Raw genomic sequence first — 144,179 nt, 5'->3', positions numbered from 1 at the left:
ATCTTTCACTATAGCTTCCTTTATTAGCCCACCTTTGTCCATCAGTGTTTCTTCCTCTAGAGACAAGTCAGGGTGGCTAAACTGCAGAAGGAGAAACAAACTCAGCCCGTTACTGATTTTACCATAATCAAGAGTGGAGGGATGGGCATATGCCCTGTGGACTCATCCCTTTCCACCCAGAACATTCAGTGCTCCTGCTCTAGAGTGGCTCTCAGGACCACGTGGGTGACACATGCAACATACAGGGGGCCTGTCCTGCTGGAGAAGGTGAAATGATTTGAGGATGGATCTCTACCGTGGACCACATGGGTGACACATGCAGCATACAGGGGGCCTGTCCTGCTGGAGAAGGTGAAATGATTTGAGGATGGATCTCTACCGTGGACCATGTGGGTGACACATGCAGCATACAGGGGGCCTGTCCTGCTGGAGAAGGTGAAATGATTTGAGGATGGATCTCTACCGTAAGGCCTACTGAAGAATAGGGGGTTGTTTTAGAAGATAATACACTCCTGGAACTTGGAAACAGTAGCTTCCTTTGCTTTTTCAAACAGTGAGGATTCTTACTGCCAATGGTTCAAGGGTTCCTGTTCCTGGGCCCAGCAAGCTGACCATCGAAGAGATGGTTGGTAACTTCCTGTTGAAGGGTACAGAGGTGACCCAAGATTCCTGATTGTAAGACATGCTACCTTCTTAGGGCCTGCATTATTTGCACTAAATCTCTGTAACTGAGAGACCCCCAAATTAAGTGGCTGTAACAAGATTGAAGTTTATTTCTCTCTCATGTAACTGTCCAGATATGGTTATTCCTGGGTTTGTACAGTGACACTGACCTCTTCAACCAGTGGCTTTCATTTCTGGGTCTACTTGTTGCTATCTCTCAGTCCTCAGGAATGGGGAAAGGACAGGGAATGTGCACATCTTTTTAGCACAGCTTCTACTCACATCTCATTGGTCCCCACCAAGTTGCAAGGAAGGCTGGAAATGTAGCCTCTAATTAGATGAGCTTGTGCCCAACTAAATTTGAGAGTTCTATGATTAAAGGAAGGAAAATGGATAGTGGTGAACAACAAGCCAAGGCATACATGATAAGCTGCCAAAATATCAGATCTACAAACCATCACCCTGTTCATTGGTTTGCATAAAAATACACTAAAATAAACCACAAATGTATCTCTGGTGCTATGATATCATGGTAGGAAACTGAAGATCTCCAGGGGGATGTGTGGTGTTTCTACCTTTCTGGGGAAGGTAGACTACAAGCTGGAAGAGGATGCAGAAAGTGTACAAATAACTGTCACACAGATAGTGTTGACAAACAGGGTTTGGTGTGCGGGGAAGACTCTTGGCGTCTCTGAGGACAAGTGTGTTTGGCAAGAGATCTGCTAACCTGATCAAGAGAGTTCAACTGAAATTTGATGGGAAGGAAAAATCATTGAAACTTGATTGGATAGAGAACAATATGCATAGCAAAGAGAAGACCAGTAGCCGAGGAGGAGAACTTCAGTAATTCATTTAAAAACACCTGGGAAGCAGGGAGTTTATAGTAATACCTGTAGCTGTTTGCCATCGTGCAGCTATGAGGACTAAGCAAAGTAAACATTAAAAGTGGGGCATAGATCTGATCATCCAATTTGTCTCACCAAGAAGGTTAGGATGGTTCTCATGACGAAAATATGATTCTAGAAGGGAATATTTTGCTTTAAAGAAGCAGGCCTATGGAAATCCAGGCCTAAAGGTAAATTTCTAGGTAAGGGGGGTGGGGAGAGAGAAACCACAGAAAGTATGTTGTAGTAGGGTCAATATTATGGATTGCCAGACTGGTTACAGATGATGCTTTCTCCCCATCCCTCTGGAAGGGATGCCAAATGTGCTGATAAAACCCACTGGCAGTTTTATTCTGCTAATTTCTTATAAACTCTTGATTTGTTTTGCTGATCATTTCATTTTTAAGAAGACTGAGAAAATAATGCAAGGAAGGATATCTCTGGATTTCTTTCTGACCCAACAAAAAGCATTGTCCAGTGATATAAAGTGATGGGAACCAGGAGATGAAATCCCTAAAGAAGCATGCTTTGGGCATAGCTATGGACACTAGAAACATTTCAAACAGTTCAGAGAAAAGAAAGAAATGATCTCTCTTGTGGCCAAAGAAAATGGTAAGGAGACTTCAAAAGGAAGGGATACTTAAAATGTTCTAAAATACACATGTAATCCCAAATAATTCCAGTGAAGAGGGAAGGAGGATGGCTCCTTGGAAATAGATCAATGTGCTTACACAGAGGACTTTTCCCCTGTTAACTCAGATTAATGAAGGATATTCAGTCCGGGTTAACAATCATTACTACTAATCTTTAAGTTGCTTTCCCACAGGAAGGTAAAGATGAATAAAATGCAGTCACTGAGCATGATGTAGACCTAACTAACATCTAGTGGTAAGGTTACAAAGAGTAACCTCAAAATGTGGGCAACTTCTGACATACTTTGAGGCACAAAAGGAAAGCAGGGGTTCAAAAGAGAAACAAAACTAGGGGTCAGAGTGGTTTCAGAAAGGGTTTCATGGAGCAGATGATGCTTGCAATGCTCTTTGGAGGGTGGAGGGAATTTCCACAGATGGAGGAGAGGCATCGTGTTAGAGGGTGCTTTGCAGAGAAGAACTAACAAGGACCAAGGCAGAGCAACGTGACTGCAGGAGAGTGTACAATGTAAGGTATGTATATGTGAGTTTTTAGAGTTGAGGTTTGAGTAATAACAGCTGAAATATAATTGACTGATGTCTGCCAAGTACCGTGCTGAGTATGTGACCTGTATTATTTCAGTCAATCTTTACAAAAACTGAGTATTATCAATTGACCCTCTTTTCAGATGAGGAAACAACTCAGAAGTTTAGTAACACACAGTAAGTGGTAGATAGAACCACTATCTACCAGTGGTAGGAGTCTGAAGCCATTTAAATTTAACTGCGTTGTGAAGGGCTTAGGATTTTTTTTTTTTTTTTTTTTAGTTTCTGCTTTATAACAAAGTGAAAGGACTTAGGATTTTTAACGAAGTTCAGTGACTAGTGGGAATTTGGAGTAGAGGAGAGACACTGGAATCTTTCTGGAAAGATGAACTGGGCCAGGAAATGTAGATTGAAGTGATGGGAAAGAAAAGGTGGAGACCCCCTAATGGGGATCTAAAATGGATTACTGGTTGTAGGTGTGGAAGAACAGAAAACAAGTTTTGGGGTGAGGAGATGAGTGTCAAGACAGAGGTAGGATCTGCTGTATTGGGGGATCTGGGAGAGAAAGTTGGGGTGGACCTGGAGAGGGGTGGTTGTCTTAATCAGAGTCAGGGCAGTCAGCACAGGTTATCAGCATGAGGGAGCGATAGGTTTGCTCTTGAAGTAAGCAGTAGGCTTCCTGTTCTAGTGATAAATCTAGGGGCCACCCACCAGGCTGTGGGCTGGAGGAGGGTGAGGACAGCAGAATGAGTCGAAAGCTATCTTACTAGGAGGTATGGGCGTGGGTACGATGATCAGGAGCTAAGGCTCATAGAGAGAAATGGATGGAGGGAAAAACACCGGTAAACACCTATGTATTAACTGGGAGGGAGAAAGAGGAGCCAGTGAGCCACACTTCAAAGTTAGGAAGAACTTTAGTTAAGAGTATTAAGTGTTACACAAACATGATAGAAGAAAGTCTGCAGAACTAACGTCAGGAATGAGCTGAGGCTTGCAGAAGGTGGTTAAAAACTATAAAACAGCTTTGCAAATGTGTGTCCAGAACTACATGAATAAGTAAAAGATAATCTTCTGGGTGTGGAAATTTTCTCTGCTCAAAACATCCGGAGTCAAAAGAATTGTTCCAATTCTACTCGTTTTCCATCTTTTTTTTTTTTTCCCCCCCTAGAGGAGAAGTACTAACTGAAAAGAACTGAATACATACAGAGGAGAGGGAATTGGAACCTTAGACAGGTGAAGGGGTGGAAACCATGTACCTATCTCTGCTAAACAGGTTCTGGGTGCCAGTTCAGCCCAGAACACACCAGGGGACTGAATTACTTCAGTCTGCACAGGACCTCTGAGAGTAAACTGCCGGATGAAAGAGATCACAAGCCTAAGGACAGGCCGGTGCTGTCAAGATATTATTAGAAAGAGAAAGGAAATTTCAGAAAACTCTAGACCAGTGATTCTCAACCCTGGGTGTACATTGCAATCTATTGGGGAGCACTTAAAAATACTGCTGCCACATCCCACCCCCAAAGTTCATGATAACCGTGGTATAAGGACTTTGTGCCACCCCTTAGGACATTCTGACAAGCATCCAAGGGTAAAAAAATCCCACTCCATATAGGTGAGTTCTGTCCATCCACTGCAAAATTCTTGAATGTACTGTTACTAAAGAGGTGAACAGTTCACATTAGAAAAGGAACCAGTCTGGGTTCACTTAAGACAAAACATGCTGAATTTCTCTAGTTTCCCCTTGTGTTTAAGTTACTAGATCATAAAAATACCACAGACACAGTAGATCTTATTTCTACTAGTTGACGCCTGAGGATTGGGGGAGAATCATCCCCAGCTTGGGAACTTGTCTCAGGAGGGCTGGTGGGGGGGAAGAATAGGTGAGATCTTCAACATTGGGAGCCGCCAATGGGATACAGAATGTTTAGTGAGAATATGGTAGCTGGTGAGGAGGACACAGCCTGGTGAAGTCGAGCCAGCAGCAAAAGCCACTGTCTCGAGGGACATCTGTGCTATGGGATGTGGGTGTAAGTGCTCAAAGCGGAGCCCATGTGACCAAGAGTAGGGGCTCAGCTTTGGAGCCAAGCCCTGGGCATCAAGGCAGCCAGCCAGTATTGCAAGACGAGAGTGTTTATGCATAGCAAGCTCTTCCCATTTTTTAAGGATGTCAGACTTCTGAAAAGTCTGTTTGAAGTATTTGATAAGGAATCTGTCTTGTGATATCCTTGTGAACAAGGTGGAAAATTAAGGTCTAAGTCAATGGCTTCTCTTCTGGTGAAGAGTAGGATTTGTTTAGGTGTGGAACATGGAATTTTCATAATAATCATTTGGAAATCACCTGTATCTCCTTCTCCACATCTGCCTGCAAGAGCTGCCTCCTAGAAATCCTGCCAGCTCTGAATGTCCATCCGTAAACTTCTGAAAGGCTACTAGTAAGGTCCTTGGGGGTCTCTCCCAATCTTCCATCTCCTTTCTTCACTGACATGCTGCTTTCTGATTCTGTGTGCTGGGGTTAGTATTTGTGTCTGTCCCTCCTTCCCTCTCGCTTGTTCTAAGGATGTTTGAGGCAGTTGGAAGCTAGGGCTCACCCAGGTAGATACAATGGAAGGCAGCCTACAGTAGGAAGCTAAGCAGAAAACTACCCGCTGTCAGAACATCTTGCCAACAGCCCAGGAGCAGCTTGTACAACTTTCTAGCTTCAAAAAAAAGATAATTTATTTAAACATCGTCTTATTTCACCAAGTCTTTGAAGTGGTTTCCAAGAATACACACACTACACGAGAAATAGTGGGTAGTTGAGAGAATTGAAGTGCAGGGACAATAAAGGTAAGCCAGGCACACGGAAAGGCTCATCTTCTGCCACTGAGGTTTACCAGCAGTGCCGCCATGAATGTGACTCATCCATCCTAGTGCCCCAGACAAAACGGGATATGTTCTCGTATACAAATTCTCAGTGTCTAAAAGCCAAGAACAAGCCAGTAACTTAGGAGAGGCACTCTGATACTGAGACCTGAATATTTGCTTATAAAGGTCCTGTAAAGCAACCTTTGTCTTGTATGAATTGATTGGTTTGGCCATTTGGAGGAGCAATTTGGAGTATCTGGTGAAACTAAAACTAGTTCTACCTCATGATACGGCAGTTCCACTTATTTTAAAAAATCAGGCCATGGCGTCACAAGAAGCAGATCCTGCAGCACTGTTTTTAAGCACAAAGAATCAGAAATAACCTAAAGGAAGAATACGTTAAACAAGGCAGAGTCATACCATGGAACTATGTGGTGGGAATGAACTAGTGTATATGTGTGTATGTGTGTGTAATAATTTTGAGTGAAAATAAGCCAGTTGCAGAAAGAAATTTATGGTATGATACTATTTATTATGCAAAATTTTTTAAAAGAAAGATGATAGATATATTTATATAAATAAGGATGGAGACCTATTAATTTGGGGTGGTAGGAATATGGATATTCCTGTGGATATTTGTATTGGATATTTGTATATATCCTTTTTATTTTTCTGATTAAAAGGGAAAAGCAACCACTGTGATGTTGGCAGGACAGTGACCTCAACAACCCCTTTGGGGCAATCCTTTAATTATTGCCATCTGTCAGATGAAACACTGAGGATTAGAGAAGCTGAAAACTTGCCTAAAGCCACCTAGTAAGGCTGGCTTTGAACCCAGGCCATTTGAACCCAGAGCTTATAGTCTTAATTATCACACTACTCTACAGAATTTCCCAGTATCCTCAGGTGGGTTGGTGGGTTCGTTATTTACACACACACACACACACACACACACACACACACACACACGAAATCTCTTTCACTGTAGGTCAAGGGCATTAAGTCCAGAGGACAGTGCGGGGAAAGCGGTTCTTCCTAGATCAGAACAGTGCAGTTCCACCAGCTCATCCATCTGATGATCTGACTTGGGCTAGGTGTATATATATCTTATATTTCTAGATCATTTGCTGGTGGCTCTCAACCCTGTTTCCACATCAGAATCACCTGTGGAGGTTTTAGGACTTTGAAATCCTGACCCCACCTCAGGTTCCAACGTGATAGATCTGGGCTTGGTCATCAGCATTTTAGAAAGTTCCCCACATAATTCTAATGTTCAGTCAGAGTTGAGATCCCTTGCTCTATAAAGTCCAGACGGTACAATGTTCAAGGTTATAATGTTTGGTAAGAGCCTGGAGGGTTGATGCTTTGTGTTGAGAATCAAGGATAGATCCGTATCCTTGTGAATGTCACGGACAGATCTGTGACTCTTGTGAATGTCTTGTGAAATCCAGGCTCCTGATCAGGAGGAGGGGATGCCTGGACCTCCACCTGTCCCACCACACCCATGTGGACCTTGGCAGGGTGGGATCTGTCCAACCAACTATCTTCTAGTTTTCTGGAAAGCTGTTAGAGAAAACTTGCTGTGATAATTAAGCATGGGAGCGGGGACTGGAAGCCCATGTGTCTGGCATTTGCCATCCGTAGCTTAAAGGAGAAGCTAAGAAGTGGGACAGAGTCTTCCTTAGAAAAGAGCTCAGGGTCTACTCCAATTCCCTGATGGAAGGTATACCAGATGCCTCAAGGTTCTATGCCCAGATAAAGTATTCACCTGTGGCAGTGGTCCTTAAACCTGTGCATCAGGTCACCTGAAGAACTTGTTAAAAATGGATTACTGGGCCCCACTCTCAGTTCCGGACTCCGCAGGTCTGTGGTGGGGTCTGAGAATTTGCATTTCTAACAAGCTTCCAGGTAATGTTGATGCTGCTGGTCTGAGGACCACTTTTTGAAAACCACAGGCCTAGGATAATAAAAGAAGATTTTGGAGCTTCCAAAATCTGCCTTTTCAACAAGGATCCATGAGACTTTGAAGAAGGTGGATCTGGACACTTTGAGAAATTAGACATGACTGTATGGTTATGGGGATTTGCAGTGGGTTGGCAGATTTGGTCCCAGAAATGCCAAGTAGTGAACAAATTATCATCGAGCTATGGAGAAAACCTCAGTGCCCTTGACACTCTTCTTAGTAAGTCTCCCTGTATGATTTACTTGGGTGAGGACAGAATTCACATGCCTATGCAGTCTCTGAATGCCACAAACAAAGGAAAAGTCAGCCAAACACACAGAATGACAGTCACTCCCCAGAAATATCTTGACAGGCTGGAATCATGGGTCAAAACTAGTAGGAGGTAATTCAATAATAATAGAGGACCATGAAGTCCTGAATTTCAGCTGAAGGAAGTAAAGGAGTCCTGCTCAGAAGGAAGGAAACTCAGCTTCTCCACAATTCCTACCACATCACAGTCCTAGATGTACATCAGAGTCCTAGATGTACATCAGATTCCTAGATGTAAGGGCAGTGAGTGCTAGGAAGAGGTGTGTGTGTCCCCAAAGCTAGGACAAACTGAGGTAGTATTAACAGCTGCAGTGTGTATAAGGCAAGGAAGGGGATTGCTTCCTTCTTTCCTGCTATCCCCAGACCACACCTGGAGCTTGTCTTTAGATCTGGGCACTGTTTTCAGGGAAGTATAGACAAATTGAAGTGTAATCAGAGTTGGATGTCTGTGATTATGAGGATCAAATAAGAAATGGCTGATGAACAATGTGACTGTTTGGTCTGGAGAAGAAAAGATTTGCTGGGTAGGAAGTGGCAGTGATGGTAGTTCCGATGCAGGTTATGGTGGAAGAAGTGGTTCATCTTGTTCTCTGTAGTGATGGAGGGCAGATCTAGGACCCATGTGTCCTAGTGAGACAAAGTTCAACTCTAAGTGAAAAACCACCTTTAACAAAAAATGACATGGCTTGCCCTGTTTCTGTCATAGGAAGTGGTCAAGCAGGGATGACCTAGCAGTGTACCGAAGGGATTCTTGCTTTGGATGAGAAGTTGGGCTAGAATTCACTCTGAGGTTCTATGATTCTGTGCAATGACTGACTAGTATTTTTGGGCTTTTCATTCTGTTTACTCAGTGGTGGCAAATAAATGGTTTGAGCAAAATTTACAATCTGGTGTCCCTGTCAAGTTTTTTGTCTCAGGGAAGCTGCCACACTTCAAATCTGTGTTCCCATACATTTCTGTTGCTGGATTGAACTCTGAGCAATAACTTGTTCCTCTCTGAAGAAATGGATTGCAAAGGGCATATAACACCCTTTGCATGGATCATGAGGGGGTAGAAATGGATATTCTGTTTCAGTGTGACAGAGGAAGCATTTGAATCTTTAGGCCTCTTGACCCCTATCTTCCCAGAGGGGAGAGAATACAACAACAAATCGTTTATGTTTGCCCTTAGGGGAGCGGGGGTGGGGAATCCTTTACCTCTGAACCTCCATACTCATCCCCCAGGAACAGTCAGATGTCAGAGCCCCTGGATCAGGCCAGCCGTCCAGATTGTTAATGCAGATTGGCCAGCATTTCACACAGAGGGCCAGGACCAGCTGTCCAAGCGCATCATGGTTAGAACTAGCTTCCAGAAACCTCTGATCATTTTGGAGCTTATAGCCAAATAACCGAAGCCCTACTTTTGATCATGTAACATTTTGGAAATCAAGGTGTTTCAGAGGGCATCATTTCCAAAAAGATGTATATCCAGGATTTGAATAATTTTCTTTTACCAAAGAAGACCAGAAGACCAGAAATGGTTATTCCATTATACATGTTTTTGTGTTAATTCCGTACATAATTTTTAAAAAAATAAATTTATTTTATTTTTGGCTGCATTGGGTCTTGGTTGCTGTGCTTGGGCTTTCTCTAGTTGTGGTGAGCGGGGGCTACTCTTCATTGTGGTGCACAGGCTTCTCATCACGGTGGCTTCTCTTGTTGCAGAGCATGGGCTCTAGGCACGCAGGCTTCAGTAGTTGTGGCTCACGGGCTCTAGAGTGCTGTCTCAGTAGTTGTGGTGCATGGGCTTAGTTGCTCTGCAGCATGTGGGATCTTCCTGGGCCAGGGCTCAAACCCTTGCCCCCTGCATTGGCAGGTGGATTCTTAACCACTGCGCCACCAGGGAAGCCCCTCAGTACATAATTTACCTATATATTTGTTGATTGAATTAAAAACGCACAATGTGAAAGCTATGAGTTTCAATTTTATGTGGGGGCTTACTGAAGACTGTAGCCTGGGAGACAGCCTCTCAGATAGCTCTGAGGAACTGCTTTGAAGAGCTGGGGGACAGGTCAGTAGGTATGTGATTTTGGAGAAGGGGTACATGCAGTCAAGCACACATCTTGGTAGAAAGTTGCTGCCAGTCATGAGGAACATATGTCTTAGTTAATGGTTTTAGCACTTTTCTAATTATGGGAAGATGCAAGAAACTGAGTGCATAAAATATCTAACTATCTGAAGGCCTGTTCTGCCAGTTTTCCCAGAGCACAGAGTGACTCATTCCTAATTCTGTTCCGAATCCTTTCAGTGTGTGTTGAAGCTCAATGACTGCAGTGGCTAATCCTTGAACTGGGTGGCAAGGGACCTTCTTTAGTTGACATATCTTACTGGGAAATTTTAAACTAACGGGAACTGTATGCTCTCTGGTCTTCATGTGAGTTGTTTCCAAGGCTAGAAGCAAAACGTGTTTCTCAAGCAAAACATGACTGAGTGTGTGAGTGCAGACCCCCAGGCCTAACAGATCAATAAATAGCTATGTTATATGCTGCTGTTTCAAACCTACACGTCAATATTAAGTTGCATTTTTGGGCAGCCAATGGCAGTGAATTATACGGTTTTAATCTTTCTGCATTTATGTCTTGTCCCAAAGTAAGCATGCTGCTTTGACAGTTAAAAAATCTGTTCACACTTGTGTTATGGATTTGGGGAAATTTTAATATATTGAAAGACAAAAATGTTTCAAAATTCTGTAGATTGCTTATTTGTTTTTGGTTGCAAGAGGAGTACAGGATCTTATCTTTGGTGCGTATGCCACTTTCAGGAAGCTGGGAGAGGAGGAAATGGAAGTAAGATCTGTTGAGTGTCTACTCCCTTTAAGGCAGGACTTTTATCCTCATTTTCTCATTTAATCCTCACAATTCCCCATTTCCTACATTAAAAAAAAACAAAACAAAAAAAACCCCCATGAAGATTGGAGAGGTTAATATATTGGTCAAGGTGCACAAAGTTTGTAATTAAGGAGCGCCAGTTCGAACCTAAGTCTTGCTCCTTCCAAGGCATATAGGTCTTTAAAAAAAATTTTTTTGTCCATCCCTCCCCCACCACCTTGGCAACCATGTCTGTTCTCTACGTCTGTGAGTGAGTCTGTTTTTGTTGCACAGATAAGTTCTTTTGTGCCATATTTTAGATTCCATATAAAAGTGATATCATATGATGTTTGTCTTTCTCTTTCTGACTTACTTCACTTAGTATGACAATCTCTAGTTGCATCCATGTAGCTGCAAATGGCATTATTTCATTTTTTTGTTGGCTGAATCCCAGGAACTGTGTGAACAAAGAAGAGAAAGGGAAATCTTTCCCAGCAGCCTCAGGAGCGGCAGATTAAATCTCCACAATCAATTTGATGTACTCTGCATCTGTGGAATACCTGAATAGAAAACGAATCATCCCAAATTGAGGAGGTGGACTTTAGGAGCAAAGAGATATATATATATATATTTTTTCCTTTTTCTCTTTTTGTGAGTGAGTATGTTTATGCTTCTGTGTGTGGTTTTGTCTGTATAGTGTTGTGTTTACCATTTGTCCTGGGGTCGTGTCTGTTTTTTTTTTCCTTCTTTCTTTTAGTATAGTTTTTAGCACTTGTTATCATAGATGGATTTGTTTTTTGGTTTGGTTGCTCTCTTCTTTCTTTTTTTTATTTTTAAATTTTTTAATAATTATTTTTTATTTTAATAACTTTATTTTATTTTATTTTATCTTTTTCTTTCTTTCTTTCTTTTTTTCTCCGTTTTATTCTGAGCTGTGTGGATGACAGGCTCTTGGTGCTCCAGCCAGCCATCAGGGCTGTGCCTCTGAGGTGGGAGAGCCAAGTTCAGGACATTGGTCCACCAGAGACCTCCCAGCTCCACGTACTATCAAACGGCGACAATCTCCCACAGATCTCCATCTCAACGCCAAGACTCAGCTCCACTCAACAACCAGCAAGCTACAGTGCTGGACACCCTATGGCAAACAACTAGCAAGAAAGGAACACAACCCTACCCATTAGCAGAGAGGCTGCCTAAAATCATAATAAGGTCACAGACACCCCAAAACACACCACCAGAAGTGGACCTGCCCACCAGAAAGACAAGATCCAGCCTCATCCACCAGAACACAGGCACTAGTCCCCTCCACCAGGCACCCTACACAACCCACTGAACCAACCTTAGCCACTGGGGGCAGACACCAAAAACAACGGGGGCTACGACCCTGCAGCCTGCGAAAAGGAGACCCCAAACACAGTAAGTTAAGCAAAATGAGAAGACAGAGAAACACACAGTAGATGAAGGAGCAAGATAAAAACCCACCAGACCTAACAAATGAAGAGGAAATAGGCAGTCTACCTGAAAAAGACTTAAGAATAATGATAGTAAAGATGATCCAAAATCTTGGAAATAGAATGGAGAAAATAGAAGAAATGTTTAACAAGGACCTAGAAGAACTAAAGAGCAAACAAACAATGATGAACAACACAATAAATTTAAAAATTCTCTAGAAGGGATCAATAGCAGAATAACTGAGGCAGAAGAACAAGTATGTGACCTGGAAGATAAAATAGTGGAAATAACTACCACAGAGCACAATAAAGAAAAAAGAATGTAAAGAATTGAGGACAATCTCAGAGACCTCAGGGACAACATTAAACACATCAACATTCGAATTATAGGGGTCCCAGAAGAAGAAGAGAAAAAAAAAGGAACTGAGAAAATATTTGAGGAGATTATAGTTGAAAACTTCCCTAATATGGGAAACGAAATAGTTATTCAAGTCCAGGAAGCACAGAGAGTCCCTTACAGGATAAATCCAAGGAGAAACACGCCAAGGCACATATTAGTCAAACTATTAAAAATTAAATACAAAGAAAAAATATTAAAAGCAGCAAGGGAAAAGCAACAAATAACATACAATGGAATCCCCATAAGGTTAACAGCTGATCTTTCAGCAGAAACTCTGCAAGCCAGAAGAGAGTGGCAAGACATGTTTAAAGTGATGAAAGGGAAAAAACCTACAACCAAGATTACTCTACCCAGCAAGGAACTCATTCAGATTTGATGGAAAAATTAAAACCCTTAAAGACAAGCAAAAGCTAAGAGAATTCAGCACCACAAAACCAGCTTTACAACAAATGCTAAAGGAACATCTCTATGCAGGAAACACAACAGAAGGAAAAGACCTACAATAACAAACCCAAAACAATAAAGAAAATGCTAATAGGAACATACATATCGATAATCACGTTGAATGTAAATGGATTAAATGCTCCAACCAAAAGACATAGACTGGCTGAATAGATACAAAACCAAGACCTGTATATATGCCGTCTACAAGAGACCCACTTCAGCTCTAGGGACACATACAGACTGAAAGTGAGGGGATGGAAAAAGAGATTCCATGCAAATGGAAATCAAAAGAAAGCTGGAGTAGCAATTCTCATATCAGACAAAATAGACTTTAAAACAAAGACTATTATAAGAGACAAAAAAGGACACTACCGAATGATCAAGTGATCAATCCAAGAAAAAGATATAACAATTGTAAATATTTATGCACCCAACATAGGAGCACCTCAATACATAAGGCAAATACTAACAGCCATAAAAGGGGAAATCGACAGTAACACAGTCACAGTAGGGGACTTTAACACCCCACTTTCACCAATGGACAGATCATCCAAAATGAAAATAAATAAGGAAACACAAGCTTTAAATGATACATTAAACAAGATGGACTTAATTGATATTTATAGGACAGTCCATCCAAAAACAACAGAATACACTTTCTTCTCAAGTGCTCATGGAACATTCTCCAGGACAGATCATATCTTGGGTCTCACATCAAGCCTTGGTAAATTTAAGAAAATTGAAATCCTATCAAGTATCTTTTCTGACCACAACACTATGAGACTAGATATCAATTACAGGAAAAAAATCTGTAAAAAATACAAACACATGGAGGCTAAACAACACACTACTTAATAACTAAGAGAGCACTGACAAAATCAAAGAGGAAATCAAAAAATACCTAGAAACAAATGACAGTGAAAACATTATGGCCCAAAACCTATGGGATGCAGCAAAAGCAGTTCTAAGATGGAAGTTTATAGCAGTACAATCCTACCTCAAGAAACAAGAAACATCTCAAATAAACAACCTCACCTTACACCTAAAGCAATTACAGAAAGAACAAAAAAACCCAAAGTTAGCAGAAGGAAAGAAATCATAAAGGGCAGATCAGAAATAAATGAAAAAGAAATGAAGGAAACAATAGCAAAGATCAATAAAAGTAAAAGCTTGTTCTTTGAGAAGATAAACAAAATTGATAAACCATTAGCCAAACTCATCAAAAAAGAAAGGGAGAAGATTCAAATCAGTAGAATTACAAATGAAAAAGGAGAAGTAACAACTGACACTGCAGAAATACAAAGGATCATGAGAGATTACTACAAGCAACTGTATGCCAATAAAATGGACAAATTCTTAGAAACGCACAACCTTCCGAGACTGAACCAGGAAGAAATAGAAAATAGGAACAGACCAATGACAAGCACTGAAATTGAAACTGTGATTAAAAATCTTCCAACAAACAAAAGCCCAGGACCAGATGGCTTCACAGGAGAATTCTATCAAACATTTAGAGAAGAGCTAACACCTATCCTTCTCAAACTCTTCCAAAATATAGCAGAGGGAGGAACACTCCCAAACTCATTCTACGAGGCCACCATCACCCTGATACCGAAACCAGACAAAGATTTCACAAAGAAAGAAAACTACAGGCCAATATCACTGATGAACATAGATGCAAAAATCCTCAACAAAATACTAGCAAACGGAATCCAACAGCACATTAAAAGGATCATACACCATGATCAAGTGGGGTTTATCCCAGGAATGCAAGGATTCTTCAATATATGCAAATCAATCAATGTGATACACCATATTAACAAATTGAAGGAGAAAAACCATATGATCATCTCAATAGATGCAGAGAAAGCTTTTGACAAAATTCAACACCCATTTATGATAAAAACTCTCCAGAATGTAGGCATAAAGGGAACTTTTCTCAACATAATAAAGGCCATATATGACAAACCCACAGCCAACATTGTCCTCAATGGTGAAAAACTGAAACCATTTCCACTAAGATCAGAAACAAGACAAGGTTGCGCACTATCACCAGTATTATTCAACATAGTTTTGGAAGTTTTGGCCACAGCAGTCAGAGAAGAAAAGGAAATAAAAGGAATCCAAAGTGGAAAAGAAGTAAAGCTGTCACTGTTTGCAGATGACATGATACTAAACGTAGAGAATCCCAAAGATACTACCAGAAAACTACTAGAGTTAATCAATGAATTTTGGTAAAGTAGCAGAATATAAAATTAATGCACAGAAATCTCTTGCATTCCTATACAGTAATGATGAGAAATCTGCAAGTGAAATTAAGAAAACACTCCCATTTACCATTGCAACAAAAGAATAAAATAGCTAGGAATAAACCTACTTAAGAAGAGAAAAGACCTGTATGCAGAAAATTATAAGACACTGATGAAAGAAATTAAAGATGATACAAATAGAAGGAGAGATATACCATGTTCTTGGATTGGAAGAATCAACATTGCGAAAATGACTGTACTACCCAAAGTGACCTACAGATTCAGTGCAATCCTGTTCAAACTACCACTGGAATTTTTCACAGAAGTAGAACGAAAAAATTTCACAATTTGTATGGAAACACAAAAGACCCCGAATAGCCAAAGCAATCTTGAGAAAAAAAAACAGAGCTGGAGGAATCAGGCTCCCTGACTTCAGACTATACTACAAAGCTATAGTAATGAAGATAGTATGGTACTGGCACAAAAACAGAAATATAGATCAATGGAACAGGATAGAAAGCCCAGAGATAAACCCACAAACATATGGTCACCTTATCTATGATAAAGGAGGCAAGAATATACAATGGAGAAAAGACAGCCTCTTCAATAAGTGGTGCTCGGAAAACTGGACAGCTACATATAAAAGAATGAAATTAGAACACTTCCTAACACCAAACACAAAAATAAACTCCAAATGGATTAAAGACCTAAATGTAAGGCCAGACGCTATCAAACTCTTAGAGGAAAACATAAGCAGAACACTCTATGACATAAATCACAGCAAGATCCTTTTTGACCCACCTCCTAGAGAAATGGAAATAAAAACAAAAATAAACATATGGGACCTAATGAAACTTCAAAGCTTTTGCACAGCAAAGGAAACCATAAACAAGACGAAAAGACAACCCTCAGAATGGGAGAAAATATTTGTGAATGAAGCAACTGACAAGCATTAATCTCCAAAATTTACAAGCAGCTCATATGGCTCAATATCAAAAAAAACCCAGCCCAATCCAAAAATGGGCAGAAGACCTAAATAGACATTTCTCCAAAGAAGATATACAGAGAGCCAACAAACACATGAAAGAATGCTCAACATCATTAATCATTAGAGAAATGCAAATCAAAACTACAATGAGATATCACCTCACACCAGTCAGAATGGCCATCATCAAAAATCTACAAATAATAAATGCTGGAGAGGGTGTAGAGAAAAGGGAACGCTCTTGCACTGTTGGTGGGAATGTAAATTGATACAGCCACTATGGAGAATAGTATGGAGGTTCCTTAAAAAACTGAAAATAGAACTACCATGCAACCCAGCAATCCCACTACTGGGAATATACCCTGAGAAAACCATAAGTCAAAGAGAGTCATGCACCACAATGTTCATTGCAGCTCTATTTACAATAGCTAGGACATGGAAGCAACCTGTGTGTCCACTGACAGATGAATGGATAAAGAAGATGTGGTGGCACATATATACAATGGAATATTACTCAGCCATATAAAGAAATGAAATTGAGTTAGTTGTATGAGGTGGATGGACCTAGAGTCAGTCATACAGAGTGAAGTAAGTCAGAAAGAGAAAAACAAATACCGTATGCTAACACATACATATGGAACCTAAAAAAAAAAAAGAAAAAAGTCATGAAGAACCTAGGGCCAAGATGGGAATAAAGACGCAGCCCTACTAGAGAATGGACCTGAGGATGTGGGGAAGGGGAAGGGTCAGCTGGGACAAAGTGAGAGAGTGGCATGGACATATATACACTACCAAATGTAAAATAAATAGCTAGTGGCAAGCAGTAGCATAGCACAGGGAGATCAGCTCGGTGCTTTGTGACCAACTAGAGGGGTGGGATAGGGAGGGTGGGAGGGAGGGAGATGCAAGAGGAAAGAGAGATGGGGATATATGTATGTGTATAACGGATTCACTTTGTTATAAAGCAGAAACTAACACACCATTGTAAAGCAATTATACTCCAATAAAGATGTTACCAAAAAAAAAAAAAAAGAGTTGTTCACTTTACTGTATGTAAGTTATGCCTCAGTGAAAAATAAGGGAGGAAATAAATTATTGTCCTTAGGTTGTTCACAGTCTGTGAGCAGGGAAACTATTGTATTTTGTTCAAAGCAGTAATCCTCTCGAGTTAGAGGTTGTCCGTGGAAGGATCACTGGGAGGGGTGAAAGCACCAAGGGTCTTTCATGTATACCTGCTTCATCATCTACTACACCCCTGGATCCATGACCTGGTCCCTGGCCAGTGTCTGTCTCCCTGCAGGGCTTTCTCTTTGCCATTTTACTTAGTCAGCTAATTGGAGTAGACGACACCAGACTTCCATGTGAGCCCCTTTGTCAAGGTCTTCCCTGTGGTGACGCCCCCAGGCCAGCCTGCAGGGTCCTCTAGGTTGGACACAATAGATGCCTCATTCCACGTGACTGCCTTGCCTCTCCAGTACCTTAGTCTTGGGCTATTGCTGCCTTCATTCTTTATTCTGCCCTGTTTTAAGCATATCTTTTCCCTAGAATTTGACTTCTTTTGCCCTTTAAGCTGCCCCTGGTAATTTTGACTGAATTTCTGATAAAGCTAGGCAGGAAGGTTCTGGGGGATGAAACAGATATATTTCCCTAGGCATAATCTTTTTTTTTTTTTTTTTTTTTTGTGGTACGCGGGCCACTCACTGTTGTGGCCTCTCCCGTTGCGGAGCACAGGCTTCAGACGCGCAGGCTCAGCGGCCATGGCTCACGGGCCCAGCTGCTCCGCGGCATGTGGGATCTTCCTGGACCGGGGCGCGAACCCATGTCCCCTGCATCGGCAGGTGGACTCTCAACCACTGCGCCACCAGGGAAGCCCCCTAGGCATAATCTTAAACTCACCTGGGGATGGATGTGGGAAGGGCTGTAGATTCTCACCCTTTCTTTTCCCAGAAGAAGAAGAAGAGACAGGGGTGAGGGTCACAGCAGGTGGTACCTTCAGAGGCCTTAACTCAAAGTACCAATTTAAATGAGTATGGGATTTAGCCTATTCACAGCCCTGGCCTTTGTGTCCGTTGCCTGTGATGTGAAATTTGGCAGGGTTAAAAGATGACGATCATTCTTTTAATCAACTGCCTCTAGGAGAGGATTATGGTGTTTCTGTTCTGACACAGTTTCAGAATTCCCGTGACTCTTACTTTATGGCCCAAATGCTCTTTTTTGTCCCTTCTGCACATGTCACACACCACCTCTCAACCCATGCTCTCATTGTCAGAATCTCAGCCTTGAAACAAAACAAAACAAAAACCTTCCACACACAAGCAGAGTCCCTTTGTTGGTATTCCTCATCCACTGTGGAACTGATTGTCATAGCAATGGCTGTCCCCACAGACATTTCATCATTTGGGGTTTCCATCAGGTGTTTCCTTTTTTCTCTTTCTTAAACAGCAACCGCCAACACTGCTATTAAACAAACTATGAATATAGCTTAACAGGCTCTCTTGGCAGTTTTTAACTAGACTGCATTTGCTTCTAATTTCAGGTACAGTTAGTCATGCCTCATAAGTAAAGCTAACTTTAGGAAGATGCTGGTGTTGGTTTGCTTTTAGTCTTATTTATTGTTGGATTCAGTACATAATGAATACAGAGTTTTGTGTGTGTGTGTGTGGCGGAGGGGGGGTGGTTCTATGAAAGCAACGTGGGAATTGAGTTCTATGCCTACAGGTACCTTAATTTTATTTTCTGAAATTTTGTTATTTCTCCGCATTGTCTTGGTTTTAGTTTATGGCCTTAGCATGCTCATTATTTAAGAAGTGTTAGTGGGGCCTCCCTGGTGGCGCAGTGGTTGAGAGTCCGCCTGCCGATGCAGGGGATACGGGTTCGTGCCCCGGTCTGGGAGGATCCCATATGCCGCGGAGCGGCTGGGCCCGTGAGCCATGGCCACTGGGCCTGCGCGTCCGGAGCCTGTGCTTCGCAACGGGAGAGGCCACAACAGTGAGAGGCCCGCATACCGCAAAAAAAAAAAAAAAAAAAAAGAAGTGTTAGTGAAAGGCATAGGAGACTTAAGTACTTAATAATTAACCAAAAGTTTGATATAATATTTAACGAGCTGGTTTCTGGACAGCTGTATAACATCCTTCTTTTAAAATTAGACTATGTGAACACTAAGAACCAAATGAATTAGATATAAAAGTTTTTATTTTATTGTTGTTAACATGCTTGGGAAAGTTGTAGAATTTACTCAGTGTGTCAAATAAAAGTCTGAAGGCAAAACCTAAACATGTTAGTCACCCTTAACTCGGGGCTGTGGGTAAAGGCAGTGGTTCACTCCTAAAGAGCTACAGGGGTGGCAGCCCAGCCGACTACTTGTAAATGTAACCAGATGAGGCAGGTACCAAGTTTGGGTGCTCGCTGCTCGAAAGGCCAGAACTCAAGAGATAAGTGTTGGTGGAAAAGGAAAATTTGCTTTATTCAGGAGGCCGGCAGTCTGGGAAGGTGGTGGACTAACGTCTTAAGACCATCTCCAAGTTGCCAGTTAGGAGACAAAGGTCTTAAAGACAGTGTGAGTGACGGGGCTGCAGGGTACATGACCAGCTCGTGCAAAATCCTCAGATTGGTTGGCATCAAGGTGAAGTTTTGAGCATCATCCATCTTCCAGTTTCAACTGGCCTGGGGTCTCCGTGCTTGAGGTCAGCAGTTTTCATTTGGTGAGGGTCTGCTTCCTGTAGAAACAACTCAGCAATGTGTGTCAGGCCTTTATATCTTTCAAGGAACTGGGAGTGCAGTGACTGCTGATTTATGGTCTAAATTGTTACCAGTTTCCTGGCACAGCAGCTATTCTTTGTTTCTACATCTTCACATTTCCTAATCACTAACTCTTGAGCCAGCCTTTTGAGACTCAGGGGAGGCCTGGGAGACTAAGCTTTTCAGTATAAACAAGAGGCAGGCAGAGGACATGGGGAGTGGGGTCTGTCCTGAGAAGGCTCCATAGGCTCTTGCTTTGTTACATTGATGCTCCTCACTGCTGAGGAGGCACAGCTGCAAAACAAGAAAGGGAATAAAGTTTTGGATAGAGAGGTTAATCATAATAAAGTCAGCAGAGAGACTCAGTTTCATAAAGGGGTCTCTGCCAATGCCCTGGCCAGTCCCCTTCCCCACCAGAGATCCTTGCCATCTTGGAGATCCGTACTGTGCTGTAGAGAGAATGCAGCATTACCTCTTTGAAGCTGGCTTATGATGTGCTCCCTCCTGAGTCTTCCTAGTTCAGCTCCTGAGTTCTCTTAGGTCCCAAAGATGGGGCAGTAGCTGTTATCACCAGACCTGGCCATCAAAGCATGCTAATTTCCAGCACCAAGCTTAAAGGCCTGGGACCTAGCCTGGATTCAGTCTTTTGCCAGCTGCATGACTGGGCAACTGACTTAACTTCTCAGAAACTTGGCTTTTTCCTCTGTGAAATGCAGATAATACCCATCCCATCAGACTTTGACTAAATGAGACACTGTGTGTGGGAAACCCATATTATAGTGCTTGACAGTAAGTAGTAAGGACTCAACAAATGATCATTGATTTAATTACTAATATGTTAATAGATGGCATGGAAAATTCTGCTTTCCCCCACAGTTTTTGTCACATAATGTTATAGTTTTTTTTTTATAAGATGTCTCCATTTTGAGCTTATTTTTGTGTATGGTGTTAGGGAATGATCTAATCTCATACTTTTACATGTCCCTGTCCAGTTTTCCCAGCACCACTTATTGAAGAGGCTGTCCTTTCTCCACTGTACATTCCTGCCTCCTTTATCAAAGATAAGTTGGCCATATGTGCGTGGGTTTATCTCTGGGCTTTCTATCCTGATCCACTGATCTATCTTTCTGTTTTTATGCCAGTACCACACTGTCTTAATTACTGTAGCTTTGTAGTATAGTCTGAAGTCAGGGCGCCTGATTCCTCCAGCTCCGTTTTTCGTTCTCAAGATTGCTTTGGCTATTCGGGGTCTTTTGTTTTTCCAAACAAATTTTGAAATTTTTTGTTCTACTTCTGTGAAAAATGCCAGTGGTAGTTTGATAGGGATTGCATTGAATCTGTAGATTGCTTTGGGTAGTAGAGTCATTTTCACAATATTGATTCTTCCAATCCAGGAGCATGGTATATCTCTCCATCTATTTGTATCCTCTTTAATTTCTTTCATCAGTGTCTTATAATTTTCTGCATACAGGTCTTTTGTCTCCTTAGGTAGGTTTATTCCTAGAAACTTCAAAGCTTTTGCACAGCAAAGGAAACCATAAACAAGACCAAAAGACAACCCTCAGAATGGGAGAAAATATTTGCAAATGAAGCAACTGACAAAGGATTAATCTCCAAAATTTATAAACAGCTCATGCAGCTCAATAGCAAAAAAACAAACAACCCAATCCAAAAATGGGCAGAAGACTTAAATAGGCATTTCTCCAAAGAAGATATACAGACTGCCAACAAACACATGAAAGAATGCTCAACATCATTAATCATTAGAGAAATGCAAATCAAAACTACAATGAGATATCATCTCACACCAGTCAGAATGGCCATCATCAAGAAATCTAGAAACAATAAATGCTGGAGAGGGTGTGGAGAAAAGGGAACACTCTTGCACTGCTGGTGGGAATGTGAATTGGTACAGCCACTATGGAGAACAGTATGGAGGTTCCTTAAAAAACTAAAAATAGAACTACCATATGACCCAGCAATCCCACTACTAGGCATATACCCTGAGAAAACCATAATTCAAAAAGAGACATGTACCAAAATGTTCATTGCAGCTCTATTCACAATAGCCCGGAGCTGGAAACAACCTAAGTGTCCATCATCGGATGAATGGATAAAGAAGATGTGGCACATATATACAATGGAATATTACTCAGCCATAAAAAGAAACGAAACTGAGCTATTTGTAATGAGGTGGATAGACCTAGAGTCTGTCATACAGAGTGAAGTAAGTCAGAAAGAGAAAGACAAATACCGTATGCTAACACATATATATGGAATTTAAAAAAAAAAAAAATGTCATGAAGAACCTAGGGGTAAAACGGGAATAAAGACACAGACCTACTTGAGAATGGACTTGAGGATATGGGGAAGGGGAAGGGTAAGCTGTGACAAAGGGAAAGAGAGGCATGGACATATATACACTACCAAACGTAAGGTAGATAGATAGTGGGAAGCAGCCGCAGAGCACAGGGAGATCAGCTCGGTGCTTTGTGACCACCTGGAGGGGTGGGATGGGGAGGGTGGGAGGGAGGGAGATGCATGAGGGAGGGGATGTGGGAACAGATGTATATGTATGACTGATTCACTTTGTTATAAAGCAGAAACTAATAAAAAAAAAAAAAAGGAAAAAAATAAAAAAATAAAAAAAATAAAAAAAAAAAAAAAAAAAAAAAAAAAAAAAAAAAAAAAAGATGTCTCCAGAAACCTTTGGTAGAACAAATTACACACCTCTATCCCCCAAAAAACCAGAAAGGGAATATTTTTTAATTGTAGTAAAATGCATAACATAAAATTAACTTTTTAACCACTTTCAAGTGTACAATTCAGTGACATTTAGTACTTTCACAGTGCTGTACAACCATCACCATTATCTAGTTCCAGTACATTTTAATCACCATTAAAGGAAACCCCATAGCTAGACTCCATTCCTCAAATCCCCCAGCCCCTGGCAACCACTAATTGGCCTTCTGTCTCTATGGATTTGCCCACTCTGGATATTTCATATAAATAGAAACATACACTATGTGGTTTTTTTGTGTCTGGCTTCTTTCATTTAGCGTAATGTTTTCAAGGTTCATTTATGTTATAGCATGTATAACAGAATGAATAATAATCCACTGTGTGAATATGCTGTTTTAGTCTCTTTGGGCTGCTATGACAAAATATCACAGTCTGGGTGGCTTATAAGCAACAGAAATTTATTCCTCACAGTGCTGGAGGCTAGAAGTCCAAGATGAGTATGCCAGCATGGTCAGAGGGCCCTCTTCGGGTGGCAGGCTTATCACAGTACCCTCCCATGGTGGGAGGGGCCAGGAAGCTCTGGGGTCTCTTTCATAAGGGCAGTAATGCCATTCATGAGGGCTCTGCCCTCAGGCCCTAACACCTCCCAAAGGCCCCACCTCCTAATACTATCTCATTGGGCATTAGGATTTCAACATATGGGTGGAGGTGGCAGTTAGGGGGGAGGTGTAAACATCCAGACCATAGCATATACCATATGTAGTTTATCCATGCATCAGTGGATGGACATTTGGGTTGTTTCTACCTTTGACTATTGTGAATAAATAGCATTGTGGTGAACATACTTGTACAAGTTTTTGTTAGAATACTTGTTTTCAGTTCTTTCGGGTATATACCTAGGAGCGGAGCTGCTGAATCATATGATAATTCTATGTTTAACTTTTTAAAAACTGCCAAACTGTTTTCAACTATGGCTACACTATTTTGCATTCCTAGCAGCAATGCCTAAAGGTTGCTGTTTCTTCCAACACTGGTTATTTTTCAGTTTTTTGATTGTATCTATCAGGGTTGGTATGAAGTGGTATCTCGTGGTTTGGGATGGTTTTTATAGTACAGATTTTGTATGTGTCTGGACTCAAATTTTCTTACTCAAGTTCTTAAGCCTATTATATTGCAAAGTTACACGAAAAACTGCCTATACGTAATTTCCAATAAGAGATAGGTATAATGCGTCTTTTCCTTCACAGCCCCTGATGTGAGTAACCATTGTGGCTCTGTAATCTGTAGTGTAGATAAACCACTTGTGGGCAATCAGTGTTAATTATAGATGATATCTGATGCCTTGTACCTTCTCTCTAATTCTTTTCTTTTTGTTTTAGGGATTTCCTCTGGGTCATCCAAAATGCTTTTAAAACATACTGGATAAAAGCTGAGCCACCTGCTTGTGTCGGACTGCCATACTCTGTGCTCCACTGTCTTCTATGGCATTTTGACTACATCAAGGCCAAGGACCTGCTGTTCATGATGAGTGATGAGAAGAGCCTTGGGGTGTCCCCAAAATTGGTCTCACCTTCAAGGAGCACAAGTAGTTGCTCTTCCAAGCAGGGAAGTCGACAGGTAAAGTTTAATGCAAATTTTAAGATGCAAATTTAAATCAAGAAGTTTGCAGATTAAAATCTGTACATTTACTTGGGAACTCCTACTTCTCAGTTTAAGAGCATTTGCTTTTAGTCATATCTTAATTATCTAAGAAGAGTAAATTTTAGATAATTTTAATAATACAGCTCGAGAGCCTACTGGATGGGAAGAAATATATTTGTCTCTTTGGATTATTTCACTCAATCGTTGCAACTGCCCTCCAACACAGATATCGATATTCCTGTTTTCTCCGTGAGGAAGTTGAGTCAGACCAACTGAGTTATCTGCCCAAGGACACATAGCTGGTCAATTAAGTGGCAGAAACAAGAAAACAAAGCTCATTCTGTTTGACTCCAGAGCCCACACTTTCCTTTATACCCTACTAACCAAAACAAAAAAGCTAACAATCACTTTTCCAGTAATTATAATATCCTCCCGCCCTCTTCTTCCTTCACTTTACCAAACCTTTTATGACAACTTCCAACCACAGAATGCCCCGTTATAACTTTGGGTCTCACATGCTTTACTTCTCTAACGGGCAAGGGAAGCAAGTCAACAGAGAAGTGGTCAAAAGGAGTCAAGTAGGAAGAAGAAAGAAGTGAAACAAAGGACTGAATAATTAACTCCTAAATAACTCTCAGCTAATTATATGTTGCTCCTTGATTTCCTTTCTAAAAAAATCTCTGTTAGCAGAATTTGCTGGTTTTAGATCCATGGCAGTAAATGCACACTAATTATTATAATTCTTTCACCTTCAGTTAAGTCAAAAGAGAGTAGGCTGCCCAAAAGCTGTGGGTTTACAACCAAAGTGGTCTCGGAGCCTTTTCAGTGTCTGCTGGCTGTGTTGGCATTGCCTTTCTTCCATGGGACGCACTGGCCTAAATTGGCTCTGAGTCCTTGGTTCCAGATTGGAAGCAACAATCAAGCAGCCTCCCACCTCAGGCAAGTCCACACATTTATGACGCATCACCACGGGTCTTCCGCTTCCAACGTTGCCTGGGACAGGGAGCTTGCCACCTCTCAATACTGCTTCATGGCATTAGAATCTATAATTCTAGACAAATTAGATTTTGCCATAGGGGCGTTTGGGGAGCTCTCCAAGATCTCCCCTGAGGGGTTGGGAAGAACAATTTTTTCATCACTGTTATCACTTCCTTCTGGGATTAAAAAAAAATGACTAAGGTTACTCCTTGGCTAACATATCATGGCTCCGTGGGAGTTCTAGTTTCATGAGGGTGGTTAATCTCACCCACTTTGTCAGCTTTCCACGGGGGTGTTTCTCTCCCTAAGCCAAAAATCTGGTTGGGATTAGAGCCGAGTATGTGATCTTCCCCCAGCCCTTTGCACTTAGTAGCATCTATTGCCATGTCCTCCTTGGATAAAGGGAGAACACATGATTCATTCAAACAGCCAGTGCTTATAACACCATAGCAACTGGAGCAGTGCAATGAATGAAATTCTAAGACTGAATACCATAGAAACTTTTTTTTGATGTATTATTTGAAATTGATTGATTTGGTTTTCACAGAGCTTTTATTTTTGAGGTTACATCATAAAGAGTAAGAGGAATGTGCTTGAGGCCTCACCTTTTTTCTGACTTAGAATGGGTTGATCATTCAGCCATTCATTCGTCAATTGGTCATCTTTTATATTTAGGATCTCTCACTTTAATTTGCATGTAATGTTGCTTTATACACATAAACACTTATTTTCCCTCTGTGCCAGAGAAGACGGAGAATTTAATAAGTTCATTCCAGCTTTAGCCTGAGTCTAGTTACAAGGCCAAGTTTAATTTTCAGGAACCATTTTCTTACTCAATCCACTTTCCCTTCCCTCTATCAAAGAAAGGTGTTCAGTCGCAGGACTGGCTCAGCTTTTCCCTCTGTGTTGTCCACCTTGGCAATCCATGTCCATCCCACGTCACACACTGTCCCAAGACTGTCTTTTAGTTTCTGAACGTGCCACAGAGTTACAGGGACCTTGGAAGTTCTTACTTCATGGCTCTTAGGGGACACAGCCATATCCAGGGGTCTCTTGGACGCTAAATGTAGCGACCATGCTGTGTTTCCAGTCACTTTGCTGGAAATTGCAAGTTCACCATTTAAAACTTCAAGACTTATATAATTTATTTAATTTGAGGAACGTTCAAATATAACCAATGAAGATAATCTGTGCAAAAACCTACTTGTTTTTAAAGCTCCAGATTAAAGTCATTTTTAGGTTTTTCTATTCATTCCATCTGGAGGAGATAAGTCTGATGTTAAGTTTATTGGCCACCTTCCTTAATGCTAGTTTTTCTCACACACTTTGGAATTATAGTTTAGGGCGCCATCTTGAGCTTGCTTTCCCTGTGTCCTTTCTCTGCACTCACCTGTGATTTTCTATTACCTCCTTCCTACCTCTGATGACCCCAGCCCAGAGCCAAGTCTGATATTTGCAGCTGGAGCCTCTGTTCCACATCAACCAGGAGTATGTAAGAGCCACCACCAGGCCAGCGTGCAGCATGGCCAGGTCCTGGTTGTGAGACTGTCTGCATCCTACCATCAATCTGGATAGGCAGATTTTTAAAGCCTCCTTTCATTGTGGTGTGGGGCTTCCCCCTCCACATTCTCTGATTTCCAACAATAAGCTAGCTCAGGTCCCAGCCTTTTCCTGGGGATATTTGTAGCTTCATTAGCCCACTGAAGTAGGACTCCTGGACGCCTCTGTCTGCAGTATCCTTTGCATTTCTATTTTGTGTCTTATCCATGAGATATTGAATCTTGTTTTGTTTTTTTTCCAAATCACACAGACATATCAAAAAAAACCCCTACATGTGTATATTTTTATATATTTTTGCTGTTTGGAGCTCGTGAGGTGACAGGGAAGGGGCACTAAATGCATAAGCTTACGGTACAACCTTGGCTGAAAGACTTGGTCTTCTGGAGTCATTTTTGTTTAAATTCTCATCCACCGTTGCCAGGTGACATTGGTTCTCTGGACTCTAGCCACACTGGCTTTCTTTCACTTCCTCCCACTGAATTTGCCCTTGTCCTTGTTTCTTGAACTGAACTTGAACTTGTTTTTCCTATCCCAGAGCCTCCTCATGTAAATCTCTAGAAGCCCTCATTTATGTGTGGATACTCCCCTTTCCAAATATCTGTGTTAGAAGAGCTTGCTTCCTTAATGGACAAAATGATGAGACCTGGGTGTTAAGTGTGATCTGTGTTTTTCATTTCTACAAATTGAACCTAAGACAAAGTTTACAACTTACAGCCTTGAAAACCCAAGGAGAAGGGTGCTGTCATCTTTTAACTTAAATACTAGGGCCTTTGAAATTTTAAATACACTATGCCTCATTTTGTCAATGTGGAAACAGCCTTTAAATATAATTTTATCAAGATAATTTTAGGAGGAGGGTATGCCTAGTGATTAGAGCTTGAACTCTCCAACCTTGCTTCCACTCAATAATTAATTCTGTAACCTTAAACTCTCTAAGCCTCAGTTTTCTCATCAATAAAATTGGAATAATAATAGTTCTTTTCTCATATGATTATTGTGAGGATTAGAATTAAAGTATTTAATGTAGGGTCAGACTCATAGTAGGTGCTGAGTTAATATTAACGTTTATTTTTATTGTTATAGTTAACATTAATTTGAATTTCATTCCTATATGTGGAAAACCTAAATTTTCATAATGAGTAGTTCTACTTTTTGCCCCCAGAAACTTTTGCAGGCATCATATGTGTACCTACCCATACCTTGTTAGTGTTGTACAAAGGTCCACAAAACTATACAATGTATATATGAATGTATACTGTAAAATGTATCTTACTTTATACATATTAACAAAGTACTTTTAGGGAAGAATGTAACAGAATGTTTAATATATGAGCTACATTTGATATCTTGAACATAGGACATAACCTGTACCTAAAGCAAGTGGAAAAAGTGTTAAATTTGTTTATTTATTTGTTTGTTTATTTTGTTGTGTGAGATCTTAGTTGCAGCTTGCATCTCCTTAGTTGTGGCACGTGGGCTCCTTAGTTGCGGCTCACTGGCTCCTTAGTTGCGACATGTGGGCTCCTTAGTTGTGACATACAAACTCTTAGTTGCAGAATGCATGTGGGATCTAGTTCCCTGACCAGGGATTGAACCCGGACCCCCTGCATTGGGGGTGCGGAGTCTTATCCACTGCACCACCAGGGAAGTCCCAGGCGTTAAATTCTTATCCCATTCTGTTCTGCTGGGTTTTTTCTTGCATGAGTGTCCTTGTATGTCCTTTCCCCATGCATTCACCTATCTATTGGTAGTAGCTGCTTAGAGCATTGTGTTGAGAAGGATTCTTCAGTTGAGTCTGGGTTCAGTGGGAAAGAGTGCCATGTTTTCAGTAACGATTCATGGGCATACACAGGGTGAGTGGCAGCATGGGTGCCACATTTGTCACCCCTTAGTGATATGAGAGGGCTGAAATAAAGAGAGAGCTGCTACAGTCTTTATATTCTGCTGTTGGAGGAACTTCTGGCAAGTGAAGTTCACCTCAGTTCTCCATCTTCTGCTTCCTTTGCAGGGATGTCGTGAGAGAAAATTTAGTATTTTCACTGGCTAAAAGCCATTGAAGCTCATTGGAGAAAGGTCCTCTGTAAATTTAAGAAACAATTACTGATGAGCTCTCTTTACTTTGGCAAATTCTGGAGCCAGAAGTGAGATGTCCTTGTTTCAAGAACCCTGATACTCTGCACAAGAAGTAGATCTCTTTGAAATAGACCATCCTTTAGATATAGCACCTTTACTGGATAGGAATCTATTCTCCTTGCAGGAAATCTCCAACTAAAGGAACCCAGCTTACACAGAGAATAGGTTGTTGGTCCCTTCTGACTGTCTTCATCACACCCCATTCCTTGTAGCGTTCTAAGTCAGTCTTTGCTTCACTTTTCTTCCCCATCCCAGGCTTTGGCTCAGCTATCCCCTTTAGCTAGATTAAATCATATGAAACGGTTCTGCCCTTTTGAATTTTGCGATTTTCTTGAAAAGAATCTTCATTTATTGCTTTAGCCCTTTAAAAATAACTTTTATAAAAAATAATATATGCTCTCTATAGATCATTTGCAGCATACATGCAGTCTATGTGAATTGCAGTACTTTAAAGTGGCTGCTTGATAGGTCAAATAAAGTGAAGCTGAGAATGCCCGTTGGTTGTGGAGGTCATTGGTGACATTGCCGAGTGGTTTCCTTGGAGTGGTGGGCATGAAAGTCTGGTTTAAGTCCGTTCATGAGAAAATAAGAACAGAGGAAGAGGGTACCCCAGTTCTGCCAGGGACCAGACAGGAGTTGAGAGAGGCCTTCACAAAAGTTCTGTTTGGGGACCTTCAGTTTGGCTAATGCCATGCCTAACACAGCCCTGTTCTCTCCTCTCTTTTGATTAATTCATTGGTTTGAAAGAGTTGTGTGGTTCTTTGAGTCCTGGGTCCTATTTACACATCTTTTGAGCTCTCACGGCACTGGCACGGGGCTTTGCACATGGCAGGTGCAAATTACTGGGCTGAATTTACTGCACACCAGCAGCAAATATCCCTCTATCGAGGGCAGGTTGAAATGCATGGGCAGGTACATGTGGAGAATGGGAGCAAAAAGCCACAAATTCCCCAACTCCCTCACTCTGGTGACAGACATATGAGGATTTCAAAAAACGAACAAAGACCTCTCCATTTGAGTTTTTCCTGGCAAATGATGAAATCCCTAAATACTTTCTAAACCTGGGATCTCCAGACAAACTGCTCTGTTGGAAAGTGTGGAACAGAAATAATGACTGCCTTTGTTTTAACTGACCTGTATTCACACTGGCTCTGCTTTTTGCTAGTGGGATGACCTTGCCATGTTATAGAAAACCTCTCAGTCTTGGTTCTTCAGCTGTGAAATGTAGATAATTTTGCTTCCTTTTGAAAACTAAATGAAATAATAAATACAGAGTACCTAGGCTGCACATGGTAGACATTCGGTAAGTGTGGATTAAATGAATGAATGAATAAGCATGTGGTTGCTAGGTAGAAAGACTGCAATTCACAAAGCTCTATACGTATATTAAGTAGGTTAAGGGATGTCTAAGTGGGAGAGAGAATTGCTATTTCAAAACCTGTAAAATATGAGTAATTTCCTCTTGTCTTTTTTCCCACTGCCCCTTACATTTCCTTCCTAGAACTTTCCAAGTAACACATTTCAGAAGCCAGATTGTGCTAGAGATGAATGAATAGGTTTTGTCTTTTTTGAAAGAGTTCTATATGCCCTAATTTTTATGTCTTCAACCAATATCCATTGAGAACCTATTAGTAAGAGACCATGAGCAGGGAGATGTGAAGCTACTAAGGATAGGACAGCTGAACACATCACTACAAATAAGAAATCAACTTTGCTTGGGAAGACTGTGGATTGTAAAGAGAGCATGGCTTCCATTCTTTTTTTTTTAATTTGCTGTGTAAGTCAGAAATCTGGAACTGAATCCTTCCAAAATAATTAACAAGTGCTTCTCTCATTATTGCAGGGGATTTGAAATGGAGAGATCTATTGCTATGTAAGTCTCCATACAATTATGTAATTTATTCTTGTCACCCTCTTGTCCCTGGGGCAATCTGAGGTGGCCTTTGAGCTCTCCCAGGGTCACCTGATGAGAATTTATTTATGCAGGCTCTTAGATTATGCTGTACTCCAGGGAGCCCAGGGTGGTTCTGGGCTTGCTGCCAGAACCCGTAAGACACAGGAGTTGAATGGGAGAGAATTTGCCAAGAAGAGTGAATTAAAGCTATAACGTTCAGGTGTTTATAATTTCAGCTCTCTAGGTATTGAAAATATGTAGTTCCATTTATTTCTTTTAATTCATTGTGTCTTTAGACACTGAGATTTACCAGCTGCCTTTTGTAAGTATGGGCTGAATAAACACCACAATAAAGACCCGTCAAGGAAGAGTGACTTGGGAATGGCATGACTGTGTCACATTGTTCTATGATGGTCACAGAAAAATAAAAGGCAATGAGCATGAAGTTGCTTGAGAGCCAGATAGCCTGAGTTTAAATCTTGGGCTGTCTATAAGCTGTTTGACCTTGGGCAGGGTCCTTAATCCCCCTGTGCCTTGTGTCACATTAGGTTGTGACAGTTGCTTCAGTTAGAAGAGAGCCAGCACGTAGTGTTATGTAAGTGTTAGAAGCAGGAGCCCTCAAGCAGTACCACATGGTGACTGCTTCCCTGTTTCATCCTTTCAGCTGCGAGGCTGGTGGCACTGTGCAGAGGCAGACGGCTTGGCTTCTGTCTAGGCTGCTCTGAAAAGAGTCAGCAAGGAACTCTGGAAGTTAACAAGCATCTGATAGCACCTTTACAGCTCATAAGATCCTCTCCTACTCTCCTTTGGAGTCTCAAAACAATCCAACGAGGTCTGTATTTTTTCTACACTTTAGAAAGAAAACAGGGCCCAATTAACTGCCAGTTTAGAGCCACACAGCTAAGAAGTGGTAGAGGTCAGGCAGCCATCTATGTGAAGAACACTAGGTTTCTTTAGATGCTAGAAAGCTTCTTTAGACGTTAATTCAAGTTCCACGTGCCCTATGTACAAATGATTCACTCTGTGAATGCAGGGGCAAGAGTAACACAGATGAGGGAAGCAGCCATAACGATCCCCCAGGTCTGTTTGTCCAGAGCTGTTATTTTTCTGGTGGCTCCAACAGAGAAAAATAATTAACTATATAGTTCCATCTTAGTTTTTCAGATCCCCCCCCGCTTTCTGAGCCTTTTACTTCTCCTTACTGCCTACCTTTTGGTCACACCTATGGTTGTGACATTATGCACTGAATGTAGGAAGGGCAAAGACCCAGCACTCAATTCTCAATATATTTCTACTCTGAGTAAGTCTTGTAAAGAAAAAACCAAACATTTGATACAGGAAGAAATGAAAACTTCAGCTAAAATGATGTATTTGAATTGTCGGGGTTTCCTTGTCACTTTGCATGTCTACAAATGACAGCTGCCTTCCACACTCTGAAGAGCACAAGAAACCAAACTCTTAAAACACTTCTGGAAGTTACTGATCCATCCAAACTGTTCTGCAGTTCCAGAATAACACCCATAGCAAATATATTTTGGTGGGTTTTAGAAACACTAGTTTGACAGAAACTACATGGATACCTTAAGAGAATCAGTGTTATTTATTGACGGTTGGCATTGGCCACAGTGCAGGATACAGGAAGGCAGAACCGATTCAGATGCTTTTGTTGAGAGCACAGCTTACTAGCTTTGCAGTTACTAGATGTTTTTCTAGGAGCTATAGATGCAAATGTGAACCAAAGTGACTCAACAGTTCTTTCCCAGGGAGGGGAAAGTCTGAGTCTACTTCAGTGATGTGATGCTATTAAAATATTGATACTAAAGGCCGAGAAGTGACAGTGTAAGTAGGACCTAGGCAAAACAGGAGACTTCCCTGGAATAATCTGACACCTCTCTAAGGTCCTCTACACCCTGGCCCTACCATCGAGTCCAGCTGTGTCTCCCTCTGCACCTCTACACAAGCTCCCACCACAACCAAAATCACCTCCTCTCTATTCTCACTCCAGATGAGTCACTTTCCTGGCAGTCTCTGGCCTAGTGGTTTCTCTTGCCCTGTGTAGTAGGCTGAATGGTCCCCCCACCCCCAAAGATATATCTACATCCTAGTCCTTGGAACCTGTGAAGGTTACCTTATTTGGTAAAAGATGTAATTAATTTAAGAATCTTGAGATGAGAACATCCTGGATTATCCAGGTCAGCCCCAAGTTCAGTGACCGGTGTCCTTATAAGAAACACACAGAGAGAAGACAGACATGGAGGAGAAGGTGATGTGTGTGAAGACGGAGGCAGAGATCTGGGTGATGGGAATACAAGCCAAGGAACGCCAAGGCCACCAGAAACCGGAAGGGGCAAGGAATGCTATTATAGACTGAATGTTTGTGTCTGTGCCCGCCCCACTCCAGTTCATATGTTGAAGCCCTGACCCCCAATATGATGACATTTAGAGGTGGGGCCTCTGGGGGATAGTTTGGTTCAGATGAGGTCATGAGGGTGGTGCCTTCATCCTGGGATTAATGCCCTTATGAGAAGAGGACAGATGACAGAGCTTCTTGCTCTTAGGTGTGGAGGAAGAGCAGACAGCGAGAAGGCAGCTGTTTACAGGTCAGGGAGCGGGTTCTCACCAGGAACCGAATCTACTGGCACCTTTATCTTGGACTACCCTCCCAGTCTGTGGTATTTGTTACAGCAACCCAAGTTAAGACAAACACATTCTCCCTTAGAGTCTCTGGAGGGAGCATAGCCCTGCTAACGCCTTAATCTTGGACTTCTGGCTTGCAGAACTGTTAGAGGATAAATTTCTGTTGCTTTAAGTCACCAACGTTGTGGTAATTTGTCAGGGTAGCCTCAGAAACCCTGCTTCTCACACTGTGTCAGTTTTTCTTCATATCCCAGTTCAAGTCATTTCGCTAAGGTGGATCCAGCCCTATGTGAGATTGTGCCTACCCTGGAACCGGAGTCTGTAGCAGGTTTATGTGAGACTCGCATTCGGCATTTACAAGTTTTCAACCGTGTGGTGTCTCTAATTTTAATGTACGTTAACTTTTTGAAGGCCAACATTTGGTTTCACATCTTTGCATCTCCAGTACCTATATGGTGCTAAGCCTTAGACCTTTGAGTTAGAGACTACCCTGTTAAATAGAAGCTCAGTTATAACTAGAATATAACCTACATAACACAAAAGCCATTCCTTTTTTGATTCATGAGGCTCTCCGGGATCTTAATCTGTTGCTAGGTTCTCATGATGAGAACCAGTTATTCTTATAGAGAGGTGAAAGAAAGTCACTGATGATTTGGATCAAGGATAAGGACGTTTATTGTGCTAAACTTCTGCCAGCTTCTCCTATGATTTTTAAATCGTATATGCATTAATTAGCCAGAATGTACCTCTACTTTGATTGTAAATTTCAATTAGCTCTGAAAAAATAGCTTTGAGTGCACTGTAAGAGAGGGTACTGTCATCAGCTAGCATCATCCAGCAATGGGGTGGGTTTTCTTGAGGAGCTGTGGTTGTCCTGTGCTTGGATTACAAAAGTGTTATATCTGAATACAGAGAGTCAGTGATTCTCACCAGGGCTCAGATGCCAAAGGGCAGAGCTCTATGATATGCCAAAAAAGGTATGATTTTTTAAAATTTAAAGGTAATAAAGATAAAACACTGAACAGTGCTGGAAGGTATAAAACCAAGCGGAAGTCTTCCACCATCATGCCTCTGGTCTAGTCCCACTCACATAAGAGTCTGTATTAGAGATTTTCCCTGTTATCGCATGGTATGTGTCCATGTGGTGAGTTAGCCCAGGATCTCCTACACAAGGCCATCTGCCACTATGGAAACATGGTAATTCTTAGGAAGGGGTAGTGGAAAGGGTACTGAGTTGGGGTCAAAGGACTGGGTTCTGGTCCTCAGAAGTCCTTCACTCCTTGTTGTGGCCCTACTAAGCTCGTTTCTGTTAGATTCCTGATCTCTAAAATGAAAGAGCTGGGTAACTTCCACATTCTCTCTCAAACTCTGGTATTTAAAAGAAATATTTCATGACTCTATGGGATAAAACAAATCATTACTGTATTCCCTGGAAAAAAAACTCAGAAGAGACTCTTGAGTCCCTTGGGTGGAGAGAGCGGTCCTGTCATCATTGGCTAACACACATGCATGCTAAGTGCCAGAACGTGCTGTCAGAGACAGACTCTGCTTGGGGAGAAAGTAGTCCTGGGTAAGGGGAGTAAGTGGCCTTGGATGGACTCTAATACACTTGTAGGTCGTCTTTCCAGAGTTGATGTTGAACAGAGAAGTTCTGTGTGTGGTCTCCAGTCCACAGATGGGGTCCACCACGCAATAGTTTGTGATCCTGGGCAAACTACTTTGGAGCTTCATTTTCCTCATCTGTAAAATGAGAATAATAATACCTTCACTACAGAATCATTTTGAGGCACATAGAAGTTATCCACCAAATAGTAGTTGTTACTTGTATCACTATAATCACTACCACAATAGCAACTATAAAAACATTGCCACCACGCTGGTGGGCTGCATGGCCAGAGCAGAATGACATCTATAGGGTTGGGTGCCTCCATCTTTAACAGTAGCTACAGCTCTTAAGAGGCTCTTATTTACAGAGCAGAGCATTACAGAGAGAAAAGTGCATAAAAGATGCAGTCCGGGGCTTCCCTGGTGGCGCAGTGGTTGAGAGTCCGCCTGCCGATGCAGGGGATACGGGTTCGTGCCCCGGTCCGGGAAAATCCCACATGCCGCGGGGCGGCTGGGCCCGTGAGCCATGGCCGCTGAGCCTGCACGTCCGGAGCCTGTGCTCCGCAACGGGAGAGGCCACAACAGTGAGAGGCCCGCATACCGCAAAAAAAAAAAAAAAAAAAAGATGCAGTCCGTAGTCTTGAAGGTCTTGCATACAATTGGGGGATATTTAACAAATATTAATAACCCACAGATTTATTTGAGGATCTTAAAAAGTACCAATGTAATTATACCCATAAATGCTAAGTGAGTGATAAACAGGATAGAAATCATCATTATATGTGCATTAAAGTTTTTTGTTAATACTATTTTAATTATAAATCCACCTGTGGTCAACACAATTGGAAAGCATTTTTCTCTTATTTGGTACCCAAGATAGGAATGGCCTCAGGTGGAGTCACCAACAGACCTGATAACTCACATGCTTTTTCTCCCCGTTGTCAGTATCTACTGCTGCCAATGACTCTCCTTTTCTTATCCTCACCTCCGGTGCTTTCTCAAGGGTTTACCCCAAAGACCAATTGCATATTCTCTATTATCTGACTTATTAAGTCTCCAGGGTTTTGGTCTGGGTCTACCCAAGTAATTAAGACTTAAGACATTTGGGGGCCTCAGTCATCTGAGTGTTTACCTTTCCACCCCGGTGTGGGTTGGTGAACTGCGTCTCTGTGTGTGAAGGGAGAGGAAGGACAGTGGCTGTTGGCAGGTCATGTGCTGCTCCCCACAGAGCCTTCAGGATCTGAGCAGGCTCTTCATGGCTCAGTCTTCCTTTTTTCCTTAATCTTCTCATTTAGACCCTAAGGTCAGGGATTGAACCTGAAGTTACTAGACTGAAGTTAATACTACTTATTTTTAATTTGTTTTTTTTGGAGACTTTATCAGCCAATATTTTATTTTCTTTTATTTCATTTTATTTATTTTTATTATGATAACACTTAACATGAGATCTACTATCTTAACAAATGTTTAAGTGCACAATACAATAGTATTATTAACTGTTGGCACATGTCGTAAGCAAATCTCTAGAACTTACCTTGCATACCTGAGACTTTATACCCAGTTAATAGACATGAGGTTATGATATAAGATTTCGAAGGGATCTCAAGCTCATTTACCCTGACCTCCTTCCTAGTCTAGGAATCCATCTGCAGCACCTATGCCAGCCTCTGACAGAGCTCCCCAGTGACTAGGGAACGTACTCTTTCATAGCCCTTGTCGTTTCTGTTACTTTTCACAGCACTAATTATTATCAGACAAGCATCCTTTATGCAGAGGTGGAATCCAGGGCCTTATAATTCTCACCCATTGGCCCTGGTTTTACCCTCAGAGCCTACTGAGTCAAATCCCAGTTCTTCAAGGCAGGCTGGTCTCCTAGAGTGTGGCTGCTTGGAGTGGTTCTGTGGTCCAGCAAAAGCAGTGGCCTCACCTGTGCAGGTGCAGAAGCTCAGGCCTCGCCCCAGCCCTACGAACCTGAACTCTGTGTTTTGACAAGATCCTCAGTGATCAGTACGTTACAGTTGAGAAGCACTGCGTTAGATTGCATATCCACCCCACCCCCACTCTGTTCTTTTAGTTTTTCTTTCTATCAGGTTTGTTGGTGTTCAAAAACTCTGAGTTGAGGAAGAAACAATTGACAAGAAGCAACAACTCCAAGTGTCAGTGATTGAAATATAAGTCCAGAATTGGTCTGACAACAGTTAAAGCTATCGTTATATTAACTGGAAATCTGTTGGCAAGAATTTCCATGTGTTCATAATACAGTCATAAAAGATGATATTGATGATCCTGAGGCTTTAGAAGATTACACATGCCTTTAAAGTCATGCTAAATTGTGTTCCATGTGATTTAATGCTGGGGATTGCCTTGTGATTTTTAAAAACCTGATAAACAGACTAAATAAATAATCAGAACAACCCACTTCCCAGTCATGGCAGACAGAGGCAACCACAGAACTTCCTTTCACAACACTTTTCAGCTGCAGGAAGAAATTAAAGTTTTAAATCGTTTTCTATTTCTGACATCCCTCTAAGGGCAGTGACTGAGAACCCAGCATTTGAAAGGTGCAGAGGAGATGTATGCTGTGGCAACAGCTGTGCTGGAGGGAAGTGCTTTCAATTTGTGCACTCAGCAATATGGAAATGAACTTTGCCAGCTCATGAGCATGAATAAATCCTTAGTTGCCTTTCCTACCACAAAGCAGCTTTCTATATTTGGCACTTTTAGATGTTCAGTGAAACAGACTGAATTTAATGCCAGATGACAGTGCCAGACTGTCTTCATTTAAACTCAAACAAAGACCTTAAGAAGCCGCTTACCCCTACCCTGTCCTATTTCTCTCTCCACCTGATATTCATGGGGAGCTTTAAGCCTGACGCCCCCAGAGCAGATATCAGCCCAGCTGTGTTGGGCTAAGTCAGCAGGGCCTGATCTCCCCTGGGCCCAGGTCCACCTGCAGTGTGTTTCTCAGGGCACTCAGCTCAGGGTGCATGTCCTCCTCCTGGGTCACTGGTGTGTGAAGCACAGTAGAAGCCACTTCCTGCCACCCGCTGCCTTTAGCCGAGAGAAAGTGGCATCTCTGCTTTTTTCTGTCCTGAGTACCAGTTCACTCCAATCCAGCACATATTATTAAAGTCCCTGACCCCCAGGGCTCTGTGAGGCCCTTTTATAGCCTCTTGCTCAGGCTCATTCGTTCAGCAAATATTTAGGGCGCCTATGTCACAGGTAGTGAGGTGATAAGAAATAAACCCCAGTCTCTGTCCTCACGGTACCCACCTTCTAGCTAGGGAGACAGAGAGTGCAAGTGAGGTGTGCAAGTGCTGAGGAGGGAGAGAATTTCTGCCCCGAGAAGGAGGTGGTGTGGGGCTAAGTGAGAATTCATCAGGCTGAGAAGTAGGTGGGGCAGATGTTCCAGATGTAAGACAGCGAATGAGCAAAGACTTGGCAGCATTAAAATGCACAGGCTGATTTCCCGCCCCAGTTCAGGGGGATGCAGGATGGGAGACGTGGCAGCTCTGCTCAGGATCCCAGCCTTGCTTGTCTCTATCTATAGGGCAGGGCTTCTTGACTCCTTCAGATGGCTTCGCATCTTGGACTTACCCACCTCCATCCCCCTGCCCCATGGCATTTACTCTTTGTTCATCATCAGACTGTACATATTTAAATTACAGTAGAATATACAGTGTGCTATAATATGTAGCAGAATGATTGAAAATATCGATTTTGTAGTCAGGTGACTTTATAGCATGGGGAAATTTACCTATTCTCTCTTCCTTGTTTTCCACATTCCAAAAATACTGTTTTCCAGGAAGACTGAGAGGGGGTGAAAGTTAAGGGAGGAGTATTTTTAGGGAAGTGAAACTATTTTGTATGTTACTGAAATGGTGGATATATGACATTATGCATTTGGCAAAACTCATAGAACTGTATACCACAAAGAGTGACTCCCTAGTGTAAACTATGGACTTTAGTTAATAATGATGTATCACATTGGTTCATCTATTTTTTAAAAAATGTGCCACATCAGTGCAAGATGTTAATAACAGAGAAAACTGTGTGTGGCGAGAGAGGAAGTGTATGGAACTTTTTGTAATTTCAATTTTCCTATAAACCTAAAACTGCTCTAAAAATAGTCTATTAGTTTTAAAAATGTAAAAAACAATGAAGGTGCAATAAAGACATTTAAAAATATATACTAATAAATCCAACCTTGCAAGATTGTGAAAAGATTAAGCGCAACAATGTACACGTGGTGTTTAGAACACTTCCTGATAGATAATAAGTAATAACGTTATTAATAATGTTAGCTATTGTAATTGCTTCATTAGTTTGGTCAACATATTTATTCATATCTACAATGGACCATTTTTTTCCCTCCAGTTTTATTGAGTTATAATTGACATACAGCACTGTGTAAGTTTAAGGTGTACAGCATAATGATTTGACTTATTATATACATCATGAAATTATCATCACAATAAGTTTAGTGAACATCCATCATCTCAGATAGATTCAAAATTAAAGAAATAGAAAAAAAAATTTTCTTCCACGTGATGAGAACTCTTAGGATTGATTCTTTTTTTTTTAAATTTATTTATTTTACTTATTATTTATTTTTGACTGTGTTGTGCCTTCGTTGCTGCATGAGGGTTTTCTCTAGTTGCGGCGAGTGGGGGCTCCTCTTCATTGCCGTGCGTAGACCTCTCACTGCGGTGGCTTCTCTTGTTGTGGAGCACGGGCTTTAGTTGCGCCTGCTTCAGTAGCTGTGGCTTGAAGGCTCTGGAGCGCAGGCTCAGTAGTTATGGTGCACGGGCTTAGTTGCTCCACGGCATGTGAGATCTTCCCGGACTAGGGTTTGAACCCATGTCCCCTGCATTGGCAGGCAGATTCTCAACCACTGCGCCACCAGGGAAGCCCAGGATTTATTCTTTTTTTTTTTTTTTTTTGCAGAAATTCCTTTTATTATGTTAAAAATATTCCTTAATGAGCCAGCAATTATTTATGTGAAGAGTCCAGAAAACAGACTTATGACAGTATTAGTCTTGTCCTTGATTAGACGTTTATGAATTTATACTCAAAACATTATTCCCCAGAGTCAGTTAATGAAGGTCTAAGAAGCTGTGAACTTGAAAGAGCTCCTTCCTGCTTGTCTGGCTGCTCCAATCAGACCACAAGACTTAGTTACAAGGAAGGAAGAATTTTTCTCTTTTGAATTTAAAGCTTTACGACAGTTCGGATGCTCTTTCCTGCATGCACCAGTTCAAAGGCTCCGTTAATTTGGTCAAAAGGCAAATTGTGAGTCACAAATTCATCAATCTTTATTTTTTTGGACATATATTTGGACACCAACTTTGGGACGCTTTCTACACTCTTCCATCCTCCAAAGGCAGTGCCTTTCCACGTGTGGCCTGTTACCAGCTGGAATGGACGAGTGGCAACTTCTTCACCTGAGGCAGCTACTCCAGCCACCACGCTGACGCCCCAGCCTTTGTGGCAGGCCTCCAGCGCTGCTCTCATGACTTTCAGGTTACCAATACACTCAAAGGAATTGTCCACTTCCCCATCTGTTGTCTCAACGAGCACTTCCTGGATAGGTTTACTGAAGTCCTGGGGGTTAATACACTCAGGGGCCCCAAACTCCTTAGTCCTTGTGAATTTATCTTTATTGATGTCCACACCAATGATCCGGGATGCACCAGCCACCTTACAGCCCATGATAACTGCCAATCCAACTCCTCCCAGGCCAAAGATGGCACAAGTAGAGCCAGGCTCCACCTTGGCAGTGTTCACAGCAGCACCATAACCAGTTGAAATGCCACAACCCAGAAGGCAGACTTTATCCAAAGGGGCTAAAGGATCAATTTTAGCAACAGAGATATCAGCCACAACTGTGTATTCAGAAAATGTGCTGGTTCCCATGTAATGTAAAATTGTCTTTCCTTTACAAGTAAATCTGCTAGTGCCATCTGGCATTAATCCTTTCCCTTGAGTGACTCTTATCTTCTGGCAAAGGTTCGTTTTAGGATTTAGACAAAACTTGCACTCTCCACACTGTGGGATGTAAAGTGGGATGACAGTATCACCTGCCTTCAGCTTAGTAACTCCTTCACCAACACTTTCCACAATTCCAGGACCTTCATGTCCCAAGATCACTGGAAAACTCCCTTCAGGATCAGCCCTACTCAGGGTATAGGCATCAGTGTGGCAAACTGCAGTGGCAATAATCTTAATTCGAACTTCATGAGCCTTTGGGGGTGCCACCTCTATCTCCTCTATGGAGAGAGGCTTTCTAGCCTCCCAGGCAACTGCAGCCTTGCATTTGATAACCTGGCTCGCCATCTCCTCGGATTCCGGTCAGCATGAAGCGAGGACTCGGGAGGGGCCCCACCGCAATGAAAGATCCCAGGATTTATTCTTAACCACTTTCATATACTATGCACTATTAAGTAGTGAACAAGACAGAAAAGGTTCCTGCTTTCATGGGGCTAGAAAGTATTCAATCATTTTATCTTTTTGTTGTTTATATTTTTGTATTTATATATTGTTTCAATCTACCCCACTGGATAGTGTTTCCTGAGGCATTATTCTTTTGTGTTTTGAATGGCAGGCTGCCTAGAAGTGTGGATACATTTTAATATCTCCTTGTTGACCAACCACCCAGTGCCATTTACTTGGTTTGAGACCTTAATCTATGTTCTTTGTTTGAGACCCCAACAATTAATAAACCCAGGAGAATTCTTTTCTTTCCTACTATATACTCAGTTTTTTGCTGGGGTTCTAAACAACTTAAAATGATGGCCCCTACAACTGTTTGGGGACAGAAGAGCAAAGCACTGGGGATAAAAATGGAAAAAAAAATCATAAAATACTAAATTACCTGGTAATTGACAGCAATACTACTATCATTTACAGGAATACATGATTGATGTCGTTTGGGTAACTTAGGAATTTCATGGAAAGAGAAAACTGAACTAAAATCTTGAAGCGTTTGTATGGGTGGAAAAGAACAAGAGAAGATTCTGGGAGCTTGGAAAAATACAAGTAAACCACAGCAGTGGAAATGACAAATATTATGTTGTATTCATTTTTACACTGCGTGGAGAGTAGGACCTAGTGAGGTCCCATAAATGATTGTAGAAGTGGGGAGTCTGGGGACATCAGGTTTGATGAGATCGGCATGTGGTGATGGGGAAACAGAGGAGAAGGGACATGGAAGATACACATTTTGAAGATGAAACCAACAGGACTGACTTATAATAATCAAGCCCTTACAGTTTCAAAGTGATTTCACTATATTGTGTCCTGGTCTGGCATTCCTTCTCACAGAATTGGTGTCAGGATCAGCAATGGCTCTTAACTCCATCATACCAATGTCCCCTTTTTGTGACCAGCATTTCAGTGAAGCCTTTACTCTCCTCAAATGAAATTCATTATTAATTTAATATAATTGCCCACATAATTTTGAAATTATCAACATAACACTGTGAATAAAGGAAACTTCAGAGAAGTGGTTAAAGAATACATTATAATATGTAAAAGCCCAGACATGACTATACCAGAAGACGTAATGAAGTGGTCAGATACACCTATATGTGGGGTGACGGCTACTAATGCAGACCCATAGAGATGTGTTAATAACTCACATACCGCAACTGGCACGGGCTTCAGTGACACGATTCTGCAAAATGGTGGGTGACTCTTGCTAAAGTCCCTAACAGGAAGAAGTCCAGTCTTATCTCAATTATTCAGTAGTTGCATTCCCAAGAATTCAGGGTGTGTTAAAAACCATGCAAAAATATTTTGGTAAGTACGTGAAACAGAGTTAAGTTCTGTGCTCGAATAATTATAAACAGGTTTCACCTATGAAAATGTCTCTTGGCACTTTGGAAAATCTTGCGGATATGGGACAACTTCTTTATTGTGCAAGACTGAGACATTTCAGGACATCTAACATTCCTGGTCCCCAGGCATTAGATGCCAGAGACCAACCCCCCACCCCATCACTGTGGCAACTAAAAGTGCCCCCAAGGTTTCACAGCCTGAGAGAAGAGTACCCACTGAGAACCACTGGCTGGATGCTGGCTCTTAGGTTTCAGCCTCATGACTTAAGGACAGTGACAGATAAGGAAGTTGGGAGGGGGAGGATTTGGATGTTGAGCCAGAAAAGGAGTTGGCTGCAGTGCTTTCTTCCTCAGTCAAGGAGAGCCTTCACTTTCTTAAATTCTTCAAATCTGGCTCTTCCAATCTCGTAAGAGTTCCAAGTTCTGAGCCCAGATAGAAGATAAAGTGAGGGGAAAAAGATGATATTTCATAGTAATAAGTGCAAACCCTGTTTGACTTATTTACTGTAAGAGCCAAGAAACCCAGCCTAATCCCCTGCCCTCCACATTGGCTCATTGGTAGGCATATACTGTGTCCCAAGAGTTCAGGAGAAATCTAGTTCTAACATGAATCCTTGAAACATTTTTGAAATTTAAGCCTTGTTATCCTTTAAACTATAGGTGTGATCTTATTCCATTTGTTTTTCAATTTTGTAAAGTATGCAGTAACGTCTAATCCCTCTTGGCATTTGCATTTTGCACAATTGAATGTCTTCAGCAGATGTGCACGATGGTCTAGTATTAGCACTCTGCCTGTTGCCTTTTGCTTGGGAGTCTTAAATCAAACAAATCAAAAGGGCTTGATTTTCTTAGAGTACTTTTTAGAAGATTTCGAGCCTTAGATTTTCATTTAACAGTGATAACACACATACACCTTCTTTCACAAGTGTGAATGTGCTGTATTTGATTTGTAAATAGTCATTTAGCCCAAAGATATTGGGCATACTTCAAATGCAAGCCAGTGAATGATATTCCAAGAACATAAATCTGTTTGCAGCCTTATTCCAGGACCAAGTTTATCCATTTGTCAATCAGATGCATACTATTCACAGGATAACAGATTAGGCACATTGAGGAAATCAGAAGTGAACAGACACTTTAGAGCCTCAAGGAGTCTATTATCCAGTCTAGGGATGATAAAACCTCACATATACAATCATAAGCAGAAGGTGAGATGAAATACTGATGGAGTCTCTAGGGATGAAATAGTACTTTCCTCTGAAGAAGGCTTCCTGGAGGAGGTGAAATTTTTAACTTGATGATTTTAATGATTCATTAAAATCTTGACAAGCAAGACACTTTGAGGACCGGTTTTTTTGAGCTGAAGTAAATGTGAGCAGAATTTTTGTGTGTGTGTGTGGCTTCCCATCACTTAATATTATGCATTTTCCATTTATTGTCTGGATGTAATTAAGTGACTAAATAATTGGTAATAATTGCTACAAAGAATCTCGTTTGACATTTTTACCTTTTTGAAAAAGTCCTCTAATTTAGAAGCTGAATCTAAGCTTTGGTTTTTCCATTGAAGAATTCAACTTTTACAACTCCAGATTTCAACCAGTGCTATGTTTGAAAACTCCGGGATGTACCTTAAGCCTTACTGAGAGTAAGGTGCAATCAGACATAAGGCAGATCTGTCAGGATGGTTATACAAAGCGTTCAGCCACTAAGGTAGGAAAATGGTCTTGCTACCAGGTGTTTTCCATGTATTGAACTTGAGGACAACACAGACACTGAGCCAGAGCACCCAGGACTCTCTGTGGTTCCCTGCTCTTCCCATTAGACTGTCTGCTTCCTGGGACTTGGATCTAATTGCTTCTGCTCCCAGGTTATTAAGGTCCATCTCCAAGCCCCTCTGGCCTCTGCCTGTACCACTTACTGCAGGCTGGAGATTTGACTAAGAGCAAGTTATTCAACATGAAATTTGGCCCAGATGACATGTTTGTCTCTTGAGATATCCACACCCCAGTTTTCGTTGTAGCATTATCTACAATAGCCACAACATGGAAACAATCCAAGTGCCCATTGGATGGGTAAATGGATAAAGAAAATGTAAGATGTATATGTATCCCCTGGAAATGTAAGATTCCATATATTCCATATATGTACATATACACAATGGAATATTATTCAGCCATAAAAAAAGAAATCCTGCCTTTTGTGACAACATGGATGGATCTTGAGGATATTATGCTAAGTGAAACAAATCAGACAGAGAAAGATAAATACTGTATGTTCTCACTTATATTCAGAATCTAAAGAAGCCAAACTCATAGAAGGAGAGAGTAGAATGGTGGCTACCAGGGGCAGAAGGTGGGGGAAATGGAGAGAATGTTGGTCGAATGGTACAAATTCCCAGCTGTAAGATGAATAAGCTCTGGGGATCTAATGTATAGCATGGTGACTATAATTAACAATGTTATATACTTGAAAGCTGGTAAGAGAGTAGATCTTAGATGTTATCATCACACACACAAAAATAGTATACTCTGTGAGGGAATAGAGGTGTATCAAATCATCACATTGTACATCTTAAACTTGCGTATGTTATTTGCCAGTAATATCTCAGTAAACCTGAGGAGGGGAAAGACATGTTTGTCAAAACTTAATTATCCTTGTGTTGGAAATGTTTTCTCTCTGATCTGGATGGTAGGTATAGGTATATAGATTCTTCAAATTACAGTCTTAAGATCTGAGCATTTCATGTATGTTATATCCCAAAAAAATGTAAAAATAATAATAAAACCCACTGAAGTGTTGCCAGTTTTGGTCTATCCGGGGGTAATTTTGCAATGGTATGTGCATTTTCAAGCATTTAAAAATAAATTTTTAGTGTTTTTCTTTAGTATTCCTTTAAAAATTCTTTTCTAGTCAATTACTTGAAATAACCCAAATAGCTAACAGTAGAAGATTTATAGTAATAACTACTTGTACCTCAAAATTGCAAACAGCTTAGTAGAGCAATAATTGTACCCTCCCCCCACCAAAGTTTGTGAAACAAAAGAAAGGAGGAGAAAACAAAACTTTTGGGGAAAGAGGATGAAAATACTTGTTGCAGAACCACCTTTTTGATGCTTCAAGATTTCCAACATTTAAATACCTAGAATTTGGAGGTAGTGTGACTAAATCATCATTTTGACCAACGTGTTGTGTTTACCAACTTGCATGCAGTCTCACACTTTTCAGCCAATTTTCCCAGCCACCCCTACCCCTCCTGCCCAGCCTCCATCCTAATGTCTGTAGCTTTGGGTTCAAATTCAGACCGAAGTCTAGTGGTGAGTGAAAATCACTGATGATGTCAAAGGGAACAAAAATAGAACTTACAGGAAAGTCTTTACCTTTAGTTGTGGTTGTCAAGCTTCAAGCACCAAAAAAGACAGAGACATTCCCTTCTGAGAGAGAGCTTTTCAAAAACAACAACAACAAAAAATTTGATGCCACTAAATTATAACATTAAATCTGTAAAGTCAAAGAACTGTACATAAATTAAATTTGAATTTCTTCTCCCCAACACACCCAGCCAGTCTCATCAACTTGGATGGATTTACTGATGGGATCGAGTGCTTCTTAACATTACTATTTTTTTTAAAGATAGCCATTGAGCCTGAACTCTTTTGTTGGAACAGGACAGCTGGGAAGTGGTGGAAGGACTGAGGGGAGAGATGAATTACACCCAGGAGCCACCAATTCAGAAAGGATTTTTGCTGAAAAAAAGGAAATGGCCCTTGAAAGGCTGGCACAAGGTAAGAACTGGCCTGGGACGCACCTTCGTTTGCACCTACATTCCCCACTCAGGACCCGGTTCTTAAGCACTTATATTTAATTTGAAGTTGAGCATGGAGACCAAGAGAAGGATGTTTAAATGGAATGTCTTTTTTTTTTAAATTTCTTTTTGGCTGCGTTGGGGCTTCGTTGCTTTGCGTGGGCTTTCTCTAGTTGCGGCGAGCGAGGGCTACTCTGTTGCGGTGCGCGGGCTTCTCATTGCGGTGGCTTCTCTTGTTGCGGAGCACGGGCCCTAGGCGCGCGGGCTTCAGTAGTTGTGGCGCACGGGCTTAGTTGCTCTGTGGCATGTGGGAATCTTCCCAGACCAGGGATCAAAACCATGTCCCCCGCACTGGCAGGCGGATTCTTAACCACTGCACCACCAGGGAAGTCCCGGGAATGTCTTAATGAATTCTGCTTTATTCCCCACAGAGATTCTTCTATCTGGACAAAGGAATCTTGAAATATGCCAAGAACCAAAGTGATGTAAGTCGTCTTGTTAATCCAGTATGCTATTGAAGAATTCTAAAAGGCTAGTGGTTGTCAGCTCATGGATGAGATTGTGCATATTTGGGAATTGCATTTCCTCAAACTGGAAATCAGGGAGGGGTGGTGGTTCCCTCTCAGGAAACAGAGGTGCCTGCTCCCCACTGTCCCTGCTCTGGGTTTTGGGTGGGCTCAGTTCACCCGCCAAGTAGAGGTGCAGGAGCCCCTATCAACACCCTACTGGGTATCCAGGCATGGGTTCTGGTCTTAGGGTTGTGCTCTGGGGTTCTCTGGGTGAGGGAGACCTCTTCACAGTGAGGTAATAGGAACAAAACAGAGAGTGTGTCCCTCCCACTGTTATGGGGACTGAGGGTTTTAGTGGAGAAGGACCTTGGTGAAGGTGACGGGAGGTTCCCCTGTGTGTGGACACCAGGCAGACAGCCCTTGAGGACTCGGAATGACTGCTGGTCCTGCCCTTGTAGGGGTCCCTCTCTCACCCAGCACTTCTCTCCTCCTGTCTTCCTCTCTTCGCCTCTCTCACGGTGCTCACCTTGTTGGGGTGAATGCAGAAACGTGCCATAGTGCCTGACCCACAGTGGCCTGTATTAGCTTCCTTACTCCTCTTTTAATTTTTATTAAAAAAAAATTTTTTTTGGTTTCTTCAGCTTCTAAAGAAATTTTTAAATTAATTTTTATTGGATTATAGTTGATTTATAATGTGTTAGTTTCTGCTGTACAGCAAAGTGAATCAGTTATACATATATCCATTCTTTTTTAGATTCCATTCCCATATGGGTCATTACAGAGTATTGAGTAGAGTTCCCTGTGCTATACAGTAGGTCCTTATTAGTTATCTATTTTATATAGTAGTGTGTATATGTCAATCCCAGGCTCCCAATTTATCCCCCGCTTCCCCTTTGGTAACCATATTACTCAGCCATAAAAATGAATGAAATAATGCGATTTGCAGCTACATGGATGGACCTAGAGATTATCATATGGAGTGAAGTAAGTCAGACAAAGACAACTATCATCTGATATCGCTTATATGTGGAATCTAAAAAATGGTACAAATGAACCTATTTACCAAACAGAAATGGAGTCACAGATATAGAAAACAAACTTACTCCTCTTTTTAAGTCACTTCCAAATGAATTTAGACACCGGAAGCTATTTCTGCAGGAGGCAGTGAAGTTAACAGGTGAATTCACTGTCATAGGAGTCATGGGGCTAACTTTTTAGTTTCCTCACCTTCTTGCTTCCTCACTTAGCAATGTGCAAACTGCTTGTTACTTAACCCTCTGTAATTCAGTCTCCTGTCTGTAAAAGGGGAGATGTTTCCTCCCTCACAGGTTAAATAGGATGATGTGTGTATAGCACTAAGCTCCGTGCTAGTTCACGCTAAGTACTGGAGAAGCGTAGTTACTATGTTTACTGTTAGTGGGTGTGGAAGGGGAGGGTAATGGGAAAGAGTGTTAAGGATGTTCTGATGGTTTTTAACACTGTGGTTCTCAAGGGGCCCCCTTTGTGCCTCTGCAGATAGAGAGAGAGAAGCTGCATGGCTGCATTGATGTTGGGCTCTCGGTGATGTCTGTGAAGAAGTCGTCAAAGTGCATAGATCTGGACACCGAGGAGCACATTTATCATCTGAAGGTGACACTGCTTCCCAGATGCTGTCTCCTGTTGCACAGAGTTCCTTTATGTTGTGAAGGGATTGTCAGTTATAGCACCGTTGGTGATGCGTTTTGAATTTCAAAACATCCAGCCAACATGTAGAAGATCTTCATTATCAAAGTATTTCTAAGGATATATCTGTTGATATCTGGATGGGACAGTTCTTCTTTGTGTAGGACTGTCTCTTACACTGCTGAACGTTTAGCCTCCTTGTCTCTTATCCCCTAAATCCCCCCCTCCCTTGTGATTGTGACATCAGTAACAAAAAAACAAAAAACAGAAAACTTCATGTTTCCAAATACAAACCCCCTCTACCCCCAGGCAGTACCATCTTTAGTGAAGAACCATTTACCATAGGTTAAAATGTTTCCTGAAATAAAATATGATCTTTAGTCTGAGAAGCCCCATCTTACAACTTCGACTAAATTTATAGGGATTCCATTAAAATTCGCATACCACAGTGATGTCAAAAATTTTTCCCCTAAAGGATGGGTCTCCAAATAGTATCTCTGAAAGCTGCTTAACTACCCTCTCCTGCCCCTTTTCCTGCAGGTGGTATAGATAGTTAAAAGCATGAAGCAAGAGCTTTGGAGTACAGATCTGGTTCAGATCTTGACTGCCTGGCTACTTACTAGCTTTCAGCCTTTGACAAATTATTTAATCTCTGAAAGTCTCAGTTTTCTCACCACCCTCCCACCCCGACAATGGGAGTTCCAGTGCTCATCTTGTAGGGCTGCATGTAGAAAACTTGACGTAATGCCTGACCCACAGTAAGCTCACTATGTTTATGTATTATATATAACTATTAGGTGGTACCTGAGTGTTAGAAATTAATTGAGAAAATGTTAAGAGTCTTTTCTTACTTGGACAAATTACTTGGAATATTGGGAATGGGGGCTGCGCTTTGGGAAAATAAAAGCATGAGATTATGAACTCCCCATCTTATTGTGTCCCTGTCCTCCCCATAGCACGTCGTGGTACTTGGGCAAATACATGCTTAGCACATACATGGGCTTGATTGCCCCCACGGCAAAGACGTCTCCAGCCCACCCTATCGATGTGCCGAGGATGAGAAGCCCTGCTGTACGCAATTACCTACAGCAACAGGCATAGGGGCTTAGGCTTGGGGAGTAGTATATATTTGACTGTCCTGGGCAGTCAGTTAACAACATCTGGGAAATGAAGTACATTTCAAGAACATAATTTAAAGGAGACAAATAGATGTGAGTCTGTGTTGCTTCTACTTGTAAACGACACATCCAGTAGCACCTGGAGGGGTTTTAAATCTTGTGTGTACTTCTAATCAACATAACAAACATAAATTCCAACCGAACACTTCCTAAGTGAAGGATGTTGCTGACATTTATTTCCACATCCTTGCTCTCAGTAGCAGCATTAGTAAAGATTTTAACTGAATTGACCTGGATTTTTCTTCTTGGAAGTTAACCTACCATACATCCTTTTAGGGTCTTTTAAATTGCCACTTCATGAGTCTCTGTGTTCTCATATATAGATATCTATCATTTTTCATTTTGAAAGTATTAATATACCATCATACACACACAAATATTGACTATTAAGAAATATCTATGGTACATAGGTGCTTGTTATATTCTTTGTAGTACTTTTATGCACATTTGAAATACTTTATAATAAAAGTTACTAGATACAAACATTACTTTTCATAGAAATTATACATTGATAGTCACTCCTGGAGAGAATGGCTAAAAGTTTGTGTTTGTGTGTTTGAAAAATCCTGGAAATCACTGATAAAACTTTATCAGATTTTTGTTTTCTAAGAGTGGGAGAAATGTTCTTTTAAGTAACCTTCACATTCATTAACATATATTCCTCAGCAACATATTCTTTGTCAGAGAAGATTAACAAGATTAAATATTTTAGGAAGAATTTATTAATTCATTCCAGTTCAGAGAAGATTGGTGTGAAAAGTCTGAATTATAAAAGAGTTTTTTAAAAAAATGGTGCTAATATTTTTAGTACGGTTAGTAGAAACTGGGACAAGAGAACTTAGAACTACTTTAAGAGATGGATAAATGTAAATTTCAGCTTATTTGTTCTTTAATATTTCCTAATAATAACATAACAATTGGAGTCTTTCATAGAATGCCTAAATGTAGAGTTTATGAAGACCATTTTTACTCTCTATCTCCTTCTCCAGCTTGTTCCATGGACTACATAAATGTAGATGAAGTCAATAAACTGGTATTTCCACATTTCTGCACATGACAGCATGAAGAGGTGCTAGGAGTGACCTCAATGTGCTGACTAATTGTTCCTTAGAGTGACTGACATTCTCGTCTCCTTTCAACCCAACATAATCTAGGTAAAGTCAGAGGAAGCCTTTGATGAGTGGGTATCCAAACTTCGCCACCACAGAATGTATCGTCAGAATGAAATCGCCATGTTTCCACACGAAGTTAATCACTTTTTCCCAGGATCTGCTGGCACAGACTCTGGTTCTGGGGTCTTGGACACCATTTCCAGTAGTAAGGTAATGATTTGCCGATAATGAATCTGAAGGAAGGTGGCTTTGTGGGGGTGGAGTCTGCTCTCGGGGGCCGTGTCTGAGGAAGGAAGGTTTTGTGGGGAGGAACAGGGTAAGCTTGAGCTGGGATTTCATTAGTCTGTGTGTCCACTCAGTCAGAACGAGGGCCAGAAGGGCACCTATTAATGCTGAGAGTGTAACTGGAGAACAGCATGTACAGAGGGATTTAATATCCCTGAAAGCTCCAGCTTTCTCTTGACCAGTTTGACTTCAGTTGGCTTTCTGGTTGTAACATGCAAGAGGTGCACTTATAGTCATACAGAATTGCAAAATCTTTCCCAACATTTGTGCCATGATTTCAGTGTGGTTATCATTTGACAGAAGAGAAATCAGGGGCCCGTAGCATGGTATGGCCACGCGGGTAACAGCTGGAGGTCTCAGGGTCTCCAGGGGAGTGCTTTGCTAGAAGCTTCTTCCTTATTATGGGCAGATGGCTTCCATTAGCTACGAGCCCACTTTATTATCCTTTACCCTAAAGTGTTCCCACCGAGCTCTGTTTTCATTTACAATGTGCTTTTGTCATCTGTGGAACAGCATAGCAGTATATCAAAGCAGAATTCATTTCAAACCGGAAGCAGTTTATCATTTTCTTGTGGTGGTGAGACTCGAGTTCCATTATGGTTACAGTCTTCAGAGGACATGGAAAAATGCTCTAAAGGTAGAGTGACTCGAAACCTCTGCTTCTTTCTGTCAAAACCTCTGCCCTTAGATTACACTGGTTTGGTATTCAGACCCCAGATGAATTTGTATCCTCCCCCTTCACTGGTCTACATTCCCTGTCATATTTTGCTTATGAAGTCTGTACTCGTGATCAACAAAAGGCACTTTCCTTTAGAGTTTTATGTCTTCCCCTGGGTGTGCGTGAAGACAGGTTTCCTTTTCTGTTCTTTAAGCACCGATGCCTGATTTCCACATGGCCTACTAAATCACAGAATCCAGGGATGGGGTCTGCACAGTTCGCTATATTTTTTTAAGTGCCAAAAATGCATCTGATGCACATCCAAGAATTTAAATCACGGTTCCAGAGGTGGGTGGGTGAACCAAATGGAGATCCCCACCAAACGGGTGTTCTCTACCCTGGCTGCATGTTAGAATCGCCAAGAGAGCTTTTAAAATGCAGGATACGCATGCCCAGGCCCCTGTCCCAAAGAATCTTTTTAAATTAGTGTGGGATGGGGCCCTGGCATCACTAGTTTTCCCACAGTTCCTCAAGTGATTCTGATAAGGAGCCAGGGTTGAGAATGCTTACCGTATGGAAGCTCTGTGTTCTCAACCTTAATTAGCTAAAAATCACCCAAGGAACTAAAAAAAAAAGTCACCAGTGGGATTGGGGGTGTTCTAATTTAATTGCCTGGAGATGGGACTTGGACATAGGTGATTTTTAAAATTTCACCAGTTGATTTTTAAAGTGTAGCCACAATTGAGAACCACTATCAGAGAAAGATGCCTGAAAATTGCATTTTTGCCTGTTGAATGCAGATATTATCACACCTGGAGCTATATAAGTGTTGCCCTCCCAATAAATATGAGCTTCACTGAGTGACATTTTGGGACAGTACTCCCTGAAGTGTTTTCCCTGGACCAGCAGCATTGGCTTGGCCTGGGAACCTATTAGAAATACGAATTCTCAGCTTCAACTCAGATAGACTGAATCAGAAACTGGGGGATGGAGCCCAGCAATCTGATTTAACAAGTTCTCCAGGTGATTCTGATGATACCAAAGTTTGAGAGCCACCGTCTTTAGGCTTTTGGACCTTGATTTCTCAGGAGAAACAGCCACCGTCATCCAGTGAACAACACCTTGAGGACTAGCTTTTGAGTTAGTGACCCAGGAACTGGACTGAGGATGCTCGTAGGTCCTCTCAGGTCAATCTGTGGAGGACCATCGTGGTCCTCTTGCAGGTCCATGATTGACAACGTTATCCTTAGAGACCAATACACCCTTCATTTTAATTTCATTCATTTAAGTTGTGTTGGGTCCTTACAATCGGATAGTGACAGCCTGTTCCTGAAAGATTAGAAGTAACAATGATGGTGGTGGTGATTATGATGGTGACGGTGATGATGATGATGATAATGATGATGATGATAATGATGATGATGATGGTGAAGACTGATTTATTTAGTGCTTACCATATGCCGGGTACTCTAAAAGTACTCTACATCACCTCATTTTTAACTCAATTATCCTGTGAGATAGGTATATAATTACCCCCGTTTTCCAGATGAGGAAACTGAGACAGAGAAGTTATGTAATTTGCCCAAGATTCACAGTTCGTAAAGTACATTCAAACTGCGGCAGCGTGGTTCTCCAGATGTATGCCCTTAACCACAATGGTCTACTGCCTCTCCTGTAAGAAGGGAAGTGAAGTTTCCTATCCTTATGAGATGTAAAAGCAAATAGAGATAAATGAGAAAAGTAGCTGGCACTAGCATAGGGAAGCTTGAATGCAAGATAACTGTGTTTGACTCATCCTCTTGCTTTTCTCCCACAGACCTGGCACACTGTCATGCCTGCCTGGTGGAGATGAGCCAGCTCCTGCAAAGTATGGACGTCCTGCATCGGACATATTCGGCTCCAGCTATCAATGTCACCCAGGTTAGCCAGATCCCTCTTCTGTTTCATTCTGGCACTCTTCCGCTTTCCTCTCTCCTCCCAGCCTTTCACTAACAGGGAAGTTGTCTTGTTGGTTGCTTCAGCCAGATTCAAGGGGATGGAGGTGGTCGCTTTGGTGTGTCTTTCCCTATTGGTTTGGTAGACCTTACTGTCTGTGCTCTCTTTCCTGTTTTGAAACAAAGGGTGGAGCTTTTGAAAGTCCCAAAAAGGAAAAAAGATCACATAGGAGATGGCGGTCCAGAGCTGTTGGCAAAGACGCTAAAGGAACGCTTCAGGTAACCCTTGCTTCCCTCCACGGGCTGGTTTCCTCATGGACATATGCTGGGGACTCCTTGGACTCAAAGAGAAGAATAGACAAGTGAATATTCTGTAGTTATTCTCTCAAATACCCTGTGCAGAGAGAGGAATTCAGTCACTTAGATTTTCTGGAAGATTTTCTGAATACTAGAATAAGCATGTAATGAATATTGGGTAAAGGGTTTTGGTTTCCCCTTCTTTAATGCTTAGCCTGTGTGCTCTCTTCCCTGCTTCGGTGTGTGCGTTGATTTGTGGCTGCTGTGGTCGTGTGCTCTGACTCACCTCTTCTGCTGCAACTCAGTGGATTCACCATCCTTCTGAGCCCACTGGCTGGAGTCTCTGGGAGCAGGACATTGTACAGACTCTCTCTTGCCTCTTGTCTCCAACCTTCCAATCCCCCATCAGAAGTTCACTGCATAACGCTAGCCGCTGACTTTTCCCAATGCGCGGCTAAGCCAGAAGCCACGATTTGCAGCTCAGCCATTGCATATTAAATTGCAGCATTGTCAGGGTCAAAATAAATCAGAAACTTACAGAAACTGTTATACTCATATATTAATAACTCTGGTTCAAAGCACTTTATGGGTTGAACTTAAATACTTTGAAAGCAAAGAGTGATTTGTATATAAACATGTGAGAAGGAGGTTTGTTTCGTAAAAAGCACCAGGTGCAAGTAAAGAAAACATTTTTAAATCTACCCCATTAACTATTAGCAACCTAGATGCTGGGTGATTATTGCCAGGAGAAAGGAAATGAATATAAACGAGAAACAGCCCAACTGCTTTAGCTATCATTTTCAACCTGTAGCTTTAATGCTGTGATCACCTCCAAAGGAAAATGTGATTTCTCACCCATTTTTATTTTGCAAGAAGCCAGTGAAAGTTTCTGTGACAAGTGTTTTCCTGAGTTTTCATATAAGTTATCACTCAATAGAAAGACTTTTCTATAGAATGTTCTTAGTACTTTCCAGTCCTAGAAACAAGTAAATATTCTAAGCAATTCGTATCTAAAAAGAAATATCTCCCTTTGGTGTCACTTCAGGTCCCAAAACCTTTTTCTGGCTCAGTAAGACTGCATTCCTCCAATCCTAATTTGTCAACACTAGATTTTGGAGAAGAAAAAAATTATTCCGATGGCTCTGAAACCTCATCAGAGTTTTCTAAAATGCAAGAAGATCTGTGTCATATTGCCCATAAAGGTAAATGAGTTTTCTTTCTTCCTAACGTGTTTGATGAAAATGTTAAATGTTCGTCCGAATGTGGGATGTCCTTGGAGAGGGGAATCTTAGTTGGTTCGTTTTCTGCTCTATTAGGATTTCAGACAATCTAATTTTTATTTTATTTCCCTGGTAGTACAGAGTGTATTGGCCAGAAGTTTCTTTTTAACTCTGTAGGGGAGAAGGTGAGAGCCTTAAGTATACTTTAAAGGCTGAGCAATTTATATGCTGCTGATGAGAGTGTAAATTGGTACTTCTCTGGAGGGCATGTGACATCATGTTTCAAGTTTTTAAAAAGTCTGCCTATCTAGCAATTCCACTTTGAAGGATTCATTCACAGGAATTAATTTAAAAATTATCCAAACAAAGATATCCATCATAGCATTGTTTATCATATCAAAAATTAGAAATAGATTTTCACCATCATTAGGAAGATGCAAATCAAAAGCATAGTGAGACATTACCATGCACCTATTAGAATAGCTAAATTTTTTTAAAAAACTGACAGCTGGTAAGGATCCAGAGAAACTGGATCTCTCATCCATTGCTGGTGGCAATGCAAGATGGTACAGCCACTCTGGACAAGAGTTTGGCAGTTTTATATAAAACCGAACATGTACTTACCATACAACCCAACATTCACATTCCTGGGCATTTATCCCAGAGAAATGTAAACTTAAGTCCACAGAAAATCCTATACACAACTGTTCAGAGCAGGTTTATTTGTATCAACCAAAGACTGGAACAACCCAAATGTCCTTCAGCAGATGAATGGTTAAACAAAAGGTGGTACATCCATGCAGTGGAACACTACTCAGCAATAAAAAGGAATGAACTGTGGATACACGCCACAGTGGAGGGGATCTCAAGGGCATCATGTTGACCTAAAATAGCCAATCTCAAAAGGTGTCATAGTGTATGATTGAACTTATTAACACTTTTGTAGTGATACAAGCATAGAGATGGAGAAATGATTAGTGGCTGCCAGGGGTCAGGGACAAGGAGGAGGGCAAGTATGATTATAAAGGGTTAGTAAGAGGAATCCTGGTAGTGATGGAAAGCTCTATATCCTGATTCTAGTGGTGGATCCACGAATCTAGACATACAGTAAAATTGCATTGACCACCATACGTGTACACATATTCACAAGTGAGAGCTTGTCAAACCGGTGAAATCTGAATAAGAGCTGTAGGTTATACCAATGTTAATTTCCCAGGTTTGATGTTGTACCAGAGTTATGTAAGATGTTACCACCATGGGAAACTGGATGTAGGGCACCCAGGGCTTCTCTGTACTGTTCTTGTAACTTCTGTGAGTCTATAAAAATTTCACAATAGAAAGTTTAAAAACAAAATTAGAAATAACCTAAATGCCTGACAGTAGAGGGATTGGATTTTTAAAATGCAATGTAATCATATACTAGAATACTCAACAGCTACAATAATAATATCTACCTTATATCGAACACAGTGTCATGTCAGGTATTTGCTAATAAGCACTTAACATGCAGTATTTCATTGAATTCTAGCAGCAACCCACAGAGTGTGTATGACTGTAACCTCTTTTCTGTGCACACGTGAGAAACCTGAGGCTTAGAGAAGCCAAAGAACTTTGTGAGGGTCACATGGTAGAAAGTAGCCAACCTGAGACTTGAATTCTAACCTGCCTGACCCCAGAGTCTGTGCTCCTCACCTGCTGTCTCACTGCCCTCACAGATGGGGTAGCCAGGGTTATTTTTATTTTTTATAGGTATTGGAAGATTGACACAACATATTGAGCAAAAAACATAAGGTATGATCCCATTTTTTTTTTGGAAAAAATAAACTATATAAATCTGGCATATATAGGTATATTAAAAAAGTCTGAGAGGATACAAACCAGCATTTTAGTGATGGAGACTGGGAGTACTTATTCTGCTTTTTTAAAAAAAGTATCATAGATGTATCATTTTTTAAAGGATAAAATGAGTTAACATTTTTTAAATGGGAGGGCAGTACTTGAAGTGGGAGGAGAGAAGACGTTTCCTATTTTGCTTTTCTCTCGTCACCCTGTATTTTTCTTCCTTTACATCACTGATTCCTTTGGCTCTTTTCCCTTACCCTACCAACTTAAAATAAAACACGTTGGTTATGAGGAAACCATTTTATGCTCTCTACAGATTCTTACCTCAAACTCTTGTCCAAGTGACGGTTAGAACCTTGTCCATGTTTGGCAGTACAACTTATCTGTAAAATGGGAAGAATTACCTGCCCCACCCCTTTAAAGATCTTCACACACCCCAGTGTGGCTCCCTAGTATTAAAGGACCACTTGTAATTAGGTTGTTTCATTTTAGGTTTCGTGGGAGGAAATTCCTATACAGTGCCATTACTTTTTAATAATATGCACTGTCTTTTTAAAAATGAGAAGATAGTGCCTCCCTGCAGAAGGGAACTATCCTGATTTTACCTGCCTTGAAGAAGCTGCTTCCTCACAAGGACAGAGTTTGCTATATTGAGTTGATCCCCTGATCCTGTCCTCCTGCAGAGGGCCTGACATTGTGCAAGGTTTATAATGGGCCTCAGCCAGCTGTTCTGTCTTTTGGGCTTTGTGAAAACCAGCTGGCTGCAGGGCTGCCACATACCTAGACTAGGTCAAGATTTGTGCTCCGAGAAAAGTCCAGGAACACCTATTCAACTATAGCCCATGCCCCACAGGCTTGCGAACAGAACAGTGAATTCCACAGGGAGCCCAACAAGCTTGGTTTCATTCCTGTGGTTTTAGAGCATACTTGCAGAGACTGAAAGATCTCGGGGAGTCCCTTTGACAGAGGCTGTAATTCAGAGGCCTCAGGAAATGAAGACAGTTCACAGGTTCTCCCTGTGTCCTGTGACCTTGCCTGCTTTCTCACTTCCATTCAAACTTTTGAAGCATCTTGACTTTTCTTCCTTTGTAAGCCTCATTTTGTTACTGACAGTTTTTATTGTACTTTCTTAACTGCATCACTAATCTATTGACCATGACTTCAGAGCAGCTGAGCTCAAGGCAAGAATTCCACCGTTGTTGTAAATAGTCTTATATTACCTACTTTTTCTTCAGCTTGTTAAACGCATCTGAATTCTCCCTCCCTGTCTCATAGAAGTTGGATCAAATGGTAGGCAACTAATATACACCCATCCTAAAAAGTCTTTGTTGTATATTTTAGACTATAAATTTGATTTTTATGGTGTATCATTGAACTAATTCTCATTGGTTCATGTGTCTGGCTTTGTGTCTATGTTGACATACATATAAACAAACAGAGAACAAAATGTACTAAAGTTTAAAAGCTATAAGTAATTTGCCTTACATATATTGGCTTTTACCTATCCCAAAATGTATTTCATGGATCACTTTGCCCATATAACACTTTAAAAAACAGAAGAATTCCATGATTGAAAATGTTTGGAAAATACTGCTGACTGTAGTCTGCTTTGCATTTACACAAGAAGCAGTAAATATTAAAGGCCCTGAGAAGTTCTGCAGGAGAGAAGCCTGTTAGCTTTGTTGAACTTAATGATTTTCAAATTTTCAACGTTGTTAGGGAAAAATCTCCTCCCTTGTCCCCAAAATGCTGTCAGCTATTATCACTCTGGAACTAAAGTTCCTGGAAACATATGTCAGCAAACATTGTAAATAATAAGGCTTTTTGGACCTAACCCTTTATACAAGCTAAGTCAGAAAACTTGCATTCAACTAGGCCACCTGTGTTATGACTAGCTGTGGGACTTTCACCTCATTGATTAACTTCTCTGGGCCTCAGTTGCCTCATTTGTTAAATGTCCTAAAATAGTTGTCCTGACTCTTCGGCCTCTCAAATTCTGTAATTGTTTTCTATGATTAATTGTTTTCCACTGAACAGAAATCATGCTGCTGCTTCTTGTTACAAGGAGATTTTGTGAGAGAGTGTTCTATTAGTAATACAAGCAAAAATTACCATATTTGGTGAGCAGATTTAGGATGGGAAAGCAAGGACTAGTATAGGACTGGGGTCAGGGTACTCCAGATAGAAGCGGATATTCACGTTCTGCCTTGGAAGGGAGAACAGTGAGGTTTTAGGGATACATCTCCTGCAACCTGTGGAAAATCTTTGCAGTGAGAGAAATCTTCATTTACAAATAGTAATAGTAATCTTCTAGTTTGATTGAATGCCTTGCTTTACTGCAGGCCATCTGAAAGCCAAGGGAATTGATTTGGTAAAGTGGCAGCCAGCTGAGTGCCATATCTGTTTAATTTAGAGCAATAAACGTGACAATGAAAAAAATTTTTTTTGTAACTATGTAAAGTGACAGATGTTAACTATACTTATTGTGGTGTTCACTTCTAAATGTATACAAGTATTGGATCATTATGTTGTATACCTGAAACCAGTATAATGTATGTCAGTTATACCTCAATTAAGAAAAGAATTGTAGTAAGATACTAAGTAAACTTACCAAAAAATGACAGTGACGAGGTGTTCCCCCAGGGACCCACTCAGATGGGCATGGGTATCCTGTGGAGTAGCAAGGGGTAGGGGTGCCTATCTAAAAGGACCTAAAATGCAGTGAGTGAGTTAACTGCAGGGCTTGTTGCTTTCTGGGTGAGAGCTTCCACTGCTTCTACTGCTCAGTAGATTCTGGTCAATCTCTCCATCATAGAACTTCTACCCTGTGCATTTATTTATAAATGATGTTCCAGCAAGAGACTCAAGTATCCTAAAACTGCTGCCCATATTTCAAAAGACTGCAGTCATCACCACTTTCAGCCTCGTATGTTTCTTTCATTACCACCACTATTATTATTGCAGTAGCATTTATTATTTATTATATGCGATGCATTGGGTTAAGTGCTTTACCTACATTATCTGATTTAATCCCCATAACAATCTTATGAAGTAAATGCTATTATTATCCCTATTTACAAGTGAGGAAACTGGGGTCCAGGTGCATAATATACCTGTCCGAAGTCCTGCAGTGAGTAAGTGATGGAGCTGGGAAGAATCCAGGGCTGATGTGGGAACTCACACTATTGGTGGCTCTGTTGTGCTGCCTGTTATTGTGCTCAATTGAATTGTTTAAATCAAAGAGCTAAGCATGTTCCATAGACACTATTAGAAAATTCAGTACCTATTGACCCTTGACCCCTGTCTTCTGTCAACAGAAGCACCATCATTTGTGTGTGCATTTAAACAAATGGCTTATTTGTCCTGTGATTTTGTGAAGATGCTCTAAGTCTATGGCTTAACACCACAACCTCAGACAATTTAGGGACAGCCTATTGAGAGAGGTTCAGTTGTCTGCGTGGCTGTGGAATGAAGGGAGTAATTCAGTCGTGCATATTTAGTTTCTGTGATACTGAATCGGCCACTCTGGAGTAACAATACCTCAAAAAGTGCAGCGCCAGGCAGTTCAGTATTATGCCAGGCCATTGGAGGAGAAGTATGTCTCAGCCTCTTCCTTCTTCCTGCCTTTCTAAAACAAAATAGAATAAAGGAGATTGGAAATATTCACACGTGATTTCCATGATCCATAATTCAGATGACAATTGCCTTATCCCTAGGAGGCAACTTGTACATTATGTGATCGAAACTTGGTGAATGTTTTGCTGCACCTAATAACGGTTTTTAAAACTTCAGTTCAGGCATCTGAGTGCCTAGTAACACTGAGCTCTCATTGTACCTGAACACTCACTAAAGTGAACCAGTTGTGGAATGCCACGTTGAGAGGTGGGGAATTCTGGGTCAGGCAGCTGGAAGGACTAACAAGGAAGAGGGTAGGTAACACCTTTTTGGAAATAATTTTAAACTTATAGACAAGTTGCAAGAATAATACAAAGAACTCTCATATGTCTTTTATCCAAATTCACCATTTTTAATATTGTGCTGCATTTATCTCTTTCTTTCTACAGACACACACACACACACACACACACACAGATGGACATAATATGTATATACACACATGCAGATGTGTGTGCATTTATTTTTTCTCATCCATGTGAGAATAGGAATCAAACATCATGTCTTTTTTTATGCCTTTATGCTATAGTGTATATTTCCTAAGAATAGGGGTATTCTGTTACTTAACCACAGTTTAGTTGTGAAATTCAGGAATTTTAGCATTGAAACAGTACTTTTACCTATTCTGCCTTCCATATTCAAATGTTGTCAATTATCCAAATAACATCCCTTAATAGCTCTTTTCCCCTTCAGTACAGGCTCTAGTCTGTGGTCATAGAGTGCATTTAGTTATCATGCCTCTTTAGTCTCCTATAACTAGGAACAGTTCCTGAGTCTGTCTTTCTCTCTGATGGAGTTGACACTTTTGAAGAATACAGGCCAATTTGAAAAAATAGGATGGTCCTCATTTTGGGGTTGTCTGATGTTTCCTCCTGAGCAGATTCAAATGGCCTATCTCTGGCTTGTGTACCACAAAAACAATAGTGTGTCTTTTTCAGGGTATCACACAAAGTCCCAAGGTACACGAAGTCCATCTGACTCTCACTAGTGATTAATTTTGGACACCTAGTTAAGGTGCTCTCTAGTTTCTCCTCTGCATCGTTACCGTTTTCCTTCTGACAACCAATAAGTTCTGTTTTCAAACATTTCCAGTCTTTGGAGATACAAACAAAACTAAATGTTGATAATTGAGAAGTATAGTCCTTTCAAGTGTCAAAATATCTTGGTGACAGGTCATAAAATCATGGAATTTTATAGTGGATAGGGACTTTGGAATTGACAAATATGTGTGATTTTCAAATTTTTAATAGACCTTATTCTTTAGAGTAGTTTTAGGTTCATAGCAAATTGAGCAAGAAGTATAGTGTTCCCATACCCGCTCCCCCATACATACATACATAACCTCCCCCACTATCAACATCCCACCAGAGTGGTCCATTTGTTAACCATCAATAAACCTACATTGAAACATCATTATCACCCTGAGTCCATGGTTTACATTAGGGTTCACTCTTGGTATTACATTTCAGATGTATTTTTTTTAAGTCAATTAGGTGCACATTTGCTGGACGCAAAATATTCATGGCTGTTACTTTTCTAAGTTCTTTTATAAGAAATACATCTCTATATATCTTGTTTTTAATTATGACTCTTCTTTTATTCCTTTTTATAATGATTATATCTTTATAGTCTACTTCACTTTAAGGTCAGCTTTTGATACCATATTAACGGAGAGAGAGAAACTGAAGCAGCTGATGGAACAGGATGTCTCCGTCTCCTCCTCTGCCCAGGTCCTTGGTCTGAAGCACGCCCTGTCATCTGTAAGTTACACGTCTGTGTCATGGAAATGTCTGACAGTGTGTCCAGGCTCATGAACATTTTATATTTTCCATTGCCATGGTTATGTTGAAAATTCATGATTTCCAAGGTTGTGTTGAAAATTCATGAGAAAACCAAACACATTATCCAAATTACATTCTAACCTTTCATCAGATCTGCTTATTCTAAACACCAAAGCTGAGCCTACTCGAAATCTTAGTAGCTAGTATTTCACTGAGCATTAGATACTCTGTTTGGTTTCCTCCTATTTATCTTGAGTCTTCTGTTTCTGTAAAGCTTTTGTTATATGTTTTTGTTTTAAATTTATTTATTTATTTTTGGCTGCATTGGGTCTTTGTTGCTGCGCGCGGGCTTCTCTCCAGTTGCGGCAAGCGGGGGCTACTCTTTGTTGCGGTGCGCGGGCTTCCCATTGCGGTGGCTTCTCTTGTTGCGGAGCATGGGCTCTAGGCGCACGAGCTTCAGTAGTTGTGGCTTGCGGGCTCTAGAGCACAGGCTCAGCAGTTGTGGCACAGGGCTTAGTTGCTCTTCGGCATGTGGGATCTTCCCTGACCAGGACTTGAACCCATCTCCCCTTCATTGGCAGGCGGATTCTTAACCACTGTGCCACCAGGGAAGCTCCCATTATATGTTTGTCTTGACATTTGTTTGTTAATGCTTACAAAGTCTGACAGTTTGCAGATTTCCATACCTAAGACTTCACAAGCTTAGACTGACTTTCCAAATTGACAGGTACAGGCAACAGAGTGAAATTTTGAATTCACACTCTTCTCTGCTGCCCAGCATTGATCCTATCTACCTGTTTATACCACGTCTCTTTCAAAGACAGAAAAGTGATTTGATCTGATAGTACAAACATTCAGCTCCCACCTGCTCCCCCCATGGGCACAAAGAGATGTCCTAAGGAGTGTCAGGCAATCTATTGTGCCTTCATAACAACAGAAAAATCACTGCCAAGCCTCAAACGTTTTTCAGTAAGCCGTCCTGTCATTCACTCTCTCTCCTTTTTTTTCATCGATTCCCGTTTATTCCTCAGAAGAGCTGGACTCCATTGAAGTGCAATATCCTAGAACTCTGTTTTGAATAGCTGACAATGTCTGGCTATTATCTCTGTATCTATCAGAAATCTGGAGAACTTTTAAAAGAACATACTTATCTGCTCCTACTCTTTGCTTGTATGTGGAACACTTATTGTGAAAAGGGAGAGAGTGTGTGCACACATGTGAAATTACCATCTATCATCTGAAGCAATACTGAACTTTCTATGTAGGGTCAGGTAGGGGAGATGAATTTTAGGATTTTGTTTTCAGAAGCCAATTCAGGCAGTGAGAGAACTAGAAAATACCCACCCGTGTTTTCTACTCATCATATTACTGAGAAAAGTAAAGCAATGCTTTTGTTGTAACGTTAATGGTAAATACATTACCAGTGGTACATACTGTCATTGTAAGATACTTACGGAATATTCGCTCAGTTGAATATTTCCAGTATGTTATCTTTGAAAGAAATAAAAAATAACATAAATTTACTCCATGTTTAGAGTCTTAATGTTGTAGACCCAGAGATAGAAACGCCCCTTTTGGATTGTAATGGACAGCCAGCCACACACTGGGTGCTGCTTTGGTTTGAAGGAAGCAGGTGGTCTTTGTTTTTTTTTTTTTAAGTTTATTTTTTAGTGGTAAAAGCATTTCTTATTGTCCCCAGTAGGGTGGCCTTTAGTGCACTTAGAAGGTACCTCTGATGGGCGCCCCAAAGTCCTTTTCACTGTCGTCTTCCTGTCCCCTGCCCTCCTCCTGTGGAGGTCTGGCCTCATTTTGTTAATCTGCTGGTCTGGGAGAGGCCATGAGACCCACCTGGTCATGGTATCCTAGTCCAGAGTCATTACCTTCTCTTAAGGAGTTCTCCCTCATCCATGGTAAGGATTTTGGAAACTTAAGATAAAACAGAATGATACTTTCCTTTTTGTCTTGGATTCCTGATTAGATTCAAGACTTGTTTTTTAAAAATAAGAATTTTAGAGTTATCTCAGGGCCATCAGAATGAATACGTTTGTGCCGTATGTGCAATCTTTGTATTTTTCTTTCTTCTGCCTGTGGCTTACAAAGGAAAGAGAAGCTACTAAAATAGCACATTTTTCAGACCATATGGAATTCTAGCCAGTGGTATAGATTCTAGCCGCTTACACTAAGACACCAGCAACATATTGGCCAAAGTGAGTGCCTGGTAGAGGTTATTAGATGTAGTTGTGTGATTTAAGAAACATCTACTCAGTGTTTCCTAAATGACCCTTGAGAATTTCCTGGTAACCCTTTCCATCTGTGGGTACTAAAAAATAAAGCCAAAATTCTTGTTTGAGATCTAGGCAGTGGGTTAAATATAGACATCATTCTATGCTCTCAGCAGCTAGACCCTGTGGGCCCTGATGGGTGGGAAAGGCTCTGAGCTTCTCAGAAGAGTGTCAGGAAGACAGACAGACAGGATGGATCTGTGTACAAGCACCTGGGGAGCTGACTGTGGGAGTGTGTGTGGGTGAATCAGGTGAAGTTGTTCCTTTCTAAAAACAGATCATTTGGAGAACAGTTGGTCATAGGGGATACCAGCATGAAAGAAACACCTTCTTTTACTTTCTTAGTTGGGAGGATGGGCTAGGGAATCACACCTGTCCAGGGAGAAATAAGAGATCTGGGTGGGCTGACATGAGGTCACATCTCACAGCCCCCTTCCCAGGGCCCTGGTCCTTAGCCCTTACCCAGGTAAGTAAGCTCTTTTTTTTTTTAATTATCTTAGTTATGAAGAATGAATATAAAGCAATCAATACCTATATTGTAAAACAGTAAAATTAATCCTCCACAAAATCTTCTCAGCACACTTCCTAAGATCCAATGCAACTAGTGTGATAATTAAATAACATTAAAATATGTCCAATCGTAAGGGGTAAGAGCAGCATTTTTATTGAAGATGAGAGAGAGAAGCTTGGGATCTTTAGAGGAAGCTAGTCAGAGTCTAAAGGCAGCTGGGAAGGAGGAGGGGCCGAGAAACCTCGAGTAATAAGAGCTGTAGGTGTTTGTGATTTCCTTCTCCACTGAAAGGAAAGCCTTACTAACCCCACTTCCATCCCTGGAAATGAGATTCGAGAAGGGCCTCCGTTTCCAGTGTTTAATATCTTGTATCTGCCAGGCATCTCAGGAGTATCCTGTTGGATAACATTCAAGAAAAATAGTCAAGGAAATGCCCCCAAGGGCTCCGCCACACTGGGCCCGCTGCTGTGCTTTTCTGAAACATCCATTTATTAACGGAGCCCCACTATTTTTAACGTGTTCCAGGCCCTAGCACAAAACACAGATCTTAAAGAACGCTTATGCAGAATCCATGCTGAGTCTCTGCTCCTCGACCGCCCAGTTGCTACCAAGTCGGGTGATTGTCTGGCAGAGGTGGGTAAGGTTCTCGTCTGGTGATGTCGCCGTGCCTTGTCCCCGCAGGCCTCCCTGCTGCCCCTGGGAGTGGTGCTCCCCTCACTGTGGGCGGCTGAGGATTCCCAAGGCTTCCTTGAAAGTATGCTGCTAGCTGCATTTCTAAACTGCTTTTTCCCCCTGGAACTCTTCCTCCCTTTGTATTTCTTTACCCCATTTTCCTCCTAAGGATCACCCTTTTCTCTTGATATTACTGGAGTGGGGACTGTACAGAGACAAATGTTTTCTCCTGTTACTTCTGAAAAAAACCTCACTTTCTCCAACCTATAGCATCCCAGTTCCCAGCCAGCTTCTTTTGCTCCCTCTCTGAGAACCACTCTCCTATTTCTATGTGGCTATTTCCTTCTCCCTTTCCTGTGATTACCCTCAGAGGGGGAGAACCATTACAGTTGAGTGTCTTGGTCGGTTCATAGTATGTTAAAAATGTCTGTTCTCAAGACTTGGGATGTTTATCCAAAATATTCTTTGACTGTGTTTAAAATGAGAAAGTTCAGAAAAATACAAGTGGATTACTTGAAAAAATCAGTAGAAAAGGGTAATGAAGGTCAAAATTGTTTTTAGCAATCTCTTATGTTTATATGCCTGCCTCAATTGTGCTAAATTTTTAATTAACAAATGTATTAGACTGAGTGCATTAAAAAAAAAAAAAAAGGAAGGTCAGGTACAAGAGGTGGGCATTGTAAATTTTTTTTTTTTTTTTTTTTTTTTTTTTTTGCTGTACGCGGGCCTCTCACTGCTGTGGCCTCTCCCGTTGCGGAGCACAGGCTCCGGAGGTGCAGGCTTAGCGGCCATGGCTCACGGGCCCAGCCGCTCCGCAGCATGTGGGATCTTCCCAGACCAGGGCACGAACCTGTGTCCCCTGCATCGGCAGGCGGACTCTCAACCACTGCGCCACCAGGGAAGCCCAGGCATTGTAAATTTTTTAAAGGAGTTTCTAATGTTTAATCTTAATTCGTCCTCCTCCTTTTTCTGTCCTCAAAGAAAACAAAACCCTGACACAATTCCTTTACTCCTTGGAAAATTGTTGTGTTGGGCGACGGGAAGATTAGATGCTGGAATCAATCAGACTGAAAGGCCCAGGCATCCACCTTCACGTGAAGCACAGGCTGCGTCCTGAGCTGATGGGACCCTCTTCTGATGAGGGTGGTACCCTCTCTCTGCAGGGCTGGAGGGCCTCTTATTACTTCTGAGATACATGTCAGTGGTTGACCATGAAATTCTACATCTTCCCTGCCCCCAAGAGATCTTTTCAATCACCTTATTTATTTTTTAAATTTTTATTAGAGTTGGTTTACAATGTTGTGTTAGTTTCAGGTATACAGCAAAGTGAATCAGTTGTACATATACATCTATCCTTTAGCCCAGACCCAAACTGAGTCCGCTGCAAGACTGAGCACCTAAACATTACCTAAAGGAGCCTTCATTTCAGGCCTGGGCAAAGAAACATGCTTACCAGGAGGGCTGTCTCTGAATCTGCAGGTTTGCTGTAGCAGGGCTCAGTCACTGAGGCCAGCCGTCACTCAGGGTGGCTTGCTGCCAAACGCCATGGCGTTCTTTGGGGTTTGGTGCCCGCTTCCAGGCAGCACTTACCTTTGAAATTATCACCTAATTACATTAGTTTATTTAACAAGCCATTAAATAGATAAATGGCAAGTTGACCCTTCATTTATGGTTCTGTAAATTTATATTCAGTGCGTACCCTTGGGGCTATTTGCATTTGGGAAAGGAAACCAAAATCACAGGTCTTTTAAAATGCACGTTTTTAAATTGATCTCACAAGTAATGCACCTGAAGGCTTAAATGCTGTACATTGTCTTCGAAGAGGAGTGATAACGTCCCTCGAGCTCACAGCTTCCAAAACAACCTGCTAGACTCTTGAATTGATGATTTGCTTGTCTCACTGATCTAGTTCCTCTTTCAGTGATTTTCTGTTTTCCTGTTTTATCCTGCTTTTCAGAGTGTGAAAAGGAAAGGCTGACTTTCCCAGTATGGGAAAAACCATTGTTGCCCTCAGGAAATAAGAGAGTGAGTGGAAATGGCCGCCCCAGAGCCTGAAAGCTCGACTCCAATGCCCTTTCCTTGGGTAGCTCCCAGGCTCCTCAAACACTGTGGGAATGACAGTTCCCACACTGGGGTCAGCCCAGGGTACTCTGTTTTTAGGCCCTCTTACTTTCTTTGCTTCCCTTCTGTCACCTTTTAGCTGCACAAATTGCCCATCTTTGGTGTTCTAAAATCTACTTGGATTCTAAAATCTCCCCTCTTATCAAAAATTACTCTCATATCCTATCAAGTCCTTCTATTTTAAATTTCTGAATCTGAACATTTACTATTATCAGGTTATGAGTACCTAGATTATTTTATGTTATTTTAGATTCCAAATGAAAAGCCAAGTGACTTTGGGGATAATATCCTACTAAATCTAAAGTCCATTTAAGAGACCAAACAAGCAAGAACTTGAAAGAAAACTCTAAAACAAGACTTTTGATTCTTTTAATTGCTCGTTTGCTATATTCCATGTGCACTTAAATGCATTGTCTCACAAAATCCTATCCACAGCTCTATGAGGTAGGTGATGGTAGTTTCATTTTACAGACAAGGAAGCTAAAGCCCAGAGAGGTTAAGTAACTTCCTCTAGGGCACACAGCAAGTAAGAGGTAGAGCTGGGATTTAAGTCCAGTTCTAATGAGTCCCAAACACTTGTTTTCTCAGCAGCATCATACTGCTATATGGAGAGGAAAGACAGGTCAAGCCAGAAAATAAAACACATGGTGAAGCTCCAGTTGTGAAAATATGGCAGTGATGGGGTAAGAATGGGACAGAATAACTATCTCAGGCATAGCACCATTTTATATATAAAAGAGTGAAATAAATGTATGATAGAAGACGCTGAAAAATCAATGGGAAAGAGATGAATTTTTCAATAAGTTAGGCTGGCACAGCTCAAAAACAATTTGGAAAGCAGTTTAAATCTTTCCATTGGGACTTCTCTGGTGGCGCAGTAGTTAATAATCCGCCTGCCAATTCAGGGGACGTGGGTTCAAGCCCTGGTCTGGGAAGATCCCACATGCTGCGAAGCAACTAAGCCCGTGCTCCACGACTACTGAGCCTGCGCTCTAGAGCCTGTGAGCCACAACTACTGAGCCTGCGTGCCACGACTACTGAAGCCTGCGTGCCTAGAGCCTGTGCGCCACAGCAAGAGAAGCCACCGCGATGAGAGGCCCACACACCTCAATGAAGAGTAGACCCCGCTTGCTGCAACTAGAGAAAGCCCGTGGGCAGCAAGGAAGACCAAACGCAGCCAAAAAATTAAAAATCAGTCAATCAATCAATCAATGAATCCATCTTTCCATTGCACACTAAAATGAATCACTAATGAATTAAATTCAAACTGAAAAATATTGATTTAAATGTTTAACAAATGGCTAGAGTAGGCAGGACTTCCTAAATGTGGAAGCAATAGAAAAAATTACAAAAGAAACGTTGACTAGATTTGGATTTTTTTTTGAAAGGAAAAAAGATGGTGTGTTTGAAAAAATAAGAAGGCAAATGATAGACTAGGAAAAAATATTTTCAGTGAAAATGGCAGACTTAGATAATGCTAAATAGGTGGTAATGTTTTTAATATGTAAATAATTAATGAGTAAGAGCAGGCAACTTAAGTCCTCAACAAATAAATGGGAAAAAAGACACCACAATTCACAAAAAAATACAAAATACAAATTGTTTTTTTTTTTAACTTCTTATTTTGTGATATTTATCAATTCACAGGAAGGTGCAAAGAAATGCAGAGGGAGGTCCCATGCATCCTGACCTAGCCTCCCCCATCTCTAAAACTAGTTTTTTTGTTTTTTTAATTGAAGTATAGTTGATTTACAATATCATGTTAGTTTTGGGTGTACAACACAACTATTCATTTATACATATAGAGCTAGTTTTTTTTTTTTAAATGTTCAACCTAATTCTTAATGAAGAAATGCAAATTAAAACAATTAGAGTAAAAAAAAATTTCTAAATTATAGTATTCTGTAGCAGTAAAGATATAGAGAAAATAGAGGTTCTTTTACTTGATGTAATTAGGTAATATACATTTTGCCTTAAACATTTTAAATAATTACTTCTGAGAACTGATTCTAAGAAATAATGACATACGAGCAAAGACACATTTGCAAACGTGTTCACCATCTTTACAAATTTGGAAACACTCTTAATTTCCAATAAATGACATGGTTACTCTGTGACACGCATATATAGTAAATCTATCAAGTAAAGTTCATTGTCTCAGAGAAATTTTAGCAGCCTAGGGAAAAGTTCACAATATAATGTTAAGTGAATGTGGCAGACTAAATAAAGACTATGTACAGTGTGATCCCAGTTTTTCAAACTAAAAAAAAAAATCTATATACAAATATTTTAATACAAAAAATACACTGACAGGTTAATAGGGGCCATATCTGAGTGATGGATTTTAAGTGATATTTATTTTATTTACATCTTTCTGTATTTTCTATTTTGAGCACATACTACCTTTATCCTCAGAACAAGTGTTAATTTAATTTTTTTTTAACATCTTTACTGGAGTATAATTGCTTTGCAATGGTGTGTTAGTTTCTGCTTTATAACAAAGTGAATCAGCTATACATATACATATATCCCCATATCTCCTCCCTCTTTCGTCTCCCTCCCACCCTCCCTATCCCACCCCTCTAGGTGGTCAGCTGATCTCCCTGTCCTATGTGGCTGCTTCCCACTAGCTGTCTATTTTACATTTGGTAGTGTATATATGTCCATGTCACTAAAGTTATAGTGCAATGTTGTTTGGAGGAAATTTATAAAATTAGATAGATAGATGACAATTATTTCAAAACAAAGCAAAGCTATATGTATAAAAAGGACTGGAGAGAAATGTGTCAAAATGCCTATAGCGGTTGATTTAGTGTGATGGGATTATGCGTGTTCCCTTCCCTCCTTTTTCTCTATCTTTTTGTAATGTAAAAAAAGATAAACAACCACTTATACCTTACAAACTTGAGGGGATATGATTGAATTGAACTGACTAGATTAATATTTTAATACATGAGGTCCTGGGCTGTGCAGGACACTGGGCTGAGGGCTGGAGGCTCCTGCAGTCCTGTTAAGTTTTCGGTGACTATCAATAGGAAGTTGCTGGAGTAATGGAACAGCAGAAAGGGCTGGGGCCAGGTGTGCTATTTTCAGTGTTGATCAGGCAAGAAATCCTTCTGACCCATCAGCCTAGGAAGAAGAAATACAGAAAGAGCCGGAGTGACTATTAATAAATTAATGAGGAGAACAAGTAAATAAATCATTAGAGTCTTATGTGGCACTGACACAGCAAAGACACAGGACTGTTCTGTTGTTTCAGTGAACATTAAGGGAGCTCAGTTATTCATTACCATGTCTCCTCTTTTGAGGAGAGAGACCTTTCCTTTAAAGGTGACAGATGTGATGCTTATTTATAGATCCTAAGTGATCTATCTTGTTTGTTAGCATGGAGAAGAAGCCTGCTTTTCAAAAGGCTGTAGGGATATTAAAATGGGTAGGATCTTTCAATGAATACCTTGGCTAGAAGAGAAAGGGAAACACATTTAAATGTGTTCCTGAAGTAAACATTCCATAAAGAGACCATTTGACCTTTATTAATTATGAACATCTGCTGGGGCCCTCCTGTTGTAGCATCTCCATTTTATGAGGCTGAGGAGTGTGTCCTGAACTCATAAAACTTCTGGGAAAGACATAATATGCGTTAACTTTTGTTTCCCAAATTATTCTGCGACTCATTTATCAAATACATAAGGATATATAAGCAGCTCCTTTATCAGCCCCGTGAGAAATGTGAGCTGTCAGGAAGTTCAGGTGACAGTCTTCTCTGATTCAAAGGAATCAAATCATGTCGTCATCAGTATGTTCTCGTTCCTCAAGGTCTAGTTAGGCATCACCTCTTCTGTGAAGCCCTCCCCAACCAAAGCCCCCCTAATAGAACCAACCTCTCATTCCTGTCCGCTTCTGTAGTGCTTTCTGTTCCATAGTCTTGGGCTCACGTGTGTTGGATGTGTCCTCTATACCACTTACTCGGGCCAAAAACCTTGTCTTATTCGTCATCTTATCCCGCCATGACTGGCACAATGCAGTTGCTCAATTTCTTGAGTTAAATTGAATTTTCACTTGCAAATAGCATACAGAACATATTCCCGAAGTATTTAGGTCCTTTCCAGAGGAAAAGTCCAGACTCAGTGACTCAAGGGATGGAGGGCCAGCAAGAGGAGAAAATCCCGATATTCTATTGTGTTGTTTGCAGAGAGGGTGGAAAGGGGATTGGGGACTTCCTTCCCTTGCAGCCAGTGTGTTTGGAGAGAGACAGACAAAGAGAATTTATCTCATTCATCCATGAATAATGAATGATCTACCACTAGGGGCACTTCTGGACCGAAACACACTGTTTGTTTGTCAAGGGATGCCTCATGAGCAGCACACAGGCCTCTGCGAGAGAATTGAGGCAGAAGAAAGCTGTGTTGCTCTGAACCAGCCATGCAAGGACATGCATTGAGTACAATTCAGAGGAAATTTTAGGATGAAAAGAAACATCCTGCAGTGGTAGAGAATAAGAGGATATGATTCAGAGAGTGTTGGAATTTTTCCCGTCTTAAGTGGAATAAAAACTGACCTGCACAGTCTTTTTTTGCTTTGAGGTTTGTTGTGTGTGCCTGAGCTGTGATAATGCCTGTAAACAAGGTGCCCGTTTGGGGGAGACCTAGGCTTTTCACCGTGTTTTGTGTGAGGTTTGCTTCTCCTGAACTTTGAACCTGCCCTCTGCTTTGAGCTGCTTGTTTGCCTGGGCCTGTGACCATGTGTATTGTGCAGCAAAATCAGTTGTTTATTTTGCTTCTCTTGAGACTGTTTCTAAATATATGCATTTTTGGTTTTGTGTTTCAAATAGGAAAACTCCAGAGATGACAATCGAACTCTGGTCCATCAGCTTTCCAACGAAAGCAGGCTCTCCATCACTGACTCTCTTTCAGAGTTTTTTGATGCACAGGAAGTTCTGTTGTCTCCAAGCTCTTCAGAAAATGAGGTTTGACCACTGTTTTCAGTTAGGTGCCTCCAAATCTCTTGCTGCTTTACCCGTTCAGTAAATACCCATATTTAGAAACACTAAACTCAATGTCTCCTTTTTATCATTACATTCTGAGGATCTTCTTATAACTCATACCTCAAAAAGCATAAAAAGATATAAGATCTTAGGGAAAAAAGATTATGAAAGTAGGTGTTGGGCACATCCTGGTTTCTGTTACTTGATTCGTTATACCTTTTTTCAATTATAGGTTAATGATTTTGACTATTAGCTGTTTGATAATGTATTATTTCCACTACAGGGTCAGAAGTTAACACCTTGTATATTTTCTCATCATTGAATTTGCTCTATAGTAATTTATAATTATGGTTATTATAGTTATTATAATATGGTTGTTATAATTAATTTACAATTATGTTCTGAGTGTGAGTACTGATCATTTTACCCCTTCGGTATAGAAATACTAATATTTTTTATCTATTAATTTCCATAGAAGATACTTTTATTCACAAATAGTTAAAAGACAATTTGTAACTCTTTCTAGTCAAACGCTAACAAATTCTGAAAAAGCAGTCTGAATTAATAAGAATTTTTATAATAACTAAAATCTGGGGTTTACATGTGTTTTCCTTGTGAGAATGAATCAAGAATGTATAAGAATTTTAATAACATATTTTCTGTGAATATCCCCTAGGCAGACTGGTGTATGGGCCTTTATGAAAACAGCATCCAAAATCATTTCTATAGGTTTATAATGTGTGGTCTAAAATATTTGATCATTTGAAGTAAAGGCTTTATGAAATCTGGCTTGTCTACTCTAATGTATATTATTTCTTCTTTCCCATAGATTTCTGAAGATGATTCATATGTCAGTGACATAAGTGACAACCTTTCCTTAGATAATCTCAGTAATGATTTAGATAATGAGAGACAGACTTTGGGTAAGATTTAAATTGCTTGACCTCTGAGTGTTTGGATCTTTACAGAATACTAGTAAGCATACATAGGGTACCTGCTGCAAACAGAGAACTTAGCAAGTTCTACATCAGAAACTTAAGACATGGTCCCCACCCTCAAAGTTTTATAATCTAGGTGGAACATGGCACTCACATGTGAAAAATTTATTCATTCAAATACATTTGTTGGCTAGTGCAAATTTCTATTTTATAAAGTAAGGTTATACCAATTATCATATAAATATCAAAAATTAATACTACAGATGTTCCTTATTTGGTTCAACATTCTCTCTGCAAACATATTAGAATATAGCTTTTTTCCTTTAGGTTTCTAGTGGTTTTTATAGTTTAGGAATTCAATAGCACTTATAATGTAAAAGGTCTGCTCTAAGCGGTAATTTAGCTTCCAATTCTTCAAGATAACACATTTGAGAGTAACAAACTGCTCCGCCTGTGGTGGTAGGGCTTAAGGTACCCTGAGATGTCCCTTTATTACTGGTTGATCCCAAGACTGAAAATGATGCCCAGGAAATGTTAGTTGGAACCGTGGCAGGTACCTGGAATGTCTGCTATCTCCAAACAGCTCTGATTTAGGCATTCAGTAAGCAGACTGAAGCCTGTTTAGGAAGGTGACCTATCCTTAAGAAGAATCTGCCCATTGGACAGGTCTCTATATGAGTCCTGCAGCATCAAATACTCCCAGTCTTGGTACTCAGCATGCTTGGGGTCTCTAGATTTATCTATGCCAGAACACCACATATTTTTATATCTACATGGAAGACAAGGACCATGTCAGTTCCTTTTTGATGTATCAGTGCTTGCCAGCTCAGTACGTATGTGAAATACGATGATGATGAGTTGTTATCTGAATGTCAAAGAGCCTACTCTTTAGGGGACTACAAAAAAGGCAGGTAAATTTACTGTTCTCTGAAAGAGTATCCTTTCAGCATCACACCTGCTAGAAGTCAGAAGCTCATTATGCTCTGTATCTTCCTTGAATTGTTTCTGGAGAGATTAATCCTTTGGTGGAAAAGTCTGAGAACCAGTGATTTAAAGGCAAAGACCAGTAATATAGGAGCAAGTTCATGCACTACTTGTTTTTGTAGAAAAATAAGGAGGCGAATTGAAAGAGAAATGAGGAGGCATCACTTATTCCCTTGGCAAACAACACACACACACATACTAAATGGGAACTCTCATTGTGGATGAAGAAGACAAACAAATGCTGAAGTCCTCCTTCTGTTTGAGGCCTTAGGGAGGGGGCCAAGAGGAACAGAGGTATAGAGGTTCAGAGGTGGAAGTTGGGAACAGAGGACTTGTCCCCGAACCTAAGACCACAGCTGTGCTGAGTTGACACCAGCCAGGAAAAGCATATAAGAGGTGAAGGCTGGTTCTCTCTATCTTATTCCACAGCCATTTTGCTAGATTACTGACCAGTATTTTCTTAGCTTGAACAAACACTGGGCCAAACCTAGCTTTCTTCTTTGGCAGTATTTGGAAGATTAGATTTCTGCACATCAGTACTCTACTGAAAAGATTGTATGTAGAAATAAACTTTACATCTTAGGACACAGTATTGCCTACAGAAGGAAATAGGATTTATCCAGGTCTTGATAAATTACCACACTAGAATTTCTCTAAGCCCTTAGTAAATGGTAGGTATTTAGAATGTTTCCTATTAATTTAACCCCCCCACACCCAAATCAGTAGGCACATAATAGGATCTGTCACTGTGATAGGTGCTGTGTGGAGGTTCAGTGGTTAGGAATATAGATTCAGGGACCAGATTTCCTCAGTTAACTCCAGCCCTGCCACTCACTGGTTATGTGTTCTAGGGCAAGTTACTTAATTTCTCTGTGCCTCAGTTTCTTCATCTGTAAAATGGGGACAATAATTCTGTTTATCTCAAGAGGTTGTTGCAAAGGATAAATGAGATAATATATGTAAAATTCTTGAAAAGCTGTCACAGAGTAAAAGCTATGTATGTATTAGCCATTATTAGTAGTAGTAGTATAGTATTCTTTCAAAATTTAGTGTAATCAAATAAAGTATTTTGAGATTACATGGAATGCTGTTTTTAAAGACTGTCATCATTTGCAGCTATTTACTTGATTTTTGCCCGTGTTGAGCAATTAAAACAAATTCAGAATTTAATTGGTTGCTTAGACTAACATGAGACTTCAAAGTATGACCTCACTTTCATATTCTCCTGTTCATCAAAGCAACCTCATTATTCAGAGTGATTGGCTTTATAATAAAATACCACTTTCTCATATGTTGACGTAATGCAAAAGATTTCATTTGAAAATAGGCTATGTTGGGGTGGGAAAAGAATTCCAGAGCATGAGGTAATGGAAGTTGTCACAAAGGAAAAGATTGATAGGTGTAAAAACCTAAGATGTAAATGTTTCATTCATTAAAAAACTGCATAAAAAAAACAAAAACAAACAAACAAAAAAAAACTGCATAGACCAAATGTAAAGATAAATGTCAAATGGGGATTAAATTGTAAAACAAATACAAAACCAGAAGATTATGTCTTAATATATAAATAGGAAAGCGGACAATTCAGAAAAGAAGAAGTGTTCATGAAAGCATTCCAGACACACTAGGAATTTTTTTAATGTAGGTTAAAACAAGGAGATAGCGCTGTCCACCTAACGATTTGCCAAGAATTCAGAACGAATGCTGACAAGCCTGGAATGGTCTCAGAACATGGACACTAGTATATGCTTGCTGATAAATGGGAAACTGATACAGCCTTTTTGAAGAGCAGTATGATCATATGATTCCCACTTCTGTATATTCTAAGAAAATAATCAGATATAATTAAATTCTAAGAATATGAATATTGACTACTTTTTAAGCAAAACATTGAAAGAAATCTAAAAGTCCAACAACAGATGAATGATTCAATAAATTATGGCTTATCCATAGCATGGAATTGTTTTACAGTCATTAAAAATGATGTTTTAGAAGAATTTTGAATAGCATGGAAAAATATTTATGTTAACTGATTAAGCAAAGCATTCAACTATACAAACATTGTCAGCTATATGGAGAAAACACTAAATGAAAATACTCCAAAATATAAATGGCTACTCTTTCTGGGTAGTGGGATAATGGATGACTTTTGTTTCCTTTATAATTTTCCTATAATAAACACAATTGTTTTACCAGAATTGGAAACGATTTTTTTAAAAGACTTTAAAAGTTTTTTATCAGAACTTGAAGTGCTTTTAAAAAGAGTTTAAAGAGTTTAAAAGTAACCTGCTCTGGGCATAGCAATCCAGTTTCCAGTTTTATTCTAAGTGCATATAAGCTATGAGGAACTAGCCTTTGATTAGGAGTATGAAGACCTCCTCATGAATAAAGTCCACGAGTTTTGGTGCTTATAATTTTTGGTACTTCATTTAGCTGCTCAGAATTCTTTTTATTTTCTGACTTCAGCCATAATCTGGATAACTGAGATTAATAGTATCATGGCGTACTTGCTCAGTAAGGTGGATTTTTTTTCCTTTTTAATAGTAAAGTAAAATGAAAATCCTTATAAGGCAACCAGGCTTATTTTCCTTTCAGGGCCTATTCTCCAAAGTGGAGGGGAAGCCAAGTCCAAAAGAAGAACGTGCTTGCCGGCCCCGTGCCCCAAGTCCGGTAACGTCAGCTTGTGGAACATCCTGAGAACTAACATCGGGAAGGACCTGTCTAAGGTGGCCATGCCAGTGGAACTCAATGAGCCCCTCAACACGCTGCAGAGGCTGTGTGAGGAGCTGGAGTACAGCGAGCTCCTGGACAAGGCTGCCCAGACGCCCAGTGCCCTGGAGAGGATGGTGAGCACTGCAGGCGCGGTGGCCACTCACAGGACCCAGCAGAGCCAAGACGGGCACAGCCAGGGCTCCTGTCCCTCCGGTTCCCATCTGGATTGCCCGTCAGATAGGTTCATTTCCCAGCCACCTCCACTTCCCCTCCGCCTGGCTGTTTTCAGTCAGGAATTGCCACTGGGCACAGCTTCCCTGTGACAGCTGCGGCCTGGGGGTAGTTCTGCTCTGTGGTTTTGGGCTTCCTCTTTCTCCAGAACCTTCCATGGGATTGTCCTGATATTGCCTGGCTGGAAGACATGTCTTGAGGGCTGTCTGAGTATTTTACTACCCTGAGTGGATAGAACTTAATTTTTGGAGCTGGTTGTTTTGTTTTGTTTTGTTTCATCCAGGGTAAATTTCCCTTGAGAACGTTTTTGTTTATTTTTGGAATTGTCCTATCAGCCCCTAAATTTTTAGAAAATATCATTCACTCACAGGTTTCACATCAGAAAGATTCTTCTCCCCCCTGCGCTTCTTTTTTTTTGAATTAATTTTTATCAGAGTGTAGTTGATCCCCCACACACACTTCTTATTTTATAGAATAAGTTTTTTAAAAAGACCTCATCCTAGAAAGATTAACCTTCTGTTTTCTACTCAGTATCAATTCTAATCAAGTGATGGGGCTTCTGATGTAGGGGTCTCCAAGTATTTCTCATCCTTCCCCTGTCTTGTGGGGATGGGGTTAGGGGTACCTTAGTGGCAAGACTGTGGCCAAATCAGCCCTTTCTGTGACTGTGGCTATTTGTTCTTCAAAACTGAGTGTCTCTTCCTCTTTTTGCCTCCTGGTATGTTACCTGCTCAACAGAAAGGTCATTGTTTGTGTGGGATGCTGGGACATGAGTGTCTTCCCGCCAAATGCAGCATACCTGCCCTAGGCATTTGCTGATTGGCTAAGCGGGACAGTACGCCCCCAGCCTCAGGGACCCAGCTATACATCACTGTCTCACTGTTGGAGGATGCCATTGTTTTCTAAATTGTACACATTCTGCAGTTTAAACCCTCATTAAAACTTCAATTTCTTCAGTGATTTGAGGATTAAGGGAAAATCTTAACTACTAGTTGAAAGAGACATCCCGTCTCATCCCATAGTGTCTCCTGGGACTTCTCCCATCAAAGAGATTTTCTTTCTTGATACTAATGATAATCAGAGTAGGAGAGAAAAACAAGCTGTTTATTTTTTGTCTTCTTTGTTACTCTTCCCCAGAGAATTTCTGTGAACAAAGGGAGGCAAATAGCTGCCAAGGCAAGTGAAAAGTTATCATTCGTGGACAGTACTTTTCTTTAAAGAAAATGATTGGCTCTGAAGATGAAAGCATTCTTAAAAGGTGTTTCATTCTTGTAGCAATTTAGAGACCCTTAGGATGTCAGCTGATTGAGTGGTGTCATTGACCTTGAGAAGAAGTTTGAGGAAAGGCATCAGTACATTAGGAAGGGAAAGTTCAGGTAAGAATTGAGGATGAACCTAGCCCATGGATTGTGTTCACTGCTCTGAGTATGAAGGTTAGCTCTACCCCTGCAGAGATTCTCTCTCATATTGTCAGCCCACAAGGAGGATGCTTTGTTTTGCCTGCTCCCTCCCTCCTTTCTCCCCCTACACCATGAATGATACCAGGTTCTTTTATAAATGTGTTATATGTTAAATTGTGAAGGTGATTCAGGGTTGATTCAGCATTCCATGTAGACGTGTGACCTTGCTGTTTATCAGGTAACAGACATCTGAGGAAGCAAAGAGAGGAACACATACCCAAGTTTCAAGAACAGACTGAATTGAGCACAGCAAATTGATTTTTATAAGCTCTCCAGCTGCTCTAGAGTGTTGTGAGGTGGTAAGGTGGGACCAGTTTTCAAAAGGCTGTTGAAAGTTATGTGACTGGTGAACATTTATGAAAGGCACACAGCTGTTTTTTTTCCAATATAAGAAACTTCATGGGGGCTTCCCTGGTGGCGCAGTGGTTGAGAATCTGCCTGCCAATGCAGGGGACAGGGGTTCGAGCCCTGGTCTGGGAAGATCCCACATGCCGCGGAGCAACTAGCCCCGTGAGCCACAAATACTGAGCCTGCGCGTCTGGAGCCTGTGCTCCGCAACGAGAGGCCGCGATAGTGAGAGGCCCGCGCACCGCGATGAGGAATGGCCCCCACTTGCCGCAACTAGAGAAAGCCCTTACACAGAAACGAAGAGCCAACACAGCCATAAATAAATGAATAAATAAATAAATAAAAAATAAAATTTAAAAAAAAGAAACTTCATGAAATGAGCTGAGAAGAGGAAATATTGAGATTATTATTCTGTATTAGAAAGGAAAATTTGCTATTGCTACTTAGGTTTAATGTTTTGCCCCTTGCTCCTCAAAAGACCAAAAAGGATACAGACGCACCTCAGAGATATTGCGAATTTGGTTCCCGACCACTGCGATAAAGCAAATATTACAATAAAGTGGGTCACATGAAGTTTTTGGTTTCCCAGTGCATCTAAAATTTATGTTTACACTATACTATAGTCTATTAAGTGTACAATAGCATTATATCTTAAAAAAACAAGGTATACACCTTAACTTAAAAAAATACTTTATTGGGGCTTCCCTGGTGGCGCAGTGGTTGAGAGTCTGCCTGCCGATGCAGGGGACACGGGTTCGTGCCCCGGTCCGGGAAGATCCCATGTGCCGTGGAGCGGCTGGGCCCGTGAGCCATGGCCGCTGAGCCTGCGCGTCCGGAGCCTGTGCTCCGCAATGGGAGAGGCCACAGCGGTGATAGGCCTACATACCGCAAAAAAAAAAAAAAAAAAAAAAAAAAAAACTTTATTGCTAAAAAATGCTAACCATCAATGCACCAGAGCCTTCATTGAGTGGTGGTAGTAACATCACTGATCACAGATCACCATAACAAGTATAATAATAATGAAAAAGTTTGAAATAATGTGAGAAGTATCAAAATGGGACACAGAGACATGAAGTGAGCAAATGCTCTTGGAAAAATGGTGCCAATAGACTTACTTGATGCAAGGTTGCCACAAACCTTCAATTTATTAAAAACGAAGTTTCTACAAAGCACAATAAAACGAGGTGTGCCTGTACTGTGGCTCTTTGGTGCCCTGAAAGGGGAACTGTGGAAAATGCTGAGACCCTCACAGCCAGGGCCATTAAAGGATTTTTCTCATTTCGTGTTCACCTATAGTTTTCCTTCCTTTTCCTTTTTGAGTTTTCATTTTTCCTCTCAGAAAAGCAGAACTTCTTAAAAGGCACTGTGCTCTGTTCCAGGCTCAGGAAATGACTCCCACAGATTTTCTTTGGTCAAAATGAGGGGTTTTTTTGGTTTCTACAATATCAAATTGTGAATGATTAAACTTAGGGTGCTATTCCTGAATTTTTTTTTTATATTGGAGTAGAGTTGATTAGCAACGTTGTGTTAGTTTCAGGTGTCAGCAAAGTGATTCCAGTTATACATATAACACATGTATCAATTCTTTTTTAAGTTCTTTCCCCATTTAGGTTATTACAGAGTATTGAGCAGAGTTCCCTGTGGCTTATTCCTGAATTTTGAGAGAAGTTTAGCTTTTTTCATACTCTTCGTCCCTCTCCTCCTCAAAAGCCTTAGCACGACCTCAGGATTCTCAGATAGTGGCTGGTTTAGAGGGACTGACTCACCATCTTGAAACCTTCTTCCCACTTGTAGGCATCAGACCAAATGGACAATCTGAAAAGGTCTGGTCCACTTTGTCCTGGGCCAAAATGAACACTATTTAAACCTACAACTTGAAACCAAAGTCGGTTTGGGTGTCTTTAAACCAGGGACAAATCTTTGGCTTTTTGAGATAAACTGTAAAGAGAGAAAGAGAGGTTTTATTTTGTTCATGTCTTTGTTCATAAAAATAAATTTCTTGGTGATGGAGAAATAACCAGGTTCTCTCCACTCTCGCTAGGTGTACGTGGCAGCCTTCGCCGTGTCCGCATATGCATCTAGCTACTTCCGCGCTGGGAGCAAGCCCTTTAATCCAGTTCTTGGAGAAACGTATGAGTGTATTCGTGAGGACAAGGGCTTCCAGTTTTTTTCAGAACAGGTGGGTATACACCCTTTTTGTTTGTTGGGAGAAGTTGCTTATGCCTCCCATTAAATGTGCTTTTGAAATATTTATATTCCACCTTTCACTGGCTTCAAAGCAACTGAGATAATTACAGTGCCTTTACACATAAAGAGAGGGATCAGTTTCCTTCTACTGAAACATCTCCGCCACACATGGGCATAAATGCGCTAGCCAGGCTGAGGCTTGTTTGGCCATATGCATCGTCAGAGCCCTTTCTGTTGAAAGTTGTAGTGGAGAAGGACTTTTTTTTTTTTAATTTAATTTTATTTATTTTTTTATACAGCAGGTTGTTATTAGTCATCAATTTTATACACCAGCGTATACATGTCAATCCCAATCACCCGCCCAGTTCAGCACACCACTATCCCCAACCCCCACCGCTTTCCCCCCGTGGTGTCCATACATTTGTTGTATACATCTGTCTCTCAATTTCTGCCCTGCAAACCGGTTCATCTGTACCAATTTTCTAGGTTCCACGTATATGCGCTAATATACAATGTCTGTTTTTCTCTTTCTGACTTACTTCACTCTCTATGACAGTCTCTAGATCCATCCACGTCTCTACAACTGACCCAATTTCGTTCCTTTTTATGGCTGAGTAATATTCCGTTGTATATATGTACCACATCTTCTTTATCCATTCGCCTGTCAATGGGCATTTATGTTGCTTCCGTGACCTGGCTATTGTAAATAGTGCTGCAATGAATGTTAGGGTGCATGTGTCTTTCTGAATTACGGTTTTCTCAGGGTATATGCCCAGTAGTGGGATTGCTGGATCATATGGTAGTTCTATTTTTAGTTTTTTAAGGAACCTAGATACTGTTCTCCATAGTGACTGTACCAATTTACATTCCCACCAACAGTGCAAGAGGGTTCCCTTTTCTCCACACCCTCTCCAGCATTTGTTGTTTGTAGATTTTCTGATGATGCCCATTCTAACTGGTGTGAGGTGATACCTCATTGTAGTTTTGATTTGCATTTCTTTAATAATTAGTGATGTTGAGCAGCTTTTCATGTGCCTGTTGGCCATCTGTATGTCTTCTTTGGAGAAATGTCTGTTTAGGTCTTCTGCCCATTTTTGGATTGGGTTGTTTTTTCTTTTGATATTGAGCTGCATGAGTTGCTTGTATGTTTTGGAGATTAATCCTTTGTCTGTTGATTCATTTGCAAATATTTTCTCCCCTTCTGAGGGTTGTCTTTTCATCTTGTTTATGGTTTCCTTTGCTGTGCAAAAGCTTTGAAGTTTCATTAGGTCCCATTTGTTGATTTTTGTTTTTATTTCCATTACTCTAGGATGTGGATCAAAAAAGATCTTGCTGTGATTTATGTCAGAGTGTTCTTCCTAAGTTTTCCTATAAGAGTTTTATAGTGTCCGGTCTTACATTTAGGTCTCTAATCCATTTTGAGTTTATTTTTGTGTATGGTGTTAGGAAGTGTTCTAATTTCATTCTTTTACATGTAGCTGTCCAGTTTTCCCATCACCACTTATTGAAAAGACTGTCTTTTCTCTATTGTATATCCTTGCCTCCTTTGTCATAGATTAGTTGACCATAGGTGTGTGGGTTTATCTCTGGGCTTTCTATCTTGTTCCATTGTTCTATATTTCTGTTTTTGTGCAAGTACCATATTGTCTTGATTACTGTAGCTTTGTAGTGTAGTCTGAAGGCAGGGGGTCTGATTCCTCCAGGTCCGTTTTTCTTTCTCAAGACTGCTTTGGCTATTCGGGGTCTTTTGTGTCTCCATACAAATTTTAAGATTTTTTGTTCTAGTTCTGTAAAAAATGCCATTGGTAATTTGATAGGGATTGCATTGAATCTGTAGATTGCTTTGGGTAGTATAGTCATTTTCATAATATTGATTCTTCCAATCCAAGAACATGGTATATTTCTCCATATGTTGGTATCATCTTTAATTTCTTTCATCAGTGTCTTGTAGTTTTCTGCATACAGGTCTGTTGTCTCCCTAGATGGGTTTATTCCTAGGTATTTTATTCTTTTTGTTGCAGTGGTAAATGGGAGTGTTTCCTTAATTTCTCTTTCAGATTTTTCATCTTTAGTATATAGGAATGCTATATTAGAGGAAATGCTTTCAGTTTTTCACCATTGAGAATGATCTTTGATGTGGGTTTGTTGTATATGGCCTTTATTATGTTGAGGTAGTTTCCCTCTATGCCCACTTTCTGGAGAGTTTTTATCATAAATGGGTGTTGAATTTTGTCAAAAGCTTTTTCTGCATCTATTGACATGATCATATGGTTTTTCTTTTTCAATTTATTGATGCGGTATATCACATTGATTGATTTGTGTATATTGTAGAATCCTTGCATCCTTGGGATAAATCCCCCTTGATCATAGTTTATGATCCTTTTGATGTGTTGTTGGATTCTGTTTGCTAGTATTTTGCTGAGGATTTTTACATCTATATTCATCAGTGATATTGGTCTGTAATTTTCTTTTTTTGTAGTATCTTTGTCTGGTTTTGGTATCAGGGTGATTGTGGCCTCATAGAATGAGTTTGGGAGTGTTCCTTCCTCTGCAAATTTTTGGAGGAGTTTGAGAAGAATGGGTGTTAGCTCTTCTCTGAATGTTTGATAGAATAGACCTGTTAAGCCATCTGGTCCTGGACTTTTGTTAGTTGGAAGATTTTTAATCACAGTTTCAATTTCATTACTTGTAATTGGTCTGTTCATATTTTCTATTTCTTCCTGGTTCAGTCTTGGAAGGTTATACCTTTCTAAGAATTTGTCCATTTCTTCCAGGTTGTCCATTTTATTGGCATAGAGTTGTTTGTAGTCATCTTTTAGGATGCTTTGTATTTCTGTGGTGTCTGTTGTAACTTCTCCTTTTTCATTTCTAATTTTATGGATTTGAGTCCTCTCCCTCTTTTTCTTGATGAGTCTGGCTAATGGTTTATGAATTCTGTTTATCTTCTCAAAGAACCAGCTCTTAGTTTTATTGATCTTTGCTGTTGTTTTCTTTATTTCTATTTCATTTATTTCTGCTCTGATCTTTATGATTTCTTTCCTTCTGATAACTTTGGGTTTTGTTTGTTCTTCTTTCTCTAGTTCTTTTAGGTATACTGTTAGATTATGTGAGATTTTTCTTATTTCCTGAGGTAGGCTTGTATAGCTATAAACTTCCCTGTTAGAACTGCTTTTGCTGCATCCCATAGGTTTTGGATCGTCGTGTTTTCATTGTCATTTTTCTCTAGGTATTTTTTGATTTCCTCTTTGGTTTCTTCAGTGATCTCTTGGTTATTTAGTAACATATTGTTTAGCCTCCATGTATTTGTGTTTTTTATGTTTTTTCCCCTGTAATTGATTTCTAATCTCATAGTGTTGTGGTCAGAAAAGATGCTTGATATGATTTCAATGTTCTTAAATTTACTGAGGCTTGATGTGTGACCCAAGATATGATCTATCCTGGAGAATGTTCCATGTGCACTTGAGAAGAAAGTGTAATCTGCTGTTTCTGGATGGAATGTCCTATAAATATCAATTAAATCCATCTGGTCTTCTGTGTCATTTAAAGCTTGTATTTCCTTATTAATTTTCTGTTTGGTTGATCTGTCGATTGGTGTTAAGTGAGGTGTTAAAGTCCCTCACTATTATTGTGTTACTGTCGATTTCCTCTTTTATAGCAGTTAGCAGTTGCCTTATGTATTGAGGTGCTCCTATGTTGGGTGCATGTACATTTATAATTTTTATATCTTCTTCTTGGATTGATCCCTTGATCATTATATAGTGTCCTTCCTTGTCTCTTGTAACATTCGTTATGTTAAAGTCTATTTTGTCTGATATGAGTATTGCTACTCCCGCTTTCTTTTGATTTCCATTTGCATGGAATATATTTTTCTATCCCCTCACTTTCAGTCTGAATGTGTTCCTAGGTCTAAAGTGGGTCTCTTGTAGTCAGCATATATATGGGTCTTGTTTTTGTATCCATTCAGCAAGCCTGTGTCTTTTGATTGGAGCATTTAATCCATTCACATTTAAGGTAATTATTGATATATATGTTACTATGACCATTTTCTTAATCGTTTTTGTTTTGTTTTTGTAGGTCCTTTTCTTCTCTTGTGTTTCGCACTCAGCATTCCTTTAGCATTTGTTGTAGAGCTGGTTTGGTGGTGCTGAATTCTCTTAGCTTTTGCTTGTCTGTAAACCTTTTGATTTCTCCATGGAATCTGAATGAGATCCTTGCTGGGTAGAGTAATCTTGGTTGTACGTTCTTCCCTTTTATCACTTTAAGTATATCATGCCACTCCCTTCTGGCTTGTGTAGTTTCTGCTGAGAAATCAGCTGTTCACCTTATGGGAGTTCCCTTGTATGTTATTTGTCATTTTTCCCTTGCTGCTTTCAATAATTTTTGTTTGTCTTTAATTTTTGCCAGTTTGATTACCATGTGTCTCAGCATGCTTCTCCTTGGATTTATCCTGTATGGAACTCTCTGCCCTTTCTGGACTTGGGTGGCTATTTCCTTTCCTATGTTAGGGAAGTTTTTGACTATAATCTCTTCAAATATTTTCTCCGTTCCTTTCTCTCTCTCTTCTCCTTCTGGGACCCCTATAATGCGAATGTTGTTGCATTTAATGTTGTCCCAGAGGTCTGTTAGGCTGTCTTCATTTCTTTTCATTCTTTTTTCTCTATTCTGTTCTGCAGCAGTGAATTCCACCATTCTGTCTTCCCGGTCACTTATTCGTTCTTCTGCCTCAGTTATTCTGCTATTGATTCCTTCTAGTGTATTTTTCATTTCAGTTATTGTATTGTTCATCTCTGTTTGTTTGTTCTTTAATTCTTCTATGTCTTCGTTAAACATTTCTTGCATCGTCTCAATCTTGACCTCCCTTCTTTTTCCGAGGTCCTGGATCATCTTCACTATCCGTATTCTGATTTCTTTTTCTGGGAGGTTACCTGTCTCCACTTCATTTAGTTGTTTCTCTGGGGTTTTATGTTGTTCCTTCATCTGGTACATAGCCCTCTGCCTTCTCATCTTGTCTATCTTTCTGTGAATGAGGGTTTTTTTTTCCACCTTCTGCAGGATTGTATTTCTTCTTGCTTCTGCTGTCTGCCCTCTGATCAGTGAGGCTATCTAAGAGGCTTGTGCAAGTGTCCTCATGGGAGGGACTGGTAGTGGGTAGAGCTGGCTGTTGCTCTGGTGGGCAGAGCTTAGTAAACCTTTAATCCACTTGACTGCTGATGGGTGAGGCTGGGTTCCCTCCCTGTTGGTTGTTTGGCCTGAGGCGACCCCAAGCTGGAGCCTACCCGAGCTCTTTGGTGAGGCTAATGGGGGACTCTGGGAAGGCTCATGCCAAGGAGTACTTCCCAGAACTTCTGTTGCCAGTGTTCTTGTCCTTACGGTGAGACAGAGCCACCCCCCACCTCTGCAGGAGACCCTCCAACACTAGCAGGTAGGTCTGGTTCAGTGTCCTGTGGGGTCACTGCTCCTTCCCCTGGGTCCCGATGCTCACACTACTTTGTGTGTTCCCTCCAAGAGTGGAGTCTCTGTTTCTCCCAGTCCTGTCGAAGTCCTGCAGTCAAATCCCGCTAGCCTTCAATGTCTGATTCTCTAGGAATTCCTCCTCCCGTTGCCCGATCCCCAGGTTGGGAAGCCTGATGTGGGGCTCAGAACCTTCACTCCAGTGGGTGGATTTCTGTGGTATTAGTGTGTGGGGAGGGACTTTTAAAGCATGAATCATTTGCCCAACTGCAACTTAGAGATTGGAAGTGTGCACCCTAGCTTGCTGAATCATCCTTTTAGAGCAGGAGCACCCCCATCAGGAGGGGCAGCACCAAATAAACACATTATTCTTGATTTTGATTTAAGAGGAATCCTTCATTCGTGTTTTTATTCATTCCATCCATAAATATTTCTTGAGACGATACCACCTGCCTGTCACTGTTCCTGGTGCTGGGATACTGCAGTGGGTGGGAACTGGGGGCAGACAAGAATGCCTGTCCCTCATCCAGTGGATGGACATACCTTATGCTTATGCAGCTTGAGTTCCCTGAGGAAGTTCCACAAGACCCTTCCCACCTGAGTTAACAGAGAATAATATTCAAGTACAGTATCTCTGGAGTCAGCCAGCCTAGATTCAAATCTCAGCTCTCCCTCTCACTAGCACTTAGAGCACTTATACTTGAAGTATAAAGTGTTATATGAAGGTTTGTTGTCGTTATTGACGTATGACAGCATGGTTTGCCGTAGTGGAATGTTGGGGACGTCGAAAACCTCTGTCAGTAAGGAATTGTTTAGCTAAAATAGAGTGCATCCTGCCTGAAAATAAAGAGCATTTCTCTCCCATCTGGTTAAGGCAGCACCTGATTATGTCTACCCTCTGTATATCCCTAAATGTCAGCCTGGGAACATGAAACATCATTGATACATTTCTCGCCTCTCAATTCTTAGAAAACTGAGGAAGAAGGGATGGGTTGCTAAAACATTATTTTCCTTCTGTTATCTTGCTGCCTTCTTTATCAGTGGACTGGTATTATGGGAGTAGGAAGGGGAGGGTGGTGTGGCTGAGAGACTTATGAAGATGGTAGTTGTGTTAACTGTGAATTATGAGCACCATTCTCTGAAACTCAAAGGAAAATGACTATACAATAATCCCAAAGCACATTTTCAATCGCTTTCCAGTTAGCAGCTAAAACGAGAAATTAAACACTGATATTGGGGCGGTAGGGGGTTAAATCAGTAGTTAAAGGATAAGATAATCTGATTCAAATTCAACTGGGTTATTTAAATACTAAATCTAAAATGGAATGTGAATAAATGAAAATATAATTTGGTTACCATGGTATTACATGCACTCATGTGAAAAAACAAAGGCCAAAAATAGCTCCAAACTACAGCAGATGATCAGGACAGGATGAATAGGTAGAAGAAAAGAGTAGTAACGTGAGCTTGTGTAAAGCTGAGCTTCAATCCCACAAGCCCTTGATGGGGCAGGGCTGATTCAGGATCTGCACGTCGTTCCACTGTGGTGGCCGGGAGAGAGAAAGCAGAGCTCCTGGGCGCATGTGCACAGAGACAGAAAGAGCATTACATAAGTTAGTCTTTAGTTCCATGAAATGGATCTCAGGGAAATAAGCAAGAAAGAGATCTGGTCGTTGTTAGTAGCATAGGGCATGCTGGGTGTAATATGGACCTGCTTTAAAATCCTAACCCCGCCACTTTGTGTGTGGCCTTGTATGAGCTACTTAAACTTTCTGAAACTCAGTTGTTTCTTTATCTGTAAAATAGGAATGATCATGCTTAGCTCATAGGTTGCAGGAAGGCTAAGTGAAATAACACATTGATATATAAAGCACATTCAGTACCTGGTTATTGCTCTTATATTTAGAGGCAACTTTTAAAATGCTTTTTTTTTTTTTTTTTTTTTTTTGCGGTACGCGGGCCTCTCACTGTTGTGGCCTCTCCCGTTGCGGAGCACAGGCTCTGGACGCGCAGGCTCAGCGGCCCTGGCTCACGGGCCTAGCCGCTCCGCGGCATGTGGGATCTTCCCGGACTGGGGCACAAACCCATGCCCCCTGCATCGGCAGGCAGACTCTCAACCACTGCTCCACCAGGGAAGCCCTAAAATGCTTTTTAATACACAGTGTTAAGAACACTTAGAGGAGTGTTGAAATAAGATGTGCTATATCTACTGCACTGATTCAAGTGGTTTGAAGGTGGCATAATGCCACTGGTGAGTCTCTGACACAAAGCCAGCCATGAGGCACCCAGGAGTCCTCACAGCTGGCTTCACCATGGGGATACCACCAGTCCTGATCATGAGGGAGCCACTTCATCTGTCTTGAATTTAGCCTTATGGGCTAGATAGTTGATTCTTTAAATATACCTGAGAATGGATGAGCCTTTCAGGGACATAATCACACTAGCTAAGGTTATAAGAGACATACGTAAACCAGAATGCTACTATATGCCTTTAGCATGAAAAGTAGACCTGCCATGGGGACCAGATGCCTTTGGTCAGCCTGACCAGTGATGCTTTCCCCATAGACTACTTAGGAAGACAGAATTGTAGTCATCACGTAAGTGTACAGTGAGAAGGAGAGGTGGCTATTTAATTCAGTGTGGCAGGCTGTCCACTGCCACAGAAGTGAAAAGGGTTTTGACCGGGGCCTTCCTTTCCTGGCCAGCAGGAGAAACATCAATTCAGCCTCCCCCACTCCCTCTCTCGCCCCTGTTGGTTATGCTGGCCTGGCGACCTGTTGTGCATGAAGGCTTTCTAATTTAACGCATCTAAAGAGCATGCCAGAGCATTTATTCTGTTTCATGCTGGTACCTGCCAGTCTGGCTCCTTCCGCTTCTGACCCAGGAGATGTTCTGTTACAGAGACAGCATGACTCTACCCTTGTCTATTTAGGTGTAGGTGATGGACTTCCGCTTTCAGAATTTGGGGCTTCTTTGCTTTCTTGTATCTCTCTACAATAAGTAGAGCTTGCTGAATGACTAATATAATAAACTGAACAGGACCCCGAATTAAGATTTTGGGGTGGAATTTTATTCTAAGGAGGACATTGATGGAAATCATATCTCCAAGTAAAAGGACCTGGAAAGAAACAAAGCTAACTCAGCTTTTCTACTGAGTTTTCTAGACAGCGGGGTCAGGTGATTTGGAAAGTGATGTCTATCCCTTTCCTCCAAGCCCTTAGGTTTTGTGGCTTGTGGTTTTGGTGGGTATGGGGATGTTTGGAGTCGTCGGTGATTAAGGAAGTTGAAGTAAGTACTATTGCGCAGAGTTCAGCTATGTGGAAGCTTGCCCCCTTTACCTTGTATCTCATGTAGAAGACCCAAAAATGCAGGAGCAAAATGACTCGTGCAGTCAGAAACGAGAGAAAGCATTTGCTGTTCAAGTTTTCCTCCTAACAATTAACTAGTATTATGCTTGCAGGGTGCTTTATGCTTTTCAAACTTGTACAGGACCTTATTTGATCTTCACAATACCCCTGTGTGGCAAGTGGGGTGAGGATCAGTTACAGGTGAGGAAACTGACGCCTAGGCCCATCAGCACCTTCCAGTGGCCCTCAGCTGCACCCTCTGTTTCTATTCCAGCATCCTGTCTCCCTCACCTTTTTTTGGTGTCTCTTGTGTGGGTTTAGTGCTTAAAGCTGCCGGAGTCATCAGCTGCCGATGTGAAAACAGCCTTTTGTACACTGTTCAGACTATGGGATTTTGCCTCTCATTGTCACATAAACCTTTCATCCTCCAAACTCACGTAGGACTTTGTTCTCAACTCCCATTGTGGGCTGGGCAGTGGCCTTTGTGAACAAGAAATATTCAGGAATCGATCATAAACATTCCCGTCATATGTGCTAACCTCTGACTGTTCCACCTTCTCAGGGGAGGAGTTTCCTTTTTTTCCAAGGGAATCCAGAAGGAAAGGACTTCCTTTCCCTTGTCAGGGACCGAGGATCCTGCCGGTAGTTTCTTCTTCCTTGGTTCTCGGGCAGCCTGGGTGGAGCTTCATCAGGGACTGGACGGGTCAGAAAACTCATTTCAGTTTGCTTTGCTTCTTTGTTTTGTACCTTTGGGAACAAAAGTACAAAAGTTGGTGTCTATAAAGGATACACAGTTAAGCTATTGTCTAAAAGTGGCTTTTCCTAATTACCTGGAACTTCAGTTGTCAGGTCACTGTTCAAGCCCTTTTCACCAGTTACCCACCCAGCCACTACTGTTGAGTTTCTGACAGAAAAGCTGAGCAGTTATTGAGTTACTAAAATGTAAGAGATTCAATTGAAGTCTTTTATCTTTTGCTTCATGGGTTCAGCCCTTCTTCCTTTTCTGTTTCATCAGAACTCTGAACGAACATTATTCTTGGCTGGATTTAAAAATACCATACTTATCACTCCCCCCGCCCCACTGTTGCACACCCACATCACCCGTCTGAATAGTTCTTTCATGTACTAGTAGTCAGGGTTATTTACTTCTGATTAAAGTGGCAGCTTGTTTAAAGACATTATCAGGGGAAATTCAAGCTGTTCAAATAAAATAAGCAGTAAATCAACTGTAAGGTGACTAAACCAGTACTTCTGCATTTCTAGGTCAAGTCATTATTTAATGTAGTTTTTAGTTTTTGTTTTTGTTTTTTTAAAGAAACCATGTATTTATCAAATAAATGCTTAACTCTGAACTTAGGGAAAGAGAAAATAATTGGCAACTGTATTTTCCCCAAAATCAGGCCAGTATCCTTGGCACCCTCCTTAATAGCTTTCTCTTATAATCCACGTCCTATTCATCAGCAAATCCTAGGATCTTCCTTCCAAAACCAGCCATTTTCACTGCCACCCCACTGGTGCTGGCCACCAAGCCCAAGCCATCGGCATCAATGACTGGGCTTGTTGCGATAGACTCATCAACTGGTCTCTTGTTTCCATAGCCAATTCTGCACTCAGCAGCCAGAGTGATTGCTCTCACGATTTCCCCAGTCACTTGGAATCAAATCCCAAGTCCTGGCTATGGCCCACAAAGCCCTGCAAGATGCCACCCCCAGATATCATGCCTCCTCCCACTTTGACTCATTTAGCTTTAGCCATGCTGGCCTTTTTTTTTTCTTTTTTTTTTTTCTGTGGTACACGGGCCTCTCACTGCTGTGGCCTCTCCCGTTGCAGAGCACAGGCTCCGGATGCACAGACTCAGCGGCCATGGCTCACGGGCCTAGCCGCTCCGCGGCATGTGGGATCCTCCCGGACCGGGGCACGAACCTGTGTCCCCTGCATCGGCAGGCGGACTCTCAACCACTGCACCACCAGGGAAGCCCCATGCTGGCCTTTTTGCTTCTCCTAAAATATATCGGGCATTTGTCAGCCCTGGGTAGTGGCTGTGTCCTCTGACCTGGATATACTTCCCTCAGCTATCCGTGTGGTTAACTGCCTTATTTCTCTTAGTCTCAGAGGTTTCTATCACAGAGTCCTGCCCCTACCACTCTGTCTGATATGATACTTCCACTTACCATCTGCCATCCTCCATCCTCATCCTTGCTTTTTTCTCCTTTACTACTGACAAATTATGTACTTATTTGTTTAATAGTCTGTCTCACCCACTTCTGCACTAAAATGTCAACTCCAGGAGGGTAAAGATTTTTGTTTCTTTTGTTTCTCATTTTATCCGCAGTGACTAAGACAGTGCCTGACACATCACAGGCAATCAGCAAATGTTTGATGAATTCTTTGTTCCCCTCTGTGGGTGATTTTTGACTTGCCACTTGTTCTCTTTTCCACGAGCAGCGCTTCATGGTTAGAGACCCGTCCAGAACTAGGAGGACTCTATAGTTATGTCTCTGGACAGCTGCAGAATTGATGTATTTAAGGGTTTATTTTTCTAAATCTGAAGAAGAAAAACCTACAAAATACACACATATTGAAATGCACTCTTGACCCATATTCTCCTCTCCTTACCACCCACTTCATATAAAGCGCATTCTCAAAGCATAAATCACAAATGATTAGGTCAGGGTGAAGAAAGACCTCAGATATACAAATAAATTATAAGAATTCTTAACTACCATGGGAACTCATTGACTTTGGGATTGTAGAAAAAAGATACATATAAATATTTGCACAATAAAAACCATGTAAACTAATTTCCTGAATGTTTGAGATTCCTTACCAGTCAGAAATTGCTCTTATTTGATTGGAATAGAGAGGAAGTGATGGAGAGAGATACTAAAGAACTAGTCTAAAGTGGCTTTAGCTAGCAGGCTAACAGACAGTGTCTACTGCGGGGCTGAATCAGTTCAGACTCAAAATCTAGTGCCTTTCTATGCCTGGGTTACAATGTAATGAGAAGAGAAGCGCAACCAAATCCCGTACTAGCAAACACAGGTTCGATTGTGCACATTCTCTATTCCAGTAGATTTTAGAGAGATTACCCTCAACAAAGATTAAATGATTAACTGTGAATTACCCCTTTCCATGGGTATTAAAATTAATCAAAGACTTAACAGAATCTTCTCCAGTCAGCTGGCATCCACTGCCGCCTCTGATGCTAGGATTCAAAGAAAACAGATGTTAGAATGATAGCATTTTGAAGCCAGAGGGATTCTCAGACCTCATTTTACAAAGAAATAAATGAGAGAGAGGTTGGAAAGGTCAGACTCAGAAGATTCCTTTTCCAAGTATCCATGAGATGGGACCTTAATGGTGTGCCGAGGCTCTGGGGAGGGACCAGAGCCCAACTTTGAGAGCAGTCATTGAGGAGCAGCTGAGGCATCGCAGGAAACAGCATTGGATTTGAAGTCAGAGGACCTGGGTTTAAAACACTACCCTCATCACTGATTAACTGTGTAACACTGGGCAGGCTCTTGACTGGAAAGAACCCGTTTCCTAATTTATAAAATAAGGGTAATGAAGGCACAAGGTGACCGTGAGAGCTAAGTGGAAATACCACTCATGACAAAAAGTTAAAATTTAATCTCTGCTTACTCCATACCAGCATATGATCCTGGCACTTTCCATGTGTTATCTTTTTGGGTTTGCAAAGTCAGTGGTACTAGCCCTATTTTGCAGATGAGGTAATTGGGGCCCAGAGGGTTTTAAAACACACTCAAGGTCATACAGCCAGTAGATGATATTGCACAGTTAGGTTCTAGATCTGTGGGACTCCAGAAGCTCTCCCTCACTCCCTGACACTCATGCGGCACATGGCAGAGGCTTCAGAAATGTTTCATGAATAAATAACCTGTTGTAAGGAAATATATCAAAGAAAAATAAGGCATCAATTTAATTTCCCTGGAAAGCTCTGTAAACTTCTGAAAAGCTATGTGCACCAAATAAATCACTCCCAAAGGCCTTTTTAAGCCAGAAAGAAAGAAGCGAAATCACTGATATTTCAATGTTGAGACTAATGCATTCAGAAAACATCCCTTGGACCCCATCTAAAGGCACTTTGTTAAGCATTGATTCATTAACCTGACACAATCATTTTAAAAGGTCAAATTAGCATTTTATGGGACATATGTATACTTTATGGTATGATAGGCTTTATTTTATAATTCATATGGACAGTATATTTATCCTTGTATTATGGGATTTTAAATTATTACAGAAGAGTTTATAGTTTTTATATATTGTATTTTGCTTTGATGTTTATATTTAGCCAGACTTATAAAATGCCAAATTCTTGATAAAGGCTGTGATCTTTACATTTTTTACTACATAATTTCTGTGGGAATGAATATGATCTACTTTATAATAATCTACTTTAAAACATGCCTACATTATGGGGCAGGGGAACATTCCATAGCTCCTCTCCCCTCCACTGGGGGGTGGATAGGGCAGGTTGAGTGAAGAAGTGAGGGGTTGGTATTGTGTTGCCCTAGTTTAGTTTTATATGATCCTGAGGTTTAAAAGTTAACTCCACTGTTTTTGTTGAGAGCTAGTGGGAAAAGAAGGGAAAACAGGGGTGTAGCGGTTTGTGATATAAAGTATCCTCAGGGGGTTGGATTGAAAAAGAAGACAATGAAGGAAAGCAGAGAGTTGCATTTTAGGAGTGAGGTTTCTAAGTCAGTGTTTGAGCTGAAAAGCCCATAGGCACGGGGAGGGGGCTCACATTCTCAAGAGGCCTCTGAGAATTAAGACCATCAAGGGACGGTAAATGTGCACCTCCCACCTCATATTGGATCTGGGATTTATGTTCATCAAGACCTGAAAGATGCCTGCCCTGTTGGCATCTTTGTCCCTACTTTTCTCCGATCCAGGCTGGTACCATTGCACTCCCATCAGTTGAACGTGTGTGTGGCGTGACTCACGATGATCCTGTCCCTGCCGTTCTCCACCTGGAGGAGGGCCACAGAAGTGGTTCTTAAACTGTTCCGTGTTCACTGCAGTCCAGGGTCCAGAGCAAGGCGAGTGGTTGTGGATTGGTCATCCCCACTTCCTGCCACACCTGTTCACCTCAAACTGGGCTCTGAGTATATTGAGTTCTTGATAAAATATGTTTGAAAACAGGGTGTGGCTGCTTAAGGATTTTTTTTGTGTGAAACTTTTTTGAAAACCATCTGTAAACCAAAAATGCTGGGTTTCACCTCTACTTCTTCCCTATCAGTGTGTTTGGGAAACGTTACTGTTACTTAGTCTTTCTAGTTTCAGTCTCTTCATGTGTAATATGATGGCTTTGGCCCAAATGTCCTAAATGTAAGATACCTTTGCTAAGAACCAGCTAAGTCAGAGAAATTTCTGTAAACGCCACTAGCAGCATTACTCTGGTTTTACTACCGAATTATGATAACAGCACATATACTGCTCTCATGCCTTGCATGTTACTGAGGTAATGAGGAAATTAACTGAGGAGTCATTTTCTCTTTAGCTTCTTCATTAGTGAATAAAACAGAAGTAATGACCTCAGTGATAAAAGGCAGGGAAATGAGCTACTGTCTCTGTTACACAGGACTCTCTTTTCTAGAATGTAATTGCATATTTACTCAAGATATTTTTATGAACAAAGAATGAATAAAAATTTTTTCTTAGCAGTTGACTAACATTTCTTCCATAATTGTTTAGCTCTTTTTTTTTTTAATAAAAACATTCTTTTTTAAAAAAAACTATCTTGGATTCGTCTTCTCGTCAGTGATTTAAAAAGTGGCTGGACTATGTGATGCAGAGTTTTCAAAAGAGTAAAATCTGCTGAGCCAAAGAGCATTTGTGTGTTGCTTAGGAATATTTACGTAACATTTAAAAGGTTCTACTACTTGACATCTTAATTAAAACATTTGTGGGTACTTTCAGAATAGCACTGATTTTGACCTTGGTAGCTAATGTCAGATTAGATGATTTATAAGTGGGCAGCGCTTGCATCTCTGCTTTTGTTTTCATGTCTTTCAAAACACGTCTCTACCCTCATCACTCATCACTTGGCTGCTTTTTCCCCAGGCTTCTGGAGGCTTCCATTCACAGCTTTTCCTGACAAATTTGAGCAAGACAGAGCTGACTATGTCAGGAGCACCCTCTTGAGGACAGACTTATTGAAGGGAAACTAAACAAGTTTCCATTCAGTTAAGACGCTGCAATTTTATTACATCTCAGTGCAAGGGAGAAAGAATGGATTTCATGAGACACAAAAGTTAATTTTTTGTTTTTTCGCCTTTGTTTCCATCAGGTCAGCCACCATCCACCTATTTCTGCATGTCACGCTGAGTCTGGAAATTTTGTTTTCTGGCAAGGTAATGTGCTCATATATTTGACTTCTGTCATTTTGTGTAATGGTATAATTTATTATATTCAGGAACTACTGTAAATGCTTGTTAAGATCAAAAGTGGGCCCTGGACTTGGGCCTTATTGGAAGAAACTGTACCACTTGATGTTCTTGCCTCTCACCTCTGAACAATAACTGCCATTTGTCGACTTCATAATTCAAGATTCTGGAGGATAATTTAGTTGTTCTCTTCCTTAAAAATCCTCAGTCTTTGTCTGGGCCACCACTATTGTTTATTGCTATAATTTTTCCTTTATCGCATTCCATGGTGCATTCCATGGCCATTTGAAATGCCTCATGTATTTCAAGACATTAAATATTTACAGTTATTTATCAGATTCTAGACAGCAGAGGGTTCTTTTTATTGTTTCTTTTTATTTTTTGTGGTACGCGGGCCTCTCACTGTTGTGGCCTCTCCCATTGCGGAGCACAGGCTCCAGACGCGCAGGCTCAGCGGCCATGGCTCACGGGCCCAGCCACTCCGCGGCATGTGGGATCTTCCTGGACCGGGGCACGAACCCATGTCCCCTGCATCGGCAGGCGGACTCTCAACCACTGCGCCACCAGGGAAGCCCCACACTGCCTTTTCTTAATGCATCTATAAAATTTAAAAGATAAGAAAGAGTATTTTGTGAAAACATTTCCTTCCCCCATTCCAGTTCGTAGCCATCCAATTTCTCTCTCTGGACGCAATATTACCAGTTTAGGTTACAAGTACCATGGTTTCCTTTCTGAGTCTTTGCTACTAAAGTTTAAAATTGAAGCTTGACTGGAGACTTCTCTTTCACCGAAACCCTCTGGAAATAATTCCCATAAGATCTCTAACCTCCTAATTGCTGTGTCATTGACCTTGTCAGCACTTTATTATTATTTTTTTAAGTTAGGCATTAGGTAATGGGAGGGGTCTTCTTCAAGTACGTCCTGTGTGCTCCTTACATCAGTCAGAGTTTTCTCCTCCACTCCCTTTGCTTCTTCTTCATTAGCTTCTTCCTGGGCAATCCCATGTCTCCGTAAGCCCACGACTGCCAAATCTTGCTTTTTTTAATCCACTTTGACATTTTTCTGCCTTTTGATTAGGTTGTTTAGATCACTTACATTTATTGTGATTATCAACATAGTTGGATTTAAATCCAGCCTCTTGTTATTTGTTTTCTGTTTGTTGCATCTGTTCTTTGTTCCTCTTTTCTTCTTTTTTTACGTTCTTTTGGATTAATTATTTTCTATGATTCCATTGTATATCCTTTGTTGCCTTATTAGCTGTACTTCTTTGTTCCATTTTTTAGTTGTTACTGTAAGATTCATATTGTATATCTTTAACATATCACAGTCTCTTTTCAAGTGATATTATGCTATTTAACATATAGCAAAGGAAGCTTACAAAAGTGTACTTCTATTTCCCCTTCCCCAACCTTTGCTATTGTGGACAAACATTTTACTTACATATGTTATAAACCCTGTCATACATTGTTACTAATTTGCTTTAAACAACCAATTATCTTTTGGGGGGTAATAGCTTATTGAGATATAATTCATATGCTATACAACTCACCTAATTAAAAGGTACAAGTCAGTGGTTTTTCATATATTCACAGAGCTGTACAATCATCACTACAATCAATTTTAGAACATTTTCATCACTCCAAAAAGAAACCTCTTTTCCCACCTTTTAATGGCTCCCCACCCCCACCCCCCCGCCTTCCAATTTCTGTCAAGCTCTTCCATCCTTAGGCAACCACTGATATTCTTTCTGTCCCTATGGGTTTGCCTAGTCTGGACATGTCATATAAATAGAATCATGTAATATGTGCCCAGGAGCTTCCTGGTCCCAGCCCACCTCTCTCCTGGACCACAGCCATGACCCCCTACTGTCCTCCCTGCATTCACCTTTGCTCCCCTATGGTCTGTGTATTGTCACCCAGCAGCCAGAGGGATCGTCTGCCTCTGCCCTTCTTTTTCTATTCCCTGTCTCCCTGATGGCACTACCATTCATGCAAGTTGGAAGAATCTGAGGTCATCCACAAATTCTCCCCGTCTTTCACAATCTGCATCTAATTTGTCACCCAGTTTTATCTCTGCTTCTTTAATGGTTCCAGGATCATTCCCTTCTACTCCATCCCTACCACCCCTGTCCTGGTTCACTTCATCCTCATTTATCCCTTGAGCATACAGGTCACCTGCTTCTCATCTCTCCTGTTCCTGTTCCATTCTCCATACTGCTGCCAATTATGTTGGCAAAGTCTGTATCTCATCACATCAATTCTCTGTCTAAACAAAACCTTATTTCCCCCAGTGCACCCAAATCAGACTTCTTAGCCAAGCTTGTAGAGCCCGCTGTTTTTTGCACTCAAGCTGTTTTTCTACTCTTCTCTCTAAACAGTCTGAGACCCAGAGGACAGAACCACACCCTGTTCTCTCATGTCTTCTCATGTCTTCTGCCTTAAACTGCTTTTTCTCTACCTAGTGAACTGTTTATTCTTCAAGCCCAGTTTAAGTGGCTCCTTTAGACAAGCCTCTTCTGATGCCTTCCCCAAACATGTTGGGCTTTCCTTCTCTGGTTCCATTTCACCTTACAACATACCCAGTTATGGCCCGTGCCTCTCTGGGGGGCCTTACTTGTTTTCACTTCTGTATGCCTTTCCCACTGTGAGTTCTTCCAAGGGAGGGACTTTATAATTTTAGTTTCTCTGATTCTGTTCCAGATACTCAGTTGCTACTTATATTGAATAATAATGAATTTTATTATGAAGAGATTGTCCTATATTGTGGTTGATCATTTATCCAGTCTAAGAACGCTTTGATCTACCTAGCTCTCCTGCTAAATATGTAATATTTGGTATTATTTCATTTCAGACATGAGATGGAAGAACAAATTCTGGGGCAAATCCATGGAAATTGTTCCCATTGGCACAACCCATGTGACTCTGCCAGCGTAAGTTCTTCTATGGTTAGGAACTTTATAGAATTTAGGGCCAAGGTTTAGGAACAGGATGCCCATTGTCCCCCGTGGTGCTGAGTGTGTTTTTTTCTGTTAATGTGTTTGACAGTAGCTTCAAATGTTCTTCATTTTGACAGTCTCACATTTTTGTTCTCTCTAATGGAAATGCTTCCTGGACAGCAAAGTTCCCGAGTAGGGGCTTTAAAAAATACATTTCTACTTTCTAACACAATTAAGAATGATAATATTTCTTTAGCACTGTTGTCCTGCCTCACTGTCAAAAAATTTTTTTAAGAAAGCTATGGCCTTGATCTTCAGGGATTATTGATACTTATTCATAAAGCAAAATGGTAATCATTATGGCCTCTGGAACTGGGCTACTGGGACTCATGTGCTCACACCACTACTTACTAGTTGCAAATCCTTGGGCAGGTTACTTAACCTTTCTGATCACCAGTTCTCTCATCTATGAAACAGGGATAATGAACCATCTACTTCATAAGACTGTTGCGAAGGTTAAGCAGTTACGGAAAGCACTTAAAATAGTAATTGGCACATATTACGTGTCATTTAAGTGTTTGGTCTTGTTACCATTATCCTCATAATTATTATTTAACTCCATAAGTCATATCTGAATACCTTCTCATTGTAAAAGGTTTAAGATATATGTATCTTAAGATTAATGTGTAAAACATATATGTGTGTGTGTATGTATACAGACACACCTCAGAGATATTGCGGGTTTGGTTCTAGACCACTGCAATAAAGCAAATATTACAATATAGTGAGCCACATGAAATTTTTGGTTTCCCATTGCTTATGAAAGTTATGTTTTATATACTTCATAGACATGAAGGGAGCAAATGCTGTTGGAAAAATGCTGCCAATAGACTTGCTCTACACAGGGTTGCCACAGACCTTCAACTTGTAAAGAACACAATAAAGCGAGATCTGCCTGTATACATATGTCCCTAAATATACACACCTACACGTGTATATACATAAGTATATATGTGCATGTGTGTGCCTGTATGTACACATTCATGTGTGTGCACATATATGTATGTGTGTAGAGAGCACACTGTGGAAAACCCCTCTACCCTCCCCTTGCCACTCTCCTTTCATAGTTTGGTGACTTTCGACACATCTCCTCTGGCAAAGGACAGAGTGGGTAGTTCCAGGAGACCCCCAGCTTCTAGTGGAGCCTCTGGCAGCCTCCAGGGTCTGATCTTCACCCACCTCCCAGCCTCCTGAGAGGGTGAAAGCTCTTAGACTGCCCAGCACGGCTCAATCGGTGTTGGTTCCATTAATGAAGGAATGAGTAATTCATTACAGGACTTGTTTTTTAAATAGCAGTGCTTGTTTGCATTTGCTGCTGGCTGCTCTGGTAGTTGTTACTTTCACTTCTTCTTCCTTTAGTTTTGGAGATCATTTTGAGTGGAACAAAGTGACCTCTTGCATCCATAACATCTTAAGTGGGCAGAGGTGGATCGAGCACTATGGAGAGATTGTTATCAAGAACCTGAATGATGATTCCTGCCACTGCAAAGTGAACTTTATAAAGGTAACCTGGGTGGCCTGTGAGCTGTGGCGCTGGACAGGCCTCAGCAGAGCTGGGCCTCAGGGCACAGGGTGTCTTGGGAAGTTTGTCACCTTCACTTTTGTTCCAGTAGACAAGCAATGCCAGGTGCTCCCTGGTCCCAGCCCCACCTCTCTCACCTGGACCAGGGCCATGGCCCCTCCTGGCCTCCTTCCTTCCACCTTTACTCCCCTATGGTCTGTCTTCAGTGTGGCAGCCAGAGGGACCCTGTTGAAACATGTCATCATGTTACAGTACGGATGAGCCTTGAACACATTATGCTAAGTGAAATAAGCCAGACACAAAAGGACAGATATGATTCCATTTATATAAGGTACCTGGAGCAGCCAAATCCATAAAGACAAAGTAGAATGGTGGTTGCCAAGGGCTGGGGACTGGAGGGAATGGGGAGTCATTACTTAATGGGTACAGAGTTTCAGTTTGGGAAGATGAAAAGTTCTGGAGATAATAAGGCAGTGGTTACACAACATTGTGAATGTACTTAAAGCCACTCCATTATACACTTAGAAATGGTTAAAACAATAAATATTATGTTATATATGTTTAACCACAATTTTTAAAAATGCAAGTCATGCCATTTTTGACCAAAATTCTCTGACAATTTCCATCTTTCTCAGAGCAGAAGCCTGCATCCTTCCAATGGCCCACGAGACCCTACAGAGTCTGCACTCCTCACCCCCACCACCCCTCACTCACACACACACACACACACACACACACACACACACACACACACACACCACCCTCATTCCTCTCCAACCTCAACTCCTGCCACCCCTCGTTCCCTTTCTTGCTCACCATCCTCGAGCTTCCCTGTCCTTCTGTTTCTCTCTCCATTTCCTTCTGCTCGGGCCCCTCTCCCCAGATCCTTCCATCCACCTTGTTAGTCACCCTCTATCGTACTCCATTTTCTTCAAAGTGTTCATTACCATCTGCAGGTAGCTTGCTCGCTGTTGCTTTACTTGCTTCTTTTCTGTTCCCCACACCCTCCTTGCCATTCCTGACTCCAGAAAAGCAGAAGCCTGGTCTGTCTTGCCCACTGCTGTGGCCAATGCCTGGCAGTGGTGCCCGGCACACAGCAGAGGCTCATGGACATTCACAGATTCTCCTGGGGCAGAGAGCCTGGAATAGTCTGCTTACCTTTCCAGCTTTCCAAATTCCTTGACTTGAGCCTTCTCCCCAACTTCTCTTCCTCCTGAAATTCCCTCATGTCCTTAAAATTCTCATGTTACAAAATGGCCTTCAAGTGCTACCCTCCTCAAGGAATATTTGCATTTAATTAAGATCAAAATCATAAGCCAAAAGATTAGGTTCTAACTGTGGAATTTCACACGGTACCTCTCTGCACCACTTGTAGCAGGTGGGGGACATTATGGAGAGGTGGATGGGGATATTTATTATATCCTATAAGTCAAACTGGGTTGTAGATAGACATAAAGCTGGTAGTGATTTGGCGTAAAATACAAATGACCCTGCCGTGAAAGCTTCATCTAAGCTCTTTACAAAAAGAAGCAAAGGCAACCTGGAGCAGGGACATATATAACTGGGAGATAGATAGATAGGTAAATAGACAGATAGATAGATAGGTAGATAGATAATCCAGGTGAGAGCTGCCTTGTTCTCAGAACTTTCCCCAAGGAAGTGTGCTCCACTCCCATTTCCACCAACCACTTGGTGCTCGTCCACTGAGGACCAGGGAACAAATTTTCATAGCGATGAGAGATGAACAGAATTAGAACACTGGACGTGCCTCTGGTGTTGAAAGAGAATCTGAAAGCAGAGGCAGCCGTTGCCTGTGGAACATGACTGCCTCCCTCTGTGGCTTCCCATCATTGGACTTGTTGGCAAATATCTCTAAAGAGGAAGTGTGACTCCTGCTTTAGGATAAACTGAAGAGCCTGGGCAGTGTTTGTCTCCCTGTCCCCCATCTTTACCTGACTAGAGAACTCACTGTTACCTTCCTGATTCAGCTCTGGGGTACTGCTGTACTCTGCCCTTCCTCCCATTTTTACCACAGACTTGGTTGGCATGGGGAAGCCAGTCTACCAGATATGGCCTGGAAATGTCACTCAACTTTATTGGTTTCCAAATGTGGATTCTGTTTTGGCTGAAAATAGTAGTAGGATTTTTTGATTTATGGAGTAATGCCTTCTGGTCTTTTGCAGAGATTTTTAGGGCAGCCAGGTAATCGGGAGAATTTAAAAAATCAACACTAGGGAGTTAGCGCTCCCTCTGCTGGCTGCAATGTGGTACTGTATATGTAAAACGCACAAGGCTGAGCCAAAATGAGTTGGTCTCAGACCAGGACCAATTCATAGTGGGAATACGAGTTGTATAAGGTTCCTGTAAGTTAGGTGAACAGATCTGGTCTGGGGTGGGGGGGAAACTAATAGCAGGAACTGAAAATTGATGGGTTTACAAACTTGGTTAAAAAAATTCGTTGGTGGGCTTCCCTGGTGTCTCAGTGGTTGAGGGTCCGCCTGCCGAGGCAGGGGACACGGGTTCATGCCGTGGAGCCGCTGGGCCCGTGAGCCATGGCCGCTGAGCCTGCGCATCTGGAGCCTGTGCTCCGCAATGGGAGAGGCCACACCAGTGAGAGGCCCGCGTACCGCAAAAAAAAAAAAAAAAAAAAAAATCGTTGGTTTACAAAGAATTGTCTAGTTCCTTCAGAGAAAAAATTACATGAGTTACATTTCTTCTAAACTGCAGTAGTCAGAGCCACAGTGACAGCCAGGAAATAGCTGTTCCGGAGGGGGTGCTAAGGGCCAGCCCCTGCTTGGTGGATGTGTGAGAACTGAGCCTTTCCTTTCTACTATGCATGTAGTGAAAGTCGAAAAAAATTGTGTCTTACACAAATGTTGGTGGTTGAGTTACAAACTGTAAATAAAGTGCTAGCTTTTTACTTTTCATTAAATAATTAAAAGTATGATAAAAAAAACAGAACCAGCAAACCATATGTAGCATAGAATCATTCTTATGGTACTTTTTCTCTCCTCTTTTGTTTCCTCTTAATATCTGTAATAAATTGACCCCAAAACACTAAACAGATGACTCTCATTTGACTCCTAGGCAAAATACTGGAGCACTAATGCCCATGAGATTGAAGGTACAGTATTTGACAAGAGTGGAAAAGCAGTGCATCGGCTATTTGGGAAATGGCATGAGAGCATCTACTGCGGTGGTTCCTCCTCATCCACTTGTATCTGGAGAGCAAGTTAGTATCTGGTTAATCAGCCCCAAGCAAAAGGAGGCGGGACGTGGCCAGAGGAACCGCACATGGGTGGGCGTCAGTGTCCATTCGGTGTATCTAGCCTCTACCTGCTTTGAACTATGTTGGAGCTACTGGCCCATCTTTCATTCACCTAGTTATATCTCAGACTCATCCTCAAGCTTAACAATGCCTCTGTTGGGTTGATAGGTCCTGGGTTCTTAATCCCAGAACAAAGCCATTGCTAATCTGTGGTCACTCTGCCTTCCAGTCAACACACATCATTCCTTCGCCTATACTGGGCACTATGAAGGAGTATCAATGAGGTACAAGAAGTCATTCTAGAGTAAAGATACAGGGAAAATTCTTACTGGAAAAGTAGAATGACCTACAAGAGTTAGGGGTCCCCTAGACTCTCCCAATACCATAAGCCACTCCAGTCTCTCCTGTAATTCTAGAAGGATACTAAGTGCTTGAAGCAGCTGAGGGGAAAAGGGGGAAGGAAGTCAAACCTTCATAATGGCTTAAAGCATTAGGATATGTGCTATGCACTTAACAACAAATGGCAGGGGGTGGCCCCAGGGTGGTTACACAGGCAGGTTACCTGTGTCAAGAACACAGGTCATTGAGGGCCCATCTGCCATTTCCAATATGGTGGTGGTGTTTCTTCCCATGGATTCAAAATGATTGCCTCGATTCAATATCTTATCCCCCTGTGACAGCTCACTAAGCAGGGGAGAAGGGAGGACAGAAGAGCTTTCTTCAGTTGTAACTGTCTTTTCTCAGGAATGAAATATTTCCTAGGATCCTGCAGTAAATGTGTCTTCATATCTCATCAACCTGAAGTGGGTCCAAACCCATCCCTTAACCGATCCTGGGCAACTGGGTCGGCAGGAGAGATTCAGATGAGTTTAGATTCATCCCCTAGGGAGTGTACAGTGACACCCAAACAGATGAGTTTGCTATTAGCAAGTAAGAAAGGGAGATGACTGTAGAGTGGGCAAGCAAAAATGTCTCTTTCAATGGGTAGCAGCCACATCTTCCACCGTCGCAGAGGTTGCCACGAAGCTAGAATGACTTGGCACCATGGCTGCCTTCCTAGCTTCAGAGGTTCAGAGGCACGCATGGCATTTTATGAATGAGACCCTTGCTCTCCTTTGCTTAAAGAAGGTATCACAGATGAGAGCTACCATTGGCTCTGGGTGTTAAAGTAGTACCTTGACAACAGTGTGTAAGCTGTTATTCTTGTTGCTGTTGTTGTTATTCATTGACTTTATGTCTCTGCCTTGGCTATGAGCATCCCTGGCCTGTCTGCAAGAAAAACCACTGTCTCCACTCTGGTGATTGGGAGACTGGGCTGGATTTTTGAAGGCATAGTAAGAAGTTTGCTATTATTTTTATGCTTAGGATCCCCAGAGAATTAGAATTAGACAAAGTGGACTTCTGAAACTTCAGAAAATGGGTCTTCAGAAAAGTCGTGGAAAGCATTTGTATATTTGGACAGCTAGAGCTAAGGCTACGAGTGGATTGGCTTAGTCTACATTTGATTTATCCAATACGTAAATTTGGGTATTTTTAGCTTGACTTTTAGCTGGATTCATCCCCTGGGGAGTGTACAGTGATGCTAAGTGCTTGAAGCAGCTCGGGGGAAAAGGGGGAAGGAAGTCAAACCTTCATAATGGCTTAAAGCATTAGGATATGTGCTATGCACTTAACAATTAAATTAAAGTTAACAATTAATAAAGTCAGGGCAATATGCCTGCATTAATCTGCTTGGGCTGCTGTAACAAACACCACAGACTGGGTGGCTTAAACAGCGGAAATTCATTTGCTCACAGTTCTGGAGGCTGGGTGCTGGCAAATTCGCATTCTGGTGGGAGTCTTCTTCGTGCCTTGGCTGCCAGATCAGGGCCGACCCTTCTGACCCCGTTTAACCTTCGTTACTCCAGAGGCCTCATCTCCAAAGACAGCACTCTGGGGGTGGGGCGTTAACATATGAATTTTGAGAGAACATAAACATCCAGTCCATAACATTCCGCCCCTGGCCTCCCAAAATCATGTCCTTCTTACGTGCAAAATGTGTGTATTCCACCCCAGCAGCCCCAGAAGTCTTGACTCATTCCTGCATCAACTCTAAAGTCCAAAGTCTCATCCAAATATCATCTAAATCAGGTACGGGTGAGATTTGAGGTATGATTCATCCTCTCCAGCTGTGAGCCTGTGAAACCAAAATGTGCTTCCAAAACACAGTGGTGGGATGGGCATAGGATAGACGTTCCCATTCCAAAGGGAGAAAGAGGAAAGAAGAAAGGGATGACAGGTCCTAAGTGAGTCCAAGACCTAGCACGGCAAATGCTGTTGATCTAAAAACTGGAGATCATCCTCATTGGCTCGATGCCCCACCCTCTGGGCCCACAGGGACTTTGCCTGTCTCCCAAGCCCCCCAAGGCTCTGGGTGGTGGCAACCGGGCATGTTGAAGCTGCACAGCGGCCCTGCCATTTGAGAGGTAGAGGCAGCCTTGCCCCCTGAATCTGTGTAGTCTGGGCCTGTGGTGGGAGTGGCAGCCTGATGATCTCTGAATCACCTTCAGAGAATTCCTCCCTTTTCTTGAAGGCAATGCATGTTTCCAGCTGCGTAGCTCTCTGGTTCCATGTGTAAAATAACAGTAGTCCAGCAGCCTTGCTTCATTCAGTCCCATTTTCTCTGTCCCCTTTGGTTCCAGCTGGCAGTGTTTCTGCCATTATAATCCCATCTCTATTCCTGGCTTCTGCTGAGGTGGTTTAAAATTAAAATATGTAAGATTTGGAGGGGCCAAGCATTGGTGAAAAGAAGAGCAGGACTGGAAGTAAAGAATAATATTTATTGACCTCTTGGTATGGGTCCAACACTATTCTAGGTACTAGACAGAGTTTCAGGAGAATTTGACATCTCTTAAATGAAAAACAGATTCTCTGGAGTGAAAGTCTTGTTAGTCAGGAAAAATGGACCTAGAGTTCTTTTTAACATGTTTATTTTAGTAACAAATTATTTTTATAACTTAAATTCTATAGAAACTTCTTGGTATTTAATATATTTGCTATAGGACCACACAAAGAAGGCCTTAGGCTTGTAGGTAGAAGGAAGCTTATAGAGAAGAAAATTTATAGAGAAAAATTCAGCACCTCTTTGTGAGCCAGAATATTTTAGTAGAAATGGAAGGGTTTAGAGCTGAGAGAGAAAAATTGTAGCTGGTCTGAGATGAAAAAGGTGAAGGAATTAAGATGTGATGTGAATGCAATGCAAGTCAGAGATGAATGATTTCTTTTTCTTTTAGATCCCATGCCAAAAGGCTATGAGCAATATTATGGCTTCACACAGTTTGCACTGGAATTAAATGAAATGGATCCATTGTTAAAGTCTTTATTACCACCTACTGACACTCGATTCAGGCCAGACCAAAGGTAAGGATTTTTTTCAGATCTTTGTCTCCAGAGATGTGAAACTCTTTGTAAAAAGTCTTGGTAACATCTCCCAGGCCACCAAAGGAGCCTAAGAGGCCTTTCTAATTAAGACTCAAAACCAAGAAGGCAAAAAATAAAATAAAATTGATAGAATTTGACTTTATTTTTAAAAAACCCAGCACCCTTCTTCATGGTAAAGTAAATAAAATGTATACCCAGAGTCAAAAGATTAGCGACTGAGAAATCTATACTTGCAGCTCACTTCATGAATTGGTTCTAGAAATCAAGATCAATCCATTTAAAAAAAAATAGACATAGGGAAATGAACAGTTCACAAAATAGGAAATGCAGGTAGCCCTTAAACATATGAAAAGATGCTCAGTCTTACTCAAAAAAACCCACAAAATTTTAAAACCACGCTGTCATACCATTTCTTTACCTATCAGATGGCAAAGACTCAAAAGTTTGATTCACTCTGAGGCTACGGGGAAGAGGCACTTCAGTAACATTGCTGGTGGAAATGTAAATTGCTATAATCCCCATAAAGGGCAGTTTGGTAATAGATATATTACAGACTCACCCTTTAACCCAGCAATTCCACTTCTAGAACTGTCTCCTTAGAGATATACTAACACATGTGCAAAATGACAGATATATACAGTCCTTCACTGCTGCATTAATTTTAACAGTAAAAAATTGGGAACATCCCAAGTGTCTATCAATAGGGAATTGTTTAAATAAATGCAGGTATATCCACACAATTGAATATTATATATCTATTAAAAGTGAAAAGTTCTGTATACTACCAAGAATCAGCTCCAAGATATATGGTTAAGTAAAAAGTAAAACAAAACAAGATACCAAAGTATAGACAGTATTTGTCACCTGCTTCCGTTTATGTTCTTAAAAAGGAGGGGGGTAAAAATATATATTAATGTGTGTTTATATACGAATCAGGAATCTCTAGAAGGATGCACAAGAAACCGGTAACAGTGGATTACCTGCGGTGGGGGGCCTGAATGTGGGTGGGATGGGGAGGAAACAGGTAGAACTGGAGACGAGAATGAGAGAGCGAGATTTTACCCCAAATTCCTTTTCATAGATACAATTTTTTGAACCATGTCTGTATCACCAATTCAGAACACAATATTGTCCCTCATTACCTCCAAATAATGTTTTAAGGGTTGAGGAGGGGGCTTATGTATAGGAGAGTATTCTGAATATCCAGTCTTGCGCACATGCAGTTCTAATAGTAATGATTGTTACATTTCCTTGGTGTTCCTATTCCTTTATCTTTTTCCTCAATGCCTCAGGTTTCTAGAAGAAGGGAGCTTAGAAGAGGCCGAAATACAAAAGCAGAGGATTGAACAGCTGCAGAGAGAAAGGCGCCGGGTCTTGGAAGAAAATAAGGTGGAGCACCAGCCTCGGTTTTTCAGGTATGTGTGCAGCTGGGGTCGTGTGGGTCATTGTTGGCAGGCACTGGCGATGCCTGATGCTTCTGATGTGAAGAGAACAGACTGGGGTGTCCTCTCCCCACGAGAGAGTGTTCTCGGCCCTTTTCCTGCTTCAGAGTGGTGACATCCCTCCTCTGTGAAGGCCCGACTTTGTGGGGACACTGTCCCCAGGCTGTCCCACTCAGCCCTGCTTTGTTGTGTTCCTTGGTCTCTCCCAGGGCCTCTCCCAGGACTTTGCAGAGAGGTTCTCAGTAAGTGCTTGTGGGAGAAGCAACGAGACCAACCAAACCCAACTCCCAGTACCAGGCCGGCTTATTCAAGCCATGTCTAAGGTTGGTCCCCCAAACGGGTAGATTCTACACAGTGATGGAGATAATTAGCTATCACCCCGTTCTTCACCAAACTGGAACTTCCAAGTAATCTAATTCTTGAATTGCAGAAGTTCCAATATACTGGGGCTTGAATTTGGAACACTTAGTATTATTTTAAAAATAGCTTGCTAGGAGGGTCTCGTTAAGAACAGACTGAAAGATTTAGAAGGGGCGTCAGAGATCATCCGCCCTTCACCCCCTCTTTTATTTTAACTGCAAAGAAACGAAGGCCCAGGGGACATAGGGGATCTGTGGAAAGACCCAGTGCAATGTCCCAGACTGGGGTCTGGCTCTCTTGACTACAGGCCAGGGCTTGATACGGTTTTAGGGGTTTTTAGTTTGTTCATTTTTTTTTAATCAGCAACGGAACAATCACAGGTAGAAAAGCAGCCAGCTCCTGCCCTACCTATTCCCCCAAGTCTTCTTTTCAGGATTTTGTTGTTGTTTGCAGGGATTTTTTGGTTGTTATTATTTTTTAATGGGCAACAGAAACACTTTTAGGAGGATTTAGCAACTAATCTATCAGCTGCATCAATAAAATTATATATTTCCAAAACAGCAAAATAGCAACAAGTTATGTTTTATCCCCAAAGTCTTATGTCCTTTCCCCTAAAGTTGATGTGGATTTTGATCATTTCACAAACTCAGAATATGAGTGATTGAAGATCAGTAGGCCAGAGTTTTATCCCAGAATATTCATAACTTCATTTAAACATTTAAAAAATAAGACACCTTAAATTATTTTTTTTTTATAAAGGCAAGGGATAGGTAAATGGATAGACTAACAGACTGATCAATTGATTTTGGTAATATCTGTTAAAGAGGTTCATTAAAGTATTTTTAGGATCATTAAAAATTGTGGATAACCAGACTGTCTCAGGAACTAGATAAGGAGATTTATCAACTTGATCTGATGTAAAAACCTCAAAAATGACTTCACACAGTCTGTGGATCTCTGTGGGAAGTGAACTAACATGTAAATGCGAAATATAAAATGTTATCTGGGCTGTCAGTGCAACCATGTAAGAATTACGTCTGGAATGGACAAGGACTGAACACAGCTGCAGTTCTTTCTCCTTCTGATTGTCTGTAAAATTATCAAAGTATTAGATGTGGCAAGTAAAACTGTGAGAAAAGAATTGTTCAGCAGTAGCAGTCCGGGAACTGTTCCAGTTAGACGCTGGCAGAGATGACAGAGGAGCATGGGGACTTGGACGTTTCCGTTGACACTCACTGAGGAGCCACGAAAACATCACTGGAAATTTCAAGGGGAAACTACAGCTCTGGCAGCGATAGTCGCCTTTGTTTCATAGTAAAGTATCTGATATGCAGATCGATTTATTTTAAACACATCCCTTTATTGGAATAGAAAAACAATTGTGATAAAAATCTATGTTCCTGCGAATGTGGAAAAATAGGCACTCCTCACTTTTGTTTCTAAAACATATGACAGTATCAGTCCACATTACAAGTGCGCATACTCTTTGACTCAGAAGTTCAATTTATAGGAATTTTTAATATAACTAATCTCTTGCACATACAAAATAACATATGTTTTGTTTATAATAGCTAGAGGTTGAAAACAACATCCTCAGGGCCCACCAGTAGGGTACTTATTAAATCATGGTCCATCCCCACAATGGACTATCACGCACCTGTTTAAAAAGAAAAAAAGGAAGCCCTTTTTGCCAGAGTCACCAAACTTCTCCTGCAAAGGGCAAATGGTGAATATTGTGAGTTTTGCAGGCCATGAGGCCTCAGTAGTAATGACTCAACCCTGCTGTGCAATGTGCAAGCAGCCATAGACAATACTTAAATGAATGGGCATGATGTGTTCCAGTAAAATGGTATTACAGAGATAGGCCGAAGGCTGGATTTGGCCCTTGGGCTGTAGTTTGCTGACCTTATTGTGACAATGGAAAAGGATCTCTAATATATATGTTATATCAAAAACTCAAGGGGTGGGAGACCATCCAGGGCTACCACTGAATGAAAAATAGGAGAGGAGTGGAGTGTGAGTGTGCATGCGTGCATGCTCACACACGTGGAATTTCTCTGAGTGAAGCTGCTAAGATCATTGTCTCTGAAGAGAACTGGGAGGCTGGGAGTAGGAAGAAAACATTCAGCTCTCCACTCTTCGGTACCTTTTGAATTTAGATCTATGTAATATATTATCTATGCATAGAATAGTGAACCAAGGCTATTCACTCCAGGCTGTGATTCCAATTCCTTCCAATACCTTTCCTTTTTACTGTTAATTGATCACTTGATTTGAACAACGTGATTGATTTGTAACTTTTACGTGGCCATACCCCAGGTGGTGGCTGTCATCCCAGCCCTGTTTTCTGTACGACAGACTCTACCCTCACCCACTTCTCTCAGAAGCACCCATTTCTCACAGCCTCTAAGTTGGAGAAGTCAAAGTCAGAAGTAGCAAAACGGTTTCCAGGCTTCCTGCTCCCTCGCTGGTCCAGTACTGGACCACAGGGACAGGGGAGCAGGTGCCAGTGATAAGCTGGGGAGGGCGGGCCGGGGAGGAACGGGGTGAAAAGGAGACAGAGACTACGACAGTCTTGTCACAAGCCTTCAGCAAATTCTTTCACTTTCACAGGAAATCCAGCGATGACTCTTGGGTGAGCAGTGGCACCTATTTGGAACTTAGGAAAGATCTTGGTTTTTCCAAACTGGACCATCCTGTCTTGTGGTAAAAGAGGAAAGAGCGATACACCTTTGTACTTCTCCCGTGTTTGCTTTCTGAAGCCACAAACCTGTGTCTGTATATTTAAACAATATCATCTAGAACGATCACTTGTGCTTCTTAGCTTAGTGTTGTATTTAAGTATATATTTTCTTCAGTAGGTTTCTTTACAATTTCAAATGTTATCACAATTGTTTATATGAATGTAGAACACCTTGATATTTCTTTTTATATATAAACTATTTAATAAAAATGAAAGATTGAATGTTAACATGTGGGTTACAAAAGAAGCTTTAACACTAATTTTCCAAAGGTTAGGAAAATTCTAATTAAATGTATGCCTTATAAAATTATGTTGGAAAAAAAATCCATCTTTCCCAGGTGCGTTAAGAAATAAGAATACGAAGGGTTACTCACCTGTGTGCAAGCTACCCAGGTTTTTTTTTTTTTGTGGTACGCAGGCCTCTCACTGTTGTGGCCTCTCCCATTGTGGAGCACAGGCTCCGGACACGCAGGCTCAGCGGCCATGGCTCACGGGCCCAGCCGCTCCGCGGCATGCGGGATCTTCCTGGACTGGGGCACGAACCCGTGTCCCCTGCATCGGCAGGCGGACTCTCAACCACTGCGCCACCAGGGAAGCCCCACTACCCAGGTTTAATTTGGTAGCTCAGATATCTTTTTGCCTCAGACAGCTTTTGAATTGCTCACACAGAACAATTCTGCTGGTACTGGAGTCTGAAGAATATTTGCATTTGCGTTTTAGTGCTTGGGGGAATGGTATACGATTAGTGGGATGTATGTTTTTATATAAGATGGATATGGCAGCTTCTCAAAGAGGAAGCAGTCGAACTCATCCCTCCCTATAGTTTCATTGCCTTATGTGCAATTGTACCGTTACTCAGAAAAATTGTTGATAATCCGAGAAACCCCTGTTAATTAAATGTCAAAATGAAATCCCAGGTGGACAGTAGGAAATTTCTCCTTAGTGAGAGCTGAATCCATTACAAGTTAAGAAACTGTTTTCTGCTTCCCACCCCACCTCTAGCCTCCTCCGCTGTTTGACCACATCTCTGTTGAATATGGAATGTCCCAATTTAGTGTAAAACATAGGTGCATTCAACATGGCAGTTTGACTTTCCAAAAGTTTAGCAAAGTAACTGATTGTTTTAAATAATTCAACATGTTTTTCTTAAATACTGTTTTGGTATTTTCTACCTCTCAATAAGCACCATATTTTAGATCTTGTATGAAAAGTTTGACCACCTGCCTTATAGACAAATGTAGAGAATTGATGTTCATGTTCTTCCTTTGTGTTGTGTCCTGGTAAAGCTTTAAGTGTCTTATCGCTTTCCTACGCTTCCTTCTTACTCATATCACTCTTTAGTGAGTTTTGCAGCAGTCTTGAATAATACACACTATAACTACTGAAAGGAGAAACTTCGCCTTTTTAAATGTGTTATTTCCAATTACTATAATAGAATTTGTGCAGTAGTTGAATTGTGTGATAAAAGCAATTCTAACTTCTGCCCAGATTACCTTAAAACCAAAGCCTAAGTTTGAAGCCTTTTCATCTAAAGCCCATGACGATTTTATGTAATATCAAGTAAAATGGTGTGGTAAAAAGATTTCTCCAGAAAACATTTTTAGATATTTAAATAATTTCAGAGAATGCTATGAGTGAAAAGTAGAATAAATAATGGAAAAAAGAATGCATGATTTTTCAGTGTCACACCAAATAACTAGTTGGAGAGTACTGCACTTTCAAAATGGAGAGTTATTTAAAGTGGGTCAGTAGCCTTTTGGAATCTGCAAGTGACTAGCATTTTAAAACAATACACGACTCATTAAATATTGCTTTCATCCATTCCATTGTATCAAGACGTCAAGATGAACACAGTTCGAATATCATTTCCATTTCTAAGCAGTTAACTGACCCAATCAGATTCTTTGGTTATGTGCTTTGTTCTTTTCTTTTCAAGAATGTATCTAAATTCTGCTCACAGACGGGAAGAAGCAGGCTGTAGATTTTAAGGGTACTCCAGGGGAAAACAAATCTAGTTTTCACAGTGTGAAGGTAAATGTAGAACTTGAGTAATACTGACTGTTATAGGCCTGCTCCAGGGGCTGGCTCAAAACAAAAACAGAAAGAAAACATGCAGCCTGAATAGACATAGCTTTGTCATGCAGTCTTTGGAAAGTCTTTAATTGTCCTGATGCTGTTATTCCAGTTGATCTTATGTTTCATTTTGTAATCACGAGGATCAAGGGACCAAATATCACCTTTGTAGTCATCTTATTTGAGATGAGAGTGGGGCTGAATTTGAATATGTATGCAAATTTTAAAGTCTGTTAGTACCAACATCTATAAAGGGCTTTTCTGAAATTTAAGCAGCTTGGTGATGCATCCTATTATAATCCTCAAATTCCCTTGAGGGGGAAATGGCTTCTTTTTTCCTTCAGTCTCTATTCTCAAAAGCATCCTCTCACCTAATTTGTATCTCAAGGACATTTTATATTCTTAGGATGAAGAAAACAGAAACATGGCATTGTTTGGGAAGAATTGAGGTAGAATTGACTTTGGATTTTGAATCTCCCGATTGCATAATGCCGATCACTGCATCACTTGAGGTACATGTTGTAACCTCCATTTTATTCCTATCATCCCATCCCAAATGTATGGTGAACTGCACAGCTGTTCTTGGAAATGGGACCTTGTACAGTCAGCCACGTTACACTTCAGTATTCCTGTTCCCCCTGCCAGTTATCCGAAGCTGCGGGACATGCTTCAGGAAGGAGCCACTGTCTCCAGGGTAGCCTGGCAGCAGGTCACTCCCTCCCCAGGCCCCAAAGCCTAGGCTGGTATTTCCTGGAGTCAAACTCAATAATCAAAGTCTCAGTGCAGCTCCTCCATGCCATTCACCTCCCAGAAGCCAGACTGGTTCTGGTACTACACATGGAGTTCACTTTAGGACAACTGTCCATTATGTATCAGGTCCTCACGGAATGCCCAGAAAGCCCCCATGGCCTCCTGTGCTTCCTGTGAGGTTCTTTGGGAGAGAAAAGTAGACAAACCAACTTTAAAAAAAATATATTTGCTTCATTTGGGCTGCTGCTTTTCACATTCTACTTTTAACTACTTCCAGTAAATCATTGGCTTGGGCTTCGTGAGCGCTATTCATCTGTATTCTCCAGATTTATGATGAGTGGTCTTATCCTACTATTAACAACGTCAACCCTAAAAGAAAAATGATAAAGTATACAGTTTTTATTTGGCTGTTGAAACTTGTTGTAGGTCTACTGCATACTCTGTAAGTTATGCCTTCCAGCTATCATAGGATTTCCTCAGAGCTTTTAGTTATGAGTAGGAGCAATAAGCAGTTGTTCTTATGATCTTAGGAATAATAGTTCCAATGTATTGGCATAATTTATTTGAATGTCTTTAATTTTGATATTAACATTGTCATACCTCTATTTTTGCTACCAAATGATAGCTATTTTCATGTGCTCAATTTTCCCTACATTGTATGAATCTGTTGCTTAGTGTTTGTCTTTATTTTTCTGTGTTGGATATATATATATATGTCACATAAGTCTGCAAATTGCAGCAGTCTGAAACGCAAACCATTTTCAGAGACTTTGGTTTTGAGGAATGCAGTGATGAGGAGTTGTTAATTTATTTTATTCATGATGATTTTATCTTCCTCTCTTACCCTCAGAGGATACTATTTTTTTAATGGATATTTGTAAATCTTTCATCTAACCATTTATAAGATTATTTTCTGTTTAAAATCCCAGCCTTCCACCCATCCCCTTATGCCTCCCCCAAAAGCTCTGACTAATTTGTTTTTCCCCCTCGTGAAGCTAGTTGACTGTGAATAAATAACATGGAAAAAGGCCGCTCCTGTCGTTGTGTTTCCAGGTTAATGGGCATGTGTGGCTGCTGAATGGACAGAGCAAGACTCTAGCTGAGACTTTGCTGAGGGAGAAACACACAAGATTAGCTCAAGTGATGGGCTTGGAAATAAAAAATACCCCAGAACATAAAGAAGCCTGGAAACTTTGGCAAAAGTTGCCATACTTTTGGTCTGAACATTTCCAAGGTGTACTACAAATGTAGATCCCCCAACTTTGGCACAGGGGACCTGAGGCAGCTAGAGCCCCAGACAGCCCCCAAAGAAGCCCTGTCTGTTCAACCCAGCGTGCTATGGAAATATTATTTTCTGTGTGTCCTAACATGAAAAAGGAAAATGCTGATTAGTCACACTGATTTAATGGCCCTTAGGAATGGCTGACTCATCTCCCACACCCAACTTGTGTCCTTTGCAATGCCCCAAACACTTAACCTTCCCTCAAGTCCCATTCGAGTGAGTTCATATATTTATGGTGTTATGCACGCACTGGATCTCAGTTACGCACATAAGGTCACATCTCTGCCTCCCCCAAAGCACTAAAGAGACAACCAAAAGCAATTCATGAACCTTGATTGGATCCTGGCTTAAAAGAAAGGAAAAACAAGCTGTAAAAGGCATTTTGAGGGTAATTAGTGACATTTGCATATAAACATCATGAAATTATTGCTAATTTCCATATATGTATATGATACTGCCTGTTGATCTGTATCAAATCTGCCATCAAAGAAGGATTGACATTATTCCAAATAATACGAACACTAAAGGAAATCTTAAAAGGCAACCTCAGACCATTTTAACGTGCTGGCCATTATTGGAATAGATATTAAAGCATCCTAAGGTGTTGACTTTGAGGAGGCAATGAAATTTGAAGGTACAAGTTTTCGGCCTCTAGTTTAGGAACTCAGTCGTATTATTTTCTAGTCATACTGATGGAATACCTGCACTAACATAATGTCCATCAGTGACCAGCAAATCAGGACATCATGGTCCTAGTTGACACCAATCAGGAGTTTCTTATTATGGACTAATTAGTTGGAGTCCCTGCAGGAAAGCGAATCCAGTTCCATAGCTCAGGAGATTTAAATGAAGGGCTACTTTCAGGGCTATTAGCAGGATTAAGGCATATCAGCAACAGCTGGAAGTTGTAACCGCCCCCGCAGGAGCTGGAGCTCCGAGGAGGGAAGGGTGGTCAGGAGCTGTAGTGGAGGGACATTCGGCCTCTGCCAGAAAATCCAGTCCAGCGTCAGGAAGAGATCTCCCAACCTCGGTCTCCTCTGGCTGCCATTCTCCCTGGTGACTGAACTCAAGTGGGTACAAGCCCCGAAATGCAGGAGGAGGCCCCGGGCCAACAGAGAAACAAGCACCTGGACCTTATATTCACCGGCATCTGCACGTCTGAGCTTTCAGAGGAATGTTCAGTAAGTAAATAGGCTTCAGGGCCAATTTTTTTTTAGAGAGGATAGAATTGATTTTGGCTTCCAGTTATTTTACCAAGGATGAATTATGATTAACTGTGCTTTTTAAAAACTGGTTCTCCATGATATTACTGTTGTTGTAACACTTTTAATGAGTTAAGGGCAGCCTCTTTTCTTTATTAAATGCCATAGTTTAAACAGGTATCAGACTGGGAAAAACATGTCAGCTTAAGCAGCAATTCTCAAATTTGGCTGATGTCCTGGGGGGTTTCACACACACACACACACACACACACTTACACATTTACACACTTCCTCTGGGTGGTTCAGACCCAGACAGCCTCACACAGTCTGTTGACCAGCATTTGCTCACCACAGAGCAGGAACACCACTTTCAATTTCATGATTGTTCTAGGACTTAGAAAATGGCATGTTGGGAAGAACTGTGTGTTTCTTTTCATGACATTTCGCTCATTGCTTTTGTGCTTTATTTGAGATGTAAAGTTAGGGGCCTTGACACTCGTGGGTACTTTAACACAGGTGTCCCCAACCCCCAGGTCCCGGACCAGTACCTTCCTTGGCCTGTTAGGAACCGGCCGCACAGCAGGAGGTGAGCGTGGGAAGCTTCCTCTGCCGCTCCCCATTGCTCGCATGACCACCTGGACCATTACCCCCCTCAACCGTCTGTGGAAAAATTGTCTTCTACGAAACCAGTCCCTGGTGCCGTAAAGGGTGGGGACCTCTGCTTTAACAAGGGCCTGCAGACAGGGAGCGAGTAGCAGCTGCTGTGATGGATGCTTTCTTTGAAAAGTATTTACTGAGCCAGGAATGGTCCCAGACACGGGCAATACATGGCCTTCCTCCTTGAGAAGCTTCTAGTCTTCTGGGAAGCCAGTGGGTCGGTGAGAAACTGCAGTGTGTAAGAGGGCTCTTGGATGTGGTAAGAGGATGCCCATGTGATGAGGGGAGAGGTGACGGGGCTCAACCACACTGCAGACGTGGCCTGAGAGGAGGGCTAAATCACAGAGCCAGTGAAGGAAGGAGAGGGCTTTGTGGCCAGGGGAGTCTGGGGGAGGGGAGAGAGGAGGCATGGGTGACTCAAGCCAGTTAGACCACCCAACCAGTGTCACAATGAAATGTTTTGATGTGTCACAATACCTGGTGTTTCCTCAGCCTGGAGCCATGAGACAAGGGTGGGGAGAAGAGGCAGGCAGCACCCAGGCATCCAAGGGGGCCGAGGGGATCACGCCCGAGGACCCCTCTTCTACCTCTGCAGGGTCACATAAGCTTCCACCTCCAGTGTCCCCTCCCCATACATCCAAACACAGTGTAGTGAGGGAAACGGAGGCCAAGCCTGGGAAATCTAAGAGGTTCACCATGTCTCCAGAAGTGACTGAGAATTACCAGAGCAGATTTTCTAAATTATCAGATTAGACTAAGGGGTTTTTTTGTAATTTTTTATTGTGGTAAAAAAATTTTTATTTATGTTTGATGTATGGCACTGTGTAAGCTGAAGATGTACAGCATAATTGACTTACATATATTGTGACATGATCACCACCCTAAGTTTAGTTGACATCCATCTTCTCATATAGATACAAAAAAGAAAAAAAATGTTTTTTTCTTACGATGAGAACTCTTACGATCTACTCTCTTAACAACTTTCAAATATACCATACAGCAGCATTAGCTCTAGTCATCATGTTGTATATTACATTCCCAGTACTTATTTATCTCATAACTGGAAGTTTGTACATTTTTGGGTGTGCAGGTCAGTGGCATTAAGTGCATTCACATTGTTGTGCGACCATCACCACTCTCCATCTCCAGAATTTTTTTCATCATCCCATACTGAGATTCTGTACCTATTTAGACTAAACAACATTGGACCTCGAGTTAATTTTTTTCTTGCTAACCAATAGGTGAAGGGCTCGTGAGGAAGACCAGATCAGTTACAAGATGAAAGAATTGCATTTCTCTCACTTCTGAGTTATAGTGTGTGATAATTTTGCAAACTCACTACCAGAGCCTCACCACAACCCCATTTAGGCAATCCCCATTTAACAGAAGTGTTCACTGAGGACCAGAAGTTAAGCAGTTTGACCAAACCCTCCCAACTCCTTAATAGAGTGGGAATATGGGTGCATGTCTGACGTGTTTCAAAACCCAGCTCCTTCTGCTACCGAATGAGATATGTGATCCCAACAACCTTTTCCTTTCCAAGAACTTGTTCTCTAATTTTAGTCCCAAAGGTTTCCTTAGGTCTTTGAAGCTGACACAGGGAGCTCATTGGACAGGAAAAGAACCCTGGGATGGGACTTGGGAACCTAATTGTAGTTAATGGTGAGAACTTGTGTAGGTCACTTATTCTCCGCAAATCTCACTTGGCCCCAACATCAAATGAACAGATTGTTATTAAATTTCTCTCTGTGCTGCCATGTTGTGATCTCAAGAATAGGCAGAAATGTTCTTTGATCAATCAGTAAATATTCATGAGCACCAACGCACATAAGGTCACATCTCTGCCTCCCCCAAAGCGCTAAAGAGACAACCAAAAGCAACTCATGAACCTTGATTGGATCCTGGCTTAAAAGAAAAGTAAAACAAGCTATAAAAGACATTTTGAGGGCAATTAGTGACATTTGCATATAAACATCGTGAAATTATTGCTAATTTCCATATATGTTTATGATATTGCCTGTTGATCTGTATCAAATCTGCCATCAAAGAAGGATTGACATTATTCCAAATAATACGAACACTAAAGGAAATCTTAAAAGGCAACCTCAGACCATTTTAACGTGCTGGCCATTATTGGAATAGATATTAAAGCATCCTAAGGTGTTGACTTTGAGGAGGCAATGAAATTTGAAGGTACGAGTTTTCGGCCTTTAGTTTAGGAACTCAGTCATATTATTTTCTAGTCATACTGACGGAATACCTGCACTAATATAATGTCCATCAGTGACCAGCAAATCAGGACATCATGGTCCTAGTTGACACCAATCAGGAGTTTCTTATTATGGACTAATTAGTTGGAGTCCCTGCAGGAAAGCGAATTCAGCTCCATAGCTCAGGGGATTTAAATGAAGGGCTACTTTCAGGGCTATTAGCAGGATTAAGGCATATCAGCAACAGCTGGAAGTTGTAACCGCCCCCGCAGGAGCTGGAGCCCTCACGGAGCTTACCTACAGATTTCAGAATCTGCCCTAAATTATTCTTTTATGTTCTGTCCTGAAAATGGGAAATATTTGGCCATATGGAAGAATTACATTGCTTATTTAGAAAGTACTGTCAGGTTCTGAATCATGTTTTGTGAAATCAAAATGATCCAAGAGTGAACAACAGGCTTCAAAGCCTATTGATATGGTCCTTTGCCTACACATTCATCAAGCCAACAATACAGGCAATACAGGGAGATTTTAAAAATTAAGTTTCTGTTCCTGTGGAGCTTAGAGTCTATTGGGACAGAGGGTGGGGGCCAGGGGTGGAGACAATGAGCTCATAAACAGATGTGTGGTGTGACAGATGTGAAAGTGCTGTGGAGGAAAATCCTCAAGGACTGTGGGCAGGGAAGATGAATATTTCAATAGCAAATACAAGTCTGAAGCAGGGATGAGTCTGGTGCATTTGAGGCAAGGAAGCCAGTGCAGGTGGAGAAGTGTGAGTGGGGGAGAGGATGGCAAATCAGAATTAGGGCAGGGAGGTACTTGGGGTCATAGGACTTTGGTTTGTACTGAATGGGATTAAAAGTCAATGAAGGGTTTTGAGCAGAGGAACGACATGATTTGATTTATGATTTTAAAGGGTCATCTGGCTGCCTGGTGGAGATTGTAGGGGTCACAGGCAAAAACAAGGAGCCCAGTTTGGAGGTTATTGAACTCATCCAGAGAGAGATGGTGGAGGTTCGGACCAGAGTGGAAGTAGTGGAGGGAAGCAGAAAGAAATTGGAAATACTTTGAAGGTAGAACCAACAAGATTGTCCAAAGAGTTGGGTTTGGGATGTGGGAGGAGAGAAGTCGAGGATGACTCTAAGTCTGTGGCCTGAGCCACTAGAAGGATGAAGTTGCCATGAACTGAGATAAGGAAGACTATGGGCAGAGCAGATTTGGGTGCTCTAGTGAAAAAATTAGGTGGTGAATTTTTTTGAGAGTCCTCTTAAGTAGGCAGCTGGATACGAGTGCAGTAGAGGGTAATGCAGCAGGCTTGGGTTGTTCAAACCTTGCAATTTGAACACAGAAAAGGCTGGACCTTGACCATCTTTTGGGAGATCCCCTCTAAGCCCTTGGAATATCCTTCCTGATAAGAGTGTTTTTATATACCTGGGACCTTGGGCCATGCCAGATAGTTTATAGTAAAAATGTGGTTATGGTGGGGACTTTGGGCTACACTGTATCAGTTTGACCTCTGGAAGGGCTGGAAACTAAGTAACTGTGGTCAGCCATGTGGATGCTCCATGCTTATGTGACCAGTGCTGGACCCTGAGGCTCCCCTGGTTGACAACACTCTGAACATGTGGCCACACCTAGTTACTGGGATTCCTCAAGTGAAAAATGCAGGAGAGATTTTAGACTTCTCCGCCTCCCTCATCCCCACGTTCGTGGGACCTGAGTCCTGCCCAGTCCACCTGAGAAGTTCCTCCTTCTTACCCACAGCCCTGTCTCCAGCCAGACCCTCAGTGGTTCCTGCCTGGCCGAATGGAGCCTCTGTCCACAGTCCCAGCTCCTCGCCATCCATCCTTTAAGCCCCAACCAGAGTGACTTTTCTCAGCTCTGGTCACAACGTTAATCTCATTACAATACGTCTCTGCTCAGAACACCTCAGCATTGTGTGTATGTAACACTGTGGTCCCAAGCCCAGCCTTTGGAGACAGAGACTTGGGTTTGAAGCCTGGCTCTGGTGTTTCCTCAGTTCTGCACTGGAGTTCTCCCCCAAGCAATGTCATGTGGATCACCGGTTGCTGCCATTTACTGATGGCTCACACTGTGCTAATCACTGTCTCCAAGGCTCCCTCAGTGTCCCCGCATCACCGAGAAGGAAGTGGAGACCTAGGCTGAGGAACTTGCTAACAGTCACAATCTCGAACTCGATAAAGCCAGGATTCAAATGCTCTCAGCCTCTAAACCAGCAGTTCTCAGAAACTGGTCTGGGAGCCCCTGGGCAAGGTCTGAAATAATTTCATAACAATGTTAAGATGCTCTTTGCCTTTTGCACTTTCTCTTGAGTGTACAGTGGGACTTTCCAGAAGCTACATGACGTGAGTGTGCAAGGTTAATGCAGAAGCAGACATGAGCAGTCAGCTGTCTTCTTTTAAGCCAGACAGTAATGATATTTGCAAAAATATAAAGCAATGCTATTCTTCCCTCTAATTTTTTTTGTTTTGGAGACTCTGGTTGTATTTCTTTAAAAGTATGTTTTTATGTTAACATATAATGGTTTATTTGCCATACTTTTCATGAATTAATATTTCTCAGTTTGAACTTCTAATACAGTAAATATCAGTAGATATAACCTACATAAATGAAAGCTCTCTGGGGTTCTCTATAATTTTTAAGAGCATGAAGTTTTTTAAAGAGCATACAGTTTTTAAGAGCATATTTAATCTTGAGACCAAATAGTGTGAGAAACACAGCACTAAGCTGTACATAATATGTAAATTGCTTATTATGGTGCCTAGTGGAGAATAAGGGCTCAATAAGTGGTTGTTTTTTACTATTTTATACGGTGCTGTAAATGAATAATAAATGTACTGGCCCTTGACTACTCTACACCTCACTTCTCCTCACTTCCCTGGATGCCCTCTTCTCCCCTGTTTTACTGATTTGCCTGTAGTCTCAGATCCCCAAGCCTTTGCACACTCTGTTCCTCTTAGAGAAACGTCTCCCCCACCACATCTACCGAACTCACACCTTCTCCCCCTCAAGCCTCAGCTCAAGCATCTGCACCTTTTAGAAGGCTTCCTGGAGCTGAGCTCTACACCCCTAACTCCCTGTCCAGGACCCGCCCATCATACGTACTGACTTGGGCAGAAAGTCCTGGGGATTTTGTTAATTTCCTTGGAGAGGAAGATTTTTGTTACCACCCATTCAGTATACTTGAGAAAGAGGTCTTCTTCCTGGAACATAGCCATTTCCCGTCACTAGAACAATAATTGCAAGAAAGATCATGGCCTAGGCCAGTGCTTCCCCAAATGTGGCCTAAACCCTGTGCTACCATATCACTGAGGTGCATCTTAATATGTGTATTCCTGCCCCCATCCATGACCTACCAAGTCACACTCCCTGAGAATATACGTTTTTGTTAAGCATTTTTTCTCTGTGTTTTTATTGGTTGATTGCTTTTAAATTTTTATTGGAGTATAATTGATTTACAATGTTGTGTTTCAGGTGTACAGCAAAATGATTCAGTTATACATATATTCATTCTTTTTCAGATTCTTTACCCATACAGGTTATTACAGAATATTGAGTATAGTTCCCGGTGCTATACAGTAGGTCCTTGTTGGTTATCTATTTTATATATAGTAGTGTGTATATGTCAATCCCAAGCTCCTAATTTATCCCTCCCCACCATATTTCCCCTTCGGTAACCATAAGTTTGCTTTCGATATTTGTAAGTCTGTTTCTGTTTTGTAAATAAGTTCATTTGTATCATTTTTTAAAATTAGATTCCACACTGAGTGATATATTTGTCTTTCTCTGTATGACTTACTTCACTTAGTATGATAATCTGTAGGTCCATCCATGTTGCTGCACATGGCATTATTTCATGCTTTTTAATGGCTGAGTAATATTCCATTGTATATATATACCACATCTTCTTTATCCATTCCTCTGTCGATGGAGAATATGATTTTTTTTAATAACAAAGTCTTATGTTGATTCGGTGATTCTTATATGCACAAAGGTCTGAGAACCAGTCTTCTAGGTACTACTAGGTGCCGTCGAGTAGGGAGAAAGATGACTAAGAATAATACTATGGTGAGAAAGGAAATAACCTACAATGAATATTTACCACGTATGGAAACTTATTAAAGGGAGTTGGTTCTATTGGGAAGGGGGTCAGGGAGGATTTCACAGAAGACGTGACGTTGGACTTGGTTTGACTGGGCGTTTTTAGGCCGAGAAGGACAACAAGGGTATTCCAGCCAAAGAGAAGGTCACGTGTCATGGAAAAGAAGCGTGAAAGCATGGGACACAGACAGAGAAAGGCAGAAAACCCTCTGTGTTCTGTGCTTTGATGTTATGTACAACCAAGAAACTCGGGGGATATTAATTTGGCTATTTAGCTGCTATGTGCTGGGTGGTAAACATGAGCTTTCCAGCCATTGGAGAGACAGTTGTGCATCTTGCACTACTAATCAATAAACTGATATCCTGATTTGTAAATTGACCTTTGGTTAGGGTGGATCAGTACTACAGAATGTGTCAGGTGGCAAAATTCAGTTTCTAACCTGTAACACTGAGGCCTTAAATGTGATTTCACAAGGTGTGAGGTGCCCCATGAGGCCAGCCAGAAGAACCAGCTGACCTCTCAACCCTCTTGTAGTGGACACTGTAGTTTGCTTCCCAAAGCCACCACGTTAGCCTCCTTCTTACTTACAAACAGCACTTTGATTCTGTTCAGATATGGACAGCCTTGTGTTTGAAGGGAGGCCAAGCCCCTTCCCTGGCCCCAGCATCTCAATCAGACTAAACCAATATGGCAATTCCTCCTCCTGCCAATGACTGACTTAGGAATGGGCTTGGGATGAGATGTGGGAAGAAATCTGCTGGCAGCCTGAGAAATGTTTTCCACAGAAAGGGACTAAGGAGAAGGCCATCTCCTTTCCAGCCTTGAACTGTTGTGTGGATTGTTTCTACAGTCAACCTGAAACCAGGAAGAAGAAAGCCTGAGGGCAATACCAGGGGGCTGAGGATGGCAGTGAGAAATGGCAAACAGAGGCTGGGCTGTAGATGATGTCACTGAGTCTCTGAATTAGCCACCCTGAAACTGCTCTACCTGTGCACATCTTGATATGTGAGATGACAGGTGTCCTTATTCGTTAGGCCATTTTAGTTTTTTGGGTTTTTTTTCAGCGGAATGCACACTAATGGCACCCCTCTGACACAGACACACACAAACACAACATACCACTTATCACTTCCCCAACGTGGGAACTGAAATTAAGGAGTCACAGGGAATGTTGGAGCAGCCTTACTGCTGGGCCTCCAGAAACTGATAAATATTTATGGAACTAGAAGATTATTCAGAATCCCACCTACTTCTATCAATAAGATTATCTTTTCCTGCACAAGGACAGGTTAATCCCCCTCCTGTGTACCTCTCTGCCACTATGTCTGCCATTCTGCAGTTACCAACAACTTTGTTATCAGATGATCTTTTCTCTGTCATGGCTTCTGTTTGTTCATAGTTTCTGCTGCTTAATTTCTCTCTGGATATCTTTCAGCTTCTGCAACTGACAACTTAATGTATCTACATTTCAGTTTTTCTAGAAAAGTGTCACATCCCAGTGGGTAAGGCTGTCATGTCAGCCATGTCATCTGCTGCTGACAACACTGTAAGTTGACTGCAGTGGAGTCATAGGTCCAGCCCTAGTCCACCTGGTGGAGGCCTAGGTGGAGGGTCACACTGTACCAGTGTGACAATTTATGCAGAAAGAACCATGTAGAAACTAGGGATTGTGGAGTCTGGGGAGTATCGTGAAGTATTATCTGTTCAGTACTACGGCAGCTTGCCAGCTGTCCCGCCTATATTAATTAATTCTCCTATTACTCCAAAATCATAGAAGCTTTGGCTGGGCACGTGCTTAGCCAGTGAATGACATTTCCCAGACTCATGCTAGTTGTGGCTGCGTGACTACATTCTTACTGAAATGTCACGAGTAGAGTGTTATGTGCAGCTTCTGGGATATGCCTTTAAAATGAAAGGAATGTACCCTCCCCATCCTGGTCTCCCTTCCCTGCTGGCTGCATATGGATGGAATGATGGAAACAGGAACAGCTTTCTTCCACCTCAAGATGGAAACTGCATGTTGGCAAGCCAACAAGGTCAGTGGACCTTGGGACCAACACCTAGGGTCACCAGCTTGTCTTGGTTTGCCCAGAACTGTCTGGATTTTAGCACTGAAAATCCCACAAACCAGGAACCAGTCCTGGACAAACTGGACAGTTGCTTGCCCTGCACGGTCGAGTTGCTACACCAGCTCTGGACCATCTACTTGAACTCTTGTTAGCAAAAAACAAAAAACAAAACCCAAACCCTTTTCTTTGTTTACATCACCCTATCCTATCTCCGAATTAATACAAATACATTTGGTCTAAAGAGCCTGTTGACCACATTTTTGTTGTTGCTCAGCCTGAGGTCTGATGCTGAGGTCTGGAGCTCCTCAGCCAGGCTTCTGGAGCCCATGGTGGGACTGCCTGTGTCTGGGTTCCAACCTCTCATAATGGGGGCTTCAGGGGAGGCTGAGACCTGACTTCTAGCTCTAACCTGGTCCCTCTCCTTGGATCTCTCATTCCCTTTCCGAATGGGAAGTGACTTTTGAAACCTGCTGACTAGTCTGTGCTAACACCCCTTCGTAAACACACACAAACATAAATATACACGTGTACACACATCCACGCACACACATCCACACACGCATAAACACATTCTTTCCTCTCTCTCTCCCCCCACTCTGCCCCTTTTTTTGATACTCGGCCTTTTAGAGGAAGCCTTTATGGAGATCATAAGGGAAGCTGGAGTAGATTAAAGAGCAAAGTAGATTTGTTTTTCTTTTTTTAAAATCACACAATATATGTTCCTCGCAGAAGAATTAGAAAATGGAGTTTGGTTTCATAAATTTTTTCCTTTAAGGCAAACTAAATGAGAACAATAAATATAGCTCATTAGGATTTAATCCCCTTTGGTCACACTAAGAGACACTACTCTCATATCAAAGGACTCTTGAACTGATCTGATTATGGGGGGGTGGTTTCAGGAGAGGGAGGGGAAGCTTCTTGGAAGCAGTGGAGTTCAGGCTCACAGGCAAACTATGACCTCGCTTCTCCATGAAGTCACCTGCAGCGATGGCCCCAAGAGGAGTCAGGGACTCTCTGCATGTCTGTTTTCCCAGGAGGGCCCTAGTTTCAAATATCCTACCCTCTGTCCCTAAGAGCCATCTAAAACCACCAGACTTCCAGTTGTTCAATTCCTCAGCTACACTGCTTCCCACTCCCTGAAGCAACCCTAAAAGCCTGAGTGCAGTCATGGGTATGGGTTTTGGTTCAGGTAATATGCAGGGCCAGATTTCGAGGCCCTGCCTATGTGGGCAATTTCAGGGTGTCCAAATTTTGTTGACTGGTGAAAATGTTTTTTCCATTTATCCTCAAGAGTTCAACCTGTGTAGGGAAGGCAAATGTGTTATTTTCCATAAAAGTTTCTTTGAAATTTATACTCATGGTGGATGTTTTTGTTCATTTTTTAGTCATAAAAGTAATACATTACTTTTACCAACAGAAAATAAGTAATTATAAACTAAAAGGAAAGAATAAAATGGAAACTTCCTGAGTTTGTACCACCCCAAGAAAATAGTGCTACTATTTTGGCATATAATTTTTAACTTTTTAGCATTATTTCCATTATACACATTTCTATATCACACATACAGATGAATCTCTGGTTTTTTCAGAAATAAAAGGACACAATTGGCATCAGATTGGTTTGGGAAATAAATGATCTTTGGGGCAGGAGGTGAGAATAGTGACCTAAGAAATGATAAAGTGAGGCCATCTCATCAAGTTCATTTGTGTAATAGAACAGCTGTTTATATCTGATCTAGGAGGTTTCAGTTAAGGTGATTTATTCATGTTTAAATTTTAACTGAAATTTTACATGACATAAAAGCAAATCCTAGTGTGTTGGTGAAGACCTGGTTATCAAATAAAACCTGTGATTTGCTTTAAAATGAAATGATGGTGATTGTGGGGCAAGGAGTAGATATAGATGAAACAAGATTTCCCATGAGTTGATAATTATTGAAGCTGGATGATGGATACAGGGACCTGTATTATACTACTATATCTTATTTGGTATAGGTTTGACATTTTTGATAACAAAAAGTTAAGCAACAAGTATACGCAGGCACTGGCTCATGGCTCATTAAAGTCTGACTCAAGCCTTTCGATCTTCCCATTTCTGAGACTTCACTTTTCTCAGTACCACCATGATGAACACTCTCTTAGTCACATGAAATTAATCACCATAACCAGCACCATGACCATGGTGAAATTAATCACCATGACCAGCCACTCTTCCTCACCACCATGCATCCTTAGCAAAGATTCCAAGAGGCAGGTCAGGGCAGGTAGGCAGCAATTGGAGGCAGCAACGTCAAGGAGTCCCTAGTAGCCCTTTGTGAGCTTGAAATATTAGGGAATTCTGGTCGTTTCACAAATTTATGTTGATTTTGCATTCTAAGCAATGTGATTTTTTTTTTTTTTTTTTTTTTTTTTTTTTTTTTTTTTTTTTTTTTTTTTGTTGCTGTACGTGGGCCTCTCCTGTTGTGGCGTCTCCTGTTGCGGAGCACAGGCTCCGGACGCGCAGGCTCAGCGGCCATGGCTTACGGGCCCAGCCGCTCCGCGGCATGTGGGATCTTCCCAGACCGGGGCACGAACGCACGTCCCCTGCATCGGCAGGCGGACTCTCAACCACTGCGCCACCAGGGAAGCCCAGCAATGTGATTTTTAAGTAAATTATTTCATCTCAACACAACACACAACAGATGGTCAACATTCATCCTCTTCCCTTCTCCTGAGTTATTAAGAAATCTAAATGAAGGTCTTTGCCTTCTTAGACTTACTAGAGAGTTAGAAAATATTGTGTCCATGTCACATTTTGTAACAGGATGAGAAAAAAATCACCATAAAACCTGGTATCGGATTTCCACTTAGGAAAGTAACTTGTCTTCATTGGGAAAACTGATTTGATAAAACACTGGGGGTGATAAATGACAATCCAAGAGTGTGGCTTGGCAGAAGACAAACCACAGAGATGGCAAAATCCCAGGGCCACCTATTATATAATTTTTAGTTGCTTGTTTTGCTTTCTTACAAACACTTTCTGTTTTCCCAAGCATTCAGGAACATCTTCCACACACATATGCCTTGTGTGGGTAGTATTTGTGTAAATGAAAGGCAGAGGCTGCATTCCATTGTTGCATCACCTCCAAAGAGAGGATGGACTAGATGAGCATAGTGAGTTTGCAGACCTGGGCTCTTAAAGCTACAGGTGAGCATGAGATTTAAGTCCTGGGAAATGCATGAAATCTTTGGGGGTGGTCTTGGTTCTAGTTTGAGGGCTCAGGTGAAATACACATTGTAAAAGAAAGAATGTCAAGCAGGTGACCATGATCCTGTTTGTGTTAAGTGCAAGTGAGTGGTGCCACCAGGAGATAACAGGGAGAGATGGCTTCTTTGCAGCAGTCCTGGTGGAGTTACGGAGGAGATGGAGGATGAACGGGGCCTGCCAGTCCCTCATCACTCAGATTAGTACCAGGCAAGAGTGTCTCAGAAAGACAGATTTTTCCCCTCCTAAAGAAAGCAGGATGACTCTTTGTAAGCTAGACCTCACATACTTTCCAAAGGATTTGTGGATCTGAGAGAGACACATCTATGTAAACATGGGGAAATTACAGATAAAAAGGGATTAGAAGCCATGAAAAAAAGCAAGGACCTGGCTGTACTGGGAACAAGGGAAGATGTGGTTATGGCATTTGAGCCTTCTGGTACCCCAGGAAGGAGACAGCCACAGAGCTTTCCGTAGCTGACAAAGGGATGGAGAGTGCTAGCTCCTAGAAAGAGTTTCTTCCAAAGGATATTTTCATCTATCTATCTATCTATCTATATATATATAGATATATGCTAGCTCTCTGGAACCCAAGGGCCCATGCCATCACTATTTTAGAAGACACAGAAAGGCTCTTATAAAGGTGGGCAAGAGAGGGAGCTTGGTGACAAATGACAACAATTATGACTGTTAATTGGTCTTAAAAATTCTTTAGATCTCCATAGTATATCTAAAGCTGAGAGTCTCCATAAAATATATGAAAATAAGAACCGATTACAGATCAGCAAATGGAAGAACAATATGAATTGCCATCAACTATGAATAATTAAAATGAATTAGTCATAAACTATATTAAAATGAAGGCCACGGATCTGTGGATTTATGATTTGCACTAAAATATGAAAGAATAATAATGGCATTTTATCTTAAGCTATCCAACTTAATTTCTTTTCAATTTGCTTCAGGTACTGGCTATATAACTGGAGATGTCTAAATCATAAAACAGAATTATAGCTCAAATGATTTAAACAGAAACATAAGACTGAATGCTGAATTTGTTTATACCCAAGAGTGTATAAGTGCCTGAGTGGAATTGAGTTTAAGAAGAAAATACAGGCACACCTGGTTATATTGTGCTTCGCTTTATTGCACTTCACAGATATTGTGCTTTTTACAAATTGAAGGTTTGCAGCAACCCTGCCTCAAGCAAGTCTATTGACACTATTTTTCCAACAGAATTTGCTCACTTTGTGTCTCTGTGTGACATTTTGGTAATTCTGGCAAGATTTCAAACTTTTTCACTATTATATTTGTTATGCTCATCTGCGATCAGTGATCTTTGATGTTACTCTTAAAATAGTTTTGGGGTGCTGCAAACTGCACCCATATAAGATGGCAAACTTGATAAATGTGTGTCCATCGACTGGCCATTTCCCCATCTCTCTCCCTCTCCTTGGACCTCCCTTTTCCCTGAGACACAGCAATACTGAAATTAGGCCAGTTAATAACCCTACAATGGCCTCTAAGTGTTTAAGTAGAGTCACATGTCTCTCACTTTAAATCAAAAGCTAGAAATGACTAAATTTAGTGAGGAAGTCATGTCGAACGAAAGTCAAGATAGGCCGAAAGCTAGGCCTCTTGCACAAAACAGCAAGTTGTGAATGCAAAGGAAAACTTCTTGAAGAAATTAAAAATGCATATCCAGTGGCTGCACTAATGATAAGCAAGTGAAACAGCCTTATTGCTGAAGAAAGTTTTGGTGGTCTGGATAGAAGATCAAACGAGCCACAACATTCCCTTAAGCCAAAGCCTAATCCAGAGCAAGGCCCTAACTCTCATCAATTCAATGACGATTGAGAGAGTGAGGAAGCTGCGGAAGAAAGTTTAAAGATAGCAGAGGTTGATTCATGAAGCTTAAGGAAAAAAGCTGTCTCCATAACATAAAAGTGCAAGGAGAAGCAGCAAGTGCTGATGTAGAAGCTGCAGCAAGTTATTTAGAAGATCTAGCTAAGGTAATTAATGAAGGTGGCTGCACTAAACAGATTTTCAATGTAGACAAAACAGCCTTCTATTGGAGGAAGATAATCATGTAGGACTTTCATAGCTGGAGAGGAAAAGTCAGTGCCTGCCTTCAAAGCTTCAAAGAACAGGCTGATGCTCTTATTAGAGGATCATGCAGCTGGTGACTTTAAGTTGAAGCCAGTGCTCATTTATCATGTCACAAATCCTAGGACCCTTAAGAATTATGCTAAATCTACTCTGCCTGTGCTCTATAAATGGAAGAACAAAGCCTGGATGACAGCACATCTGTTTACAACCTGGTTTACTGAATATTTTCAGCCCAGTGTTGAGACCTATTGCTCAGGAAAAAAAAAAATATTCCTTTCAAAATAGTACTGCTCATTGACAATGCACCTGGTCACCCAAGAGCTCTGATGGAGATGTACAATGAGTTTAATGTTTTCATGCCTGCTCACAGATCATCCATTCTGCAGCCCATGGATCAAGGAGTAATTTCAACTTTTGAGTTTCATTTAAAATATATTTGGGCTTCCCTGGTGGCGCAGTGGTTGAGGGCCCACCTGCCGATGCAGGGGACACGGGTTCATGCCCCGGTCTGGGAAGATCCCACATGCCGCAGAGCGGCTGGGCCTGTGAGCCATGGCCGCTGAGCCTGCGCGTCCGGAGCCTGTGCTCCACAATGGGAGAGGCCACAACAGTGAGAGGCCCGCGTACCGCAAAAAAAAAAAAGAAAAAAAGAAAAACATTTCATAAGGCTGTAGCTGCCATAGACAGTGATTCCTCTGATGAATATGGGCAAAGTAAATTGAAACCTTCTGGAAAGAATATATCATTCTAGATGCCATTTAAGAACATTTGTGATTCACGGGAAGAGGCCAAAATATCAACATTAACAAGAGTTTGGAAGAGGTTGATTCCAAGCCTCATGGATAACTTTTAGGGGTTCAAGGCTTTAGTGGAGAAAGTAACTGCAGATGTGATGGAAACAGCAGGAGAACTAGAATTAGAAGTGGAGCCTGGAGATGTGACTGAATTGCTGCAATCTTGTGATACAGCTTTAACGGATGAGGAGCTATTTTCTTATGCATGAGCAAAAAAAAAAGTGGTTTCTTAAGAAGGGATCTATGCCTGACGAAAATACTGTGAATATTGTTGAAGTGACAACAAAGGATTTAGAATAGTGCATAAACTTAGCCGATAAAACAGTGGCAGAGTTTGAGAGGATTGACTCCAGTTTTGAAAGAAATTTGAAAGAAATTCTACTGTGGGTAAAATGCTATCAGGCAGCATTGCATGCTACAGAGAAATGGTTCATGAAAGGAAGAGAAAATCGGTGCAGCTAACTTCATTGTTGTCTTATTTTAAGAAACTGCCACAATCACCCCAACCTTCAGCAACCATCCACCCTGATCAGTCAGGAGCCATCAACATTGAGGCAGGGCCCTCCACCAACAAGAAGATTATGACTTCTTGAAAGTTCAGATGGTAGTGAGCATTTTTTTTAGCAGGAAAGTATTTTTTAATTAAGGTGTGTACATTTTTTAGACATAATGCTACTGCATACTTAATAGACTACAGTATAGTGTAAACATAACTTTTATACAAATTGGGAAACCAAAAAGTTCGTGTCACTAGCATTATTGCAATATTCACTTTATTGCATGATCTGGAACTGAACTTGCAATATCTCCAAAGTATGCCTGTAGAAGGAAAAAAAAATTTTATTGTCATGGATGAGTTTCCAGGAGACCAAGGACAGACCCTTCAGGAATGAAGGTGGGAGAAAGAAAAGCATACGGTGTTGCTGAGTGCTATCTTGTACACCATTTCCACCTACAGCCTCTCAGACCAGGAAGGCAGCTCAGGTGAAAAGCTTGGTGTTCCATGACAATGCAATCCCATAACCTAGCCAGCACCTGGTATGTCTGCCCCTCCCCATTCCAACAGGTCCTTAAAAGTTATTGGGTGTTTTGTTGCTTGAAATAATCCAAGTCCTGGCAATTAGATTCTTCATCTTTGAAGTTCAAGTCTTATCTCATGGCTTCTTCATAGGTAAAAGAGGCATTACCATATAGAAGGAGAAGCAACCAGCCAGAGGGGAAAAAAAAAACCCCAAAGAACCAACAAGACAAAACAAAAACCTTCTCCAAGTTCTAGTGATTGTATTTCTGAAAAATTACTGAACTATATAGAAACCCATCCCAAAAATCCCAACAGCCTTTGCAAAGACATAAAACCAAGTTAGTTGTGGAAACTACTAACATCTGATGAGAAATATGTCCATGAAATCAACAGCTATCATTTACTAGGCACCAAATATATGCCAGGCACTGTGCCAATTACTTAACCTAGAATTATCTCTAATTCATAACCACTCGACTGTTCATTTATTCATCTGTGCAGTCAAAAGATACTTGTGGAGTACCTACTCTGTGCTAGACATTGTGAGAAGTGCTAGGGATGTAGCAGTGAACAAAGACAGGCATGGCTCTCCCTTTTACAGAGCTTGCATCCCAGCAGGAAAAACAGACATTAAATAGTTACACAACCAACTAATTAATCAGAATTGAGAAAACTATTATGAAGGAAGATATGAGACTAAATAAGAGACACCTTACTAAACCTGTGGGTTGGGGAATGCTGCCAAGAGAAAGTGAAGTTTAAGCTGAGACCTGAAGATAGGCACGGGGCAGCCACCCTGAGCTGGGGACAGGGGTGTCCCTGCAGATCTAGGTCCTTTAGGAAGAAGCTCAGCTGTAGATGTGAAACAGAGGCCCAGACAATCAGGTAACCTGCCCATGCTCACACAGTCAGTGGGTGGCAGAACAGGATGCCAGCCTAGTTATACCCTTTCTACTGCACCAAGGAGCCTGTTACAGTCTCCAAATAAAGAAAGGCATTATTAATGTGTCCACCATGAATTCAAGAGCTCACAGTAATTTGACTGTAAGCTCCCCTATCCAGGGATTCTTTCCCTGGTCAGTTTATGGAAAATTCCAAACTTCGCCCTGCCCCCCAACCCCCGTCCCCTCCACCCTCCCACCCAGTACAATTCCTTAGCCCGTTCTTTATTTTTTCCCCTTAGCATGTACCACTATCTAACATGCTTTATATTTTCATCTTTCAAGATTTCTTCCCTTCTCTTTGATTTTCTGCTGTTTGAATATGACATGCCTAGGTATAGTTTCTTTGGCATTTATCTGCCTTGGTGTCCTCTGAGCTTCCTGGATCTGTGGTTTTATATCTGACATTAATTTTGGGAAAATTTCAGTCATTATTGTTTCAAATATTTCTTCTGGCCCTTTCTCTCTTTCTTCTCCTTCTGGTATCTTTTTTCATTGTCCCACAGTTCTTGAATATTTAGTTCTCTCTTTTTCAGTCTTTTTTCTTTTTGCTTTTCAGCTTTGGAAGTTTCTATTGACATATCCTCAAGCTCAGAGATTCTTACCTCAGTCATGTCCAGTCTACTAATTAGTCCATCAAAGGCATTCTTCATTTTTATTACAACATTTTTGATCTCTAGTACTTCTTTCTCATTCTTTCTTAGAATTTCCATCTCTCTGCTTACACTACTATCAGGTTCTTTCAGGAGTGTTTTCTAATGCCAACCAGTTCTCCAGTTCTCTGACACCAACTGGATGCCCAATAATTCAGTTCAACTCTGACACCAACTCCTGGATTTAGCACTGACCCCACAGGTTAAGGGCTCAGTCCCACAATATTGTCTCCACTTCAGACACCTGTCACAAGTATCAGGTTCCCACGTTACCCACAGTTTTGTTTGACTTGGCTACAAATTTGGAGAGTCCTACAACTCCCTCCTCAGGTTTGATAATTTTCTAGAATAACTCACAGAAATCAGGAAAGCACTTTACTTACTATTACCAGTTTATTATAAAGACCACCACCCAGGAACAGCCAAATGGAAGAGATGCATAGGGCAAGGTATGAGGCAAGCGGCACCAAGCTTCTATGCCCTCTCTGGGTGCACCACTTGCCTAGCACCTCAATGTGTTTGGAAGCTCTCCAAACCCTGTTGTTTATTGGGATTTTACGGAGGTTCCATTACATAAGCATGATTGTTTAAAACTATTGGTCATTGGTGATTGAACATAATCTCTAGCCCCTTCCCCTTGCCAGAGGTCAGGGATGGGACTGAAATTTCCAGCCCTCTGATCACATGGTTTGGTCTTTCTGGTGCCCAGCCCCCATCCTGAAGCTATCTAGGCATCCCTCAGCCAAAAGTCATTTTATTAACACACCAAAGACACCGTCATGACCCAGGAGATTCCAAGAGTTTTACAAGTTCTGTGCCAGGAGCCAGGGACAAGACCAAAAATTTTTTTTATATGACAATTATCCATGTTCTTGCATGTTGTCTACTTTTACCCATTAGAACCTTTAGCATATTAATTATAGTTGTTTTAAATTCCAGGTCTGATAATACCAACATCTCTGCCATATTTGAGTTTGGTTCTGATGCTTACTCTGTCTTTTCAAATTGTGTTTTTGTTTTTTAGTATGCCTTGTAATTTTTTGTTGAAAGCTGTGCATGATGTATGTCTTGGGTAAAGAAACTGCAGTAAATAGGCCTTCAGTGATGTGGTAGTAAGGTGTCAGGGAAGGAAAGTGTTCTATAGACCTATGATTAGATCTCAGTCTTTTATTTAATTAAAAAAATTTTAAATTAAAGTAGAGTTGATTTACAATATTATATTAGTTTCAGGTGTATAGCAAAGTGATTTGGATATATACATATCGGATATATATATATATTCTTTTTCAGATTCTTTTCTAGTATAGGTGATTACAAGATATTAAATATAGTTCCCTGTGCTATACAGTAGGTCCTTGTTGTTTATCTGTTTTGTATATAGTAATGTGTATCTGTTAATCCCAAACTCCTAATTTATTCCTCCCCTCCATTTCCCCTTTGGCAACCATTAATTTGTTTTCTATGTCTGTGAGTCTGTTTCTGTTTTGTAAATAAGTTCATTTGTATCATTTTTTAAAATTCCACATATAAGTAATATCGTGATATTTGTCTTTGTCTGACTTACTTCAGTTAGTATGATAATCTCTAGTTCCGTCCATGTTGCTACGAATGGCATTATTTCATTCCTTGTTATGGCCAAGTAATATTCCATTGTATATATACCACAGCTTCTTTACCCATTTATCTGTTGGTGGACACTTAGGCTGCTTCCATGTCTTGGCTATTGGAAATAGTGCTGCTATGAACGTTGGGGTGTATGTATATTTTCAAATTAGAGTTTTCTCTATGTATATGTCCAGGAGTTGGATTGCTGGATCATATGTTAACTCTATTTTTAGTTTTTTAAGGAACTTCCATACTGTTCTCCGTAGTGGCTGCACCAATTTACATTCCCACCAACAGTGCAAGAGGGTTCACTTTTCTCCACACCCTCTCCAGCATTTATTATTTTTAGACTTTGATGATGGCCACTCTGACCGGTGTGAGGCGATACCTCATTGTAGTTTTGATTTGCATTTCTCTAATAATTAGCAATGTTGAGCACCTTTTCATGTGCCTGTTGGCCATCTGTATGTGCTCTTTGGAGAAGTGTCTATTTAGGTCTTCTGCCCATTTTTTGATTGGATTGTTTGAGCTGCATGAACCGTTTGTATATTTTAGAAATGAAGCTCTTATCAGTCACATCGTTTGCAAATATTTGCTCCAATTCCGTAGGTTGTCGTTTCATTTTATTTATGGTTTCCTTCACTGTGCAAAAGCATATGTTTGATTAGGTCCCATTTGTTTATTTTTGCTTTTATTTCCTTTGCCTTGGGAGACTGTGATTGGATCTCAGACCCTTAGTGAGCCTCTGGATTTGGGATTGCACAAGTGTATCTCAGTTTCTTTCTCCTCCCTTGGGTAGGACAGGGCGGCTAGAGTGGGCTGAAGTTGGGTATTTCCCCTCCTCCAGGTCAGTGTCTTGATAAAATCTCAATAGGTTAGGCTTTGGTGAAATAGTTTTTCTTGAAGACAGACCTTCTTAAGAGGAAATGGATGCAGTGGTAAATTTCAAAATGAGTATTTTTCCCCTCCCCCTTCTGGATGCAAGAGGAGATTTTCCTCTGATACTAACTGTGAGAACCTTGTAGAGGTCCTAGAGGTAAAACTCACCGGTGCTGGAAAGTTTCTAACTTTTAGACTCATCCCCTCTGAGCCTCCAGCAATTTGTCAATTACAGTTCAGGTTTTCCTACCTCAGCACTGGTTCCTGCAGAGGTTTCTGCTCTGGTAAGTTGTGATTCTTTGTTCCTGCATGTGTGTCTCTCCAAGATACCATTTTGCTCTATGGCCTCACCTCTCTAGCAAATCTAAGAAGAGTTGTTGATTTTTCACTTTGTTCAGCTTTTTACTTGTTAGGATGCAGTAGTGATTTTCAAGCTCCTTACGTGCCAGACTGCAAACAGCACATATATTTTCTTATTTCCCTATTAATTTGTCATTTCAAGAAAAGAACCCAGTAACCAAACAACAATCTACATATGTGGTTAAAGTGCAAGAAAATAGATATGGGGTCTACATCTTGTTACATGAAGTCAGGGAGTTAATTGTCCTTGAAGAGTAGCATTTCTGCATGTAGCCAAGACAGGAATATAGGTGAAAGGGGAAAGAAACTAGGTGAAAGGGGACATTATACCGAAACCTGAGATGAATTACCATATTTTAGAATATGTCACCACCCTTTTGCTAATATACATATGATTTAAATAGCACCATGACAGTCCCAGTTTGAAGACATAGGGTTAAAGGAGGGACTAATGATGTAAGCCTTGATGTCTGCCCAAGAATGAGAAAGAAGGTGGTATTCTCCTCTCCCCACGTTTTTTTTTTTTTTTCTTTTTTTATTAGTTTCTGCTTTATAACAAAGTGAATCAGTCATACATATACATCTGTTCCCACATCCCCTCCCTCATGCATCTCCCTCCCTCCCACCCTCCCCATCCCACCCCTCCAGGCGGTCACAAAGCACCGAGCTGATCTCCCTGTGCTCTGCGGCTGCTTCCCACTATCTATCTACCTTACGTTTGGTAGTGTATATATGTCCATGCCTCTCTTTCGCTTTGTCACAGCTTACCCTTCCCCTTCCCCATATCCTCAAGTCCATTCTCAAGTAGGTCTGTGTCTTTATTCCCGTTTTACCCCTAGGTTCTTCATGACATTTTTTTTTTTAAATTCCATATATATGTGTTAGCATACGGTATTTGTCTTTCTCTTTCTGACTTACTTCACTCTGTATGACAGACTCTAGGTCTATCCACCTCATTACAAATAGCTCAGTTTCGTTTCTTTTTATGGCTGAGTAATATTCCATTGTATATATGTGCCACATCTTCTTTATCCATTCATCCGATGATGGACACTTAGGTTGTTTCCAGCTCCGGGCTATTGTGAATAGAGCTGCAATGAACATTTTGGTACATGTCTCTTTTTGAATTATGGTTTTCTCAGGGTATATGCCTAGTAGTGGGATTGCTGGGTCATATGGTAGTTCTATTTTTAGTTTTTTAAGGAACCTCCATACTGTTCTCCATAGTGGCTGTACCAATTCACATTCCCACCAGCAGTGCAAGAGTGTTCCCTTTTCTCCACACCCTCTCCAGCATTTATTGTTTCTAGATTTCTTGATGATGGCCATTCTGACTGGTGTGAGATGATATCTCATTGTAGTTTTGATTTGCATTTCTCTAATGATTAATGATGTTGAGCATTCTTTCATGTGTTTGTTGGCAGTCTGTATATCTTCTTTGGAGAAATGCCTATTTAAGTCTTCTGCCCATTTTTGGATTGGGTTGTTTGTTTTTTTGCTATTGAGCTGCATGAGCTGTTTATAAATTTTGGAGATTAATCCTTTGTCAGTTGCTTCATTTGCAAATATTTTCTCCCATTCTGAGGGTTGTCTTTTGGTCTTGTTTATGGTTTCCTTTGCTGTGCAAAAGCTTTGAAGTTTCATTAGGTCCCATTTGTTTATCTTTGTTTTTATTTCCATTTCTCTAGGAGGTGGGTCCAAAAGGATCTTGCTGTGATTTATGTCATAGAGTGTTCTACCTATGTTTTCCTCTAAGAGTTTGATAGTTTCTGGCCTTACATTTAGGTCTTTAATCCATTTTGAGCTTATTTTTGTGTATGGTGTTAGGGAATGATCTAGTCTCATACTTTTACATGTCCCTGTCCAGTTTTCCCAGCACCACTTATTGAAGAGGCTGTCCTTTCTCCACTGTACATTCCTGCCTCCTTTATCAAAGATAAGTTGGCCATATGTGCGTGGGTTTATCTCTGGGCTTTCTATCCTGATCCACTGATCTATCTTTCTGTTTTTATGCCAGTACCACACTGTCTTAATTACTGTAGCTTTGTAGTATAGTCTGAAGTCAGGCAGGCTGATTCCTCCAGCTCCGTTTTTCGTTCTCAAGATTGCTTTGGCTATTCGGGGTCTTTTGTTTTTCCAAACAAATTTTGAAATTTTTTGTTCTACTTCTGTGAAAAATGCCAGTGGTAGTTTGATAGGGATTGCATTGAATCTGTAGATTGCTTTGGGTAGTAGACTCATTTTCACAATATTGATTCTTCCAATCCAGGAGCATGGTATATCTCTCCATCTATTTATATCATCTTTAATTTCTTTCATCAGTGTCTTATAATTTTCTGCATACAGGTCTTTTGTCTCCTTAGGTAGGTTTATTCCTAGATATTTTATTCTTTTTGTTGCAATGGTAAATGGGAGTGTTTTCTTGATTTCATTTTCAGATTTTTCATCATTAGTGTACAGGAATGCCACAGATTTCTGTGCATTAATTTTGTATCCTGCTACTTTACCAAATTCATTGATTAGCTCTAGTAGTTTTCTGGTAGCATCTTTAGGATTCTCTATGTATAGTATCATGTCATCTGCAAACAGTGACAGCTTTACTTCTTCTTTTCCAATTTGGATTCCTTTTATTTCCTTTTCTTCTCTGATTGCTGTGGCTAAAACTTCCAAAACTATGTTGAATAAGAGTGGTGAGAGTGGGCAGCCTTGTCTTGTTCCTGATCTTAGTGGAAATGGTTTCAGTTTTTCACCATTGAGGACAATGTTGGCTGTGGGTTTGTCATATATGGCCTTTATTATGTTGAGGAAAGTTCCCTCTATGCCTACTTTCTGCAGGGTTTTTATCATAAATGGGTGTTGAATTTTGTCGAAAGCTTTCTCTGCATCTATTGAGATGATCATATGGTTTTTCTCCTTCAACTTGTTAATATGGTGTATCACATTGATTGATTTGCGTATATTGAAGAATCCTTGCATTCCTGGAATAAACCCCACTTGATCATGGTGTATGATCCTTTTAATGTGCTGTTGGATTCTGTTTGCTAGTATTTTGTTGAGGATTTTTGCATCTATGTTCATCAGTGATATTGGCCTGTAGTTTTCTTTCTTTGTGACATCCTTGCCTGGTTTTGGTATCAAGGTGATGGTGGCCTCGTAGAATGAGTTTGGGAGTGTTCCTTCCTCTGATATTGTTTGGAAGAGTTTGAGAAGGATGGGTGTTAGCTCTTCTCTAAATGTTTGATAGAATTCTCCTGTGAAGCCATCTGGTCCTGGGCTTTTGTTTGATGGAAGATTTTTAATCACAGTTTCAATTTCAGTGCTTGTGATTGGTCTATTCATATTTTCTATTTCTTCCTGAGTCAGTCTTGGTAGGTTGTGCATTTCTAAGAATTTGTCCATTTCTTCCAGGTTGTCCATTTTATTGGCATAGAGTTGCTTATAGTAATCTCTCATGATCTTTTGTATTTCTGCAGTGTCAGTTGTTACTTCTCCTTTTTCATTTCTAATTCTACTGATTTGAGTCTTCTCCCTTCTTTTCTTGATGAGTCTGGCTAATGGTTTGTCAATTTTGTTTATCTTCTCAAAGAACCAGCTTTTAGTTTGGTTGATCTTTGCTATCGTTTCCTTCATTTCTTTTTCATTTATTTCTGATCTGATCTTTATGATTTCTTTCCTTCTGCTAACTTTGGGGGTTTTTTGTTCTTCTTTCTCTAATTGCTTTAGGTGCAGGGTCAGGTTGTTTACTCGAAATGTTTCCTGTTTCTTAAGGTGGGATTGTATTGCTATAAACTTCCCCCTTAGAACTGCTTTTGCTGCGTCCCATAGGTTTTGGGTCGTCGTGTCTCCATTGTCATTTGTTTCTAAGTATTTCTTAATTTCCTCTTTGATTTCTTCAGTGATCACTTCATTATTGAGTAGTGTATTGTTTAGCCTCCATGTGTTTGTATTTTTTACAGATCTTTTCCTGTAATTGATGTCTAGTCTCATAGCATTGTGGTCGGAAAAGATACTTGATACAATTTCAATTTTCTTAAATTTACCAAGGCTTGATTTGTGACCCAAGATATGATCTATCCTGGAGAATGTTCCATGAGCACTTGAGAAAAATGTGTATTCTGTTGTTTTTGGGTGGAATGTCCTATAAATATCAATTAAGTCCATCTTGTTTAATGTATCATTTAAAGCTTGTGTTTCCTTATTTATTTTCATTTTGGATGATCTGTCCATTGGTGAAAGTGGGGTGTTAAAGTCCCCTACTATGATTGTGTTACTGTCGATTTCCCCTTTTATGGCTGTTAGTATTTGCCTTATGTATTGAGGTGCTCCTATGTTGGGTGCATAAATATTTACAATTGTTATATCTTCTTCTTGGATCGATCCCTTTATCGTTATGTAGTGTCCTTCTTTGTCTCTTCTAATAGTCTTTATTTTAAAGTCTATTTTGTCTGATATAAGAATTGCTACTCCAGCTTTCTTTTGATTTCCATTTGCATGGAATATCTTTTTCCATCCCCTTACTTTCAATCTGTATGTGTCTCTAGGTCTGAAGTGGGTCTCTTGTAGACAGCATATATATGGGTCTTGTTTTTGTATCCATTCAGCCACTCTGTGTCTTTTGGTGGGAGCATTTAGTCCATTTACATTTAAGGTAATTATTGATATGTATGTTCCTATTCCCATTTCCTTAATGGCTTTGGGTTCGTTATTGTAGGTATAGTCCTTCTGTTGTGTTTCTTGCCTAGAGAAGTTCCTTTAGCATTTGTTGTAAAGCTGGTTTGGTGGTGCTGAACTCTCTCAGCTTTTGCTTGTCTGTAAAGGTTTTAATTTCTCCATCAAATCTGAATGAGATCCTTGCTGGGTAGAGTAATCTTGGTTGCAGGTTTCT

The 144,179-nt window shown here is 41.1% G+C and overlaps 2 protein-coding genes across 5 annotated transcripts; one reads left to right on the top strand and one right to left on the bottom strand.

Annotated features, from left to right (window-relative positions):
* Window positions 1-24,214: 24,214 nt before the first annotated feature.
* OSBPL3 (oxysterol binding protein like 3) lies at window positions 24,215-113,484 on the top strand (the record flags this gene model as incomplete). Of its 4 annotated transcripts, XM_079711924.1 has the most annotated exons (22): window positions 24,215-24,310; window positions 46,645-46,761; window positions 47,213-47,266; window positions 48,806-48,919; window positions 51,285-51,452; window positions 52,041-52,164; window positions 54,002-54,105; window positions 54,306-54,398; window positions 55,462-55,618; window positions 62,783-62,913; window positions 66,253-66,360; window positions 73,352-73,486; window positions 74,334-74,427; window positions 78,022-78,272; window positions 82,219-82,356; window positions 97,476-97,539; window positions 100,423-100,501; window positions 101,927-102,071; window positions 105,177-105,321; window positions 108,630-108,756; window positions 110,070-110,192; window positions 113,193-113,484. In XM_079711924.1, 22 exons carry the CDS (start codon window positions 24,215-24,217, stop codon window positions 113,287-113,289), a joined length of 2,664 nt encoding a protein of 887 aa, XP_079568050.1. In that variant the 3' UTR covers window positions 113,290-113,484. The 4 variants fall into 4 exon arrangements, with proteins under 4 accessions (XP_079568050.1, XP_079568051.1, XP_079568052.1 ...); XM_079711925.1 differs by lacking the exon at window positions 54,306-54,398; XM_079711926.1 differs by lacking the exon at window positions 66,253-66,360.
* LOC307058149 (alcohol dehydrogenase class-3-like) lies at window positions 40,353-41,477 on the bottom strand (the record flags this gene model as incomplete). Its single annotated transcript, XM_079711563.1, has 1 exon — window positions 40,353-41,477. The coding sequence occupies one exon, from the start codon at window positions 41,475-41,477 to the stop codon at window positions 40,353-40,355; it is 1,125 nt and encodes a 374-aa protein (XP_079567689.1).
* Window positions 113,485-144,179: the final 30,695 nt, after the last annotated feature.

Source organism: Hyperoodon ampullatus (assembly GCF_949752795.1).
Source record: "Hyperoodon ampullatus genome assembly, chromosome: 9".
Lineage (NCBI taxonomy): Eukaryota > Metazoa > Chordata > Mammalia > Artiodactyla > Ziphiidae > Hyperoodon > Hyperoodon ampullatus.
Note: the sequence above shows the minus strand (reverse complement) of the source record. Positions and strands in the feature narration are given on the sequence as shown.